This window comes from Miniopterus natalensis, chromosome 7 (genome assembly GCF_054644295.1).
Source record: "Miniopterus natalensis isolate mMinNat1 chromosome 7, mMinNat1.hap1, whole genome shotgun sequence".
Classification (NCBI taxonomy): Eukaryota; Metazoa; Chordata; class Mammalia; order Chiroptera; family Miniopteridae; genus Miniopterus; species Miniopterus natalensis.
In genome coordinates, this window is record NC_142087.1 from 70712594 (window position 1) to 70856772 (window position 144179).

The 144179-nt window shown below is 44.5% G+C and overlaps 1 protein-coding gene and 1 non-coding gene across 4 annotated transcripts; both read right to left on the reverse strand.

Annotated features, from left to right (window-relative positions):
• Positions 1-34911: 34911 nt before the first annotated feature.
• LOC148092794 (small nucleolar RNA SNORA28) lies at positions 34912-35029 on the reverse strand. Its single transcript, XR_015714845.1, has one exon. It is a non-coding gene; the product is annotated as a small nucleolar RNA SNORA28 (small nucleolar RNA).
• A 10098-nt stretch (positions 35030-45127) lies between these two features.
• On the reverse strand, positions 45128-108760 carry RNF152 (ring finger protein 152). Of its 3 annotated transcripts, none has more exons than XM_087819139.1 (2): positions 108633-108760; positions 45128-47238 (listed from the first exon to the last, which is right to left on the reverse strand). In XM_087819139.1, exon 2 carries the CDS (start codon positions 47091-47093, stop codon positions 46482-46484), a length of 612 nt encoding a protein of 203 aa, XP_087675265.1. In that variant the 5' UTR covers positions 47094-47238; positions 108633-108760; the 3' UTR covers positions 45128-46481. The 3 variants fall into 3 exon arrangements, with proteins under 3 accessions (XP_087675265.1, XP_087675266.1, XP_016079012.1); XM_087819140.1 differs by having other exon boundaries at positions 108629-108760; XM_016223526.2 differs by lacking the exon at positions 108633-108760 and adding an exon at positions 107375-107521.
• Positions 108761-144179: the final 35419 nt, after the last annotated feature.

Sequence of the window (144179 nt, forward strand, 5' to 3'; positions counted from 1 at the left end):
GGCCCTGAGGGAGGGAGGGAGGGAGGGCCTGTTCCTCGCCTCTCTGCCAGCTTCTGGCGGCGGCTGGCAATCTGGGGCTTCCTTGGCTTGGAAGCGTGTCATTCCCACCTCTGCCTCCAACTTCACATCCTGTCTTCCCTGTGTCCATGTCTGGTCTCTTGTCTTCTTACAACGACACCAGTCATATGGGGTTAAGGGCCCACCCTTCTCCAGTATGAGCTCATTTTAACCTGATTACATCCACAAAGACCTTATTTTTAAACAAGGTCACATCCTCAGGTACCAAAGGCTAGGACCTGAGCATATCTTTTTAGGAGACATTATTTAACCCACAATGTCTGGGTAACTAAGCAAGGGGTGCAGAGAGACCCCTATCCACACACTCCATGACCTGCTGCCGTGTCATTTCACCTCCCTGGATGGCAGTTTCTCACTTAGAAAGGAAGGAGGTCACTTAAGGTAGTTTCTCCCGGGCCTACAGGCTGTGAATGTGTTTCCTCCTGGACATTTCCTCTGCTTTCTCCTGGAATTCCAGACGAGGAGCCGTGCCCACGCCTGCCCTCCCTTCCTCCGGTCAGCCTGCGAGTCTCTGAGGTGGCATGGGTCCTGCCTGATGTCCCAGCTCCCGCCCTCAGTCCCTGGTGTGACCACGGAACAGGCGGTGTCCGCGTGCACACAAACTCCTCAGCTTCCCTGGCCCGACGGCTACTTACCAGCTAACTCAGCTCACGCCTCCCATCCATCAGGTTCCCCGGCCAGCTACCTCCCGGCTCCTTTGTTATTTCTCCCCCTGTTCTCTCGTCTCCCATCTCCCCACAAACTCCTCTGCTTACATAAAACACGCAGAGCTCGGCATCCTGTCTGCGGGCCGCAGGGGGAGTGCACTGGGCTCCCGGCTGAGGCAGGACCAGCAGCTTTTACCAGGCTCTGCTGCTCCGGTCCTCGTGCCTCAGTTTCTCCTGTGAATAATGAAGAAGTGGGACTCAGCTGGAGTCACAGGCTCCAAACAAGCGGACAAGGGGGAGCAGGGGACGGTGGATACACCCTCCGCTGACCTCGTGTTAACCCACTCGCTCCAAATAACAGGCACAACTTCCCCAGATCTGCGGCTCCTGGGACTGCGAGGATGAGGCCGGGCCTGCTGCTGATCACCCAGTGCATTCCCCGCTCGTGGAAATAAAAGCTGCTCAGTACGGTCCCCACCCCAGCTAAGGTTTCCCCGGATTCCAGGGATCAAGGCCCAGGGCGCGGGGCTCTGAGGAAGCGCTTCCTGCAGGGAAGCAGAGCACTGACCACATATGTTGACTCAACCTCGCCCCCCCCAGGGGAAACTCTGTGAGCCGAGGTGTAGGCTCCCCAGGGAACCCAGAGAAAGCTCTAGGCAGAGGCGCTGTTTACCCTCCTACCCGGGCACAAGGTCAGCAAGGATGGAAGGCCCCCCAGAGCCTGACAACAAGGTGAGAGTCAGGGAGGGGAGGGGCAGGTCCCCACCACTTTTCCAGCCAATGTGTCCCTGAAAGGAGGACCTTGGTCACCTCCGTGTCCAGGTCTTACGCTGGGCCCTTAAGTGCACGATGCCATGTCAGCCTCATAACTCCTACAGGCGTTATCTCATCGCTGCTGTTTTGTTTCTGTTTTAGCTGAGGGGAGAGAGGGTGAACCACTATCCCAGGCACACACAGCTAAAGAGGAAGCGTAGCTGCCTGGCCGCGCGTAGCTCAGCGGTTGAGCATCGACTTAGGATCCAGGCGGTCAGGGTTCGATTCCAGGTCAGGGCACATGCCCTGGTTGCGGGCTGCAGCAGATCAATGACTCTCTTATCATTGATGTTTCTATCTCTCTCTCTCCCTCTCCCTTCCTCTCTCTAAAATCAATAAAGATATATTTTAAAAATAAATAAATAAAGAGGAAGCGTAGCTTTGAACCCGACTCCAGGCCATGCCTCGCTCTCTGGGTGGTGCGAGCGGGAGGACGGCAGTGCAGTCACCTGAAGGGGTAACACGGTTCATTGCATGGTTGCTTTTATGTCAGGAGAGAGTTTGGTGGGGAGGGAAAAAAGCAAGAGGAAGGACTCCAGGACCAGGAGGAGGGCTCCTCTCTGGCAGAGTTAAGGGGGGAAAGGATGGGAGAGAGGCGAGGGAGCAGAGGACTTTCTCCACTTAGAATGGTTTGCTAAGAGCCTCGCCCTCGACCCTTCCCACTGCCTCAGACTGGCCTCTTCTCTAATAGGTGTAACCCCGAGAGGCTTCTCCGGCTGCCTTGCTGGGTCACGGCCAAGTTTGCCTGGAAAAGCTCAGCTACTACTGATTCCGTGTCCATGCCTGTCTCCCTCCCACCACCTGCCTTTGCTACCCCAGGTGAAATGTCTATCAGAAGAGAGGGAGGCCAGCAACATGGAAACAGAAAGAGGGTATAACCTTGACCAATTTTACATGAAAAAGTTGGGGAAAATCACATGTCACTTTTGATTTCTCTGCCATCAGTGATTCTTGGTCATTGTTACAGAACTTCAGAGCCCAGGGATAATGCCTTTTATTACTAAGTCTCCTACACGCAGTGCTAGGAAGAACCTGGGGGATATTATTAGCTCCACTTCAGAGGTGAGGAAATTGAGTCAGGAGGAGCAAGCACTAGACCTGTCTGAGCTCCGTGGAGACAAAGAGGCAGAGAATTGAAAAACAGCCTCAGAGAAAGGCTGAAGTTGAGTCTTCCAGCAATGGGCAAAGGTGTATTATTTTGTCTAGAGTAATAAAAATCAGGATTTTAAAGTGTATTCCCTTACTTACCCCGGGGGGACTCAAGAACTCTTTCCTCCTGCATTTTATGACTCTGGTTTTGCTTATAGAAATAAGTGGCTCTATAAATCCCAAATAGCTTCCTACCTGCAGTTCCTCCCCACTGAGACTTCAAGTGATTACTAGATATGGTTTTGGGCTCTGCAGAATGAGAGGAAACTTAGAGAGTTTGCTTTCTGCTCAGATTTACCAGGAAGAGAGGGTAATTTAAGTGGCATTTTATTATCTCAAAAGAGATGGCAGTAAATATGTTTTGTTACTGAGAACAGGCACTTAACTAATTTCTGTTACTGGAGATTTTTCTATTGGAATTGGAGTAAAACACCCAAGTTCAAACAATTTGCCTTTCTGGATTAGATAGTCTTGCACTAGATTGTCACTCTTTAAGACCACCCGCAGCTGAAAATCATCATCCCTTCGAACAGTGGGCGGAGGCAGAGCAGAAAGCAATTCAGCCCCCCTCAGGCTAGACCAGGAAGGCCTGCCTCCCCCTTCCAGATGGGAAAAAATGGGGTTTGGAGGGGCAGGGATGGGGATAACATTGGTTTATAATATCATGTAAGTTTCAGGTATACAACTTAATAACTCAACATCTGTATACACTGGAGTGTGCTCAACACCGAAAGCTAGTTTCCATAAGTCATCAGCTATTTGACCCCATTACCCATTTTTCCCTCCCTCCACCCTTCACCTCTGATAACTACCAGGCCATATTCATTAGTTCGTGGGTTTTTTGTTGTGTTTCTTTCTTTCTTTCTTTGTTTTATATTCCACATATGAGTGAAATCATACAATTTTTGCCCGTTTACATCTGAATTATTTCACTTAGCATAATGCCCTCAAGGTCCATTCATGATGTCACAAATTGCAATATTTCATCTTTTTTATGGCCGAGTAGTATTGCATTATATATATGTATGTGTGTGTGTGTGTGTATATATATATATATGTATGTATATATGGTGTATATATACATATATATGTGTGTATATACACACCACATCTTCTTTATCCATTCATTGGTTGATGGACACTTAAATTGTTTCCATATCTTGGCCATTGAAAACAATGTAATGAACATAGAAGTGCATATATCTTTTCAAATTAGTGTTTTCATATTCTTCGGATAAATACCCAGAAGTGGAATAGCTGGATAATATGGAAACTCTATTCGTAATATTTTGAGGAACCTTCGTATTCTTTTCCATAGTGGCTGCACCAATTTACAATCCCACCAACAGTGTACAAAGGTTCCCTTTTCTCCACATCCTGGCCAACATTCAAGTTGTCTTTTAAAGAGGACAACACCTGCTCCAGGCCCCAAATTATTGAGAAGTACACATTAAGCCAGAATCTCATTAGAGCTGTCAGAATTACAATGACTGACAGCTGGGAAATCTCATTATGCATTTCCGCAGGATTGCGGCAAAGCTTTGATTAGTATTTAGGTGTTTACATTTGCAGACGCTGCATTTTTCTTTGGCTCTTGGAGATTATTTGGTAACACTGAGGCCCAGCACTGAAACTCTGTAATGTGCTGAGGATGAGGCCAGTGCCATACAAAACTAAGTTGTGCTTTGTTTTGTTTCTTCTTAATTTCATCTTGTCTAGGTCTACTCTGGCTTCCTTCTCTTGGACAAAGAAAGAGCTGAACAGAAGTTATTCAGCCTTCAATTCATTCCAGGATATAACAGATTTGCTCTTGACTTCTGAAAAAACATTTCCAAATTCTTACATGTAATAGGAATGAATGGCAAAGCAGGCAGTTTTAAGATAAATAAATCAAAGTGTCATCTTTATTTGCAACCAAGAAATGTCAAACCTAAATATTTGGTTAAATAAAACTCCATAGTTGCAAGAACATTAGCATGTGGCCAATAAGAATATTTTCATAAAATCTTTTTTTTGTAATATATCTTTTTTGATTTCAGAGGGGAAACGAGAGGGAGAAAGAGGTAGAAACATCAATGATGAGAGCCATTGATCGGCTGCCTCCTGCACGCACCCTACTGGGGATCAAGCTCACAACCCAGGCACATGCCCCAACCCAGAATTGAACCTCGATCTCCTGGATCATAGGTTGATGCTCAACTGCTGATCCATGCCAGCTGGGCTGTATATTTTCATAGAATCCTGACTTGATGTTTTAAGTCATTGGTGACAAATGGTGAAAAATGAGATTTTTTTTTTTTTCCCCCAAAACTAGTTCTGTGGCAGAACATATGGTGCTACCACATTACAGGGCCATGACTTCCACTCACTGGAATAGGCTTTGGAAATAGCAATTGTGTTGGTTATTAAGCTCTTGCTTCTCTGCTCTAAATCCACTATTCTCAATTCTGCTTTGTGATTCTAGGGCTGGGATGCTGCAAACCCTGTTTATTCTTTTTTGTACTCTTTTACAATAGTCTTTAACTAATAATTTTACTAATACCTATTTCAAATTTTAAAAATATTTTGAAATCCATTATTTGGAGTGCTTCATTCACATCAAAATTCTTCCAAATGGGCATTTTATGGAAATGGAATATTTAATGAAGCCTTTAGGGTCAAAGACTGCTCTGGGTTAGGCTCCCATCACTGGTAAGGATCACAAAGTAGATGTGAACATGGTAGTTCTATTTGAGGAAGGTCTGTTCATTCTACCAGTCCCATGGTAGACAGATTAGTACAGAAAATTATTGCAAATCTCCAAGGCTACATACAACTATCTATTCCCTGCAATACCCACATGCTGTCTCAATATTTGTGTGTCCCCCACAAAAATTCACATGTTGAAATCCTAACCCCCAAAGATGATGATGTTCGATGGTAGGGCCTTTGGGAGGTGCTTAGATTATGAAGCAAGGATGGTGCCCTCGTGAATAAAATTAGTGGCCTTGTAAAAGAGGCTCCAGAGAGATCTCTGGACCCTTCCACCATGTGAGGACACAGGGAGAAGGTGTCGGCTATGAACCAGGTAGAAGGCTCTCATCAGAAAGAAATCACCAGAACGCAACCACTCTGGCACCTTGATCTTGGACTTCCAGCTTTCTCTTGTTTATAAGCCACCCAGTCTGTGGTATTTTGTTTCAGCAGCCTGAATGAACTCAGACACTACTCCAGCTAAACTTTCTGAGTTAGAAAAAAGTAACTACTAGGAAATGTGGAAGCCTGCAGGGCCCTGAGGAATCTCTTTGAAGGTTTTGCACAGTGGAGCTTTACTGCTCAAGTCCCCATCAAAAATGACCCAAACCAAAGCCCTCTGCCCCATTCACCTCCAAATCCCCAAACTGAAATTGTCCATTCCCATGTTAGCAATTTTTAATATATTGACATTTATGATGGACAATTCCTGAGACTTTCTCTTGAAGTTCCAATATCCATAAATACTTTTGATAACTGGCAGGCCACTGTAGCGTTTCCTTATAAAATACACACAGGAAAACATAAAGAAACAGAGCCACACTGAGATGCTTGGTAAGCTACTCTGAACGTGAGAGACTGGCCTCACACCCCAGTCTCTAAGGTAAGAGATTCGGATCATGTCTCAGCAGTTTAAATCCGTAAAGCTTGGTACTTTCAGACCATTCGTTAATGTTGCCCAAGAATAGTCTAGCAAATAGTCAAAGCCAAGAAAGTTAAATTTTCAAATGCCAAGGGTCTGATCTGTATATTGACTTTGGTTGGTCTATTTTGATTAAAATCCAGTAACTAAAGTTCATATAAAGTGAGAATACAGCATAATATATTGGAAATAGAGTGAACATTGGAGTGTAGCTTTTACATACAAGTCCTGAGGCACAGCGTTTGACCTCCCTGAGCTTCAGTTTCTTCATCAGTAAAATGGAGCTAATGATACCTACTTCCTCACATTGTTTGAAGATAAATGCAACATTTCATGCCAAAACACTCTACCACAGAACAACTTCTGATCCCAGGAATCACTTTAGAGCTCTTGATAGCATCCATGGCTAACATAGTTTCTGGCATGTAATAGGGTTCAAGAAATGTTTGTTGACTGACTGGTGTATGAATGAATGAATGAATGAATGAATGAATGAATGAATGAATGAATGAATTCCATGATTTATTAAAATGTCCAAACAGCATCTCTGTGCTATGAAAGAATTTATGTAACTCTTAAAGGAACCCATGTCAGGGGAGAAGTGACCAGAAATTGAAAGGATCTTGACTATTTTAAGTCTTAGATTGTATTTTAATTCATTTAAAAGTGACCTTTCTCCAGAGAAGCTTTTAGAGCTTTCTAGGAATTATGTCATTAATCATGAATCCTTCTGATAAGAACAAGTACAGGAAAAAAGCACGCCAGCTACAGCAGCTGTATGACAGCTGAAGAAACTGAGGCACAACTAACCTTGATAAGCTACCCTTGGCCCTGGGACTCAGATATTGACTGCTTCCAGAACGCAGAGATAAAGAATGGCAAAAATCTGTCTTTCGGTTATAAGTAACTAAAGTGCATTTCTGCTGGCAGGCCATTTTCTAATTTTTTCTTTCCTCTTCTGGAAGGGAGAAAAGAAATTGATGTTCTCCATTGCCCCCTGGTATGAACACCTGGCCATGGAATTTGCTCAGTAAATATAGTTGTAGGGTCTGGCTTTTTCTGTAAAATATGCTCAACATTTAGATAAAATAGAGCATGAAGATTATGTAACCAAAGCCACTTAATTCTCTTACTAATATCCGTGGCCTCAGCTTCATGTTTCTAAAGGAAACAAGACCCCACAGCCTAGCATTTATGGGGGAAAGTGCAAAGCTGTGCTTGGTGCTGACCACACCACACTCCCCAGCTCTGTAGCACTGCCACTCACAAATCCATTACAAGCCAGATGGATTGTCCAAGTGCGATCAGTGCAAATGTCCAGAAACCCAACGATGTTTTTTATGATGCTTAAAGTGCTGGACATTACACTCAAACATTAGGCAAAGCTATAAACAAAACTCAAGCCTATTTATATGTGGCATTATTCCTTCTGAATCTTCTTAACTAAAACATCAAGGATAACAGCCTGGAAGTCTCCATAGGAACACTTCTTCTGAGGATACAAAGGGCCATATAACAAATGGGAGGAGAGGACTCCGGGAGGGGGAGAGGGGAGCAGCAGCCGGGGCACATTATCAAAGGTGACCAGCCCCTTTGAAAAGGAGCTCAGAGGTCTGCTTGAGACAGGGCCATAATAACAGAAAATTATGTATACCTTCAACTAATATTTATCACTTACTCTATCTCTGTATTAGTCCAATCAAGCTGCTATAACAAAAATACCATAGACTGGGTAGCTGAAATCCAAGATCAAGGAACCAGCAAGCACATTGGGTGTCTGGTGAGAGCTCGATTCCTAGTTTGCAGATGCCCACCTTCTTGCTATGTCTTCGTATGGACAAGAGAGTGAGCCAGCTCTCTGGGGTCTCCTATATAAGGGCATTAATCCCATACATGAGGGCTTCACCCTCATGACCTTATCGCCCGCCAAAAACCCAAACTCCAAATACCAGGATTTCAACATACACGTTTTGGGGGGACAAAATCATTCATTCCATAGCAACCATCTTTTCAGGACTCCCCATTGATAACAAATTTCCTTGGGCTCTCTACACTTGGATGCTTTCTTCCACCCCTTCTTAGGCAGAGCAGTGAGTGGAATCTGGGGAATACCTGGGAATCTCAGATGTGCCACTTGCTAACTATGGGAATGTAAAGAAGTTTCTTCATCTCCTTGAAGTTCATTTTCTCACCTGAAAATAAAGATAATGACTACCTGGGAATTAGGTGAGGCTTAAGTGCCCAAGGAAATCACTGTCATAGTTTGTGGCACTCAGGCACTCAATTATTAAAAAACACTATTGGATATGTGCTATATTGTAGCAACCTCCTACTGCTGTGGGGCTGACAGCTGTCAGATTCTGTAACACAGTTGAGATGAGTGGAAAGAAGGGTGGCCCAGAAGTGTTAAAAAACAGGGATCATTGCAGTAGAGGATATATCATCTAAATACCCATACAGCACCACAGTTACCACTTGGCAAGTATTAGTTTTTTCCTTCCACAATTACAGCAAATGATTACTGTCAACTATGACTTTTTAGGGTCACAAGGTGGTGATTCAATGGAGCAAAAGACTCATGGGCACACAAAAGCCCTGATTCTCCTGCGATAACTCAGACCAAAACCTGGTTACTTTCATCTAGGATAGAGAAATAAAAGATATATGCAAAAGAAGCTTCTCTAACCTATATACTCACCCCTTATTTAAATAATCTCAGCGGTCTGTTCAGAAGCAGTGGGGAAACACAGCAAGGATCCGATGAGATGGCGGGAGAATGTGTCTGTGGGCAGCACTGAGCCACAGCATGGTAGAGGGGGAAATAATGGGCACTGGAGACCAGAGACACAAGTGCCTGATCCAGCCCTGCTTTTACTGGTCGAAGGACTGTAGGCGAGTTCCCTGACCTTGCCTCAGTTTTTCGGCTTCTACCTATGTAGAATGGGACTGTTAAGTTAATGTATACTTTTCAAGGTTGCAGAGAAAATTAAATAAAATGAGGCCCATCGAGCCCCAGTCCCACAGACATTTCCTTTTCCCCTTCCTGAATTCTTCTTATGATGGCATAACACAGGTTCATGCCAGATCATCAATCATTAGCTTATGTCAAGTAAGTCTTTTACTTAGGGACAGTGCATATAATTATACAGTAAGTAATTTGTCCAAGAGAATGAAAGGAACCACAGTGCTGGTCACACGGCAGTGCTCAATAAGTTTGTCTCAAAACATTCAGACCTTCTATTTTATTAGTTCTACTTGGCATCCCCAAAATAAGTTGTAGAGAGTCTCAATATTTTTAAAACACACCTTGTTCAGTGGCTCCCACACTGAGTTTTTCAACTCTTAGGTTTTCAAAGGGGTCTAAAGGGGTGAGGAATTTGGGAAGCAGGATGTCACGTGTTCCTTCCTTCTGTGTGTTCTTCCCTCGCTGGGCAGGGCAGTGAGTAGAATCCCCAGGCGGTGCCCTAGGGTCCTGGAGCTGCCGTTCTCCACCTGAGCAATTGTGCACACGCATCACCATCTCCAACCCATTCTTACTCTGCTCTTCTCCAAACTCACTGCATTGAAGCAGGGGCTGAACCTACTATTCCAGAGATAACTGCAGTCGTTTCTGCTCTGGGTGTATTCCATCTGGCAAAACTACTTTTAAGCACGGGTTAGAAAGACAGTGAATACAGGTCTTTGAGGTGTTCCCTCCAACCCAGCTCACAAAGGAGTATGTCCCTGTTCTCCCAGGCTTGCCCAGGCTTCCAAAATCCCCTGCACTCGGCACGAAGACCTCATGTGCACAGTTCCACAGAGAGATTCATTGTCCGAGGTGAAGGCACTGTCCATCTGCCACGCTCTACTCAGTGTCAACAGTCAGTCTCTTGGCTCACGAGTTTCCATAACCAAGCGACACAGATCTTCCTTCCAGCCTCTGAAGTCAGTGGGCACTTTTTGGTCTGCCAGACTTTGACCTTCTTTCTCTCTACCTGGAAAACTATTTCCTGCCCTTTCTAACTGCTATTGTCACCCCCTCTCCACTCTGCCCAGTGAGTCCTACATCTTATCTTATAGGTCCCCTTTGCTCCAGAAAGCCCTCCCTGCCTTCCTGTGTTCTCATAACACCTATTTGTTTTCCCATCATAGTCAATTAATATTCAATGAAACAAGTGCTATTTATGACCATGCGTGGCCCGTCATACTATAAACCTCACGGGACCAGGGATATGTCAGCCTTATTAGTCATTGTTTCTCCAGTGCCTGCCATCACCCCACTTACCATTTATAGCAGCCACACCCATCAATTTCCATTTTGAAAGTACCTCCCAACCAAATTGCATATATAAACAAAATTTTATTTTGTTGTTTGTATTAACCAATGACAGAAATAAATGTATACCAACCTCCCATCAGCACAAATCAGGTTCCTTTGGTTATAAGCAATAGAAACTATGATTGGGGCAATGTGTTCACCGGGTACCTGGTAGATCAGATACTAGAGATCTAAGTCTAGGAACTTGGAGCTAGAGGGGGTGAGTCAGAGAGCTTAGATCTCTATTTATAATCTTATCAGGGTGCTACCTCTGGAAACTATGGGCACCAACTATTTTCAGTCATTTTCTCATTCTGCTCAAAATTTAAAATCCAGGATAGCTTGGGCCGTGATGGCAGCCCTTAGCTAGAGCAAGACAGGACACCTTGAGTAAGAGTCTCGCCAAACTACATTAAATGGAGGAGAAATCATTTCCCCCAAGGAAACTGAATACTATCACTAAAATAGATACTGGACGATAGATAGCCAAGAGTATTCTTACTTTAATAAAATATGCAGTGCTAGCACACTCAGTCTAGTAAGTTATAATCAGAAGCCAATAAAAATAACATTTTTGTTAGCCCAAGTAAACTTACAGTGGATAATTTTCTTGAAACAAAAACTTATTTTTATGTACTTTAAATTAAGCCTTGAGAAGGTAACTCAATAGGATGTAAGCAGAACACAACTCTATTGCTTCCCCTCACTGTTGGAGCTACTTCTGCCGGCACCCTCTTGGGTGAACTCCTGGCTAGCTCCCATATCTGTGCCAGGCACCCTTTGATAAGAAAAAGTTCTCCACTCACTTTTATAACCAAGGACAGCCTCCATTCAGTAGCTAAAATTCCTCTCCTGTGTAAATAATGAAACTATGAACTTCATTGGCAGTTCCTGCCTGCACAAATTAGCTTTGCTCCTGGTGGGAACCTGCAGGGGGAGGGTTGGCACGATTGACGCTTACCAGTTCCTCTGCCTTTCCCTTCCTCTCCCCGACATGGGAAGCCTAGATTTCCGAATCCTTCACAGGTGAAGCTTGAAGGTGAGACTGGGGGGCAAGGGACTGGGGAAAAAGAGAAGCCCCAGAAAAACTTACTTGGCTGCTACTGTCAAAATCTGCTAAAATCTGCTCAAGTGCTCTATGAATATGGGGGAGTCCCTTGCTGACTTTCTCTCATGGGGCACCCTCTACAAAACACCCACCTGTGTGTCTCTTGACTGAAAGGCAAGGCTCCCCTCCAGCTGTCTTCCTAGGACATGCCTATCAGCTTCTGCTTTCAAAAGAGCACCTCCAGCTCCTTCCTGTCAATGTCATCCTGGGTGAGCTGCCCTCAGAGTGGCCTATATCTAGTCTACAGGGCATCTCTGCCTTGCCATCAGCAAAGGGCAGCCTTCTCCCAATACTGCCACCCCAGTGAAGGGCAAAGCTGAAACACATCAACAACCTGAACGAAGGAGCGCTCCTGACGGCTTCAACCTCAGTCCCTTTATACACTGAAGGGAACAAGACAGGCTCATAGGAACTTCATTTGCAAGTCTTGCAAAGGTGGCCCAGCATCCCACTCTGGGATGTCAGGGTACTTGCCATATTATTTTGTTCTGAGTCTCTGAAGCAGTCTCATTTTCAAATGCCGATGTATAAACATCTATTATATGTTTTGAATGTTGATCATGTACCAGGCACTGCTAGTCACTGGGGATTCAAGGTGAATTAAGTAAGCTTCCTGCTCTCCAGAAGGTCTTCAGATGCACTTCAAGGTAGGAAGAAGTATTTGTAAAAAAAAATAAAATAAATAAATAAATAAATAAATATATATATATATATATATATATATATGGTAACCAAAACTTCTTAATGAGTATGAGCTCAGAAAACAACTGGTCCTTCCCAATCCTTTAAATTCCTTTAAAAATGAGGAGCTGGTTACTCAAAAGGGTAAACGCAGAATCCCCACAGGCCCCAGCAATTCTGCTCCTAAGTATACACGGAGGACTCAGAACCTTGGACTCAAACCAACGACCTGGGAACACCAACGATCACAGCAGCATCACCCCCAAGAGACAAAGAGTAGGAAACACCCAGCTGTCCATCAACAGATGAATGGATAAAGAATACGTGGTATATGTGTAAAATGGAATATTATTCATCATAAAAGGAAAGGAAATTCTGACACATGCTACAACATAAATTAACCTTGAAGACATGATGCTCAGTGAAATAAGTCAGATGCAAAAGGCTAAATATTGTCTGATTCCACCTGTATGAGGTACCTAGAATAATCAAATTCATAGAGACAGAAAGTAGAATAGTGGTTCCCGGGGACTGAAGGAGGGGGAAGTGGGAGTTATTGCTTAATAGGTATAGAGTTTCTGTTTGGAACAATAAAAAAAAAAAGAGTTCTGACAATAGATACTAGCGATGGTCTCAAAACACTGTAAATGTATTTAACACCCCAGAATTACATACTTAAAAATAACTGAAGTGGTAAATTTTATGTTACCTTATATTTTACTGCTATAAAAAAAAAAATGAAGGCCTGGGCATGAGAAACCCCCCTATTTCAATTAGATTCTAAATTCTGTAAGTATGGAAATTGCTACTATGATTAAATCATTTTGGTTGATTAACTATAAAGATAAATTCACAAATTCTAATAGAAAAAAAACAGAAACTATCCACCCACCAAATTCACCTCAACCTTAAAAGGGAAGGAAAGTGAAGTCAGATGAGGGAGACAGCGTGATTCTTAGCCTCAGAAACCACAGCTGTCAGGGGGCTCTTCACTTTATTCATTTATTGACCGTGAGCACCAGGCCTAAGTGTCTGAGGTGCACCTTCCCATCCAGAAAGTTCGATTACATGGTGTGAAGAAACCAAGTGCAGCAATGTTCTCTGCTGGGGAACCGATGGCAAGGGAACCTGGTTTTCAATGGGTTTTTAGAAGGAAACTGAACTTGGAGAGTGAGGCTTAGAGATTGAAAAACTGAGAATGCCACCAAGCTACCTACCGCCTCAGATCTGGGGGACTGAGTGGCTGTTTTATTTTTAAGGACATTTCAGGAGACAGTGGCTATTAGGCCCCAGGAATTCAGCTAACTGTGAAAGCTGAGGTTTCACCGCCTGGATGGTGGAGCTGACTGGCTGCTTGGGAGACTTCATTGACACTGAATATTTCACAAGTCGCATTCAAAACCTAAGTGTGGTGAGGCCACAATTTTGTGAAATGTCGCACCTCCAACTCCTCAGGGCGAAGCCAGTTTAGAAGAGGCCGTTATTGGGAGTGAAACGGGCCACAGAGGGAAAGAAAATTAGAAAATGCAGACTCCTGCCCACAATACAGAGTAAGGCTTGCCCCCCCCAAAAAGCACCCGCAAAGTTTCCAGCAAACACGCCTCATCAGAAATCTCTGCTACTTGCTGAATCCTTAGGCCCCAAGTCACCTCTGCTAAACTGTTTTGATCCCAGCTCACCACTGAAAGGTGAGATTCTGAAGAGAGGTTTTCTTCTAAATGAGTAATGTCGATTGTCCGTGTCTGAAAGGGGGGGCTACACTGACCAACAGCCTTATCTGCGGAGAGCAGCCTCCAAGACAGCAGGCGGGATCCTGTCCCTTTCAGCATCAGCTGGGCTTTGCTGGGGGCTGGTGCCAGCACCTCACACCTTGGAGGTGGTGGACCCAGCTCCAACCTACTCACCTTGGAGGTCTCGCATGGCCCCTTTCTGCATTTCCCCTTCCTCATGCACAGACCATGCTCTATTCTATTCGTTTTGGCCACGGGTTCTCCTATTTTGGGGGCTGCACATGTCTTTTTGGATTCAAAACGGCCTCCATTTTCCTGAACCCTGTTTTCTCTCTCCCTTGGGGGGTGCCCTCTGCAGTGGCTGCAGGGACAGTGTCTCTGCTTGGCCTCCTGCTGGTTGAAAAGAGGCCCTGCCTACAGCAGGGCCTTATCTCAATTTTTCTCCACCTGATTCAGCTGTTCATGCAATTTTTGAACGTAAGTGTGAAACAGGAGAGTGTTGGATTTAAATTCCCATTCCATCATTGACTATTTATCTCGCCCAAGTTACTTAACCTCTCAAGAGTCAATGTATCATTTTCTATAAAATAGGGTAATAAGACATATCCCAAAGGATCACTGAAAGAATTTTTTAAAATGATGTGCTAAAAGCCAACAATAGATTAATACATAAATGGTAGGTTGAGCTCTTATCAGCCAAGGCCTTTCAGTATATTGCTGGCCTTGCCAGTTATTTGATTTGATTTTTGTTGTTTGTGCTTGTTTCTTTTCTTTGTTTTGTTTTATATTAATAAATTTTGGTACCATTTTACATCCCCACCAGCAATTCCAGCTGCACCACATTTTTGTCAACATTGGTATTGTCTTTTTTTTTTTTTTAACTTTAGCCATTCTGATAGATATGCAGTGGTATCTCATTTTGGTTTTAATTTGCATGTCATCCATGACTAACAGAGGCAGCCTCTAAGATGGCCTTCAATGTTCCCCACCTCCTGGTCGTCACAACCTCACGTAATGGTCTGAACTTAATGACTTGCATCTAATGGATAGACTATGGCAAAACTGATGGATATCACTTTTGCAACTAGGTAACAAAAACACTGTGGCTTCTACCTTGGGCTGCCCCTCTCTCCCTCTCTGAAAAGCAAGCTGCCATGGAACATTCTCTGGCATTATCTTTTTACGTATTTCCTCTGTCTGTCCCACACTCCACTTTTTTTCGCCTCCCTTTCTGGAACTCAGATGAGATGTATGTTAGAACTTCTTACTCTAGTTTCCATGTATCTTAACTTCTTTTAAATATTTTCAGTCTCTTTGTTTCTCTCTGCTGCATTCTAGATCATTTCTTTGAATCTGTCTTCCAGTTCATAATTCCCTCTTCAGCTGTGCTTACTCTGCTATGAAACTTACAGTGTTTTTAATTATGAGGACTTTAATTTCTAAAGTTCTATTGGTTCTCTTTTATTTTAAATTTCTTGCTTTTTTTGCATGCTTTCAATCTATTCTTTTATTTCTTTAAACATTCAGCATATTTATTGTCTGTCTCTGATCAGTGTAACATCTCAAGTATTGTTGTATCTGCTTGTGCTCTGTTATTCCTGTTAGCTTGCATTTACTGGGCTTTGTTTCCATGTTATTTTGTCATTTTTGACTGTTTACTCATAATCCTTACAACTTTATCTTCAGGAAATCTTTGAGGCCTGTGTTGAAAATGGTTTCCTCTAGGGAGGATTTCTATTTCTTTTGCCAGATGCCTGCAGCACCAGTTCACCTTGAGGACCTTCAATATCCTCCTGCCTTAAGGTTTTAGGAATCTCCAGCTATTGTAAGTTTTGGCAACAAATATGTATAAAGATAAGCTTATAATTTTGAATTCTCAAGAAAGATTTGTTTTGCTTGACTCACTCCAAGATTCAAGAGAGGCTGTTTCCTTATAGTCCACCAACCCCCTCCCTTCAACCCAGATGTGGATTTATCTCCAATTTATCATTATCCTCAGGACATAGCACTTTGAGTCTCAGCATTATGCATGGGACCTCTAAGTAGATACTCCATGGTTGGGTCCTGGCTTTTGTCAAATGTTACTGTCTCCACAAGGTTTTGAAAACCATGCTCAAGTTCCCTGGGTTTCAGTAAAGACACTCAAGGCAAAAGGTTGATTCCATAGGTTAAAGCTTTGGGGTTGGAATATCCCTCTTTCTTAATAGCTCATTGATGCATTTGAAAATAATTTTTAAATCGTTTCAGAAGCAGAGGCAGTATGGTATCAAGTCCAACTACTGCCAGAAATAGAAAGGTTCCCTTAATTTTTGCAGGTTTATAATGAAGTGGAATTAATCTGACAATGTTCAACCATGTATCTAGTAAAATAATTCACAGGACTTTGCCGTAGTCACTTCAGGCTGCTATAACAGAATACTATAAACTTGGTGGCTTAACCAATAGAAATTTACTTCTCACAGTTTGGGAAACTGGAAAGTCCAAGATCAAGGCACTGAAAGTTCCTGTGTCTTGTAAAGGCCCTCATCCTGGTTTGCACCTTGTAATTAAGTAGCTCCTAGGAAGCAACCGGGTTCGAGTGGTCTGAAACCCACTCCTGTTCTCTTTCCATCAAGCCCCACTGCTAATAGCACTATTCATACTACCAGGGACTCACTCTCTGAAATGATCTTAGGGGTTTTGTAGTACAAACATTCCCCCAGTGAAACTTCTTTCCATCGCCTAATAAAACACACAGAAATATTGTTCATTTATGATTTAAAATGAATTTCTGCTTCTAATTTGGGTCACATCTTTGATTTGGCCATTTATCATTTTTACTTGCTATTTTTGCACTTTATAGCCCATTGGAAGCCTGTTGTATAATATGCACAGTGCATTTATAACCAATTTATAGACACTACTATTTGAACTAATTGAAAAGGTTAATAGTTTGTGTATTTGATTTTATGGCACATATTTCACATATCTATTATTTACTTTATATTGCGTTCTTGATCAGAAATGTGACACACACACCCCAATTATAATATGGTTCTCATGGGAAAATATAGCTTATTTTATGACAGTGACTTCATGACAACCATTTTTAACAATGAATTATGGTGTACCTATAGATGTAGCAATGAGTTCGTAGGTAATGGGATTAGAATATGTGACCTGTGTGCTACAATTTGATGGGCAGTGTCAACAGCAGCAGCATTTGTGACAATTTTCCATGAGAAAACCAAGATTTTATAATAACTTGGTGGAGGAGAGGGGATTGGAAATAAAGCATTTAAAGGAAGATTATAATTATTAACTGCAATATAAAATTATCTCATCCCACTAATAAAGAATACTAAATTTGTTATTTCATAGCAGGCTGTCTGTCTTCTAGGCAAAAGCAACATTGGTAATTTTTTTTTTTTTTTTTTTTTTTTATGGAGGACTGAAAATTTTTGCTTAATTATAGTTTACAAAGCAACTTTAGAAAAGGAATAATAATGACTCAGATGTGGATCTTTTTTAAAGCAGAGAAGGTACACTTGAGATTTAGGATGATAGAAAGAGAGCCAAAAAGAAAATAAGGAGAGTCATCATTTGTTCAAAGGAATTAAGTCAAACATTGACTTAGCATTAAATACCTCCGGGGGGGGGGGGGGTGTGCTTGACTTTGCATCTTTTGTTGTGTCCATAATCCCAGCAAAGACTTCCGTCACCGTTTCGTGTTAACAAATCACTGAACAAACAAGGTGAGCTGCTGTGGTAATCCATGTTTGCTTAGTCAGCATTCAAGTTCTTAGCAAGCAGCATCTCTAAGACTGGGTGGTTATGGATGAGCTACATGCTCCTTGAGCAGCAACTTGGCCTCCAATAGTGATAAACCAAATCTGGTAATATTGGCAACTGGTCATCATCACAACATGAATAATTAAAACCCATTCTGATCACCTAATTAACACTTAATGTGATTATTACTGCTCACCACATTCCTAAAATAAGTCTTAGGAGACTTTCTCATTTAAGCCTAGTTGAGAGCTAACTTAACACTATCAGTAAGATAGCCAAGGTTTATCTGCTTCTCTGAGCCATGAGCTGCTCAGCCATGGAGGTGTTCAAGGAGGATCTGGAGGACCTCTAGGATCACTGTCAAAACTCTGCTTCTCATTCTCTGAAGGAAGGTGTACATGACCAGAAGCCAGAGTTGGAGATGCTCACGTGACTTAAGAGTTTAAGACAGAAAGAGCAATCAGTGCTGTGAATTTCCACATCAAGTGGAAGCAAATCCAGCCTGAAACTGCTGATATCACCAGCAGAAAACATTCACCCGTGTCGCATAAAGAGAAAAGCATTGGTCCAAAAGTCAGGGGTGCTAAGTTCAATTCCCAGCTCTGCCACTAAATCACTGTATGCTCGTAGGCAAGTTTCTTCACCTTTCTGGGCTCACGGGACCCAGTGATCCTTTCCAGCCTCAACTTTTTGCCTGTTGCTTGCCTGTTTAGAGTGAACCAACCTATTTCACATTTCTCAAGGAGACATTTATCCACATCAAGGCTCACCATCTCAGCCCTCCTTGGTATAGCAGAGAACACAGGGAAGGTATTAAGAGATGTCTGACCTGCTCTCACAGGCATTATGATCTAACCCATAAATCAGATGGCTCCTACCCACAGGAAGTAAGAATTAACCTGTGCGATGCTAGATATAAATAGTCCTGTGCTCCCGTCCCCTAAAATTCAATGCATACTTTTTAGTCTTTGCCTGGATGGACCACCGAAGAGCACTTTATCCTGTTGACATCTCCCTCCTTTAAATGGTTTCCACCTCTCTTTTGTCACACCGGACCCCCGGTTTGTCCGCCACCTCACTCCTCCCTCTCCCCTTCAGGCTTCTTCACGGCCACTCCTCCTGCCCGCATTAGTGCCAGGGCCCCCCAGTTCCATCCTGGCTTCTCTTTATTCTCACTCTGCTCGCTTTCTGAGTGGCTGCATCCAGTGCTGGCCTCAGTCACCATCACAGGCCAGTGTTGCTGAAGTCAACACCTACAGGAGAGCTCTCCCTCGGGAACCTTGCCCCCTCGGTCGCTGACCTCTTGGACGTCTCAAACATCTCAGATGAGATGTCCCACAAACATCTCAGATCCAACACACTCAAAGTAAAGTCCACAGGTTTAGCTGTAAACACCTTTGCTGCAGACACTTTGTCTGTATCACCAATTGGCCATAAGGCAATTTTGCCGCAAAAGATAAAATACCTGGTTGCCAGTTGGGCTTCATGTAGCCTGTCAGTTTGGTTTCATTTCTCCGTTGACAAAGTCCTTGCAGTACCCCCTTTTATGTTATGTGAATCTTAGTCCTCGTGATGGTCTATATGGTAAGGAGTAGACTCGTGCTCCTAAAATAGTGGGTGGGAGCAACTGCATGAAGCCAGATTGCACAGGCCCTAGAAAATGATCACATAGTAATTTGCAGATCCTCGGTGAGCAGTCCTCCCTCCCACCCTTCAGAACCAGTTTACCAAGCAGTGGCAAATACACGAGAGGTGGCCACTGATTCACAAGTTCCCAAGAGCATTAATTACCAATTTTTTTAGTTGGAAACTGATACCTCTCTTAATGAAGGAAGAAATTTTAGCAAAAAAGAAAAAAAATGTGATGCCAAATGAGGAGACAAATCAGCAAGCAAAAATAACTAAACAGAAGTACAACGCTATGAACAAAGCTCTGCTGAGACGATGTATTTTCCTTCTTGCAATAAAGTCTTTTTATTAATTTTCCATATTTCATTATGTCCTTTATAATGCCCCTCTTTTGTTTTTCCATTCCTTTATCTTTTACGGTCAATCAGTTATGCAGCGAAAAGGCCTGAGGCAAATTTGCTTGTAGAAAAACTGTTTACTGTGAAACTATCCACAACTGTTTCCATTGCAAATCATTTTGGCCCTACACACACACACACACACACACACACACACACACACACACGCCCCTCCTCCAATATGCCCTTTGGTAAAATGGCAGAATTACCATTAAATACCTTCCCTTTCTCTCTCCTGCCCATTTCCCACCAGTGACAATCACCTACCCAGGGAAACTGGGAAATCCTCAGGTCGGCCAGTGCCCCGGAGGAGAACCTTTCCGAGGCTCCGCTTACCCCAGCGGCCGCTGATAAGCTTAACAGTGTGTCAAAGGAAATGTTTAAATGGTGGTGTGATTTGTGTATTAGGAGAAGGGACTTGAACATTGGGCTGACTGACATTCATTGGGAATAAATGTTTTGGTCTGATGTAGCAACCTGGTATTGAGTATGCTCTTCAAAGTCTGCTTTGGGAACATTTGAGTTGTATTTCTTGTAAAAGGTGTGTTTAACATCTGCAAATGTGATAAGTTACTTCCGTTGTTAGATGATAAACTTCAGTTTTAATGCCCCAGAGCCCTGATAGGTAGCGAGCCGGCAGTCAGCTGGAGTTTGCCCCGAAGGGCTGGTTGAGGGAGCCCCTGTCTCCTCCTCGAAAGCCTATTGGAGGGTTACCCAGATTTTCAGAGCCCCTTCGAAGCTCAAACACTTGGCTCACTCACTTCAAGTGGGACGTTGCATCCTCCTACCCTCCAAGACCCTCCTTCCCAGACTACTTGGAGCAAAGATGCCATATATAGCAGGTGATGGCAATAAAATTCCTGAAAGTAAAACAATACGGTTGGTTACTGAATTGTCTTTGCTATGACTGAAACCTCTTAATGGTGGTGTAGATTCAATTGTGTCCCCAAAGAGATATGTTCGAGTCCTAACCCCTGGTACCTATGAATGGGCCCTTACTTAGAAATGGGTCTCTGCAGATATAATCAAGTTAAGATGAGGTCACACTGGAGTAGTGTGGGTCCTAATCTAACAACTGGTGTCCTTATGAGAAGACATTTGGACAGGGGGACACAGGGAAGAGTGTCAGGGGAAGACAGAGCAGAGAATGAAATGATGTGTCTACAAGTCAGGGAACACCAAGGACAGCCACAAGCTGTCAGAAGCTAGGGGGGAAACACAGAGCAGATTCTTCCTGAAAACCTCAGAGGAAGCCTTCATTTCGGACTCTGGCCTCCGGAACTGTGAGAAAATACATTTCAGTTGTTTTAAGCCACCCACTTCGTGGCACTTTGTAACAGCAGCTTTGGGAAATGAAAATGATGAGGTATCCCCGGATGGGACAGAAACAGGAGCCTACAGGAAGGCCTCCAAAACCTCTACCACAGATTTAAGTGGCAGCCGAACCAACACATTGTATTTTTTTTTAATTTTTTTTTATTGATTTTGGAGACAGGAAGGGACAGAGAGAGAGAGAGAGACATCAACTGTTGTTCCACTTATTTATGCGTCATATCAGGGACGGTGCTCTAACCAACTAGCTATGTGGCCAGGGCCAACACATTGTATCTTAAATGGCTCTCGGAGTCACCCACTTCTCCCAGCTAGGTCCTATGCCATCGTGGCTGGATTTCATAATGGTCTTCTAACGAGCTGACCTCCTCCAGTCTTACACCAAAGGTAGGGGCAACCCTAACAGTGATAATAGTCACATTTCGTGAGAACTATGTTTCTGACACTGTCTGAGGCAGTTCACAAAGTGTGTAAAAGTACAGGCAGAATCCTAATGAGGATCCTGATCCCCCTTTAACTAAATTTTCACAACAGTCCTAACTACTTCGGGGCATTTGGGTCATGGGGAGACTACGGCCCAGGGAAGTTGAGTAATTAGTCTAAGGTTACACAGCTAGAGTTTGAACTCAGGCCTGGCTAACTCATTTAATTCATTTATTGCAGAGGCAAGGGGCAGGGGGACCCCAGTCCATGGCTTGAAGGAGCAAGCAGAGGCCCTTGCAAGAGAGGGAGCCACCATGCATCTTGAAGGTTTTTGTGAAACTGGGAAAATGCATCACCCTTATTTCTCGATGGAGGTGCCGCGATCTGAGATTTGTCTCAGGTCCCAGTGTGAGTCAGAACTTGGACCAGAAACACCACTTTGTCCATGTTCTCTTCACCTACCAATCACCGCTTGTTCCTTCTTGGGGCCTCCTGCAGTCTGGGCTGTGAGTAGAGCCTGAGGGATCCCAGGGCCCCAGCCAGCTGCTGACAAGGCAGATCTCCCGGGGTGAACCGAGGCAAAGGCTCGCTTGCTCACACTCGACAGTCAGCATGTTATCAGTAACTTTCCCAAGAGTGCAGTGAGACCTAATGCTTATAAAGCGCTCGGATAGCTGATCAAAGGCATCAAATAGCATTAATAGAACCCATTCTGCAGGCCCCACTCTCACTCGGGCTTGATGGATATGCGTCCCTCTTGCGCAGTAGGTGGACTCCTTGCTGCAGATGAATTGAGCGCATTAATTAGGATTCTGCCTGCAGCCTGTTGTGAAAGATGCTCAGTTATTACCTTAATTAGGACCCTGAGCCAACCCCCGGACTATCTCACTGTAAACATGGGGGGGGGGCTGTCTCCTTGAACCCATTGTGCTCATTGTTGCTAAATTCAAGCCCATTATCTTGCACAGACAGGCGGCCAAGGCTCTAATAAAATCACATCGCTGATTTCAACAGTGCTTTCTCAGACAATGGGGTATGAGCACAATAGTGATGAATGCATTGCTTAATAGTGCTTCCCTATTTCCAGACATGAGCTCAATCTTGGACCTGTAACACCTCTATACATCACTTCCACTCAACAGCTAATGGACATTTTAAAGCAATACCAAGCTTCTTTACCCATTTGCCATCACAGGGTTACTTCCATTGGCCAGAAAAGCTGCAGTACCTGTAAGACAATCCTTCACAAAACTGGGTGCACATTAGAAGCCTCTGGGGAGCTTTAAAAAATCCAGATACCCAAGCCTTAGCCTCAGGGATTTCTGATTCATTTGGTCTGGGGACCAGGCCTCAGAACATCAGTATTTGTGCATCTGAATTTGTGTGTGTCTGTGTCTGTGTGTGTGTGTTGGCACCTTCTGTCTGTCTTGCTTCTTGCTTTTAACTAATAAACTTCACTTTTGTAGAGTAGTTTTAGGTTTACAGAAAAACTGAGCAGAGTCCAGAGAGTCTCCCTATACCTACACCCATATACCATATAGAATATATATATACATATTTTTATTTTTTTAAATGTCCTGAGTGATTTAAATGGGTAGGCAGGGCTAAGAATTCCATTTTAGTGCAATCATCACAGCTGGAATTCAACGGCCTTTAAAAAATAATTTCTGATCAAACCACAGCCGAACTCTTCCAGGTTTTCTCAATATTTTTCCCTAACATACCAACAGCCCAAGGTTGAGAATGTGATTGGCATTCATTCAAACGAAGATGACTAATCACCATCGACTTGGTGCCTTCAGGTTGCATAATGAATGGTCTTATCAGTTATTACAGGCTTTGGAGGGTTCTCTTCGTTGTTAGATTAAAAAGCATATAAATAGAGATTGTACAAACAGTGGCAATCTAGAACTCTTTGAAATGGTAGGTGACTTGCAGATCTTAAGGAAAATTGACGTATTAATTCTAAGAAGGAGTTATGTGACTATTTTTTAACATTAGTAGTCATGCTGGAAAGATAAGCAGAGCGAAGGCAGCAATCCATTTATAAAGAAGAGAGAATATGAAGAAATGTTTTCCAGTACTCAGAAGGGAGCCATACACTTAAGCCAAGTCTTTTCAGTCCATAATCATTCATCATTTAAAAAAATACTTATTGAGCACTTACTACATTTCAGGTTCTAGGTACTGTGTGTAAACAACTGACCAGACAGGCAGTAGAGCTGCTCTTATAGAATTTATATTTTGGTGGCATATGTGAGCAATAATATAAACAGAGCCACTTCAAAATGGAGCTGGCCCGGCCTGTGTAGCTTAGTGGTTGAGCATCGACCCATGAATGTGGAGGTCATGGCTCAATTCCCGGTCAGGACACATGCCCGGGTTGCAGGCTTGATCCCCAGTAGGGGGCATGCAGGAGGCAGCCGATGGATGATTCTCTGTCATCACTGATGTTTCTATCTCTCTCCCTCCCTCTCCCTTCTTCTCTCTGAAATCAATAATATATATATATATATATATATATAAAGAAAAAATGGAGCTGGAGTTGCCATGTCAGGAACTGCTTGACACATCTTATACCTCAAATCTTGGAATGTCAAACACAGGGCGAATAAGCCTTTGACTGGGCCTAAGCAACCTTGTTTTCCAAAGAACTGTTTGCAAAGATAACAAGAAAGCAATTATTATGACTACTAGACTGATGACTGCTGGACTGAAAATTAAAAACATTGTTTAGAGTTAACATCACTATGTTATGGTATTGCACCAATAAAAATACCTTCCTTCTATGGATGTAATTGTTCCCCTTCCCTTTCTCATAAGTATCCATTGCCTGTGTTGCTTATTTGTAGTATTATTTGGACTCCTGCCTAAATTAATGATTCCCAAATAGCTATTCTTATTAATCTCAATAAGTACTTATTTGCCTCTTGCTTTGAAATGCCTTTTTATTTTAGGTTAGCACATATTAGAATATATGCTTTTCTACTTATCAAATTCTGTTGAAATTGTCTAATTAACAACATTTGGATATTTTGGGAAATGTGAAATATTATATAAATTCTACACATTATTAATATGGACAATCAGCTTGGCCTTTCATTACACTGACATCAAAATACAAAAAAAAAAAAAAACAAAAACAACAACCACTAAAATTTACTAAGAAATATTCTTAGTTTGACTTTAGAGAAAGTTAATATGCTTTGATATTGGTGTATTGTAACAATTGGATTGTCAAAGTATAAATCATAAATCATATAAAGCACAGAAAAGTAATGAATTCAAGTTTATTTATAAAGTTAATAACTTATGTGTATATTGGGTCTATTTAAGTTGATAGGCATAATCAGAATCTTGTTAGAATGATTTCTTGAAGGGCACTGGCATGTATCAGTTAGTTTATGCTGCATAACAAACTTCCATGAAATGAAGTAGCTTAAAACAACCACCATTTTATTTAGCTCATAAGTCTGCAGTCAGCTGGGACTTCCTTCTGGAGTGTCTCAGCCGATCTCTGTCGGGCACTCTCCTGTGCCATGGTCAACTGGTGAGAAGGCCTCACTCCCATGACTGGTGGCTGGCAGACTGGTTGGTCTAGAGCCCTCCAGCTGGGATGGCTCCCCTCTTCTCCATGTGGCCTCTCATCCTCTAGTAGGCTAGCCTGGGCTTCTTCACATGGTAGTCTCAGGGCTTCAAAAATCAGAAGGAGAGAGCAAGTCCCACATCTCAACTACTTTGAGACTGTGCACCACTCAAAGCAACTCATGGGGCTCCACCCGGAGTCAGTGTGGGAGGGCACTAGTGAAAAGCAGAGAAGGCAATTATTGTGGCCATATGTGTAAACAATCTACCCCATATGCCATTGCTGGGTACAGGTTTCTAGGTGAGAATCTCTCAGGAAGTGCTATTTTGTAAAAGCAGTTCCCCCTTTGGTCCTGGGCCCCATCTACTACACTCAGCTCTAGTTTTTCCCAGTGAATGCAGCCCAGGGCAGGGGCACCTTGCTGCAACACCACCCTTCACGCAGTTCTCGGGTCTGGAGGTTCACCCTTCCCCCATCCCCGGGACCACACTAACTTCCACAGCTGGGGGCCATGCTTTTCTATCTTAAAGTGGCCTTATAAAGCTCATGTATACCGTCACCTCCATGGGGACCAAACCCCCGCATCTTTAAGAGAAGAGAAAGATGTTTGTAATACAAATAAAGAATACAATAATTAACAAATAATAATACAAAAATAAACCCTGTGTTTTCAGTACTCACAACTGTAAACCCACTTTTGCCAGCCTATGTATACATGAGAGAGATTGATTTGAAGCAATCAGTTCATGCAGTTGTGGCAGCTGGCGAGTCTGAAATCTGTAGGACGGGCTGGCAGGCGGCAATTCTGATAAAAATTGATGTTGCAGTCTTGAGTCTGAGCTCCACAGGGCAGCAGGCTGGAAACTCAGGCAGGGTTTTTACGCTGTGCTCTTGAGGATAATTCCTTCTTATTTGGGAGGGGACCTCAGTCTTTGCTCTTAAGAATTCAACCGATTGAATGAGGCCCACCCAGATTATGGAAAGTAAGCTGCTTTACTCAAAGTGTGCTCATTTAAATGTTAATCACGTCTTTAAAAATACCTGCACAGCAACATCTAGACTAGTGTTTGTCCAAAAATACCTGGGCACCTTAGCCGAGCCAAGTTGACACATAAAAGTAACTATCACACCATCAGTTAAAGGGAAGAAAAATAATACATACGTCATAGGATTGTGATTCAGCGAAGCATACAAAGCAGTGAGAATGGCTCCTAGCATTAATCTTGGCGGTCGCCGTTCTTACCCATCCCCTGCAGACACAGTAAAGGCTGCCCATTCGTGCATATCGGGGCTCTCTAGTTTGGGGAGCAGAAGGTTGGGTGGATTTATGGCAGGTAGGTTGTTTTACTCTTTATAAAAACCAGAGCAGGGTATTTGGGGTTAGTTTTAAATTGATGTCTGCTTTCAAAAGAGAAGGAATTTTAAAAGGGCTCTGATCCTTTAAGACTGAACTATTGCTTTAGAGACCCATCGCCTAGCAACAGGAAGACAATACCTTCTCTCCTCCACCAGGTAAACCTCGGGCTTATCTAATTGAAATTTCAGGCTTCCTGCCACACTCCTGAAAAACTATCTCTTTGAAGGGATCAAACCGCACCAGCCAAACAAAGTTAGATTTGAATGGGCCACTTTTCAAATGGCAGGCTAATGAGATTTTCATTGGAGAAGAGATTTGAAGCTTTACAGCCCATCATTTAAGTAGCTTTGTTCCATTTGCATTCACTGAATATCACACGAGAAAAAACGTGTTTGCAGTAAAATTCCCTTTTTGACTCCTGTCTGGGGATCAAAGATAAGTGTCAGAAGCAGAAACAAAGTGTAAATTGTAAGAAAATAAAGAATTATCTAGACTTTTCACCAGGTTGAGTTATCTTTTATTCTTCCTTCCCGATACCCTGACCCTCCCCTCCCATATTCATTACAAGTGCTAATCATTCCACTCCTAAGGCTGCTCATGTCGTGCTTTTCCATTCCATTTACACTGCCCCTTTCAAAGTTCCTAATGGACCTCCCTGACCACACTATCCCCAATTTTTTCCACACAGTTGGCCAGTTTATCCATTTTAAGACACGGCCTTTCCTCATTCTACTTTTCTGCTCCAAAGTTTCAATAGCTACTATTGCTTTTTTCAACAAAGTTCAAACTCCTTTGCCTGGCGTTTAAGATCTTCTGTGATCTGACCTCAAATTTTCTCATTAAACTAATTCCTGTTCTTTCTACCCACCAATTCTTGCCAAACCCAAATTTCTTGCCCTCTCTTTACATGCCCTGTGCCCTTTTAACTCCACACCTGTTTATTTTAGAACCTCTTTGAATACTCTCCGCTAGAAATCTAGTATTTTGTCTAGGCCCACGCCACTTCCTCCAAGAAGCCTTTCTTGATTTCCCTCCTCCTAAGTAAAAGTAGACTCTCACTTTTCAGTTACACCTCTATTGGAATACTTATCCCATTTAGGGAGGTCAACAGGACACAAGGGTAAGAGCACAACTTTGGAGACAGAGAACTGGGTTGGAGCCCCAGCCCTGCTGCTTCTTCGTAGCCGTGTTACCTTGGACACATCACTTATCTTCTCTGAGTCACCACTTATGTTTGTCTTTTTGAAAAATGAAGTAGCCAGTGGTTGAATAAGTTAAATGGTAGAAAGTGCTTACTTAGCACAGAGCCTGGCACATAGCTGATAGTAAATATTAACTCCTATTTTTCAGAAAAATCACATTTCATCTTTATTGTGGTCCAAATCGCTTCCACCTCCTGCCTTCACCGTAAAATCCTCAGGGGGTAGAATCTGTAGGAATCACACTCAGTCTCACTTCCCACAGCTCCAGCCATGCATTAATGCTCAGGAAAAAAAATGTTATAATTCAAAGCCATGTTCATCACGGACGTCCCTGGGCGCCCTATCTCAACCCTGTCACGCTGTCTCTCTTCACTGGGCCTAGTCTTCACGTGACACTGATCACTGTCTGAAGCTACAGTATATACCTACTGTTTTTGTAATCTGGAACATTTTGTCATGTCTGTGTTATCTTATATAAGATAACACATAATAAGGGCCAGAGGTGGAAGAGACACAGTAAGTGAGCTACAGGAATGAAGAGCCGCCAAGGGAGGGGTCTGGGGACAGGGCAAAGTGCAACTGAGGAGGCGAGATAAAGGGACTTACACCAGAGATGAGAGCACAGATGTGCACAGGGGCCAAGCAGAGAGCACGAGCGAGTGAGACTTGGGCGGGATAGGAACGTTCGCTCCACTTGCCCGTCTAGGTGAGCAGCCAGTGCCCCTCTGCTGTGCAGGAGGGTGGGGCCTGTTACTGGACCTTCTGAATTTTCCTTTCTTTTTTTAACCCTCACCTGAGGATATTTTTTCCATTGCTTTTCAGAGAGAGTGGAAGGGAGGGAGGGAGAAGAGAGGAGGGGAGAGAGAGAGAGAGAGAGGGACATCGATGTGAGAGAGACACATCAACTGGTTGCCTCCCGCACATACCCTGACTGGGGGCGGGGAGCGAATCCGAAACCCAGGTGTGTGCCCTTGATAGGAAACCGAACCCCCAACCCTGCAGTGCGTGGGCCGACGCTCTAACCACTGAGCCCACCAGCCAGGGCTGGACCTGATTTTTCAAGAAAAGTTACAACTCCAGATATTTGTAAGAAAGAGCCGGATTTTTAAATATTGCCAAAAATATTTTTAAATATTTTTAAATATTGCCAACAAACATGAACAGTGCCGTGGGTCAGACGATACCGTTTCTGGCAGAACTGGACGGGCGCTTTGCAGCTCGGACCCGGGTCAGTGAGGGGGGCAGCTTGGGAGAGGTTCTCTCCCTTCCTCTCACGGGAGCCTTGGCATTTCAAATGACTGGGAGCTTGACTGCACATATTTAACCCTGGCTCAGCTGGTATCAGATATAGCGCACTGACTGCATAATTCCTGATTTTGAAGAGGAAATTTCAGCCGTCCCCTCCCCCAGCATAATTCCGCTGTGTCAACAGGAATTGTCCCGAGCCGCTCGGCGCGGGTGAGAGCCGCTGAGGGGGGTTGGCCGTGATTAATTAAAGTCTATTTGCTGAGAGCAAATGGCAGAGCCCTCAATCACGCCTCCGGCCTCTCGGGCAGCCTCGGGAGGAAGCTGCTGTCTGCGATTATAAAACCGCGACTGCATTCCTCCCCGTTCACTTTGTATTTGCTTTTGCACTGTGGGAAAAGACGCGTTCAAGATGTTGTGCAGCGCACACCACTGTCCATCCCCAGACCTTTCATCATCCCCGACAGGAACCACATACCCACGACACGGCAGCTCCCGCTCCTCCCTCCTCCTGGCCCCGGGACCCCTGTTCTACGCCCTGCCTTTGAACTTGCCTCTTCTAGGCGCCTCGAGCAAGCGGAGTCACACAGTGCCTGTCATCCCGTGTCTGCCTGTGTCACTAAGCTTAATGCTTTCAAGGTCCGTGTGGTAGCGAGTATCCCATTTTTATTTGTTCCTTTCCCTATCGTCGTGGTTAATATATACAAAAAGGGTAATGCTTTTAGCGTAAAAACCACCCCCGTGTGCATCATTCAGAGCTTTGATTCTCTTAAAGAGAAAGGAACCTGACATCCAAATCTATGGTTTTCCAACCTGGACTTGAACCCTGGCACCATCATGAACCTCTTGTCTGGCTCCAGGAACGTCGTTGAACCTTTCTGGTCTGTAGTTTCTGAAAGAACTCACTCACATTAGTGAGGACGACGAAAGGCGGGGAATAGAGATAGAGCAGGGGGCAGGGGCATCGGCCAGGAGTCCACTGGAACCTCCTGCTGAGCCTCTAAACCAGGACAGTGGCCAAAATAATGTGGGGGAAAAAGAAACATGCAGTTTTTCTTCAGTTATCCCTTACAGTCTTTACAGTCCTTCATTTAACAGGTATTTAATGAGCATTCACTGTTACCTGAAGCATTTCGTTAATGCATACTTTGAAGCACTTTCACAAGCTTCATTACCTTGCTTGATCCCCAGAGTAACTGTGAGATCAGAAGAAAGAGTTCTAGCATCCCCATTTTACAGATGAAGAAACTGAGGTTCAGAGAGCTGACCTCGTTTTCCCCAAGGTTACACAGATAACAAGCTGCAAAGCCTGAGCTTAGGCCCAAATCTTCTCTGGTCCAGGTGTATCCTCTACCCCCACCCCATGAGATCACAGTTCAAAACAGTTTCCCTACTTACGCATCCCCAGGAAATGAAATCTGCTTGGCAATGGGCTATCGGTCAGGGAAATGGAAAATTTCAAAGAAAGCCAAAACGTTCATTAAACTGCAGAATTCTCGGTCATTGATCTAGACACAAATGGCCCAGCACACGGGAAGGAATGCAGGACTGTTTCTGGTTTGTTTTCTAAGTGAGCAGAAAATCCACTCATCCCCACTCCCTGCTCCGGCACAGTGAATACGAGGATTTATGGGGTGGCTGGCAGGACGCCTTCTTCCAGCTGCTGGGGTGGGATCTGTAAAACCTGTACATTAGACAGAAAGGCCAAGCGGCATGAAGATCTGTCCTGATCGCCGAGGAAAACCAAAAAGCATTTGGTGACCCACTTAGGCTTAATTGCTTTTAGGCTCCTCTGCCATCTGTGGGAGCCAGGAGGTGAGCTCCGTTCTGCCCATTCATTCACACTAATTTTGTCTGGCGGCTCCATTCGCCCATGTCTCAAACACGAGGGCCTTCAAAAAGGCAAAGTCCCATCTTCCACCTCTTGCTCTGTCGTGTACTTGTGGCTCCCAGACCTACAATGTTTTCCACGCTCCCTCCAGAGTTCAATCTGGCTGATTTGGCCACTGTAGTTAGTGGCCGGGTCTGTAAGTTGTTGCTGCACAAGGAGATGAGTCCTGCTGTAATAATAACTCCCATTCAGAGAGCACTTCGGGCTGAGCGGCCCACATTGCTTAGAAGCCGCTTTTCTAAAATCAGCCTCTTTATCTCATCGAACTTTGTGAAAATGACCAGCGGATCTGGGTGCACCCCCTCAATGACCTGGGAGGAGAACAGCCTTGAGGAAGGTTACGTTGGCAACCTGTTTCCTGAACTCCCATGGGAGAGGCTGCCGAAACCTCCAGTGTAGACCCAAATGAGAGTCAGCATATTAGCAGAAAAAGCTGGCTGCAGAAAAGCAGAGCAGAACTGGAGAGCCCCTTAGAAATCACCATGAAGGGTGATTTTCAAGTTGATTTCTCCCAGTAGAACTCCTTGAACAGACAAAATATAAGCCCAATAATTGACGTGGCCTCAGTCTCCCCCAGGCACCCCCCCTTCCTCCACTGTTGGCTCCTGGGCCCCCAGGGAACATTCTTTGAAAACTTCTGCAGGCCAACTTCCTCATTTTTTCAGATACGAAAACGAAAATGGAGCTTCAGAGGCTAAGGGACCTGCTCTGTCAAAGGCAGACATCAAGAGGCAGGGACAGTGGGGTGTCCTAACAGGCCTCCTCAGAGGAGGTGGGACTTCAAAGGAGGTACGGGGATGACATTCTAGTTCCCCTTCATCGTCTTGATGTTAGTGCTTCCTCCTAAGTGGGGACCTCAGAGCATCGTCAGTTTGCTCCCGTTCTGGTTGGTTTCTCCCTGGCCACCTCCCTCCCGTTAGGGAGGATTCTCATCTTTCCTTGCTTTCTCCCTGAACACAGGTTGAGGCTACTAGAGACCTTTCAAGGACACGCAGAATCAGCCACCCCAAAGCCTTTTCTCTTGTGAATCACAAAATAAACAGGCTTCCAGGGGACAGAGCCCAGGCCTTTGCAGATGGTTGGGGGGCACCTCTCACCGCCGGGTCTCCCCCCCCCCGCCCCCCCGCACAGCACTGGGCTCCTCTCTACCCACTCCACCCTCGCCCAGGGGCTTCTCTTGTATATGTCAAATAAAAAAGCAAGCAGCATGAACCCAAACTGTCAGGATCCAAGAAAACTGGAAGATAGGCTGCTTGAAAAAGCGTTTTTGGAAGGCACGAGTCCTTTTGATGAACGTTTTTAGACTGACTGCTCACTATCCATCCATCACCAGTCCTTGTTTGCCTAGCAGGTCATTTATATGTGCCCAGCACCCCCGGGTAATGGGCATGCTGTAAAAATGAATGGCATAAGTAAATTAGCGCTTGAACTTCTCAGATAAATCCAGCTGAATTAGACGTACCTGAAGGCACTCAGTCTTGAAGAGCAAAGTGGAGCCTAATGACATAAGAAATGGGCTCTCTTTTCAGAAAAAGTGAAAAGAGGGAGGAAGACTCGCTCCAAAGGCATGAAAAAATTTGAGGAATAAGGGGAATCATGGTTGCACAATTAAGTCGTTGTTATTTTTCAGGCATTGTCTTCCAGCTGCCTTTTTCCATGGCCTCCATTCACCTTATATTTCTAGAACTCTCCATGGAGATTTGAATTCAGGTCTTTCCAAAAGTGGAGTCAGTGGCAATTACTGCAGATACCCCAAGGGAAGGGAAGGTTGCACCTCAAACAGTGACCCCTCAGAAAGGAGGAAGTAGCCCAGGTTTTCACATGGTCCTGTCTTACCTGATACGAGGTTCACATACTTTGTGACTGACAAGCGAATGCTCGCTTCAAAGGAACCGCCGAGCTAAAGCCAGCCCAGAAGGTTCACATACTTTGAATGACAAGGTTCCAACCGGGTAGACATGTGAGCTAGAAACACACACACACACACACACACACACGTATGCATGCAGCCACCCATGGTTGAGACCCTATAAGATGCCTGGCACTGTTCTAAGTCCTTCATTTGCATTAACTGCTTTAATCCTCCCAACAGCCCTATAAACCATGTCCTATTAGCATCCTCATTGTAATGTGAAGAAATTGCTAATTTTAGACTCATAAAGACCACCTGATAAAACTGGTTTTCAAGGGGGGGGGGGAGAGAGAAAAAGTAGCAAACATTTAAAACATCTTGCACAATTAAGGTAAAGTGTATTTAAAGCGGACATCTGCCCTCTTCCGCTGCATAAGTTTATGCAGTCAAGCTGGCCTAGGTCACATTACCCTTCTCTAGGTGTCTCACCGGGAAGATGACGTGTGACCTTGCAGTGTCCTACCTGGACAAGGCCAGAGATTCCTCAGCACCTACTGTGTGTGGAGGCTGCTTTACCAACTGCTGGGAAAACCAGTGGTGTGTGTCTGGATCTTACCTTCAATCTAGTCACGCTCAACACTAACACACACACTCACACTCTCCGGGGCACATCTCCCCGCCCTTCCTCCGCCCAGGGCTGGAGCGGGGGTGAGGTCAGCGAGGCCTCTCAGAGAGCAGGCGCCTCCTGCACGCCTCACTGGTCGCACCCTAACCCAGGCCCTGTCCCCTGCCTCCTAAACACACGCCACGTGCCACAATTAAATACAACAAAACAGAGCATTCATGTTGTCAGATGAACAGACTGTGGGGAAGGCACGTCTGTAGGTGGTGAAAGCGAGCGGGTCGGTGCAGGCTCATCGGTGAATTCTCGTGACCAAGCGGAGTCGCCGCGCCAGTGGGCCCGCAGCGGGAACACTCTGAGGAAGAGGAAATGACTTTGTTGCAGGAAAGCAGCTGAACAGGAAGAGCTCATTAAACTGGGTTTGATGGGCAGGAAGGAGAGAGCAAAAGATTCCCCACAGCTATAGCAAGAATCTAAGGGCAGAAAGTGATGAGATCTGCAAAGAAGAGAGCCCCAGCCTCCCAGGTACTCCCAAACTGTCAGTGCCTGCGCAGCCTGCTGCTGCTGAGCATCTCAGCACTCAAGGCGGCTCAGACACTCATTCATTCAGCAAATCCTTACGGGGCGTCAATCACCGCACTGTTGCTGGGGGTGCAGGGGTGAGTGCAAAGCTCGGCTAGGGCCCAGCCTGCCAGGGACAGATCCCAGGCAGCACCAACAGGATCTCCTCCGTCAGAGGGCCCTAGTCTGAAATCTCCGGGAGGAAGTCTTTCCCCATTTAACCCCACATTCACTAATTCTGCTTCTCTTCAAAATTTACCTATGCAGTTTATCTTTTCTTTTTTTTTAAAGCAAAACCCCATTTGCCAGAATAATGCAAATTGAAGTCATTCTGAAATTAATAGTGGTCTCCATAAAAAAAAAACAAAAAAACCCCCACCAAATATCTTCCTTGGAAAAGGCTAGGAGAGCTGGGCTGAAACTTCAGGAAGGACAATTTACTTTGGAATGACTGTTCCCCTGCCCCGTGGTTGGAGATGAGACAGTTTGCATGGGATGAAGCTGAGACCATTTCTTGGTTGCCTCACGTGAAGCTAGGGAGGAGATGTGCTTTGTCCTAAATGCTGGGGATAAGGAAATGTAATTTAATATGGAACTTAACTGTGCAGTAGGGACTCGTGTTTAAAATACATACAAACTGATATAAATTCATAGAAGCGCAGAGTTGAGTACATTTGAAAGTTTTTTAGAGTTTAAAAACACGAAGGCTTTTTAGAGCTTAGAGAGTTTAGGCACGGCTCCAATTTAGTATTTTACTAATTCAGGATCGTACTAACGTTGCAAGGCTCCTCCTGCACATGTGCGTATGCAAATTGTTGGACTACAATTTGGGGGAGGGATACAGATTCATTCCCAGTACTGCCTTGAATAATCCTTTTTTTTTTTTACACTAAGTCTATATAATGGCTTGTCTCACAGGAGAGAGCACTGGAATAGGCTAACTTTGTTGCTATAGAAGCTCAGATTGTGTCAGTTTCCATCATCTGCCACAGAGCGTTGCTTGCAACGATCATGTTTTTTAATTGCTGCTCTTCTTGCTTCTTAATAGCAAATTATTGTTAGTTTTTTATCGTCATTATCAATTTAGTTTGTTGTGGGTTGTTTTGAACCCCACAGTATGTACTAATGAATATTTATGAATTTTTAGGCTATAATTTCCCAAAACTATTCTAGTATGTGTGCGCTGTGCTAAAAGTATGAATCATCCACACCCTTATTACTAAAGCAGATGTATCCATATATCCCCCCCTAATTTGCTAATGTGAGAACATTTTACTAGTAATGTGTGCAGTGCATGGAATTTTAGCATGAAAATTACTTGCAATCTACCATCAAGGTATATCTAACATAAGTATTAAGTTATTTTATATTTGCAGGATATTGTTTTAAAATATAAAGAAGCAAACATATGAGCTAATGGTTTAATCTTATATAAATTATCCACACTTAATGCTTTTTTTTTTTTTTTTTTTTTTGCCAGATTTTGATTATCTGGGGTAAGTCAAAATTGTGAATCATTACTCAAGGTCAGTATTCCCCGAACTGTGTCAGATGTTAATAGGTGTTCTGCAAATAATGGATTCTTTATGCAGATAAGTTGGCAGAAAGCGGTATGTATTGTGTCCCTCTTTTAGAGATTTGCAAGGACCTTTAGCATATTGTGATATGCTAATTTTATGTGTCAACCGGGATAGGCCATGATAGCCAGACATTTGGTCAAATACTAGTCTGGATGTTGCTGTGAAGGTATTTTTGGATGAGATGAACATTTAAATCAGTTTACTTGGAGTAAAGTAGGTTTCTCCATAATGTGCATGGGTGTGCAATTGGTTGAAGATCCTGAGAGGACCGACCTCCCCTGAGGAGGAGGGAACTCTGCCTGCAGGCTGCCTTCGGACTCAAGCTGCAGCATCAACTCTTCTCTGGGTCTGCAGCCTAGTGGCCTACTTTGAAGGTTTTGTGTTTACCAGCCTCTACAATTATGTGAGCCAATTCCTAAAATAAATCTTTCTGTAGATGAGGGACAGCTAGAGAGATATACAGATAGAGACATATACATAGATACAGATAGATACATAGCTCTAGATATGTACTATGTGTATGTATATATGATAAAAATGTATAAATGTACACTCTGTATTAGACCTCATGTCTAGATATATGGGAGGAGAGTATACACACACATACACACACACATCCTATTGGTTCTGTTTCTCCATAACTAATACACATGTTAAAGCTCTGAGAAGTTCTGCAATTTAACACACTACCTGAGCTGAGTGTTTTCCCAGTTTATTTAACCACAGAACATTTTTCTTTTTTAAAAAAAATCCTCTCCTGAGGATATTTTTTCCATTGCTTTTCAGAGAGTGGAAGGGAGAGAGAGAGAGAAACATTGATTGGTTGCCTCCCACACTCGCCCTAACCAGGGCCGGGATTGAACCTGCTACCAAGGTATGTGCCCTTGGCCAGAATCGAACCCAGGACCCTTCAGTCTAGGGGCTGACGCTCTAACCACTGGGCCAAACCGGCTAGGGCCACAAAATATTTCTCCTATAACCCCTACTAATATCTCCAAATATAGCCTGGAAAATGCTTTTCTCAAGACTTTACCTTGGACAGAGGCTGATGTGTGCCCTATGTCAGCAAGATCGGACTCTCAGTCCACCTGATTCAGAAACTAATGCTGTAAGTATTGGAACAAAAGATCCCGCGTGTCCCTTTCTCTGTACGTGGCGTGGGCAAATAACCCGTGTTATGCAGGCACCATGAGCCGTAGCGCCCACTGTGGAGCCCGTCTCACACGCAGTGACGTCTGAGGAAAGTATGTCCCGGTGAAACAGACCCCATTCTGTGCTTCTGTAAAATGCTCCTTTGTGGACATTCCTGGGGACTGGAGAGTCACACTGAAACGTCACCCACTGCTGTGCACACGGCACAAGGCAATGCACGAATGGCAGGGAGCCCAACAAGGAAGGCCGGCTCCGGCTCCCAGAAGGCCTCATGCCTCCTTCGTCTCTTATTACCCCTTCTTGAATGTATTTCTTCAAATGGTCCTCACTAGTCCCAAATGGTCCTTCAGATCTTATCCTAGAAGCCACCTCCTCCAGGAAGCCTTTTCTGACTACATCCCCACCCCGGACCCACCAGGTCCGCCCACCTCTTCCCTGCCACAGGCAAACACCGCGCACCTGTCTCGGCGCTGAGCGCACGCCTTTATTCAGCAGCGCCTGTCCTCCCTACAAGGCTGCGAGCCCGTAACAGGGGACACTTCCAGCTTCTTGTCTCTGCAGCCCTAGTGCCTGGTGACCAGTGGGAACTCCAAGTGCAGGACCAAGCGATTGACGGGGAACTTCCTTCTCCCTAATTTTCCTCATGATTCTATGTAAATTTCCTTTCTTTGTAGCCAACTCTGAGTACTTTTCTCTACTCTGATCTCTCTAAAGATCTTTCCTCTTTCAACCTTAAAAAGAAATCTGTGCTGAGTCCATGAAATGTTCGTGTGTGTGTATATATATACATGTATGTGTGTATACACACACACACCTTATACATGCTTACATGCACACACACATACATCTGTACACTCACACACTCTTGCAAATAACAAAAACAATCATTTACCAAGCACAAGAGTGTGAAGAGAGATGGGGAATGCAGGGGCAGTAGGTATGTGGAATGGGAGAGGCTGACTCCAGTTCCAGCTGATACCATTTTTTTGGGGGGGGGGGTGTCAAGTAAAATTGTGCAGAAGTTTTCAAACCTATAAAAAGAAAAGCAGAGGCTCAGTTTAATTCTAGGATCAGTTCCTCTCTCCCCCCAGGTGACATTTACCCAGCCCTGGTGCTACACTTCAGTGCTTACACTGAAAATGGGTTTCTCTCCCAAGAATGATCACAAAAGCAGTAAGAAAAATAATGCATCATTTCAGGAAATGTGGCCGGTTATTTAGAAGGGGTGTGTATGTAAGGATTGAAGGTGAGGGTGGCACCCAGTGGACACCTGGCTCCACTCCCTCTCTGTGCACCCTCCAACATCCCCTATGGACCTTCAACCACTCACACTCAGTCTCCCTTTGCAAGGAGGGGCCAGAATGGCAAAGATCTTGGAGCTGATACAGGCTCACTGTCTCCTTCCAGCCTTACCCTGAGGTCGAAAACCTGTATCATTCTAAATAGTGTTGTTTGAAGAAGTTGCCAAAGTGAGTTACCGCCAGACAAGACACAAATGTAGGGCTCTCTCATGAATCCCTCTCCCTGGCCCTGGTCCCCATTAAGTCTACAGGGAAGTCTCCTCCAATCTAGTCCTGGTGTAGAAGACCCAAGACATGGAGAAGCTAAGGCATCTCTAGCTGATAGGAAAGCTCAAACATGAACAAGCAGTTCTCTCATAACAAGAGTGTCCCTCCCCACTCCCCATCTCACCCACCACCAGCCACTCGAGACTAGGAAAAACTATGCCAGAATTTCTAAAATATGTTAAATAAATTTTCACATTTTCAAGAATCTGGGCTCCCTATCACGAGGCTTTATTTTTGGTACACTAAATGGGTATTGAATCACAGAAAAACTATGGGAACTATTTTTTAATTTCCCAGCAGGCCAGAGCATGCTTACCCTAGCATCCATGCATATTAGCTCATTGATAACCCCTTAATTAGGAGTAGGCCACCTGCTAAACTGAATTGAAACTCCTTGACAGGATCCAGAATTACTGAAAGACAGGATGCTTTTATCAAAAATGGCTCTCCTAAAACACCCTGTCCCATTGATGAAAACATATGGAAGAACACCTCTCCAGACTCAGAGCCCAGGCAGGTCACACGACCTCTCACTACACATGCATAAAGTTTCCACTCAGTACAACGGGATGGTCCACCTAGGGCCAGACACACACAGTGCCATTTCTAAACAGTGGAAGATAAAGGTAGGGCCACCAGAAGCCGCAAAAACCCAAGGTGCAAAAACATGCTTGGGCTTACTTGATACAAATGCGTCCTTCGGCTTCTCAGAGGAGCCACCTGAAGGTCCAGTTAAAACCCTTGGCTTGGGAGCTCCTGGTTGCTTGACTGCCCTAGTCAATTAAAATTCTAATCTATTTTTTTTTAATCTCCATACAGTGTGTGTGTGGGGGGGGGGAGTAATAACCAACACATGAGTCTATTTGAAATCGTTTTATGAATTTTAATCATAGCAAATGTGTTTTAACAGTAGTCATAAAATCAACATTACCACATATACAAAGGACAAGACACCAGTTTGGCATACAAAAATACCATGTATTAAAATTGGGTTCATTGGAAAAACGCAGGACTTGCTAAGACACCATCTACAACAGAGAAAGCAAGCAAGAGTGCTTTTAAGACATTCAGATTTATAAACAGCAGCTTGATATCCCCCTTATGAAGTCAATATTTGGCAACATTTGGACAATATTTTCTACACAGCCCAGCAGCTCATTTATCTGTAGGGCGATTCAGCCCTTTAAAACAAAAGCTCCTAAAATAAATAATCCACATAATTGTAAATGAAACATGTCAAGGACTTGAGTGAGCAGCCTCCGAGCAGCATTAATCTAGCCGTCTGACTGCAGTATTAGTTATCAGGAGGCTGGGAACCCACCGGTGGAGCAGCGGCGGGGCCTGTGTTCATAACCAGCCCGCGCTGGAACCAGCCTCCCACCTGCACTGTCAAGGGAGGCAAACACGAACAAGTGGGGGGAGGAAAAACACAGTAAGTGACAACAACCAGATAGAAACTGAAATATTCTCGAAAGGGTCTTCCCGAGAGCATCAACCTGCTCAAGCCAGGGTACATCCGCACGTCCAGGCATTGCATCCCAGCTAAGAAGCTGTGACTGGAGTTTGTGGACTCAGCAGCCAACTCTGGAGCAGGCTTGCAGTTGCCCAGCGCGCTGACAACCCCGTGGGGCCTCCACGGACCCTCGCCTCAGCTGAGCACATTCCCTTTGTCTTCAACTTAAAACATCCGCAACTGAATTTGGGAGGCCACACTGGAATGACAAAGCTGTGCTTGGCCACTATTCTCAACGGTCGTGTTTCTTTCTTCAGCTGGTTTTGCCGTCACTGACCTCCAGCTCCTATACAATTTGCTTCGGAGCTGCAATCCCATGACATTTCCTTCCCTTTTGTGAAAGTATTTTCTCACTCTCTAGACAGATCCGTCCATCTTTTGCTATAGACCCAAGGTCACCACTCCATCTCTCCCACGCCGGATCTACTTAATAGTTGGGTTATCCCTCGGCCAGGAAAACCCAAACAGGAATTGTGCGAATGAGTGTAAGCAAGATACCCGCGAATCCACCCTCCCACTGTTTAAGCAGAGGTGACATCAATGCCAGCTCGTTCCCCTTAAGGGGCATTTGCCTCATCTATTCCCCTTACAGCTCAGGCTCCTTCGCACCATCATAGCCAACTTTCTACTTCTGGATTCTCAAAAAGCAAATGTCAAATTAAAAGCTGAGCACGCCTCTGGAAAACTCTTGTCAGAACAGCCCAGTCACTCCCACCCCAGGGAGGTCACAGACTTCCACACGGGCTGCCAGCCCTGCATCCGAGGTGATGAGTTCAGAGCAGCGCTCCAGAACAGGAGCAGCTATAGAAAACACCCCCAGGAAAACAAAGCCAACACACGCTGCTGCAGACTTCAAGAGACCCCTCAGGACTTGGCCACAAATATTACTGATTGTCCCTAAAAGGATCATAATATGAATAGTATCAAAAACCTTAGACTAGAATAATAAAGTCTAGCAAACAAGATGAGTGTTTTCAAGCACCACTACACCATAAGTGAGATATACACAGTGGGATATCCCAGGCAGTGAATCCTGGAAAAAGAAACCACACGCACACAAGAAAAAACAAGGAGCATTGGCTCGACTGTGCAAGGAAACCTGTGCAGAAAAATCAGAGCCGCAGTCTAAGAGTTCAGGAAAAACGGTGCTCTACCCAAGACCACGTCAGCAAAGCCAAACAAGAAGCCATTTTTGGAAGACAGAAATAAATTAAATGCCCCACCTGCTTATGTTCTTCAATCATCAATAGCTTTCCAATAAAATGTATGCAGAACCCACCCCTTCATAGATTTGAAAAGTCTCAACAGTCACATAGACGTTCACAAAAGTGGATGGTTTGACATAATGTAGGCAGCCAGTAGAACTTGTTAAAATATTAACATCTAAATTCAACATTATATAACACAAATTGGAAAATATGACGTTTTTACTAGATTTTTTTAACTCGTATTACTGCTAAATCGTGTATCTATATATAGATCTATACTTATACGTGAATCAATCGTCAGAAAGATCAATGGCTTGAGTATACACTTATTTTTAAGAAGTGCCTCATGTTTAACAAAATTCAGCAACTGATGAGCACTTTTGAAACAGGCTACTGTTTTCAAAGCAGTTACCGAGTGAGCCTGACTGTCTCATTCCTTCTTGGAGTCGGAGTTTTGAGGGTGATATTTCACTGAGACTGCTGGAGGAGATAAGGAACATCTTTTCCTCTAGGTCCAGGATGACAGAGCAACTGACAGATGACTTGTCTTGTGTGGAAACAAAATGCTGACGGGACAGCAGCAGCATTTTTCGCAGAGAAGAGAGGAATTCAAATGTTTTGCATATCTCTCCTCTCATACCAAAAACCTTTGGACCTCTACCTTCCTTGTAAAAGAAAAACTATCATTTTGGCAAAAAAATAAAAATTAGTAATTTTTAAAAAACAAGCTAAAAAAAAGAACAATCAGTGTCCACTGATGAGTTCGGGGGGGGCAGACCTCGATTCTGCTATATGGAGGCAAATGCACTTGGTTTATGTCATATTCGAAAACAATAAAAGCACACTACCCAATTTTGAAACAACATGAGTTTTCAAATAAAGCTATGGGAACTCTTTAAATCAAACTCTAGACTGGAATAAATACTGTACTATCAGGAAGAATCTGGTTTTTCTATGATTATATATGTGTGTGTGTGTGTGTGTGCGTGTGTGTGTGTATAAAATCGAACTGAATTTCCTGCTTCCCTTTACTCACTTAAAAAGCAATCTCAGTAACTTCCATGAGCAATGTTTTTTAATGTTTAAAAAAAAAGTGTCTCTGCCAGGCTGCAAATCTTCAATTCTTTCAATGATAACAAAAATAAAAAAAAACAAGACTAAAACAATGTCAAATCTGACTCTAAAAATAGTTCCTATGTTTTAGTCTGGCAACTGAAAGATGACACCCACATATGCCCACACCACATACAATGACAAGCTGGCTGACTTCAAGGGCAAACAAAAACACTCTACAAGCTCTGTGAAACATGCTTGCTCTTACACCCCACACCTTACTGATGCAGCAGTGAAGTCTGGATAAGATGTTGGAAGTGAAGAGGGATTTCATCAGGCTTTTATTTTTCTTTTTTTTTTTCAGTAACATTTACCTTTAGGCCACAAGACCCTGAACACATTTTCACAGTTACAGCTCATGCATAACTTGCAAGTCGAACGTTTTACAGCTACTGTCTAACTACTATTTTTGGACAATAGATTCACATGCAGCTAATGATCCCAGAAAAGGGGCTTCATAAAGCACTTTTTAAGCTTCACAGATCGTGCTTTGACCCAAAGTATCGAAGTAATAATCCCAAAGGGCAATCAATGAATTTTTACTGTCATACTTGAGATCATGTATTTTTTAAGCCCAGAAAAGTTTTCATTTTTTTTAGCCAACTGCATGTAACTATCAAACCATAAACTGCCTTCTTAGCTTTACTCCGTTACTCCTAACACTGTGATGCTAGATACCATTGCACAACCATCCAGAATTGTGCTGTCCAATGTGTTAGCCGCTAACCACATGAATAACTACATTTAAATAACTTAAAATTAAATACTAAAACACAAAATCCGGTAACTCGGGCAAACTCACCCCATTTCAACTGCCCAATAGCCAGCCTGGCTAGTGGCTGCTGTATTGGACCACACAGGATACATAACATTTCCATCATCACAGAAAGTCCTACTGAACTGTGCCAAGTTCTAGAAGATCCCGAGGGCTGCACCCGCATCAGTTTAACCTTCAAGGCATCCACTCTTCAGTCATGCGCAAGATTAAACTTAATTATTTATTTAAGGAAAATAGCTTATAGCTTTCAGATCATAAAGTATGACTGGAACTGAGAACTAATTCGCCTTTTCATCACAACTTATGCCCCAGGTCATTGTACAAAAATGTTCCGAAGACAATGATTTTTGATAGCCTACTTGGCTCTACTTAACATTTTAAGCATTCTCTTGCTTATGTCAAGTTCATTAATAAAGATGAAAATTCATGCTTCTTATAGTTGACTATTTACACAACACTCACTGTCCTTTACACAGAAGGGGAGAAGGAGGGTTCGGAACCAATGGTTTGCAATTTAAAAAAATTCTTCGAATTCCATGGTTTCCTTTAAACGTCTATACTCATCCCCCAAATCAACCCTCCTCTCATTTCCCAGAGAGGTAGATGCTAATGAAAATGACTATAGAAATCTACAAAAGAAAAAAATCTTTAAAGCAAGAGTTGAGTTGGTAAAGGGTATTCATCCACCCTGAAGATCAAGCGCAGCCCAAAAGAACTGTAGACAGGCCTGGGAAGGATAAGAGGAAACAGCAGTGCAAAGTTCTTGTCTCCCTTTTGCTGCAGAATTTCAAGCTGCCACGCAGCTCTGTAAGTCTGTGGGCCTCAATGGACTCATCTACAAAGTGAAGCCACCAGAGGTTGCTTTCAGCTCTAACTTTCTGTGCTTTCAGTTGTGATTTTTTTTTTTTTTCATTGATGTGCAACTGTAAATTCTGGCCGATTGTGCCACTGGACTTTGGTCACATGGGGAAGATGAGTTGTTGGTGTTATGGGTTCACGCCAGAAGAGGCCAGAGCAATGCTAAATGCCATTAAAACATCAAGTCTATAAAAATTCTATCTGGCAAGCTGAGACATCAGACACACACACACACACGAATGCACACCCTAACAAACAGGTGCACAAGTAACTGTAGGCAGGATGCATTCAAACGGTGTTTCTTGTGTCAGTAAGACTCACACAGAAAATTCTGATTTTGGTTGTTATTGTTACCCTAGGTTGTAAAGTCAAGAATCTATCATGGAGCTGATTACTTCTGCACTGCTTAACTGCAGCTGTAGCATCGGATTGTTTTTAAGTAAAAGTTACATGAATATTTTTACTCAGTATTTTTACACTAAGAAACACAGGATGCTGTACTGTCACACAATAGTGTCTGTATATAACCTACTTAACACATAGAAGTCTATCGAACACTACACTACACGGCCGGTCATTTCTTACTGTACATAAACATATTTAGATATCATTTACAAAATTAATTGGAACATGGCATAGCTTAAAACTGCAAGGGTAAAGTCCATTTGAAATGTAGTGTTCTTAATGCAACATTTCTGTGGCTTTCTTTTTTCCCCCCAAGAGGAATAGAAATTGGGTCAGACACGCATTACAGCAGCCTGGTTGAGTTGGAGAAACTGACACTAACCCAACAGTATATTATGTTACATAATAGAGGATAGCATTTAGCTAATATGATACCTAAATTATTAATACCAAATAAATCCTAGATTCGTTGTATAATGCCCAATAGCTTACACGGTAAAATGGCATTTTAACCTAATTTCTAGTTTGAGCTTTCAAATACATTTCCTAAAGGTCTTATGAAAATTTTGCAAGATTTGAAAGACCAGAGTTCATATTTTTGTATTGAATCCTCACACCAATGAACAGTGTTAGCTTTGGATTCTAGTCCTTATCTTGTCATTTTTCATAATTTCCATCTCTTTAATGTGCATATTTTGTGCTGCTTAAAGGTCATAGTTAGCATATAAGTAAATTAAATTGTCTCCATCTTACGGGGTTATTTCTAGCCTTGCTTTTTGGAGCCAGTCACTGCTTATCTTTCTCTCCCTTATTTTCATGGATTCAATGGAACATAAACATATATCTTTATGAGAGGAGTCTCTGTCACATACCACTTGCTTCGTGGATGCCATAAAAGAAATTAGAAGAGAACTGTAAAGCTCACCCAGCATAGGAATTCGGCATTCAATACTAGCAGATCTTTCTTAGTGAGCATCTACAGACCATTGCACACTTAGGAATATTTGAGAATTTAGGACAAACTGGTCCATTTGAATTGAGAATGTGAGTTGTTGGTTTACCCTGCCACTCTTCTCACTAAAAACATATTTCAATATACAAGAGATATTCTTACTTATACAACAAGAGGAAATTGGAATTCTGAAAGGTTTAACTCTCAGAGAACAATAATAGCTTTCAAAAAACAACCGTGGTCTATTAAAATGCCAGTCCAGATTTGACATCGGTTAACAACACTCATGACTATTACAATACCCCCAAACTGAGAAAAAAGACAGACTCTGTTCCTCTCTATTTGTGCCTCACAGAACATGGGACTTGAACTCGCAAACAGGAGCAAGTGGGTGGGCCACTGGGTGGGTCCCGGTGCCCAGGAGGCGGCCACCGATTCAGACCCTGGACTCATTCATGCCCACCAAGTCTTCCAACCAGGATTCTTCTGAAAAGATTCAAAACCTGAGGTAAGTCAAATTACACACACACACACACACAAATACACAGTATTTACAGTTAGAATTCTTACTTTGTGAGATGGCTTGAGAAAAATTGGCATATAGTTTTCCTGTGGGACTAGGCATTTCTCATCATTACTCAGCTTATTGCTCCCCTGTTGGGCCTTCAATTTAATAAACACGTATCGAGCTCTAATTACAAGGGAAGAAAAATGAAGGAACACGACAAAACACAACACATTGGAAACACTTGCTCAAATATTTTCTTCCAAGAATGACGGTCCGCTTAACTTACTTTAATTCAGGTGCCATTCAAAAAGTATAAAAAGGCTTAGCAACTAAGTGAAGACTGGGTCTCTTTTTAAAAAGGAAGGAGACCAGCACTGCGTGGCGTCGCTGAATTCGTCGTGGATTCTCAGGTTGACTTCTACTTGTAGACACGGCATCTTTGTTTTAATCTACCACATTTAGAGAAGATCACATTGTATGCACTTGCACAGCTCAACATCTAAGTAGAATATGTCTATCTCGTCACGTGATTTTGAAAAAAATCATAAATTACAGTCCATTTAATAAATGACTACGAGGATGCATGCAATCGTCTTCGAAGCTGCTGCCACCAACGCTCAGAGCGACCCGCCTGGCATCTTGTCGAGACCTCACATCCTGCCCGTCCTGTTTGGTCTCGGGGGTAATCAAGTAGCAGCCCAGAGGCCAGCATTCGGCACCAAATGATCAGAGTCGCCCTCATCTTCTCACTTCTGTCCCATCACCAACACCTGCTCAGCCCCTCGTTGGCACCCACCAGAGACGTCCCCGCAGCCCCCCTCAGCCACAGGATATCACAGTGAAGCGCTTAGAAATGCAAGACATGTTGTGCAGCACAATGCCCAGGAGGAAGACCAGGACGCAGGCCACCAGGATGACAGTGCACACGCCCGACCAGGTGGAGCTTTTCACCACGCCCCGCCGGTCGGGCTCCTCCTCCGCCGCCTCCTGGGGGGCCCCGCCTTGCAGGGGCTGCTGCTCCGCCGGGATGGTCACCACGGTGACAGGCTTCTGCTGGCTGCCGGGCAGCAGGCGGCAGCCCATGTCTCCGGGCAGCAGCGCTCGCTCCTTGGCGATGGGCAGGGGCAGCATGTAGCACCCGTTGCTGGGAAGTTTGATGAACACCGGGGTGTGCTCGGAGGCGTGCGGGATGGCGATGACCGACAGGACCTCGGGGTCGTCGGGGAGCTGCGACACGGAGAAGCCCGGAGGCAGCTTGGTGATGCCCCGGCACCAAGGGCACCTCACGTCCTTCTGGCTGGTCCTCATCTGCTGCAGGCACACGGAGCAGCAGGTGTGCTTGCAGTCCAGCAGCTTGGGCCGCCGCCGGGGGCTGTAGTAGTTGAAGCAGATCTGACACTCCAGCAGCGAATCCTGCGAGAGCGTCTCCATCGTGGGCCGCGAGCGGGGCAAGGCCCGGGGAAGGCGCGTGTCCTCAGGGGCCACCGCTCAGGCGCCTTTCTTCTCCGGGTCTGTCCAAGGTCGCGAGCTGATCGGGGAGCTCACAGGCATCGAGCATACTCGGGTGCGTTCATTTCTGAAGGACACAGAAAATGCACACAAAGTTAGTTACTTCAGACAAGCCGAGACGGAGGCGTATCTGATGGACGCATGCCACTGCTCAAAAGTCTTGAGAGTGGGTCAAAAACATAAAAATGACCACCCGCGAGACTAGAGCTCCTGTAATGTCCAGGGGCAGGTGAACGGCCTGTCTCAGGCAGCTGGTCATGGGGAGTATTTTGCTCATTTCTAGAGAAACAAGTGCCTCTGGGGTATATGGGTGCGCAGTGCCCCCATATTTCATAAAAGGGGAAGTCGGCTGTTGGTTTTGGGTACTTCAGTGGACCTGATTAATATTCTAATATCCCAGAGAAATTCTCTTGCTTCCCATAAGTTTGGAGCATTTTCTGAAAGTAAATTTCTTTCCTTCCATCTTCTGACTTCCTTTTCCTGACTCTACTCACCCTCCTGTAGGTATTTATTTATTGCCAAATGCAGGCAACTTTATAATCTAGGGGCTTTGTGTAGGTGACTCACCACTTTATGTGGGTTAGGGCTGTTCCTCTCTCATAGGTCATTAGAATGACACCGAGAAAGCACACGCAGGCATCTGTTATCTTTTCCATCAAATCATACTAACCAAGGTAATCCTTGTCAATTCGTTTTTAAAGAGACAAAACTAAAACAAGACACAGAAAATAAGACGCCACCACCAAAGCCACCAGCAGCAATGAAGCTTCAGGCAGCCAGGGTCACAAAGGCACGCAGGATCACGAATATTTTTCAGGCAGTTCTAGTCATTTCATTCCTGTTTAGGCTTTCACCAAGTAACATGACCACAAGCAACGACTATTAATTAACTGATGGCCTAATCAAGCATTATCCAGTGAAAGGTGGTCAGAAGACTAGCAGGCAGGCTTCATGGGAAAAAAACAAAACAGTGTTAGCCTCCTGATATGCATCAGAGGCAGGGTAACTCAGTACCACTTAACGGGACTGGAGGAACCCTTTGTGCTCCAGCAGTGGTAAAGAAAGCTGCCCAACTCTGTTTCCCGCTGAAAGCATCCAAATTATGTGTCTCTGGATGGAGCCATGACTCTGAAAGGAACCACTCAACCACTATTGTAGAAATAATTGCTAGTCCTAGAACCCCACCTACACCCAGAGGCAGGAGCTAAAGACATAGGAAAGAAAGTCTTTTCACATTTTTCTTAAAAAGGGAACCTATTTTTCTAACTTCCCCTGTAAAACTAACAATACACGACATGCCACTGTGTTCAGGTCAAAATTAAGAAAAAACTTAAAGGAAAAAATAATCACTGATAAAAATTAACAGTGACAATCAAGAGAGCAACATATTTTGAAAATATTTTAGCTGTAGTAAGAGCCATTACATTAACTTACTAAAAGTAAAATATATTAATACAGCATTCAGAAAGTTCATATCATAATCAACTATTTATCCATCCACTGACTCAAGAAGTATTTATTGAAATAAAATTTCCTAATAGTAGAGCTTAAATGTTCTCACCTAAATATATATAAATAAATGGAATATAAATTTGTGAGGTGACATACGTGTTAATCACCTAGATAGGGGAATCCTTTCACAATGTATATGTATACATTTACCAAATCACTACGATGTACACTTTAAATATCTTACAATTATATTTATCATAACATTATGTCTCAATAAATCTGAAAGAAAGAAAAAAAAAATCAGACCCAAATTCTACCCTTAAGCAATTTAAAGTTAGGTAAGAATGAAGGAAACAATGATTCTAAATGACACACTCGAGTAGATGGATTTAATTGACATTTATAGAACATTTCACCCCAAAGCTGCAGAACAGGCATTCTCCTCAAGTACAGGTGGGCCACTCTCAAAGACAGACCACATGTTAGGACACAAAACAAGTCTCCACAAGTTCAATAAGATTGAAATCATATTAAGTATCTTCTCAGACATTTACACCAGGGAATACTATGCAGCTGTAAAAACGAAGAATCCCTTACCCTATGAGACAGCATGGAGGGACCTGGAGAGTATTATGCTAAGTGAAATAAGCCAGTCAGAGAAAGACAAGTATCACATGATCTCACTCATTTATGCAATCTAATGAACAAAATAAACTGATGAACAAAACAGATCCAGAGACATAGAAGTATGGAACAGACTGAGGAATCTCAGAGGGAAGGTAGGGGTGGATGAGTGGGTGGGGAGAGATTAATCAAAGAACTTATATGCATACATGCATAACTCAGGGACATAGACAATAATGGGGTAAAGACCTGGGGGGATGGGTGCAGGGGGGAGGGGATCAATGGGGGGAAAGGGGACATTTGTAATACTTTCAACAATAAAGATAATTTTTTTTTTATTTTAAAAAAGGAAAAAATTAATTAAAAAAAATAAAGTTAGGCAAGAACGAATGTATATTTTTCTCTCTTCCATTTGTGTATTCATTCAAATTTTCACTGAATATCAACCATGTGTCAAGCGTAATGGTATTTGTTGTTGTTCCTTGTAGCTAAGACCTTGTTACTGCCCATAAGAAACTGCCAGCCTAGGAGGACTCAGCAGCTACAAATACAAAGTGATGCACGGCACCCAGAGGCTGGAGGAATCAAGGACGGCTCAGTGACAGATCTGGATTGTGGAGAGGGCTAAGCCATGTGAAATCAGAGGAAAGGTTCTTTCCAGGTCAGAATCAGCCCGAGCAAAGGAAAGGAGGTGAGCAACTACAGAATGATTTCTATATTGCAGCTGTGGCACTGACCACAGGAGTTTTTCTAACAAGAGTAACTTAGAGATCGCATCTCTAAGAGTTTTATACTGTTAGCTCTTACATTGAGGTTTTTGATACAGATAGCTGTTAAAGAAACAAAGTTCTCATAGAACCTGCAAGCACCCTCCCACAGGCCCAGCCAGGGATAGCAGGTCCTACAGGGAAGAGAAAAATGAACATAACCAGGCATAGGTCAAGGGCCAAAGACCACCGACTGTGGACAGCCTCGAGTGGCAGGACCAGGACGCGGGACCTTCCACTGAGCCATGGGAAAACACCAGAAAGGCTGGGAGCATGTGAATGATTCATCAGGTAGCTATATTCAGGATAGATTTGCAAGACTTACTAGGGAGTTATTATAATATTAGACAAGAGTAATGAGTAGCTGAAGTAAAGAGTGGCAATTAGCACGAAGAGGCACAAATTGCTGAGAGGTCTTACAGAGGCTGAGTAGGATCTGGCCTTGGACTGCGATGTGGCTGTAAGAGGGAAGAAGTCAGGTGAGGTCCCGAGAGGGCACGATCACCAAGAGAAAGGCAATGAGCTCCATATTCTACCCGAGGTGCTTGAAGACATAAGAAATACGTTCTTCAGGGAGACTTTAGAGCCAAAAAGAAGCTGAAAATGTGGGGCTGATATTGCAGAGGAAAGTCAGGGCTGGGCCCGAGGGATTGAGCTGGCATCCCCGGGGAGAGATCAGCGGGAGCCAGGAAGACAGGCCGAGCAGACCCTCCGGGAGCACCTCTATTTAAGCCCAGACAAAAGACAAAAGGAGCAAAGGGGGAGAAACTCATCAGCGCACTCAGGCGAAGGGATCCGAGCAGCACAAGGTCATGGACAGGGAACATGGAGGCAAGACCTCAGGGGTCGGCGACTGGGAGGTGGCTAGCACTGTTAAATGGTTTCGCAGGTAGGACGGAGGCTGGGGGCTGCTGGAATGTAAGAACGAGCCCCCCCCAGTGAGGCAGTGTGAGGTACTGGGGTAGCTTAGAGGGAGGGCAATCTAGGGCCGCCTCTTTGTTTTCGGAATAGAGAAATTTGAGCCAAGAGGGGCAGAGTTCGGGGGCTCAGATCCAGATGGTCAGGGGTGTGTGGCCCGGCCCGGTGACCACCGGTCACAGGAGCAAGTGAAGGTAGTGAGTGGGGCTTAGAAATGGGGGAGCGTAGGGACAGCTGCAGTGGGGAATGCGGCTAGGCCAGGAGTCCCCAGTGTGCTAGTGACAAGGACTGAATTCTTCTAACTTTATACCCAGAGGACAGAGTTTCTTTTTTCTTAATGAAAACGCAGGGTGTGCTGGTGAGTATTGGCAAGTTCTCTTATCTATCCTTACTGTTGAAGTTTAAGCCCAGTGACAGGCATCAGGACATGACACTATAGACGACAGGGAGAGGGGGACGTGTCCAGCAGGGAAGGACTGATCGCTTTGAGTTATGGTGGCAGAAATGACAACACTGGGGAGTGGTAGAGAAAAAAGCTCAGATTGCTGCAACTTGGTGAACTTGGAAAGAGCAAGTTCTTGACAACAGCACTCAGAACAACCACCTTCAACATACGTGGAGCTGGGAACAAGCAGTGTTTCACGACACCAATTTATTTCTTAACCTTCCTTCTTTCCAGATATTAGTTACTTTCCTTTCTTATAAAAACGTAGAAAGAATAGGGAATTTGGCCTCAAAGAATCTTGGGTCAAATCCTTGCTCCGTCACTAACAGCTGTGACACAGGAGCACGTGATTTCTTTACCTCCTCACTGGCCAAGCAGGGAGGTTGGCGTTGTGGCTGAAGGTCAAGTGAGTTCATGGTCCAAGTGCTGCCGGGCAGTGAAGGACTCAGCGCCAGATCTCGCCTTCCTCCCGACTGTCCCTGCAATGTTGTGGGACCTGCCCAGAGGCACTTCCCAGCTCTCAAAGAATTGCCGTTTTGAACAGCTTGGGAGGAATGCAAGCGTTCCCCAAGACCTGCCACACCATTTTTCCCCCCAACAAAACCAACATGCAATTTTACTCATGAATTTATGCTCCAAAGTAATGTTCACTTAATTGCTGTTGAGCTCCCTTCAAATGAGATTATACTACTCAAATTTCCAGCTCCATCCAAGTAAAGCTCTAGGCCTTACCACACAGGCTGAACACAAAAGCTCGGCCACTCAGGCCACTCTGACAGCAGCCTCTCTGATTTATACACCGATCTGTTCTCTCTTAAGCCAGCCTGTACTGCATTCCAGTTTACTTTCTGGAGCATAACTAGTAATGATGATGATTAGTTAGGTAAAGGCAAGAGAATTTATGAGGCTATGGACCGAAGCTAATGAGGAATCATTCTTCTTCCCTTTCATCATGATCTCAAAAGATGGGAGTCTACTATAGAAGAAAGGGAATGGAAACAAGGTCCACGTTAGCCAGAAAAGAAACTCTGAGTTCCAGGTCAAAGGCACAAGCACACACCAGCGACTGCTTTAGGGACCTGTGCTTGGCAAGATGGGATGCCCAAATACCCATTAAATTTCGAAAGAGCACCTTGCTGGAATGCGTAAGAACAAGTATAAACTGAAATATATTGGAACAATTTTTAAATGTCGCCACAATTTATTTAGAAAGAACCTAAAGTAAAGAGCAAAGAGAAAAATAGACCACTAAAACGGAAGGTATTCTCAAAATAATTATGGCTTATAGGATAGAACTTATGTTCAAACATCTCTCTATAAAACGGTACTTAGTTTCATGTGTAATATCAGTTGTACCCTATGCAGATAAAAGGCCTTGAATAATCACTGAACTCGACACTAGCGTATGTCTTGGGTTTTAAAATATTTTTTAAAATGAATTGAGATGTATGTATATGGGGGAGGGGAATGATTTGTGGGGAAAACTGTCAAAAGCCAAAGAGGTCTGTGTTGTTACTGCTGTTTGGGGCAGCAGATGTCTGGCACTTTATAACATTATATATTTTCACAAAATAAAATTTCTTATTTTTAAAAAAAACTCTGTAATTTTAAGCATCTATGTAGAAGGTGTGGGTATGACTTTAGCAGTTGATAAAATCACAAAGGTCTCCAACACTGAATTTTTAAAATCTCAGTTGCTTTTAGAAGTCCAGGCATGAGGATAAAAAAAGCCAATGAAATAAATAATCCAGCGATTTACTCTTATAACCTTTCACTCTTATACTCTCAAGACTCTTCATACATCCTGATTTAGATCTGTGACATTAATTATGGAGCTTAAGAACTGTTGCAAGAACTGATATTGATTACACCTGGCTGACCCTGAATTGTTCCATTTGATGGTCTATGTGAGGACCTTAAATTCAATGGTTGTGTTGAGAAAAATCTGTCAGAGATGAAACTAGACACTCTACTACTTTTCTTATTCTACTGAAATAGGATGTCTTTCTGATGCAGGCCATTTTCTTAATTCTTCAAGAAAATGTAAATATTTGAAATGGGATTAAACAAAATAATTAAATTCCATTTAATTTGGTATTTCAGCTGGCAAGACCACATAGTTACATTGGACCTTAGCAAGCACTGCGACTAGTGGCAAGAAAGGGAATGGCCTCGCAGAGACAGAGACTTTTGATTATCTGGTAGCAGAGAGCAATCCGTTCAGGGCACAATTGCCTGATACATGTAGAGTCCAACTGGTGTCACTACTGTCTCTGTGTTAATGGAGAAGGCAGTGAATTCTGACACATCTCAAGTGAGAATTCCATCAGCCCAGTCTCTAATATTCACACTGTTTCCTCCTGCGAGCATCCTGGTTCACTGTATTTGATGGTGCAAAGAATCCAGAAAGAGAAAACTGTCACTTAAAAGTCTTGGATGACCATGGGGGATGGGGCAGGGGATGGTGACAGTGCTGGAGGTACTGAGTGGGACAGAGAGATCAATGGTGAAACAGGCAGAGAGCAGCAGATGAGCCAGAATGCCAAGGTCAGTCGAGGGACTTGCCACACTATCAAAGGACTGGCCCTGCCAGCACTGCCCACTGGACAACCAGGGGCCAGACGGCCTGACCGCAGCATAGGTGCCGTCCCTGCCTGTCTTCATGTCCCAATTCTGCTGCTGCAAAAACACAGCTAACCAGGCAGCTTAAACAGAACCACGGCCTCCAGAAATGTATTTACTCCGAAGCATTTCATTAAGTCAAGTCTGGAAAAAGAATGCATGAATTTGAGCCATCCACAGTATAGTGCTATGTATTTAAAAATCAAAGAATATTGGAATGAAGACATTTTAAGGAATTAAAGATAAATTTCAGTTTTGCCATGAGTGACGACAACCACTGGTTTTGTTGGCTGGTCGGTTTTGATATCTATCAGGTAATTATTGCTATTAGGGATCGGGAGATGAGGGTTTTAGCTCTAATTCCGCCCTTAGGTGTATGGTTACCTTAAGCAAATCACGTCGCCATGCACCGCCACCGCCATGTCCTCATCTGCGAGGGCACTGGACTAGATGATCCCTAGGGTACCTTCTAGTAAAAATAAGCCATAACCTAAGTAACTGCTAAACACACTCATGGGTTTTTAACAGCAAGAGCTGTCAGGCTGTTTGTTCTATACTTATTACACCTGATAGACAACTTTAAATATTATCTTTTGATCTCAAAATGTACATTTACATGAGATATTGGGCATCTAAATAAATGGGAGGCAACTTACACTAGAAGCTTCTTCCTTATGCCTTTGGTTTAATGAATGAGTCTAACTAGCACTAACACCCTAACAAAAACAGCCACAACTCTGATAGTAGCAACAATCAAAAGAATAACTATTTAATGTCTAATCAATAACCTTCTGAGATCAAGTAAGATATCCCTATCACCTAAACTTGCTACTAGGTGAAGGTGGTCCCAACTCTCCCTTGAAAAGAAGCCTGCATGGATGTCCAGCTCCTACAGAGGCCAAGGTCAACGGTGACATCAACCAGACACACTGCCTCGCCTTCACTTGCTCTGATTACCCAGTGACAGTGAAGAAAAAGTTATGGACAGTCATAAAAGCAGGGAAGAGATATAAAAGATGGTCAGGGGATCCCCTGGCTCCCTGGAGAGAAGGGATGATAAAAGATACTATCAGGCACACAGACAGGCAGTACAGAGGGGAAATGATCAATTACCCCGACTCTTAGCATTCTGAGCGGAGCTGAAGGAACTGATGAGTCAGGCACATAAGTAAAGCCAAAGAAATGGAGAGCAAACAAAAACCCCAAGTCTTCCCAGTGGCTGGACAACTACTAAGGCAAAATATGTAGTGAGAGGAAAACAAATGTTTACTGGGAACCCACTGTGTGCCTACCATTGCTCAAGGCCCTGCGCACAGCATGGCAAACTAGTAGGTGACCGCAAGGAGCCTGGCTGTGCAACCGGAGGGAAGGTTGTATAAAGAGAACCATGGGAAAGGAGGAAGGGCAGACAGGGCACTGAAGGAGACTCTTCTTCAGGTGAGCATATATTTTCAATTGATCATGCATAGGGCTTAGAACTAAGCAAAGAACAGTCACTGCCTGTTAGAGCTGGAAAAGGTATTGGAACCCAAGGAGCTTGCAAGCTGGTCCACTTTGACTTTCACTCCGGAGACACTAGAGAGCAAGAAAGGACACCAAAATTTCCTTTATTTGATTAAGCATCACATCTGACCCATGTTGGCACCAGCCCAGGCAGCAATGCGGGCCCTGAGCCTCAAGATGGTATCGCAAGGCAGTCTAAAGGCAGCCCAGTCATGAAGTGATTGTTGGTGGGAAGGGTTCGGGAGCCTGGAGTTGTGTGTGAAGGGCTGTGAGACTCTCCCAGTAGGAAACTTCTTGGCAATCAGGCATCTCTCTGCTGTCATTCTCCCTGGCCCTGCCCTGCTCTCCAAGAGGACCTCCGAAGGCCCCAAACTTCCAATGCAAATATTTGCATTTTCGTAACATGAACCGCACATGTGCAGTCCCCACTTCTGTTTTACCCCACCACCAATTCCAGCATAAACTGAAACCTTAAGGCAACTTGTTTGTAAATGTTTTCCATTAAATTTTACCTATATCAGGAACCCACACTTTTTCTGTAAAGGGGCAAGTAATAAGTATTTTAGGCTTTTAGGCTCCACAGGTACTCTTTGCCATCAAAATGTGCCAGCAGTCATAGACAATGGGCAACCTGTCCAATATCAGGCGATACACTGCAAAAAAACTGCATTTACAAAAACAGGCTGCAGCTGGATTTGGCCAACAGGCCATCATTTGCTGATCCCAGATCTACGTAATTTCTCGTCAGCTTTGCCCTTATTCCCCTAAATTCAGTATATTGCTCTGGAGACACCAATCTTCAAATTAACGTATTGCTCTAACATGAGTCATCTCACCTGGATTTCCTGGCAAGCTACAGAATGCAAAACATTTTCATAGTTACTTGGGGGAGACAATAGGAAATATCAGCTCTACAGATGCAACATCTTTTTCAATGACCATTTCCAGACAACTGGAGGAAAGAGAGCTAAGAGAAGAGCATTAACAATGACCATCATGAGCTCCAGATTAAAGGCAACCCTCCATTGGATGGAAGTTCAGGGGCCTGGTGGTGGTCAGTACTTTGGATACCACTCCCGTGTCCATTTGCATAGTTATGGCCGGCCACGAAGCAGCTGAACAAGCTTAGACTTGGCCAGGTTAATCTCCACTCTACACAGCTGCCAGCACCTTCTGGTGGCTCACCTTTGCCCCAACGGACACTGGGTAAATTCCCCCCACCCAGGGAGCATCCCTTCAAAGTGCCTCTGAACATGTGCTTTTTTTCCTTAAGATTTCTTCAAATTACCCGGAGAGCATTCTATATTAAACACTTGAAAAGAATAGTACATTAAAAACCTGGTGGGTTTTACAGATATTTCTTTAAATAAGTCTATTCAAAAACCATTCATAAGATTATTCTCTTTGAGCAGAGTGTTTATTGCTGCAATCTCCCTCCCTCCCCTCAATTTCCATGATTCATCGCAGGAGCTGAGCCTCCAACTGAAGTTGAAAAGATTTCCTAAAGGCATCGGTACTGAAATTAGCGCCATGGGGAGTCGGCTGTCAGTCTGCTCATGACTTGGGCTTTTTCTCCCTCCCAGCTGCAGTAACTCAATGAGGGTTGATTTTCCATGTAGGCAAGGTAAGAAGTAAAGGAAAAAAGTACAAAGCCCCAGGCTGGATATTGAACTGTGTTGCACCCAAATGCCCTCAGTCATTAATCCGTCTTTCCTAACCAAACAATAAATCCCAAAGATTTCTCCTCTTGCCTTCTTCTATTGAAGTCAACTTTGAGATAACAGTCCTCAACAATAGAATGCATGTATTTTAAATGCACAGTTCAATGAGTTTTGACATATGTACACAGCTGTGCAACCACTATGCCAATCAAGCTATTTCCATCACCCTCAAAAGATCCCCTTGTGCCTCACCTGGTCCATTCTGCCTCTCCCCACCCCTCCCCGAACCTGCTTTCCATCTTTAAATTTGTTTGTGTATTTAAAACCCTACCGATGGGTTTTGGTTTAAGGGAAAGTGGTAATATTCTGTCACATGAACTAAACCATGTTTTTGGAAATAAGGTGTTCATTCAACTTCACCTTCATATCTCCCCGAGAAAACGCTAGAATGACAAAATCCCACTACGAATGCTTTCATTCAAACATGTATTGAGTACCAGGCACTATTCTAGGTCTGGGGGAATCTACAGAGGAAAAGGTGAGGCCCTTTCCCTGCAAGACAGTCATGCTAATAACTGTAGCACAGTGTGATCTGGGCTTCAGGCCGGGATCAGGTAGAAGTGGAAGAAAGAGCACCTGTGCCTGCCTGGAGGCGCCAGGATAGACTTTTCAGCAAAAGGCGATATTTTAACTTCAAGGATGCGGACACAGCAGACGCAAAGGCACAGGGGCAGAGCGTGTGTGGTTAGGGGTGGAGAGCAGGGCCTGTGACTTGCAGCAAGTGTTCATTCGAGTGACAGCAACAGCACTGCGTCATAGGTTGTTCAGGGTAGAGTGTGTTAACGTGCACAGCGCTTAGAGCGGCACCTGGCACCTGGCTGGCCCTCCCTGGTAGGATGGGTGAGGCAGGAGAGAGAAGGCCGGTCTGCCAAGCAGGCGGTGGGGCGGGGGCCCCTCTGACTTATCAGCCAGGTGAAGAGACAGGTGGAGAGTAAAACATGGCCTCGGCCTCGTTCCAAAGAGGGCCTGGAGGGAACAGCGGGGCCCCAAATCCAAATGGCACTTCCTCCTCCTTCTGGTCCTAATGAACAGGGCAGCTGTCCCTGCGGGCTGGGAAAGGCCAGGTCACTAGGTGGCCGCAGGGGCAGAGAGCAAAACCTGACCCCCAGGAGGGAGGACAGGCCAGGGAGGGAGGGAGGCGGGGAGAAAGGATGCCAGCCAAAGCTGGGTCCTCTCCCCGCCTCCTTCTGTCCTTAGAGGGTACCGGGCAAGGCTGAGGCCCCGGGAGAGGGCAGAGCAGCAGGTCCTGTCCAGCGGGGAGAGGAGGGAAACCAGGGAACAGAGGAGCAGCCCTGCCCTCCCCACTGCGCATGGTTTAGCCTGCACCCCGGGAGTGGTGGGGCTGCCAATCATACCTGCATTATCAGTGCTTTTTGTTTTTGTAGTTTTACCATTTTAACCATGTGAAAGTGTGCAAATCCGTGGCAGTTAAGTACACTCATCACGTTGAAACGATCACCACTACTTCCGGAGCTTTTTCATCGTCCCAAATAGAAGCTCTGGACCCATTAGACAGTTAACTCCCCCCCCACCTCGACTCTGCTTTCCGTCTCTCCATGAACTTGCCTATTCTCGGGACCTCACAGCAGTGCCATCAGTGATACTTGCCCTTTTGTGCCTGGCCTAGTTTGCCAAGCATGTTTTCAAGGCTCTTCCATGTTGAAGCGTGAATCAGAATGTCATCCATTTTTGTAACTGAGTAATAATATGCCATTGTGCATAATTTTTAAAAGCTCCTCTGGCAATAGAGCAGAGAACGAACTGGCAGGGGGTTCAACTGAAATCACTGAAATTGGGGATGGGCAAGGCTGGAAGGAAGGTGGTGGGGATGGGGGAGGGTGGGATGGGCAAGGCTGGAAGGAAGGCGGTGGGGATGGGCAAGGCTGGAAGGAAGGCGGTGGGGGTGGGGAGAGTAAAGGAGGAATGTGGACTCGACCCCCAGGTTCCTGGTTCAGGCAGCTGGACAGAGAGAGCATGTTTGAGGAGCAAGGCTCTGATGCAACTCAGCAGGGAAGGGTCTGAAGATCACAGAGCTGGCCAAAAACGCTCCTAACTTTGACATTTCTATCTCCTGAAGTCTTGACTTTTATGTGAAACTTAGGTAACTATTGGGAAACTAGCTTTACCACATAACTTTATTTACATGAAGCTATATTTCACCAATCAATTATTACACAACAAAGAAATAGATGTTTTCATCAATGGGCCTTCTAGAAAAAATGGGGGAGGGGAAGAGACTGAGTCACAAATGGTTACAGAGACAAACCTTAACAGTGTTCAAATTCTTCTCATCTCCGAGACGTGACAGTAAAACACTTATAAGAGGCTCTGTGGAGCTGTGCTAGAGCTGTTTGTTAGGTCATTCTATTGTCGTAAGGACTGTCTGTAGGCCCACAGCCTTTTCTTACCTTGTAAATTCCTTTCTCTCTAAACACGGCTGTAGTTACAGAATCAACACGGGGAAATGCTAGATTCACCCTCTTCTCTTTGTTCCTTACTCAGTGTGAGCTCCTTCCTCCTCTTTAACGCACATCTTTACAGATTCATGAAGTTGCGAGCATGGTAGATGCACACAGTGGGCACTCATTCATTCAGTAACACCTGGATAAACCGCAAGCCTGCCGTTCACTCTCTTCTCACCTCCAGAATAAGAATATTCAGTCCAAGAAGCCCAAAACTGAAAGGTGAGGCTATGGATGACCTAAATTTTTTTAAATCCTCACTCAAGGATATGTTTTTTATTGATTTTTTTATAGAGAGGAAAGGAAGAGAGAAAGAGAGAGAGAGCAATCGGTTACCTCTGATACGCACCCTGACCAGGGATCAAACCCAAAACCTAGGTAAGTGCCCTAACCGGGAATCAAACGGAACCCGCCGCCTTTTGTTGTACAGACGACACTCCAAACTGAGCCACACCAGCCAGGGCTGATCCAGCTTTTTATATCCAAGAATATACACAAGTATTTAAGATGCGAGAGAAAAAACTGAGCAATTTAGGACACAATTCCCACCAAGTTCCCTTGGAGCAAAACACACTGTAAAAATACAATTTTATGTCCGATAGAGACCAAGGATTCATTTTATTAAAGAGCTTTACATGTAAATGACTTCTATAAAAAAATAAGTTTCTTGTCACATGTTGAAACTTAAGGTCTCACCATCAAATAAAAAACAATTTACTTCCCAAACACTTTATTTAGTTATGTAACCTTTTAGAATATAAATGCATATTCTAAACATACTACTGTGGGGATATATATATGTATTGACCTATAAGTATATTTATACATGTAGGCCACATAAAATCCGATTCTTTTTTTTTTAACTATAAGAAACAGATAATTCCTAAGTCTTAAACTGGTTTTGTTATGGATTTATTGCAATTATTTTTCATAACATCAAATGTATTCAATTTTAGGGGAAGTAAAATATTTAAGTCCTATTTTCAAACAATCGAGAGTCACTTAAACATCAGAATTAATCGGTAATAATCAACACTTAATGGTAATTTCTATCCATGCAAAAGGTTATTGTTTTGGTTGAGGTAAAGTCATTCTAAGGCATTTTGAATCTGAATAAGAAAAGTCTGTATTGCTATTTACAATACATACAATATATGGATATTTAATTTTTGTGTGGGTATTTCATTTTGTGTTAAGTATACATGTGTATACATACTACGTAAAACATAAAAGTATTTTTATAGTACAGGATGTTTATTTGTCCTAAGCTAGTAGTTTTAGTTAAATAAAGTAATTGATAAGTCTTATTTGGTGAAAAATTGTATTCCAATCCAGTAAGGCAAAAATATTTCCCAAATAGCCATGTACTGCCCCTTATTAAAGTCAGCCCATTTAATCTACCAATAACTTACTGAGTTTCAGCTTTCATTTCATTTGCAACAAAAATTCTCAATAATTTTTCTTTTTTAGGAGAGTCATAAAATGTCTAAAAAGAGTAAATTTCCCAAATGCTGCCTTTGAATTTAAAACAGTCTGACTTAGCAAGTATGCATTTTGTAAGTAGAAAAGAAATTAAAACAGTCTTTCAAGCTAGCAAATAAAATTGATAGGGTTTTAGAAACCACACCCAATATAGAGCCCACCAGTACTAGTCTTGCCTGATATGAAGAATGTTTTCAACCAAACAGAAATTTGCCATCACTGACATTGCTGAGATTTTGTGGGTCTGTTCTCATTTTGTGCATACCTATAATAGCATAGTAAATCTATACATATCTGCTAATTCAAAATTTTTATCAAAGCAGGAGAAATGATGAAGCATCTCAAGTCACTGTGCCAGTTCAGCCGAGGCAGTGAACTTCCATCCACTCCTGACTCAGTGTTTCTACTAAAATTCACTGATGTTGGCCCTGGCCGGGTAGCTCAGTTGGTTAGTCACGTCCTGATATGCCAAGGTTGCTGGTTCAATCCCCGGTAAGGGCACAGACAAAAGCCAACCAAGGAGCCCTGGCTGGTGTGGCTCAGTTGGTTGGGCTTTGAGCCGTGCACTGAAAGCCTGCTGACTCAGTTCCCGGTCAGGCCACATACCCAGGTTGCAGGCTTGATCCCCAGTAGGGGGTGTGCAGAAGGCAGCCACTCAATGTTACACTCGCACACCAATGTTTCTCCCACTCTTGCTCTCTCCCTCTTCCTTCCCGTTCTCTCTCTCTAAAAATGAATAAAAATATCTTTTTTTTTAAAAATCAACTAATGAATGCATGAACAGGTGGAACAACAAATTGATGTCTCTCTCTCTCTCAAACAAATAAATTAAAATTAAAATAAATAAATAAATTTCACTGATGTTCACTGGAAGAGAAAGTAGCCACTCCCTTGCTTCATGCACATTCTAGCACTTTTCATAGAGACACAGCAAGAATAGGAGGAAAACAACAAATACAGATTTAAGTGAAAATAGACTTTCCACAAAGCATTAACTGATGTAGGTCACGGGAATTAGATTAAATTGGTTTATTGAGACAGCCAGTCTATTTCAGAAAATAATTCTCTAATGCTCTCAGTTATTGAGTAACTTAAAAACAAGGTCAAATTTAACCAACTTTGACAGGAAAGGTAGCAAAGCCTCAAAAATTCAGATCTATAGTGATTCCCAGTAACCCACTGCTTCTCCTATCCTTCAAGTGATCACTTTAATTGTCATGTTTCTGTCTAAAGGAATATCAATGAGACCATAGAACCACAGATCCACACAAACACAGGAAGTGATTCTACCGCTGACATCACTGAACACGGGGTGTCTGTTTCCTTGTGTATTTGTTTCTCTTTAGCTGAAGGGAAACACTCCTAGGGCTCTAAGGCCCCAAGAGGCTATGCATTTTTAAAAGGCCATCTATCCCAGAAGCAGGATTATAATAAGCAGATAAGGGACAGGAACATCATGACAACAATTTGAAGAGCTTTTCTTCCTGTCCATCAATCCAGAACAGGGAAATACATCATCCAGGTGACCTTCTCAATTATAGCTACTTTCATAATCTGATTTCTATTTGCATAAAAAATCAGTTTAATTACAAGATAAAATATCAAATACAGTGGGAACACAAACTCCTTTTATTGTAAGTGTGGTTAGCAAAACACTACTGCAAGAACTGCTCTATTCCATAAATCAGCAAGTCATTATTCAAGCACCCAACCATCCAATGACATCCAATGATTTATGGAGCACCTACTATGCACCAGGCATTGGAACAAATAATGTGCCCTCTGGTTAATTGTCCAATTTTCTTTCTGTCATACCCTGGCTTGAATCCCACACTCTAGCCACTCTGAGCCATTTGAAAGTCTCTAAAAGCAACATCACACGCCTTTTGCCTCTAAGCCTTTGCACACTCTTAGTTTGAAATGCTTTTTTGACCTGGAAAATTTCAGCCCAAATGTCCAACACCAACTCCAAGAAGTCTTCTTTCACTGTTCTAGCTGGGTGAGGCAACAATTCTATGGTCTCTGAGAACCCTTTTCTAAAATGCCCATATTCTGTTACTTGTGTTGCCTCCATCAACACACACACACACACACACACACACACACACACCCGTGTTGGGACAACTGAGGGGTTCAGTGAACTCCTGTTCACCTCTCCCCCAACTAGAATGAAGACCCTAAGACCAGGGACCTGATCTGTCTTGTATCTTTTCCTCAGTGCCTAGGCAATGACTAGCACTCAGTAAGTGCTCAATATATGCTTGTAGAAGGATTGAAAATGAATTGATCTCAAGCCATTTTTGAAAAATTGAAGGTATATGGTCATCAGTGTTTGTAGGCAATTCAGCAATCAAGAGCATGATAGGGCTCAGCCATTAAAAGTACACTTTTTTTTTTTAACCTCCTCCTAGAATGGCAAGTTTGTTAAAGGAAAGTTACTGTGTGAGTAACTAAACACAAATGCTAAACTAGTACTTCTACAAAATAATTTTAATCCGTATCTCCTAATGTCCACTGAAGACCAAATAAATCAGTACCTGGGGGTGCAGTTCCAACGTACACATCTTCAAAAAGCATCCTGGGTGATCATGATGTCACCTGAGGGTTGAGACTACTGATAATTCTTTACTCAAACTAAAAGGGTTGTAACAATCTGCCTCCAAACAGACCCTTTCAAATATTGCTCCTGGGGGAACAAATGGTAGGAGGAAAATATGTTATTATAAAATCAAACCCTAGATGACTTTACCTGTTGACCCAACAATTCCACTTCTAAGTATTTACTCTGGAGATACACCTCCACGAATACAAAATGACATTCACAAGGTGATTCATCTCGTCATCATTTGCAATAACAATTACACTGTAGTAAAAAAGAAAATCTGAAGTCCCATTCACAGAAACTGATTGATATCTATCCACATGATGGAGTAGTTAGGAAGTGGTGGCACAAAAACATGGTGTTTATGAACTGCTCTGAAATGACAGCGGGTTATACAGTTAAGTGAAGAAAAAAGCTGCCCTGGCCGGTATGACCCAGTTGGTTGGGCATCATCCTGGGCACCAAAAGATTCCAGTACCAGCTCTATTCCCAGTCAGGGTGCATACCCAGGTTGCAGGCTCGACCCCCTGCAGGGGATGTGCAGGAGGCAGCCAACTGATGTTTTTGCTCTCACATCAATGTTTCTCTCTCTTTCCCTCTCCTGTCCTCTCTCTCTGAAAATCAATAAGACAAGAAAAAGAAAAAAGCAAAGTGAAAGAAAGAAGAAAAGTAAAAATATATATTTACTGATTTTTACAAAGATAAACACAGAGGACAAACCAACTAATGTAAATGGTCACCAATAAGGGGAGGGGTGGGAACACTTGAGAAAGGGCTTGGGAGCCAGGCCTTTCTCAGTATACCTTGTATACTTTATGGCTTTTGAGTCACGTAAACAATTTACATATCCAAAAAAAGCAACTAAATCAAAAAGGATGAACAAAATCAAACCCTCAAATCAAATATAAACAGAAACAAGAGAACTGAACTGAAGTTGGCAACACAACCACATTCATGTAATATTTGAACATGAACACTCTGCACACCCTTAGTGGGATACACTCTTTAACAGTAATAATACCAAAAGCTTCCAAGCAATCTTGCACTTTACTTATTTGGTCTGTTGTTGGTATTAGTGCTAGTGTAGTAGTCGTTCTGAAACTATTTTGTATAACTATGCTAAAACAAATAAATTGATGTTGCTAGGAAACAAGATTTTCTGCTGTGGGAGGAAAATAAAAATATTGGAATGAGGGAAGGTGGAAAGGAACTTAGTGTGTTGAATTTAAATTGCAACTATCAGACTATAACCATGATTTAAAATAAGAGGCATACATTTCCAAGCTTTGCCCACTGAAAAGGCCTAGAAACAAAGACAGCAATAATGAGCATGCTTAGTTCCTAGATCTTGGTTTCTAAACACAATTTCTCATTAAAAAGAACCTGAAATCTCTGGAAAATGGCTGATTCCAGGTCTGGGGCAGGGAAAACACAAATGAACCTGGATCATTCTATAGTGTCATCAGTGAGAATGATGGGGACATGTCAACGGCCATAGGAGTGAGCCTGAAGTTGCTTGAACTGCACTGGCCAAATCTGGTAATATTTGATCAAAGAAAAGAATGATGATGCTATGGACTGAACATCTGTGTGCCCCCAAAATCTGTACTTTGAAGCCCTAACCCCCAAAGTGATGATATCTGGAGGAGGGGTCCTTGGGAGGTAATTAAGTTTAGATGAGGTTATGATGCTGGAGCCCCCATGACAGGATCAATCAATAAACATAAACTGCCAACCCATTCTCAATCTTCCTCACCCCTCTGCAGCCAGAGCTGACCTTTGCCACTGTCTTCCACAACTTCAAAAAACATAATGATTACCCACAAGACCTTACCTTGTTGCAAAAAATAAATAAGTCCCCCCCAACCATTTGGTAGTAAGTTGCAGGCCCGAGGTCCTGTTACTCCGGTCTGCTCAAAGTATTTCCTACATACAAGTATTTCCTGCAGTAGAACCATTCAAACCAGAAAATTAACACTGGTACACTACCACAGGCCCCACAGTTTAAGTTTCACCAAATGCCTTGACAATGCAAAGGGACAGAAGCCAAGGGCACATGTTGTATTCGTCATGTTGCTTTATTATTCTTCAATCTGAACCAGTTTCTTAGAACCTTGACTCTTAGAACCTTGTCAGTTTTGAAGCTTACCAGAGGTTATTTTGTAGAATGTGTCGCAATTGGAGTTTGTCTATTATTTTCTCATGAATAGATTCAGGTCAAATATATAATAATCCCCCCCAGTGGGGAGAGGATAGACATTACAAAATGTAATGTAATTTTCTGATTCCACCCCAGCAAGTGGTTATATTAAACTTGATCACTTATGTCTCCTGGGTTTTCTACTATAATGGTATCCTTTAATCTCCCCCTATTATATTTAACAAGTATTTCGTGGGGAAAAACTCTGAGGTTATGTAAATATCGTGTTCCTCATCTCACTAATTTTAGCATGCTTTAAAATGTTTTGCCTGAATTAATTATAGAAGGATGGTTGCCAAATGATTTTTAATTCTACCCTTTCTTCTATATGTATTAGTTGATATTCTATTGAAGACGGTATATCCTCATTTCCTCATTTATTTTATCCGTATTAGTATGGACTCATTGATGTCATATTATTCAACGACTTATGATCCTATATTTATTTTGATGCTGAAAGTGCCCCACCTTTGCCTGTGGGAAGCTCCCTCGAGCTGGCTCCTGTGTCCTTTTGAAATGTGCCCTTCGTTCTCGTAGCACTTTCTTCATGTTGGAAAAAGAAGAAAAAAAATGTTTGGTGCAGAATGGCATTTGGAAACAAAGATCTGGGTCATAGGTTTGCTCATGGCCATCGGGGATCACTGCTCCCAGGCCCTGTCAGAGGACACAGCTAAGAAATACATAAAACGGCAGGCGCACTGGAGACAGGCCAAGTCTTGCTCCCGTGAAACAGATAAGCTTCAGCATCGGTAAAATCTCCTAGGACCCTGCAACCTGGACTGAGCTGTGTTTTCTTCATAACCCACAATCCCAAGGAGCTGTGCCCTCCAAGCGGGGGTCCTGTTCCACTTCTTGCAATTCTTCCTCTTCTTCCAAAACCTCACACTCTGCTCTAGGGGTTCCCAGTTCTACCCCACGTGTCATTCTTGCTTTCTCCTTGCCATATCATTCTGTGTGTTTGCTTCTAACATCTTGGCTTCATAGGCAGACTTTCAAAGTCCCTGGGTCTTAGGGCAGCCCAAGAGCCAGACCTGCCCTGCATACAGCTCCTCCCCAGTTCCCAGAACCCTGACCCTGGGAACCTGTTTGTCCCAAAGGAGAACCACACACACACTGAAAAAGAGCACCAAAAAGGATTTACATCCTTAATAATGTAGTCCATCTTACCCTACATTAATTTCTAATGGACAAAAAGTTTTAGGTTATACAGAACTGACACGTACCATCTTAGGTTTGTGGGGTGACATTTTGGTCCCAAGGTAAGTGTTCCTCAACGAGTTCTGCCTTTCTGAGCTTCTTTCCTTTCTCTACCTCGGACACCAGTTTTGTCATTCCTCTCTTTACTGATCTGCCCAGCTTCCAACCTCAGAAGCATGTATCCATCTGGGCAACCCAGAGACAACACATCAATCTTCTGGTTCCTACTACCCACTATAGGAGCCTCCTACAGGGTAAGGAAGTCCCACAGTGTACAGAGAACAGCCATTCATGGAAAAGGTAATCAGAAGTCAGCCTCAGACCATGTTAGATCCCACCTTCTGCTTTTTAGGAATTCCTACAGGGTGCCATACAGGATGGATGTTTAATAACATTGTCATTACAGCTCTGGCTGGTGTATCTCAGTGGTTAGAGCTTCAGCCTGTGGACCCAAGGGCCTCAGGTTTGATTCTCACTCAAGGGCACGTACTTGGGTTGCAGGTTCACTCCCTGCCCTCCCGTTGGAGCACATGCAGGAGGCAACCAGTCGATGTGGCTCTCTCTCTCCCCCTCCCTTCTTTGCTTCCACTCTCTGAAAAAGCACGGAAAAAAATATCCTCAGGTAAAGACTGACAAAAAAAAAAAAAAAGTCATTACAAAGGCCTATAATTTTGGACCCCAGAGCTTTCATTTTCCAAGGTAGGACAGGCACGTAATAAATATCTCCAGAGCCACAGTGTGATGTGACACTAGCTATTCAAGCTCAAGGAACCAATGTCCATGAAACAGTCCCTTGTCCAGAAAAAATCGTTACAAAATGGCATATCCCACAGCTGTGCTGTGCTACAAATCTGATATTCTTTATTTAAGAATAAATAAATAAATGAGTACAAGCTGGGCCTGACATGTTTTGGTGGAAAGTAGTGAGGTCTTTTCAACCATCCCTTTCTAAGCTTAATGATTCTTAACTTTGGGGGGTTATAAACCACTCTGAGAAAGTGGTAGGGTACAGAACCTTCTAACTCTGAGAAGGTAGAGGTGCAGAAAGGTATACAGAGTTGTGCCTATAACTTCATGGAGTTCCATTACTGAAGCCCCAGCGAGGAACCTCTACCCTAGCCTGCTTCTCAAACTGCATTGTGCCCCAAGACTCACCAATGCTGCTTTGAGTGGCTAAATTCTAGAACAGAGGTGAACATTTTTTTTCTGTACAGCACAGACGGTAAATATTTTAGGCTTTGTGGGCCACACAGCATCTGTGACAGCCACTCAACTCTGCCACTGTGGCAGAAAGCAGCCATATCCAATGCGCAAAACTTAATTTACAAAAACAAAACATGGGCTGGACTTCGCCCCATGACTACACTAGTAGACATTACTTTAAAGCCAGAACAAGGAATGGAATAGCCAATCACAAAACTAAACTCAGTTCTGATTTTTTAAGGGTTCACCTTTATTTTTAACCACAAGTTTATTATATTCACTTTGTTATGTACTTACCCAGAAATTCCCATTACTACGTTTTTTCCTACTGAACAATTTGTTATGAAACAGTCATTGTTCCATTTTCCAGCGGACACAATGAGGGTGGGAATAATCCCGCATTGTAAACGTTTCCTGAAGGACCCTCCGCGGCCTGTTTTCTAACTCACGGCCCAGTTCTATTGACTGACGGCTGACCCCGAGCCAGGCGTGAATGCAGAACACATTCTCTTGTGTTCCAAGCGGCACGTTGCACTTCTGGAGTCCACTGTCATTTCTTTAACAAGCCTGGCAGCTCTCAGACTCAGGCCAATAGTCCGAAGGGCTTTGTGTTTCCCTGGAGACTTGTTTTCTCAAAAGTTAGGACCAGCACCAGGCTCCTCTGTGGCCTGCCCCTTCCTTCGTGGTAAGAGGTCAAGTGCTTGACTATTGGGCACCTTCCTGAGTGAGCTTCACACAGTCACTTCCAGTTTCCTGACCAGCCTGGCAATTCGCTTCAACCACAACCCCCTGACTCCACAGAATGGATGTGGTTTCCATGGATTTCCTCCCACTGTCCTGCATTTTATTTTATTTAGTTATTTTTTTTAACCCTCACCCTAGGATATTTTTTCCATTGCTTTTCAGAGAGAGTGGAAGGGAGAGAGACAGAGAGGGAAACATCAATGTGAGAGAGACACATCGAATGGTTGCCTCCCGCACGCACCCCAACCAGGGGCCAGGGATCAAGCTTGCAACTGAGGTACATGCCCTTGGCTGGAATCGAACCCTGGACCCTTCAGTGTGCAGGCCGAAGCTCTGATGAGCTAAACCAGCTAGGGCTATTTTTTTTTTTTTTAAGATTTATTTTATTTTAGAGAGAGGGGAAGGGAGAGTGAAACATCGATGAGAGAGACTCATCGATCGGCTGCCTCCTGCATGACCCCCACTGGGGATCGAGCTTGAATGTGCCCTGATCAGGAATAGACCAGTGACCTTTCAGTTCATGGGATGACACTCAATCAACTGAGCCAATCCACTGGGCTGTCCTGCATTTTAAAGTTCAGACCTGGCCAGGTGCCTGCTGACCTGCCCTGTAGGAAGAATTTTAGAATGGCCTGTACCAGTGCAGCACCTTGACACTGTTTCCGAGTGATTGAGGAAACTCCTTTCTTTTCAGCTCATGCACACCCTAACAGAAAAGCCAGCCCCAGCTAGAAATGACTTAGACCAATGGTGTGTTTCTAGCCATTTTCAATGGTTTAAGTCAAGCCTCACCAAATTAGACATTAACTTTCTTCAGGAGTGTCGGCTATTGTTTAAGAACCTACAGTAGTCTTAGGTATCTAAGAAACACAAGCATAAAATTCTACAAAGCACAAATGATGCTTATGGTTTTGTATGAAAGTCAAAGTCAAATTCATAAGCAAACTCCGTTTGTAAAACCTCATACAACTAATCGGAAAAGAGCCACAAGTAACAGGATGTTGGAGATCATAAAAACAATACCCTACTGCCATCCTTCACCACAGCAAAGGACAGTCATCGTTCCATCTGGTGTCTCATGGAACAGGAAACACCAGCTCTCGTGTTTTTTTGTATATGTGTCATTGTTGTTTGTGTGTCAGACACATGTTTGGCACTGTAAGACATCCACAGCAGCATTTTTTACCTAGAAGGTAAGACTCTTTCTCTAAATCGCAGGCATGAACAGTCCAACATATGATTCATCTTTCGTCTACCCAGTAACTCTGCAGGTTATAAGAAAATAAAAGTAATGATAACACGAGTCTGTAGACCATGTGTGCTTAAAACTATTTCCAATGAGGGCAATAAGAGGCAACAGAACATGATTTCTCAAGGGAATGTGCAGAATACACTTCACCCTAGTTTTTAAAGGCTCTGATGACCTTTAGCTATCCAATGACCTTGCAAAAAGGTATTTATTCACCTCCTCACCCTAGTGATGTACAATTTATGTAGGACAAGTAACAAAGAGCCTATCTCATTCATTTTATTCCCTCTGTTCCTCCCAAGGGCCGTAAGTGGACAAAAAGGGCAGAAAATGTTGGTGTCGCTCTAGGGTCTGTAAAGTAGCAAGTAGCAGGAAGGCTGGGGTAAGATGATTTTCTTATTCATTGTAGAGGTGACGGCATTGGCTGTGCTGTATAAGCAGGGAAACGCCAGGGATCTCAGATTAAACCTGGTTAAACAATGAAGATGCTCAGAGTGCCAGACCTCTCGCCAAGCCCACACGCCGGCTCATGCCAGCTGGGCACACAGTGCATACCATTCAAGCCGCTGCTCAAGCCAACTGGGCCACCTGGGAGCTTTTGTGCTAGAAAGCATCAACCTTCCCTCCATTTAGGTGCTGAAGTTTGAAGTTTACAGCCAGGAAGCTTTCCTCCATTACAACAGGTTTTGAAGATTAATAATACAAACTGGTAGTTACAAAATAGTCACAAGGATATAAAGTACAGTAGAGAGAACATAGTCAATAATATTATAATAAATATGTACGGGGCCAGGTGGGTACTAGATATATAGGGGGAACACTTTCTAAAGTATGTGCTTGTCTAACCACTATGTTGTACACCTGAAACCAGTACACAATAATAGTGAAAAAAAAATAAAAATAATAATTTTAAAATGAAAGGTCAAAGGTACAACAGTCACTTAGTACCAAAGAGCAGACCACTTCTATCCATCCTGGCCTACTTCGCTTGCCTTCTGCCCACTGCACCTGCGCAATCTCATCTAATCTCATCTCAGCCTGACCCTGGGCCTTTCTTTGTGCTGTTCCTGCTGCTATGGGCTTCTTCCCCACCTCCCCGGCTGGACAGTTCTTTGGCTTAGAGATTGAGGTGGGCTGAACAGTGGTCCCAAACAGACCGACGCACGCTTGCAAAGCACCTGCTCCTCCCTTACCCTCATACTGATGTTTTCTGGAGTTTATGCCCCAGGACTTGCTGCTCCCTACCAACACTGAGCACAGAGCAGGTGTGCACCATGCATTCCGGGAAACTTGCAGAAGCATTTATGAAAGAAGCCTCAAGCAGACAAAGCAATGCACCAAGGCCTAGAAACAGTAAACTGCCTGAAAAGATGACTTTACTTAGGCAGAGCAGAGGCCCTGGGCCTTGAAAATCCATTAATCCAGACTGGAACCTCACCTCTTGTCACTAATTAGCTGGGTGACTTTATGCAAGTCACTTAAGCTCGGCGAGTTTCAGTTTCTCACCTGTTAAGCAAGACCAATCACACCTATCTCAGAGTATTGTTCTGAGGATTAAACGGGTAACTTGTAAGGTACACAGCCCAATAGTCAGCATATAACAGCTGCTGAATAAACACTGCTGTTCTTTTTTCCTACGTACAGTCTAACTTCACTTTGGGAGCAACTGTGGCCTTGTCAACAAGAAAGAGAACTTCCAGCCGGCCAGTGTGGCTCAGTGGTTGAGCACCGACCTGTGATCCCGGAGATTGCGGTTCGATTCCCAGTCAGGGCACATGTCGGGGTTGTGGGCTCGATCCCCAGCAGGGGCGTGCAGGAGGCAGCTGATCAATGATTTTCTCTCATCATTGATGTTTCTATCTCTTCCCCTCTCCTTCCTCTCTCTGAAATCAATAAAGATATATTTTTAAAAAGAAAGAGAGAAAACAGAACTTTCAGGAGGGAAAAAAGTGGCAAGAAAGCGCAAGAAAAACATATCAGAATAACACTGAAAAGCAAACAGGGCAGCCAAGCCTTAACACATAGCAAATCGGGGCTTTGCTAAATGTGCTCTTTTCATTTGCATGAGGTCCACAGTTGCGGCTGACGTGAAACCCTTATTGCATAATGCCCTACCAAGCAGCTCTGCTCTCAGAAAGGTTCTGTGTAGTCCTAAAGCTGGTAAAATGGTGCCAAAAGTCTCTTGGTTCAGAATAAATTCCCACAAGTGTCCTCTGAGTCTGTTAACTATGCAAAGATGGTTTTGCGTCAATGGAAAATATGGGCATCGCATATTCTGCCTTGAGGCATGCTCTCAAAAATCACTACAGCCATGGTGTAAACATTTTCTTAAAATGCACCCCAGAGAAAGCCAGCCACTAAGGAAGGTAAAATTTGAAACCCAACACTATCATGCAAACATTGACAACAGTCACACACTTGAGATCACGGCTGGGTGGATGTATTAAAGTTAACATGTCCAGAGTGGAATTCCTGGTCTCCCTCCAACCCACCTCAAAGTCTGTTCCTCCCACAGTCCTCTCAGCTCGGTTACTGGCAACTCCCAGCAGCTAAAACCAAAATCCTTGGCATCACCCATGACTCCTCTCTCTGTCACCCCACAGTTTGCCTACCCCATCAGCTTCACCTTTTTAAAAATGTCTGGAATCTGACTACTTTTTCGTCCACCACTGCCCCCCACCCTGGCCCAGGCCACCACCCCTATCACCAGTATTGACAATATCCTGGTCTGGCTCCAAGACCGTCCGTTGTCCCCCTACAGTCTGCTCTCGGCACTGCAGCCAGAGTGATGGTGTGACAAAGTCAGAGCAAGCTATGGCTTCCTCAAACCTACAACAGTCACTCATTTCTCAAGAAAAAAAACCAAAGTTCTCATAGTGGCCCACAGGGCCCTACACTCCGGGGTCCCCTCCCTCTGCTCACTCCCTTGCTCCCTGAGCTCCAGGCTGGCTCATCTTGTCTCCCAGATATTGACATGTCACTCCTCTTCACCTCCTACAAGCCTGTACACAACTGCCTGCCTTTCTGCAAATTGCAATGCCTCCCAGCATCCTCTCTCCCCTTTCTTGGGTTATTTTTCTCCAAACACATACGATCGTCTAATACCTTATGTAAGTTACCTATTTTATTTTGCTTGGAGTAACCCCTAAGTTCCTACGAGGTAGCAGGAAGGACAGGCTCTTACTGCCCCTATCTCCCCCACTCTGTCCCACCATACCAGTTAAAGTTTTCTAGGTTTCCCAATATTTATGCAACACATAAGGCTTCCACAATTTTCTTGACCATTAATAATTACACCACTTCTGAACCATTCCACATCCTAAAAGAGAAGAGTATATGTCAGATATAGTCAAAGATATAGTCCCCTCTAGCATCATTTTCCCTAGATAAGACGGGAAGTAACAGAATAGAAGCAACACCCATATGCTTTGTGTTTGCATACACAGCGACCCAGTCTGTGCATGGCCTGAGCAGGACACAGGGACATTTTCCTAAGGAGAGTCTGAAGACAGGCTAAGGAAGAGAGTGTGTGCAGGTCTGTGTAGCTCTTATCAAGGCCCCTACCAACCCCAGGGCTGAAGAACAAGAAAGGAGATGTCACCAGAATCAGTGAAAGCTCCTAGCCATGGACCACAGAAGACAGCTGCCCAGCAGGAGCTAATACAGGGAGGGAAATGGGGCTCCAGCAGGGAAGCGGGGGAGGGGAGAAGTGCTCTCAGTTTTTCCATCTCCTGCCAGTGGCCAAACCCAATCTAAAGCCAGAGAGTAAGGGAACCCGCATGATGCAGCCCACGAAGATCTGAGAAGATGGTAGAATGATCTGGAAAGATGAGTGCAGAATGTGCAGCACATTCTTGTTAGCCAAGGGAGATCCTGGGCTCTTGACCAGTCCAGGGAAGAGCATGGAAAGGGAGCTTAGGTAGGGGCCAGTGAACTTGCCTAACTTCCTCACAGCCATCTGTTGACCCCCTAGGATTTAGAAGCCAAGTCTATGTCAGGAAGTCGTTAGTGTTAACAGCTCATAACTTAAGTACTAACTCCCCTGTCCTAAGTACATGGTCTCCAGTATTCAACACACCAAAACTAAGATGCAATTGCTATGTGGTATGGCTAGAGGTTCCTTTGTAGAAAATCTCCATTTCTGCTATCTTGAAGTTGACCCTGAGGAATTTCCCTAGACCCACGATCACAGTTTTGAGAACTCTGCTCTCTCCTCTAAAGTTATTTAAAATGCACAATGAGACCAGTCACTGAGCAATTGATAGCAAATATCTATGAAGCTCCAGGGGTCATGAGCACGTACTCCTCCCAACAGCGCCGCAAAGGACGTATTAATAGCAGAGTTGAAGTAACCTGCCCGAAGGACCGCTGCCAAAGCTTGTGCGGTTTTCTAAAATATACCTCTGGTTATATATTACCCAAAACAAATCTCTCCTTCACCGCTTCATTTGAATTGATGTAGATTGTGCAACTGTGTAGACTGAGTCTTCGTGGAATGAGCATGAGGGCCGCCAGGCTTCTGGATTCAGGTTACTGTGTCAGTGACCTTACCCAGTTCTTAATTTCTCAGCATCTCAGTATCCCTATCTCTAAGATAAACACTCATCCAAATCTGCCAGGGACATATTAGGGTGAATTAGCTAATAGATCCTTCCCATCTCTTTTAGAGGATCTTCTCTCCCGACCTCCTAAGTGTGGATTTTGCCCAAGGCAGTAATACAGCAGCATGGAAAGCACATCTGAGTCAAACCCATCTGGAATCAAATGGTAGACCTTCCACTGATAAGCCCTTTGAAGTAATCCAACCTTGTTGTGCCTTAATGCCCCTCATCTGTAAAATGTGAAATCTAAGAAAGCATGCCCCGCGTCCTTTGGCTGGGTGATAAAATGAGAATATGTGTGCAAAGCCCTCAGGATGTTGTCTGGCACAGAATTTCCACTGGGAAGCGGAGTGCAATCATTGTCATCATTATGATCCACATCATCATTTTTCCTATACGGTTCAAAGTGGAACTGATGAAAGCACAGATTTTCTTTGAGCATTCTCTAGAATTATCCTACGTCCTGAAAATAATTCTCTTTTTTAGTCTTGAAAAGTAAAGTTGAAAACACAAATGGCAGTTTATAATCACCGCTGAACTTATTAATAGACAGGCCAGTAAGCCAGGACGAGTGGAATAGGGAAACTGAGAGAGAAACAGCAGTTGGCAGCCACCTAGTAAATCCTATCTTCCCTAAACCAAGGACACTTGAGAGTAGATGGTTTGTGTTAGATGAGCCAGGCACAGAAACTCACCAGTGCAGGAAGCCCCAGATGCCTAGCAAGGAGTGAAACTGGGAAAACAAGGACTTTGTCCCCAGGGTAACCTGTCCTCCCCCAGCATATCGCAGGTCATGCGGTTTAGACCCCCTGAACATTTCTCCCTCAAGATAACATCTAGGCCTCAGTTGTATTTCAGCTCCAGGCGCAGAAAAGCAGCAAAGCCACCAGACAAGTGGTGCCCTGGCTGCCTCAGGACCAGCTACACTAAGGACCCTCTGCCCTGGCACCCACCAATCAGTGGAGACCATGACCCTGAAGAGCCCTCCTAGAAAGCTGATGAATATTCTATTGAGACTCTCCCCTGAGACCTCCCTTAAAGAGAGAAATAAAAGCCACCAAGACAAAGGACCCGGTGTGCTCTCCCTTTGGAAGCATCCCTCACCCACACCCACCCTGGCTGCCGCCATTCCCTCCCCCCTCTTCTTCCCCCACAGACCTGCATCTCCTAAACTCTATGGGATCCCATGACACTCGCAACCAGCGCAGCAACGGGCAGAGGCAGCTCATCGCAGGCTAATCCCCGGAACCTGTTCCCAAGGCCCCCTTTTCTCTGACTGCAGAGATCCAGGGCAGCCCCACCTAGGCTCTCCAGTTGCTTCTTCTATGCTAAGCCCTTCCTTGTTTTACTGTCCCCAGCTTTAATAAATGTTCCCTCATAGTCATCTGGACTCGCGCTATGAAATTTTTCCTGCACAAAGTCAAGAACCCACACATGCCGGGCCAGCCCTAGGCAGACCCGCCAAGAGCCAGGTCCCCTTTCCAGTAACACTTTGAGCTCGGAGACCTAGGAAAAGTTTCCTGCAGCTCCTAGCCAGCATTCACACTGCAAGTGCCCCACCCTCCACTGTGAGGTCTCAGGATTCTCAGGAACAGGCATCTGGGCAGGGAGACCATGCACCCCCGGCAGCTGGCAAAGCGCCGGGCATACGGAAATGCCCGATCACCACGTTCGCTTTGACAGATGACGGACTGCACGGCCATGCGGATCAGAGAACCAGGTCCACTCCCCAGGAGACCTCTCGGTGCATCAGCAACACGCCAGTGACCTTCCTCTGCCTGGTCCCTAAGGCCATCTACTGATACTCACAATTGTAGAAACAGCCTATGATCTTATTCTGGTTGGTGCAGACAAACCACTTGAGGTTTTACATTTCAGGTCTATCAGAAACAGGCAGGTTTTACTCACCCAAACCCTCCCTATCACCACGCTGTATCAATATTTTAAATCAAACTTTTAAACCATTCGAGTTCTTGGCAAGTGTCTACTTTGCATAAAAATTATAGCAACAGTGGAGTTCCTATGAGTAGTAGGTGTCCAATTAATATTTATTGAAGGGAGGGAAGGAGGAAAGCAGGGACAGAGGAGAAAACACTTATCCAGGCTCCTGAGCTGCCCCAGTTAGGGGTTAGAAAGTTCTGTAGAAGATCAGGACGCCTTAGCTAATCTGTACAGCAATCCTATCTATGACGAGGTATCTTGTTCACCCATTTTACAGATGCTGAAACTGAGGTACAGGAGGGCAAATAGTTTCCATCTTTTTTCTAACTTCAACTCTGAATTCCCACTGAAAATACAATAGCAACATCTTCAATTTGTGGTTTATAAAAGTAACTTTACCTACAATGTTTTCCTTATGACATACATAAGGCAGATAATCTCACCTGTTCTTAGTGACGGGGGCCCACAGATGCCCTCTGCAGCCCAAAGGCCCCAGAAACAACAATGGCGATTTTCAACAGTGGTTCCAAAGTCAAAATGATTATCTTTTCTTCCAGACTGGAGACAAAAGGACATATGGCCCATGCAAAAACAATACTTACCAATTCTCAAGACGCTCAGCCTTTTGAAGAGAAAGCCTAGTGCCTTCCTTTTCTCCCCCTTACAGCTGCTTTTAAAAACCTTTGGGCAATACAAGGGGGGATGTTTGCTTATTGAAACTGTGTTTGCCACCAGGGCACACCAATCTGTGTGCTGAACACACTGGCTAATACCTTTGTATTTCTTGGCAGAAATACACCACAGCTCATAAACTAATATGTTAATATCACTGGAAGATATGACATCGAGTCCTTGGCAGAGCACCTGCCCAAAAACTCAAAAGAACATTCTAGACCATCAGACTTCAAAGAGGCTGGATTTAAAATCTTGGCAGACACGACACACTGCAGTCACCTGGAGGACTTAAGAAATACTGATGCCCAGGTTCCACCTGCAGAGATTCTGATGTAACTGCCCTGGGGTGCAGCCTGGACACTGGACTTTTAAAAGCTCTCCTAGTGACTCCAACGAGCATCCAGGGTTGAGATCCACAGGTACAGAAAGGGACATACCTGCCTGCTTACCTAACAAGTGACTCATAGGTGCTAATGACCATCAGAAATTGCATAATGATTTCATAACATGGGTTTAAATGTCCAGATACAATGTGTTTCCTGCATAATTGAAAAGTCCTGCTTACTGTTCTCCTGGTCTTCCTGGCATATCTTGACCACTTTAACATGGAAATCCAGATGAATATAAAAATCCATTTTAGAAGTACTAACACCTAGGTAGCACTTTAATATTTATAAAAATATAAATATATATAAATGTATAAATACAGTCACACTTAATCATTACGAGAACTTCAAAATAGGTATGTATTAGTTTCCTATTGGCTGCTGTAACAAATTATCACAAGCACAGTGGCTTAACACAACATGAATTTATTCTTATAGTTCCAGAGGACAGATGTTGAAAATTAGTCTCCTTGGGCTAAAGTTAAAGTGTGGGCATGGCTGCTTCCTTCTGGAGGATCTGGGGGGAGGAATCTGTTTCCTTGCCTTTTTCAGCTTCTAGAGGCACCTGCATTCCCTGACTCACAGCCCCCTCCTCTGCTGCCTCCCGCTTGTAAGGAAGGACCCCGGGGATTTCATTGGACCCACCCAGATAATCCAGAATCATCTCTCCATTTCCAAATCCTTAATAACTTTTGCAAAGTTCCTTTTGTCATGTAAGGTAACATTCCCAGGTTTCAGGGTCTGGGACAAGGACATCCTTGGGGGCTATTATTCAGCCCACCACAGGGTAAGGCAAACATCACCGCCATTATCATTTCGCCCATTTCCCTTGCTCAGTATCATTTTTCAACTGAAACTGAGGTTCAGGGTTGCGTGACTTAACCAGGTCCCATGTCTGGAACTGTGCTGACTTCACGCCTGGCCTTATAACTCCAAGTCTTTCTTTCTTTCTGGCACAACTATCACTGCCCAACCTCCATGGTAAGGTGATATTTGCAATATTATTTCCTTTTCCAAGCTTTCACCATACTGTTAACAAAAAGTGTTTTCAAAAAAGAAAAAAGAAAAATTGTCCTGGCTGATGTGGCTCGGTTAGGCATCGTCCCATGCACCGAGGGGCTGTTGGTCGATTCCTGGTCAGGGCACATGCCAGGGTTGCGGGCTCCATCCCCAACAAGGGGCATGCAGGAGGCAGGGGATCAATGTGTGGCCCTCACATGGATGTCTTTCTCTCTCTCTCTCTCTCCCTTTCTCTCTCTCTCTAAAAATCAATAAAAAATCTTTTGAAAAGAAAAAATTATACATCTGTGGAATGAAAACAAAAGCCCATGATTGGTGGCACTGCAACAATAAACAAAGCCTCCCATCTCTCCATCTTGGATTTGGACAACTGCACCAAAATATGCAAATAGATTTTCAATGGACAGCTCTTATAGAGACGATCTTCTTTTATTTCATTTTGGAAGCGGGTTTCTAAACTAGCAAATTGTATCTGCCGTTCAACTCTTCATGAAAGTCAAATCACATTCAGGTGAGCTCTGGGCTTCCATCTGGACAGACAGACACTGCCCACAGGGTGGTGAGGGCTCAAAAGGACTCTGTGGTTTCACATGGACCCTTGCTGGGCAGAAATTGTAAGCAAAGAACACAAAGACGGCTCCAGCTTGGGAAGGCTGGAAAGGGCAAGGCAATTGTGGACTGTCTGCAGGTTCTCTGGGCAAGGAAGTTCTGTCTCCAGGTTTTTTGGTTTCTGTCATAGTTGTTATTTAATAATTGTGTGATTGTCTGACTTAATCACAATGGAATTTATCAATAAAAGTCATCATTTTTTTTTTTTTTAAAGTGTTTTCACTTTGCTCCAGTCTTTAATCTCTGTGCCTCGGGCCAATACACACCAATGTCAACATCCAGTTCCATGCACCACAGGTAACCTGTCTCAAAACAAGAGCCCTCCCTACAGCTCAGAAGAAGCAGCAAGCCACAGACCACGGTGCCACAAGTGTCTAAAGGTTCGTCACACAAGAAAGTACGCCTGAGACAAAAAAGCTAGCTCTGTTTTAAGAGCGCGACACCAACTGAACTTGCTGAGACATACAACACACAGTAACCATCTCCAGGAAAATCAGTGACGGGTGATGTCCGTACCCTCCAGGTCTGAAACAGCCTATTCGGGATTCCACAGGACACCGTCCTCTCGGTGCTTTCCCTTGGTTCCCTTCTCTCTTCCTCTCAACTGAGGGAACTCAAGAGGGCCGAGGGGTGGTCATTAGAGTCTCAGATAGTGATCTTCTACAATGTGGCCTATTTTAGCCAGGGCAATCGTAAGTAGTGGGGAAGGCTTTCTGCTTGAAGGATATTCTAATGTGATGGTCACACTTCCACTGATGACTTGGAGTTTCACGTTTCCCCGCTCTCACCAGCCCACTAGGGAGAGGAGAGCCTGGTGCTGAATCGTGGCCACTTTAACAGGAGAAAGTAAACAGCCACGCAAAGCTCACCGCCAAGCTGGCCTTGCCTGAGTCTGTGTTCAATCTGATGTGAAAACGATGGGGAAGGAACAAAACAAAAAAAATCAATGCCACATCAAAAGGCAACTGGTATAATACCATCAGCTCATCGACTCTGTCCCCAAAACTATAAACTAACAGCAAACAGGGCTTTTAAAGGTCCCCTGGAAGAATGCGAATGAGAATATTATACTTGAAATAAGCTAAGGGGAAGGGGCAGTGCTGGAATATATTCTGCGGCTTGTGTCCATGTCACATCCATGCTCTGAAGCTATAATTTTATACAATTATAACCAATATTTGGAATGATTCTAAGGGGCAGCAAGATTCCCTGACATCTACGAGTCAGCGTTGGTGATTAATTCAGAAAAGCAAACCAATGCATTTGGTAACGCTTCCCAACAAGGGCGGCATCATAAGGGAATTCTGGTTCACCAGCAGTCAACCACAAGCATGTAATGAAATTAGGATGTTCTAGTCCATGTGACTCATTATGTCGGTAACACCAGAGCCTCAGAAATAGCCTGGCTGAACTACAGGAGAGTACACCTGCTTACTCCATACTTCAACGTGACCCCTTGGTGTTTCCCTACATCCAGGTCGTTCAGGAGCCCCAAGTTCTTGTCCTGGCTCTGTTGTTAACTCACTGCATAACCTGGACCAGTCACTCAACTTCTCTGGGTCTCAGGAGTTCTCATCGGACTGGACTAGAAAACCTCTAAGGGTTCCTCCAGTTCTGACTCTAGATGCTTCCCAAAGTGGCTGACTTCTATCTGAAATTAGATTCCAATGGAGTTGGTGAGTAAAGTGAAGACAATGAAGCTTGATGTTTGAGACTCTTTAATGACTAAAAGCTGGAAAACACATATCAGCTGGAGAACATGGTGAAATATACAATGGGTCCCTCTCCTGGGAAAGCCACAAAGCCCAGGGGGTCCCAAGAGTTTGTCTCAAAGACCTTTGAGGGCACTTATACTTATCTGCAGGAGGGTCCTGCACTTTTATGCCACCTCCAGCACTCAGAGCCTCCTGAATACAGGCACAGAAGGGATGAGTGACGTGGGGATCATCTTGGGGTGCAGACTCCCAGAGCATCATCGCTAGGGCCCTTCTGGCCACCAACGGTTCAGCATCCAAGTCACTGTGATCCAGGGATGGAGTTGGGCACTGAGGATCTAGGGGATGTGCTAAGGCTTCCCCATGTCGTTACTAGTCATGGGGAAGGGGGACAAAAGAGCACACTTTGTTCTCTTGAGGATCTGCAAAATTAGCCACCTGAAATGAATACTGGATTCACAGAGCTGTTGAGCTCTCTCGGGATTCAGATCCCTGAACAGCTAGTTCTGTGAAACAAATGTGCTCACTTAAGTGGGAGCACAGAAAAAAAGTGACAGGAAAATTGAGGACTTGCTATAAAACCCATCTTCAAAAAGCCATAATTATCACAATAGTGTCACCTAAACGTTATTTACACACATCCTTCTGCACAATTCCTGCTCTTTGAACAGTCCTCATCTAGATGATAGTGCTATTACTCAGGGTAACATTTTAAATTAATTAAGTAGTAAAACAAGTAAAAACCAGCATTTTTCAATCAGAAGTCAGGAGTGAATATAATTAAAATAGATGCAGGGGAACGAGCATAAAAGAGAATCTGGCTTTTGAGCTTTGTGCTGATAATACCTACTAATCGGTTGTATAATACGTCAGTTTCCAAACACTGTTGTGTGTATCACTCACTGGCTAATCCTAAACACTGTACGAGGGAGAAAATGTAGACATTTTTCTACTTTGCAGATGAAAAAACTGAGACTTAAAGGAAATTAAATGATTCATTCAACACTGAGTCACAACAAAAACCTTAATCACCAAATTCCTCATTTCCGTGCCTCAAACACTGTCCACGTGGTGTTTTTTCATGGGGAAACTAAAATAATTTTTATATCAAAAGCTGTCATATATTTTGGCTGGGCATTGCTTCTGAACCCTTAGAGCCTCAGAAGACTCAGATGTGAATCTTGGCAAATGAAGCCAATTTTCAACAGCCACACAAACGAAGGTTTCCCTAAGAGCAGCGACAGGCAAGAGATTGTTCCTCCCGGTCTGTTGTTATTACTGCAGTTCCCTCCTCAATTACTGTCACGTCTTTCACATGACCACACCTTGTGGTTCACGGTCACTTTGTAATCCTACAGTGGCACAAAAGTCACAAAAAATCCCACACTCCACTCCACATCTTCCAGGCCCTGGCCAGCAATCAAAGCTATGGCTGTGGGCCTTTGTTCATTCCTTTCTGGACCATACCCTATCACATAACACGTGTCAGCCTCAGCCCTGTAAATCAATAGTCCTTTAAAGTAAATTTGTCATGTACGTATATAAACATCTACACTCAATAGTGTTTTCCAAAATAATGCATTTGCCCTGTGATTACGAATAATCAGGTAACTCAAGCAGCAGCAGCAGCAGCAAAAATAACTCGTCTGTGCTGAGGTGGTGAGTATTTTTTATTTTGGGATCTTCTCTGCCACTAAATCTATTGAAGTAAATGGAGCAAGACAATTGCTCTGTCCCAGGCATGGCCTGTCCCAACCTGGAGTCAGGCTGCCCCAGCCTTCATTTTTCCCAAGTGGAATTCCTTCCCTCTCCTCCTCTCCCCACTCCAGCCCCCTAGTTCCTAGGTCCAGCCCTAACCTTGATGGGGACATCTAGGCAGTTTGGGTGCAACCCTCTGGGACTTCACCCAAGATCCCCTGACTGCCACCTCCGCAGCAACTTCCTGCCCGGGGCTCCTCTCCCTTCATGAGTCCTTTTCTGGGTTCCTTACCCCTCTGGGTCTGAAGCTCACTACCCCGCTGGCTGCCCCTTTCTCCCCCCAAGCCACCTGGACCTGCCATCCCTACGACCTGTCACCCCGAGGGGACGTTCAGGCCACCACCCTCCTGCAGTTCCTCCACTTTATCTGCAGGTGACGTCCACCCAGGGCTCCCACCTGGGGCCCCTTCCAGGCCTGTCCAGGCCCTAAGAACAAGACCAGCAGCTCCTCAACCGACCCTCTGCGTGTCAGACCTCGCTCTACTTCAAGGCCTCTGTCCAAGCCTGTGTTAAATGTTACTATTTCTTTGTGGAGGGACAGCAGGCAAGTGCCTGTCCTCACTCTCGCCCTCCCTGCTTGAGATCTGCCAGAGACTCACACCGGCAACTATGCACTGCCCTGCAGATATGACGTAGCAATTTCACCATTTTCACAGACATGGGGAGCCTGGGGTCCCTTTTAACTAGAAACATGCTTAAGTTCAGTTGGTGAGACTGGGGCAAAGCCAGGACTCAACTCGGGGTCTCCTGGCTTCCTTCTTCCTGAAGGAACCCCACTTGGGGAAAGCCCGTGTTTCTTAGGCACCAGGTGATGTCGATCACTGAGTGTGGGAGGGCAGAGGAGGCACCTTCTCGCCCACGTGGGCCAACCTGTGTCCCTCAGCCTCACCCTGTGTTACGGGCCAGGGCTGGGGCTCCTGGCAGCCCAGCCACCTGCCTGCACCATTCAGATGCCACCGTGGACTCGCACCACCTCACAGGATGGGACGGCAGCATTTGCTCAAATTCCCTCCTCAGTGCTTCTGATAAAACCAATTGTTTCCAATAAAACTGGAAGGACTTCTGGGCCTCCCAGAGGCGCCATCTAAGCTGCTTGGTTCGAGCTTAGTTGACTGAAGTGAAAGCGGCAGCAGAGCACGAGGGCTGTTTCACACTCTGAGTCGCTTCCGAAATGCTGCATGACGCTCAGTCCCAGTTCCCAGGGGCTCCACGACGGTCATCAGAGGCATGATGTCATGGCTGCCAGTTCTGGAAGGAGCCAGCGGACTGCATCCCCAACCAGGGTGGGATACATTGCCCTCTGAAAATGGACTTGAAGCTGCAGTGGGAATGAACTCCAAACTGCCTGGGGTGGGAGTGGGGGAGTTGTCATAGTTTGAATGATGTGTCCAAAAAGGTCTGAACCCCAATACCTCAGAATGTGGCCTTGTGGGGAAATAGGGTTGTTGCACATGTAATTAGTTAAAATGAGGTCATACTGGACTTAGGGCGGTGGGGGGAACCTTAATCCAACATGACTTGTGTCCTTAAGAAGAAAAGAGACGCCTATGGAGAAGAGGCCATGTGAGGACAGAGGCGGAGATCAGAGCGATGCATCCAGGAGCCAAGGATCGGTGGCAACACCAGAAGCTGGAAGAGGCGGGAAGGACCGTCCCCTACAGCTTTCAGCAGGAGCGCGGCCCTGCTGACACCTCGATCTTGGACCTCCAGCCTCCAGAACTGTCACACATTTCTGTTGTTTTATGCCTCGCGCTGCGGGCCTTGTTAGGCAGCCCTAGGAAATGAATACCAGTGGGAAACGAACAACCGAGGAACCATAAACCGCCTCCTGATTTAGAGGCAACATCAAACAGGAAAGAGAAAATACAGGTCTGTGCTCAGAATCACCTTCACCATGGCCACTGGCCTGCTTGTGCCAGAGGAAGAAAGACAAGGCCCGAGGCCCTCAAAGGAAACGCCTTCCCCTGGAGGAAGAAAGACAAGGCCAGAGGCCCTCAAAGGAAACGCCTTCCCCTGAGAAGCTAGTCTATCTAATTCAGGGCCTAGCCGGGGAAGGAATGGGGGACATGCGGGGCACCGATTCTTCTCCCTGTCCACATTGTCCCGCATCCTCCAGCCTGCCCTCTTCCTCCCTCTCCGCCTGCCACACGCGCTATAGAGAGGGATGGGCCAGGAGTTTTCGTCTTCATGATCTCACTCAGTCTTCAGGACCATTTGTGTGCCAGGGGAGGACGGCAGGAATTATCATCCCCATTCTACACAAGGGGGAAACTGAGGCTCAGAGGAGATCAGAGGCTGCCTGTAGGTGAGATGACCATCCCGAAAAGAACTTCAGTTCACAAAGCAAAAAAGGCTTTTTAAAAAGGTGTGGTGGAGAGTGAGGCAGGGCAAAAACAGCCCTAAACCTTGTCTAAAAAAATAAAAACAAGTTAAACAAAAGTCCCAGAAGCCTTCCATGTCCAAAACAAATCCGTTGGCCTTGAAAAGTAGCCCCTTACCTTTCCAATCGTTCAGATAGCCTCGCTGTAGACACGACCCACGGATTCCCTGATCAGCTTTTTACATTAAAAGTGTCTTCGAGGAAAAGAACTGAACACATTTTCAGGGCCTGAAAGATAAGGGCTCTGGGCTTTGTGTTCTGTCTCATTCCATCACCTGTACAAGGGCATGTTTTCCTGAAGCTGGAACTCAGTGTTTGAGAGGCTGGAGCACCCACAGACTCTGGAGCTCCCACAGACTCGTGTCCAACAACCTCCGATGACCAAATGAACCCACTCCACTTCAACATCTGGTAAGGGGAAAGAAGGCATGGCAGAGCGGGGTTGCAGGCGTCCCAGGAAAGAATCAGATTGAGAGGCTTAAGCTGAAAAGCACTGAAGATAAGAAACTTGGGTGGGGAGTTCTGACTCTAATCAGCTGTCTTTTCCACATATTTCCATATTTCTCTTCTGGGAAACACCTAGTCCCTGGTCACCGAGAAATCTGGACTTCATTTTTCATGCCCCCAAACCTGCAGCCAAGATGCCGGGCACATAGATCCCCGATACCTACCCACTAACCACCCTGGGAAATGACACCTGCAAAAAGCCATTCCACATTTTGTCAGTTTGAAAATACTGACCACCACCGAAAAAAATTTAAGGTTTCTTTTTCAGATTTAAATGTCTACTTATTTCATAATGAATTAGCAGTTCTCTGGGTTTCATAATGTTAAATTCATTAATGATAACTACAGCTCGAAATTTTGAAAGGAAATTGCTTCCGGGACCAAAATTAACTGTGAAACTCTGAGCAGTGATTCATGGCTGTTCCTATCTAAATGACTAATCCATGTGACAAACTTGGTAGGGAGCACAAAAAAGCAATACGATTCCCCCCCGTTGCCTTGTTATACTTTGCTGAATTGTTTTGCAGACTGACTAAACCCAAGTCCTCGCTAATCCCCCGCTGCTAGGAATTTAGTACTTTAGAGTACTTGTGGGATTTAGTACCCAGAGTCTCTCTTGCCTCAAAAAGGTTCATAATGGACTAACACTTTTGTGTCTCGGAAAAGACTTTGCTCAACATTAGCGTTTAGACACACAGTCCAATAGATTTCCAAGGAAACTCATTTTAAATTGAAGGCAAATGTCCCCACGCTATCTGTCCACATCTCCCCAAAGAAACCTGCATGAAAAGTCTAAAAATGGCCACTTTATTTTAGATTGCAAGGCAGGCTGGCCAGCTGAGGTTCAGCTCCCCACCTCCCTGTTAGAATAAGTGGGCACTGGAGTAACCCTGTCATCCAAAAGACAAGATAGTATAACGCTTCTGAGGTTCCACCAAGCCCTGGTTATTCTGCCTCCTAAAATTTCTCTGTGGTCTGTTCCTTCAGCCACTCGAGGCTAGTGGAGAAGCAGGCAGGGATGTTCCACAGCTCAGAGGATCAGCGTCCCAAAGGGAGTATCTCACTGGGAACTGCTGGCCAGACCACAAAAACCCTGCGAACCAGGTCTCTCGTCTCCAGTCTCTCCCTCATTTCAACCTTCCTGTGAACTGTTCCTAAATGACAAGTCAGATCCCCACCAGCCCTCAGGGGGGGCTGCTCCATGCCAGGGCTTGACATCTGGTGACTCCTTTATCCTTGGGACATCTCAGGGGAGGCGCCCCCATTGTCCCCATACTGCAGATCAAGAGATGGCAGCAAAGATGTTCAAAACACCTGCTCACGTTACAGAGTAACTGGCAGAGCTGGGGCTCTCACCCACACCTCCTGTCCTGTTTCCCAGGCCTTGCCAAGTCCGCTGATGCCACACCACAGCTTCCAATATCCTACTCACTCCTTTTTCATAAGGGGGTGGGGCCCACAAGCCCAACAGGGCCTAGGGGGTCTTTTGGTGATTTGGTTACATTTGCAACCTCATCTGACCCACACCCTCTTCTCCACCCCCTATCTTGCTTTTCCAAACTGTGCACATTCTGTTCCCTCTTCTTTTCCTCCTGGAGGGCTTTGCGACGTCCCCCCGCCCTGTGCCCCTTCCCCCCCAGGATGCTCCTGCAGTGCCGTTCCCCACTTTCTACTGACACTGGGGGTGCACACGCGTGTCCCCTCGAGCCTGCGACCTTCTCCAAGGCAACAGATCTTGCTTTTCCACCACCTGCCCCCGCGTCCCCATGGCTTAGCAGGGCCATGGTCAGAGAGCCCATCACCTTGGGAACTAAGGAATGTGCTCTGGCAAGTCAGCAGTGACACTTAAACAAGCAGGAACCAAACCAACAGACTGGGGGGCTCGTTCTAAACTGGCTCAGTCAGGTCCCTTAAGACCGGGGGAGAGGGAGTGGGAAGGGTTCGTGCACAGCTTTTAAAAGCTCTGCCTATCGGGATATTTTCTTTCCACCACACATTCAAATGTCACAAGCACTGATGGAGAGGGCTCCTAGAGACCTAGTGGCTAGCTAAGGGGCTTAGGAAGCAAGCGTGCAACTCGAGAGTCACCCACGCGGTACAAAGGCAATGCGATGGCAAACCGAACCCACAACTCACACTGCTTTTTATCTGTGTTCCCGGCAGCGGGAGGGGGAGCAACGAGATATTTGACAAGTCTTTTTCTTTTTTAACCACTCAGGCATCCATTCCTGACCACGAACCCGGCATCCAATAAATCCTGATACCAACAGCAATACACCACGAAAAGCAAACAACGGTAACTCACGGTAATCATTAAAAATGTAAAATAATGCTCCTAAATCCCATAAGACAGTTACAAATGCCCAGAGCATTCAAATTCTCTGCGGAAACCTGTGGTACCCTAAGCAGACACAAAATGCACCGAAAAATAAAAATAAAAATACTGCTCTACTGTTATGTAAATTTCACCTTAAACTGATCCACTCCCTAAAACAAACTATATATTAAATCCACTTTGCTCACCTTCTAAGAACTTAATGAGCCCCAGGGACCATCTAGATGCCCAGTCACCTGTTTGTCACACAGGGTCCAAGGAGACTCATGGTAAGGAATGGAGGGAGTTTCCTCTCCCCCCCAGTCCTGTCCCGGCAGCCAGCAGAGGCTTCCAGAACAAGATGCAGGCTACAGAGGTTGGCCTTCAAGAGCTGCCAAAGGTTCACAACACATGTCTGTGTTACGTTCAGGGGTGTTCCCCCCAGAAAAAAAAGCACTTAATATTTTCCAATACTTCTATTTTCCTCTGTTGATTCAATGTCTCAAGAGCAGCCACACCTGCTCACTGTCAGCTCAGAGACCCCAAGACAGAGGTTAAGTCCAGCCGGTCACCCTCAGCGGACGCACAGAGCACTGGGCACCCACAAAGGCCACTTCAGGTCACGAGAGTGAGTCCCCACTTCAGAAGCAACTACAAATGAATGAAAAGTAGTATGTTGCCTTGTCGTTACATGAAGGAAAAATGCAGGACAGAGAAGTACTTAAGAAAGTAAGGAGCGGGCAATACCAAGGCGACTTCATAAAAAGGTCAACGACACGTAGGGTTCTCCACACCTGACATAAAAGCACACTGATAAGGAATTGCTTATCCTTGCGGCTCTTAGGGTTCCCACTTTAACGATTAAATAGGGTATCTAAAAAGTATTTATCAATTCAGCCCGGCCGGGCGTGGCTCAGCGGTTGAGTGTTGACCTAGGATCCAGGCGATCAGGGTTCGATTCCCGGTCAGGCACATGCCCGGGTTGTGGGCTTGATCAATGACTCTCTCATCATTGATGTTTCTATCTTCTCTCCCTCTCCTTTCCTCTCTCTGAAATCAATAAAGATATATTAAAAAAAAAGTATTTATCAATTCATCTCATTTTAATCTCTAAAATAGTCCTGAAACGCTCCCATCTGCATTTGTATCACAGATGCGCAGTGAGGGCTCCTTCCTTCCCCGCTCGCCCCACGTTGGCAAAGCGCTCGGGGGCCTCCGGAAGCGCCCTCCCTCGGAATAACCTCGGGCTCTGCTCCCGCGCCACCGTGTCCCGGCTGTAATCCCATCGTGTCCTCCCACCGTGTCCTGGCCGTAATCCTACCGAGTCCTGGTCATAATCCCACCGTGTCCTGGCCGTAATCCCACCATGTCCTCCCACCGTGTCGTGGCCGTAATCTCGCCGTGTCCTGGCCGTAATCCCGTGTCCTGACCATAATCGCCACCACCGCGACTTCAGCAGCCACAGCGTGCGGCACTCTAACGTCCAGGCGAATTTTTGGTGTGGAAACGGCACAGGCACAATAAGATAATTAATTACAACTCCACTGTGACCAGAGCACAGAGGGAATGCGATGAAGACGCTAACATCAGTTCATCTTCGTATCCAGAAATTACCAACTAAAGACGTTTATTGTTAGTTCTTCCTCTTCTCTCCCTCCTCCCCCTTCTGCTACAGTAACTGCTTCTGCAAAGTTTGAAAACCTGCTGGAGCCCCAGCCGGGCGGCTCAGTTGGTTGGAGCACCGTCCCGTACACCGAAAAGATGCGGGTTCGATTCCCGGTCAGGGCACGTACTTAGGTTGTGGGTTCAATCCCCGGTCGGGGCATGTATGGGAGGCAAAAGATCAGTGTGTTTCTCTCTCTCTCTGTCTCTCTCTAAAAATTAATAAATAATAAATAAAAATTAATACACTTATTCTCAGGTGAAAATGAAGGAGAAAAGAAAAAGAGAGCCCGCTGTATTGTAATGGACTGGCATACCAATGCTACCACTGACCAGGTTTGGGGTTTCCGTCGGGCTTGCCCCTCGGCAGCATAATCCCGAGCAAGCTCCTAAACTTCTCTGTGCCTCAGTTTGGTCATCCAAAAACTGGGGACAAAAACAGAACCTACTGCTGAATGATTCTGAGAATTAAATTGGGTAACTTATATAGAGCTTCACAAAATGCTCTGGACTGAGTTACTGCCAAGTCCACATTAGCAATTACCTCTTTAACTTATAAACTCAACTCAAAGATAGTCAATATTTAAAATTTTACTCAAAATGTTGCAATCTGCTACTTAAAAGAGGGTAGGCCTCCTATCTCACAGTGGGAGGCCTTCCAGCGCCATGTGCTTCTTTTTCTGCCAACACACTAAACTCTGATTATTCAGAAGCCAGTTTTAAATATCAGTCCACTAACATGTTCTCTGAAAGCATAAGAGTTCTTTCTCCAAAACCCAAATAAAGTGGACTTTTTCTCTGAGAAAATGGAACAGGCCAGCGTGCAGGGCAGCAGAGTCTAACTAGTTGGTACTAATTACTAGAGGCTTTGAGGCTGACGAGATTGTTTCAGTAAACAGTTCCCATGCAAGGAAAATTAGAGCCACTGCATTCCCAAGTATTTTCCAAATCTATCTTAACAAGCAGAGTTCACTCAGTTTATTCACAACCATCCCTCAAACCACACTAGGTGAATTGTGTCTGATTAATTTCAGAAATGTTAAAACTAATTTTGAGCTTCTTTCACTGTTTTACCCATTTGGGTGCTGAGTACAGTATTTTGGGCCCTGAAAACCTACCCCCAACACCTTACATGAAACCAAAGGCAAAACTCAGGGTAATGTGCCCCAATTCGATCAATATGTCTTTTGAACAGTAGACAAATATAAACTAAGCCAACGGTGGTTACCAATATATTTTACTTCTCACTGCAGGTACACAAGTCATCCAGCAAGATGTTGGGTCCCCAAAGAGAAAAGAAAATTCCCTGATGACACAGTCCTTAACCAACCAGTAGCATGAAGATACCATAATCCAAACAGCGTGGGGGACACTAAAAAAGTAGAAGATTGCTGACGTCTTTATGAAGATTAAGAACTAGTTAGAGATAGAACAGCTCATGACATTTACTGGTGAAAAATATATAAACGGGGTACCTGGAATGCAAATACGCATAAGGTGGGCACAGCCCTCAAAGGACCCACATCTATCCCAGGTCAGCAGCTGGCCACCCCCAGGACGCACACTAAGATCTATGAGATGCAGGCGGCAGCCGTGGTCACTGGTGGCTGCTGTGATCTGGGATTCAGAGAGAGGACATGAGTGGCATATTAAAGAAAGAGTTAAGATTTGAACAGAAGGACAGGGGAAGAAAGAGAAGGTGGCATCCTAAAGGGAGGAAAGAAGGTTAGCCCGCAGCATGTCTAGGGGCTGATGTGTTAGCAGCCAGATCAGATGAGATGAGCAGAGGGTCTTCCAACCAGAGTCCCAATATTCCAGGCAAGGTTCCATGTGGAACATTCTCCACGCACTGTCTGTAAAACACTTTAAATCTAGGAGAAATCATAACAAAACTGGGGGTTAACAAATATATAAACTAAGCTACACCATAACGCAAAGTCACACCTCACTTCACACTTCACTCTTAGTTTTCAATAAACGTGTGTCCTCTGCTCCAGAAATCAGACTTTATTCTTTCGGCCTGTGTCCTTCCACAGCCGGCTCCCTAGAGGCCCTCTCCTCCACTTGGCAACGTGGTTCAACCTCAGACTCATAATGACCATCTGGATGGGATTACTCTCGAAAGCACAGCTCTGCTATGTCTATGAAACGCCATTTCCAAAGGGAACCCTTGATTTCTCCCAAATCTGACCTTTTCTGTGCAATTTTGTATTTGTTATCCACCCAAGACTTCATACTTGAAAACCTATTTACCTCCCACTTCTCATTTAACCAGTCTCCAAAATTCTACTAATTTTGTCTCTAAAATGTCTTTCATTCATGCATTCTTTCCATTTCTGTCACCCTCCCCTGGGGTGGAGATCTTCACTGTATCTTCTCTGGATCTCGGCTGGCTGGTCTCCCCACCTTTGTCCTTTCCTGCTCCAATCCGTATCGCCTGCTGCCAGATTAAACTTCGGAATGCACAGCTTCATACCCACATCCTTCCCAGCCCCCAAACCATTGATTGCTTCCTGCCAAACAAATCCAAAGTCCCTGTTCCCACCAACCTTTCCCATCCTTTCCTACTAGTCTGGCTCACAGCTCTATGATCATTAGGTGTTGTCCAGAACATAAGATCCACCCTCCCCTACCACCTCCTTGCTTCTGCTGGAACGCCACTCCACCTGCCCACATGTCCAGATTACTGCCTACCCTTCGAGGACATCGTCAAAGGCCACCTCTTCCATGAAGCCTCCAGGAAGAGGTTATCTTTCCCCCTCTGAACTCCAATAGCACTCATCCAGTGCCACCTGGCATTTGAGTTCCTTGTGTACCTGTGTTCCTACTCCTACAGAGGTAACCTCTTAAAGGAGCATCTCTGTATGAAAAATCTAAGGAAGTTAGCACCTTGTTACGAGGAAGCATTATGCCAAGAGTCATGGAAGACACAGGAGCATCAGCTGACAGCTACTTTGGGAAATTATGCTCAGCCCACGCAAAAAGAAAGAAACCTTTGCAATAATATCAATAACTCTTTTTAATCAACATACACAGATGTTAGCTGAAGTCATGAAAATACAGGGCATCTCAGAGAGAGTGAGTGTCCTTAACAGAATGAAAGGTCTGCGGTAGCACACCTGGTGGCTTCTAACACAAACTCTGGAGCCATTCGGGGCTGGGTTCTAATCCACCCAAGACTTCATACTTGAAAACCTATTTACCTCCCACTTCTCATTTAACCAGTCTCCAAAATTCTACTAATTTTGTCTCTAAAATGTCTTTCGTTCATGCATTCTTTCCATTTCTGTCCTTAGTTACTCACTTCATGACCTTAGTCAGTTGGCCTCTCTGTGCCTCAATTTCTTGTAAATAAATTAGAGATATTAATAGTACCTTCCCCATAAGACTTTGTGAGAATTATGCATATACTATAATGCAAAACACAGCAGGGCACACACATAATTAGTGCCATACGTGTTAGCTAGTCCTAGTATCATTGTGAAAATGTTTCTTATGGGGGGAAAAAACACACAACACCACAGGAATCAGATATTTGGCAGTTCAGATGCCTAGCAGGATTTATACTAGAAAGAGAGACGTTACCATCTTAAAATTGTCAAGCAAGATTTGCTCTAATCCCTGACAGGGATCCTTTGACTGACTGACAGGTAGGGTGAAATTCACCGGGGGTGGCTCTTTGTACAATGGATTGAATGCTGTGAAAATGGACCGTTGAATCAAACACAAAGCTTTCAGCCATCAAGAGCGGGCCCACAAACAGCCGTTGTTTCCCACAAACAACCCCGCTGTTGTCATCCAGATGGGTGCCAAATGAAGCTGGTTGACTTACACATTTTGGCCAGTAGCTCTGCCTAGACACAACCACAAATACAATTAATTGCTGCAAAAGAAATCTAGAACAATGCACTGAATTGAGTCTGACATGCAAGATTTTAAGTTCAGCTTTTTAAAGGACACTAATCCACAGTATTCGGCAGCACTGAGGATATGAGAGTCCGTTCCAAAGCCTATCACATCATACAGTAATTTACCTATGAACGGTGTGGGGAGAGCTGTGACTGGGGGCTATCAACATCAGTCATTTTCCCTCAAAATTGTTAGAACGCATTATACATAAATTGCCACAAATATCTCAACTTGAACTTGTGTTGCAGGTATATATTCATACACAGTAAAATGAAAACTGCCAGGACACTTGAATGCTTTATTATCTTTTACCGAAATAATTTATAGCTCAAAGCTGCTCATTATTGACATGTCAAAATGATTAGACTGGCAGAATAACACATTCATATTTATCATCATCTATTTTCTGATAAAAATAGAAATTATAAGAATTATGGCAATAGGACTGATGCTACACAAGAACAAACCAAAAAAAATCTCTCTTTTCCCAAGGTTGGAAGCTCTATTTTTATTCACTAGTTGGAATACAAGCATGGCTACTTCGGCAAGATCTCTTCATGCCAAGTGTGACTGAACTTTAGGCAAGGCAGTCTGCCTGCCTAAATAAGCACCCCCAAGCCTCACTGGCCTAAGGCAATGATGGTTTAATCTCTACTTCACACTGCATTCCAGTGCAGCTTGGTAAGGGAGGCTCTACTCCACACTGTCATTCAGGACCCAATTCCTTCCACCTTGTGGCTCCATCACACTCTAGGGCTTCAGAGTTCTCTGTTACACCCCTGCAGGTGGCCAAAATAAGAGAAAGACAGCAAGTGTGGGAAAGGCACCCACTCCTAACTACCTCTCATCTCTCCATACATCCTGTTGTATGTAGATGCAGAAAGTAGTTTGGTACAGTGGTTGTCAACCAGAGGTCATTTTGACTCCTGGGTCATTTGGCAATGTCTAGCAATGTCTGGAGACATCTTTGCTTATGACAACTGGGCAACAGGCATCTAGCGGGCAGAGTAAGTACAGGGATGCTACTAAACATCCCACAGTGCACAGGGCAGTTTCCCTACAACAAAAATTATCGGTTCCCAAATGTCAATAATGCTGAAATTTGGTAAGCATCTAGCCAGTTGCCACAATCACATAGCAGGTCAATGCTCAAGTCTACTGCCATTTTCCACTAACATACACTCTAATTAATCCCCACAAATCCACATTATCGATAGTTTGTTCATTCATTTGTTTCTTTGTTCCTCCATTCATTCATCCAAACTCCTAAACAAAGCAAGGTCCCTAAAGACAAAGAATTCACAATGGAGCAGGGAAGCAACCATATTCAGAATTATCAGACACAGGGGTAAGTGGGATTAAAAAGAACAAATGGAAGGAAAATTAATTCTGCCTGAGAAAGTTGGGGGAGGACCCACCGGGCAGGTGAAATGAGAAGGAAATCTTGAAGAATATACTTACAGCTTTACATCAAGATGTTGTGGGGGTTGTTTTTTTGGTTTTTTGGGGGGGAGTTGGGAGTGTTCCATGGAAAGGGAACTTCATGAACAAAGCAAAGACAAAATGAAAAGATATGATTTATTCCACTTTCTGATATGGGGGAAAACAGTAACTGGGGTAGGGTAGGAGGGGTTTTTTGTTGAAACATATTTTTTAATGCTGTAGTCATGAAAGTTTCCAGCTCCCAGCATCTGATCGAATCTCTCACACAGCAGCATTCTGTCAAGTGGTCCCTCCAGAAACATTTCACAACACCAGACTTTACAGAAACGTGTTAGCATGGGGCAAAGCTCCAGTAATAAGCAGAAATCTCACTGCAAATGTCCCAACAATACCCATCACCGACTCTTTCAAACAGCTCGGCCTCAAAGTCAGTATCAAACTGATTCAGTGGTTGACCAAAACCATCCATCTTTGTTCCCAAAGACAGGATAGTTTAGACGTCAGACCACTTAAATTATGTTACACTGAACCTGTTTGCTTTAAGTCTTCACTTTTTTCAGTTCTTAATCCCAATTATGAATGTGGGTCCCAGGGTGCACTAAGGAACATGGACTGTCAGGGTCTGGCATATCCCAGCTCTGGCATAAACTCACCACGTGACAAGTCACCTAACTTTCCAGACTCAACTGCCTCCCAGATACCACACTTAAAGCCCTTAGCACTGTGCCTGAAGCATAAAATAAATACTATTATATTTTACTATAGTTAGTTTCCCCAACCCCAAAATTGTTATAAATTGTGGAATCTAACCTAGTTTGGGAAAGAAAATATCTGATCAACTTCCATGTCATTTTGTAGAACATTATTAAAAACAATTGTAATTTGCTTTTGGCAAGATGTTTTTAATTACACAGCCAACATCACCATGTAAAACAGTTGTTCTTGATTTTGAAGCTAAAATTGAATTTTAAAAATACCATATTCCAGCCCAGCCGGGCATGGCTCAGCAGTTGAGCATCGACCTAGGATCCAGGAGATTGGGGTTTGATTCCCAGTTGGGGCACATGCCCAGGTTGCAGGCTTGATCCCCAGCAGGGGGCGTACAGGAGGCAGCCGATCAATGACTCATCATTGATGTTTCTATCTCTCTCCCTCTCCCTTCCTCTCTCTGAAATCAATAAAGATATTTAAAAAATATATACCATATTCCTGCCCCAGCCAGTTTGGTTCAATAGTTAGAGCATCGGCCTGCAGATTGAAAGGTCCTGAAGGGTCCTGGGTTCGATTCTGGCACATACTTTTTTTTTTTTTTAATATATCTTTATTGATTTCAGAGAGAGGAAGGGAGAGGGAGAGAGGGATAGAAACATCAATGATGAGAGAGTCCTTAATGATCGACTGCCTCCTGCACACCCCTGCTGGGGATCGAGCCTGAAGCCCAGGCATGTGCCCTGATGGGGAATCGAACCGCAATCTCCTGGATCCCAGGCCGACGCTCACCCGCTGAGCCACGCCGGCCGGGCCCCATTGTCCCTTTTACTCAGTCTTCCTCCCTCAACTGTTGTTCTCTCTCTACTTGTCTTATTTGAACTGAGATCAGCTTTGGGAAAACAAAGCCTATTTAGCTGTTAAGTACTATAGATCGTATCGAACGACCCCAGTCACATAGCACTAAAAAGCCTCATAAAAGGAAGAAATTTGCTTCTTTACAAGTGAGAATCTCAGAAGTTAAAATGAGGGAAGAGGCCGGCAGCCCCCAGAGGGGGTCGGGGAGTCAGAGCCACTTCCTCCGACGGTGGGGTGAGAATGCAGGCTGCAGGCCAGCAGTCACTCACGTCTAGGGTTTTAGCCTAAGGGAAACCTCCTCGCCTTTCCCGAAAGCGGTAACAGAAGCCCACGGCCTTGGGAAGTCAGGGGCGGGGAATGACACCAAAGCGGAGGCCCCTGGAACTAGGCCGAACCCCGTTCAGGCTCATGGCTCATTTACCAGGAATTCTAAAGTTATCCTAAGGAGCACAGTAAAGAGAGGTTTTGCCATAGCTACGGACAGGTTCCACAAATAAGGTGAAGTAAGTCTGGGGTAAAATCTGGCGTGTTCTTTTTAACTTCTTAGTAAAAATATTTTTCCGTAAATCAATGACTTTCTCACTGGGAAGTACGACCACCAAGGGATGCAATTCTCAAATACCTTATTTATTATTTTGTCATAAACCCAAGGTGTGTGAACGATTAATTTTTGATAGACCGGACTCCAATGTTAGAAAAAATAAGTCAACTACTGACTCCGCAAAGAAACACTAATTCTTGGAGCTGGTATTTAGCATTCTGTGCACAGAAATAAAGGTTATTTATTAAGTAAATCCTGTTTGTCTAAAAGATTCCCCTTTTTCTTAGACGAGGTAATAGACCATGAGGAAAGCCGGCTTATCGCGCAGGGAACCTAAATGAATATATCTTGGCATACGTAACAATTACAAGGAAATCTGACTGAAAGAGTGACGTAAATGTCTAGCGATTGCCTTCAGGTGCTCTGTGCGTGGGATTCACAGAGCTGGTGACCAGCCAGCTCATTACCGTTGCTGGCAATCGGCTGCAGGTCCAGCCTGCACCAACCTAACATCCCCAGATTAACAGCTGCACTTCCAAAGAAGAAACAGAACACAAAGGGTTATTATTTGAGGCATCAGCTAAACAGTAGAAAAGTGGTGGCTTATCCAAGGGTCGTATCAGTTGCCACTGAGGAGGTGGAACAAACTTCTCTCTACCCTTCAGGTTCTTCTGGCTGGTCCAATAATCAAATGAGACACAAGACAAGGTTAGCAAGAGAAAATAACCGAATTTGATACATACATATGCACGGGAACCCTAGCACATGAGAAAGTCAGAGAGCCACCCCCACACACACCATGCAGAAGTTCAGAGACAGAAAGGGGGATCGAAGTGCGTAAGACATCCTGAGCTAAGGATGAGGTCATGCAGGTCATGCACCTTGGGGGCTTCAAAGGGTCACTGTAGGATGCCAAGAGCAGTGTTTAGTAAATAAAAGTTGCCCTGCCACATAGGTGGGTCAAAAAAAATGTTCCCTGATAATCTCTTATTATGGCCAGTGCCCCTATTTCAAGTTCTAGGTAAGTTAAAGGGGAGGGTAGAAGTTTCTCGAACCTGAAGCTAAAATTGCCACTAGCTCAAAACAACCCACAAATCACAGAAGCACATCTTGGGTTGACTAGCTCTGAACCCCCACACCATCAATCCCACCAGTTAGAGATTCAGAGGGAAAGAATACCAGCAAATTGGAGTCAGAGCTTAAGATATCGACACTCAGTAGAACAGAACAGTCCTGGTTCCCTTCCCAGCCCCTCCTGGGCATGAACAGACACATTAGGAAGTCTCTCCCTTACCTCTGGGAGGAAAGCACTGGGCACTGTGTACACAAGCACCCCCATCACGGTCCCCACTATGCTCATGCTCATAACATGGGCACGTTCCAAAAGCATCCTACCTGCAAAAGGGCAAGGCAACTTATCTGCTAGCACCGTGTGGTTCCACCAAGAAGAAAAAAAATAGTCAAGAAGAGCACAGTTCATACATAAATACACTCAAGACATCAGTGCAACGAGAAACTCAGAGCAGGTCTAGGTTCATGCATTTTCCAGTCAACTCTCGAAGGGCTCAGACTGAAATCCTATAAGTACCAATCCAGCCTGAACTAGAACTCAGCTCTTGAAATTATTTCTGAAGAACAAATTGATTCCACCATTCCTTCAACGAGTATTTGAGCGCCTGCTATGTACCAAGCCCTGTGCCACAACCCTACCAAGCACAGCAAATACCACTGTTTAACTGTAATTTCTTAAAGATCCCATTAACTCTATGTTTAAATTGTATAGTCTAGCTTTCCTGCCTTTATTAAACAGCTCTCTTCTTTAAAATAATAAAAATCCTATTCCAAAAGGCAGATTCATAAGTAAAGGGAAAGACTATTAAGAGTGAGATCACTCACATACAGCCAGCGCTGCCTTCTACGTCACTCGCACTTGGCAAGTGCGACTGCAGGTCTCCACCTGTCTATCCTGCCTGCCGGCGCCTGCCTCTTCTCTAAGGGTGGCTGTGCCTCTAACCATGTAAAACGTACACAAAGCCAGATTCCAGGTTCCGAACAATCACAGAAAAGGCGAGGACCCCTAAGTAGGGTGACCAGCCTACCCTGGTTCTCCTGGGATTGTGCTGGTTTTAAAATGGAAAGTGCCTCCACTCAGGTATCCTCTTAGTCCTGGACAAACTGAGTCCAGACCCTAGGTTCCCTACAGGAGGTCCTTGGCTTGCACACAGGAGAAAACAACGTGGTGCCCTTTGGCTGTGGGCTGTCTTAAAAGTGGCTCTCTCTGGCTTCCTCCTGAGAAGGCCTATCATTTTCAACTCTGGGCCATTTAAACAAAGCTTTACAAAGGCTCTCCAGTGACAATGACACAAAAGGAATCCTCATAAAGGCCAAAGGATGTCGTTATTTGGATGTGGTTATCTCCCTGGCTAGTTTAAGAGCTTCTTCCGTTCAGACCATGACAATTCATCTGAGATTCCAGAGACCAGCACAATGGCTGGTGGGTGGTAGACGGTGAATACATAGACGTCAGTCACACCTGCCATTTATGTAGTGTGTGTGACAACGTTGTACGTGAATGCTCTCACTCTTACAGTAACTCAAGAGGTAGGTAGATTGTTCCCCATTTTATAGATGAAGAAACAAAGGCTCAGTCAGACCTCCTTCACTCAAGGTCATTATGGAAGAGCTCACATCTGAAACCAAACTCATCTCACTTCAAAATGTTTTTAGAAGCCCTGGCAGGTAGTTCATTTAGTTAGAGCATTGTCCCAATACGCCAAGGTTGTGGGTTCAATCCCGAGTGAGGGCACATATAAGAATCAACCAAAGAATGCATACATAAGTGGAACAACAAATCGATGTTTCTGTCTCTCTCCCTCTCCTCTTTCTCTTTCTTTCCCTCTCTCTCTCCCCCTCCCCCCTCTAAAAAAATCAACAAAATGTTTTTAACCACTCAGCTGAATTAGGATCAATAAGGTGGGCATATATGGTAAGGGATCAAGAATTGAGAGAGAAAAGTATCAGACGCATTTCTTTTATTCTCTGCCCTTTTAGCTTTGCCATTGCCTAAAAAGCAGAAAACCAAATTAACTATGAGTTAAGTTCACATATTAAGTTACAGCAAGGCTTTAGTTAGAACTGTGCAGAATCAGGCCTGGCAAACAGAAGGCTCTCAATATTTAAATAAATTTAATAAATACAGTTGTGTACTTAAGTCACCGATGTTCAGTGTTTCAAATGCTATTTTACCCACCACCACAGGTGAATAGATGGATTCTCAAGTGTTAGTGGGGAGCAGGGATGGACTGGCAGGTAGTTACCTTAGTTAAAAATGGCTCTCTACCTGCATGGTTGAATTAGCTATTACCTAAAATGACAGTAATCCTTATATCTCAGGCAACAAGGGGGCAAATTCTCTCAACAAAGTACAGAGATCTATCCAGTGCTCTCCAACCACTTTTAAGCTCATATTAGCCTGCAAGGAAGCAATTTGCAAACCTACCCTAGAGCAATAGGACTGCAAAAGAAAATCACACTAAATACTTTGTTTTGGGGACATTTATCTTAGTTCCATTCACTATTTGTCAAGCTGAGAACATTTTAATGTTAATGTATTCCTGGCCATTTTCTCCAAGCAGCTGAACACATTTCCTCTTTCATAATAACACTATCCATAATGATCGAGCATCCCGGGTGTTAAAGAAGAGCTTCTATTATGTGGGTGAATATGCCAAAGTAGTGAGGTAAACCAGATGTCTATCACAAACTCTGGCCACAAGTTAATTAGGAAGAAAGATGTGGTAGCCAGTGTTGGGCAACTGTTACCCACGGGTGTCAAACCCAAACAGCACACAGTCTGCTCCTCGAGACTGTGGGGTAACCTGGTGGGGTGCAAAGTTCCAATGCTGCTGGCCATATGTCACCAAGGAGAGAGTGGTTTGGTGGTTGTTGTTTCGGAAGAAGCAGGCTAATTGAAGTTGAAAAACAGACTGCCAATAACAATTCATTTTGTTAGAATGATGATCCTCAGTGAGACTGGTAGCCTCCCAACCATTGGTATGCACGCTGTAGCCTGGCAGCTCTAATTTGATTCAATTTCTAATCATTATTAATGCAAGTAGGCAGAGCTGTTAAAAATAAGTCTCTCTTTAAGTCCCTTTAAATCTACAGACCAAAAGTATCTATAATTCCTTTATCACAGCAGGTCAAAATCATTTCTGTGTTGTGAACGGTTATTTACTGAGCCCTTACTTTGTACAAACATTGGGGGGGGGTACAAATAGGGTCAAACTTCATCCCGTCTTTATCTTTAAGGATCCTGCAAAGGAACTGAGATCTGCTGGTCCTGATCTGCACATCTGCCAACTCAAAGGCCCCTTGGATAGAACTGTACCACTCACCCTCTCCCCCAACTGAGCAATGACTGGAAGTCCTGTTCTCATTGGGACTCTTGTGATACGTGGCTTGATGACAAAAGACACCCTGAGACATTTTTTCAATACTCTTCCCTTTAGCTTGAGTGGGTTTGTTCTTTGCAATTAAACAGAAACAAAAAGGCACATCAATCTTAGGTGGTGATACAAGACAATCTATGATAAGTGCCCTCTGTAGAATGAATGAAAGAATGTGGGATGAAATGAAAAAATGGAGGCAATTTTGCCAAAGAACTTTGAAGGAGTGAAGGACTGCTAGGGTCTAAAGTGATAGTTAACTTTTTTAAACAAGTTAAGAGGGGAGTGTACCTTTAAAGATGGAGTATAGGGAGAGGACACCATAGGCCACAGAATGTTCCAAAATTAAGAAAGAGGCTATGCAAGGCGTTTTTGTGGAACAGTGGGTTAATCAACCCAGCTAATGGGGCGGTTTGAAGTCAGGCAGAGTGAAAGTCAAAGTTGGAAAGGAAGTCTGGAGGTTAAGCTGGGGATAACTTTAAAAGAAAGAATATGAACTTCTTCCCTCCTCCAAAAAAAAAAAAAAAAAGCCACAGAAGCCACTTAAAGTTAAGCAAGGGAATGAAAAATTAAAACAGTCTACCATCCTAAGGGTTAGGGTACTTTGTAATATGAATTGGTGGTGGGAAAGCCAGGAGTAAGGGTACCCACTCTAATAGCCCACAGTCAGCTAGGTTGTGGCTATAGGGATGGAAATTAAAGGAAATGTGGGGACTGTCACTAGGGAGGGAGAGGTAACCTGTTTATAAATAGAATACCAATATTAATAATATGCTTCCTATTTCCACAGTATCTGTCAAAGCTTTTACCAAAATCTCATCAATTCTTATAGAAGTTCAGTGAGGAGTGTATCCAGTGTGATTATCTGGATTTATAAATGGGAACTAAGCCAGAAAAGTTGCATTTCCTTGGTAGGTAGGAGTAAGATGGGGGTAGAGGAGCAGAAAGAGAAAAGAGAATCACAGAAAGCACAGAACAGCATCTGCGATTCCGCATCAAGACTTTGCCCCATGGGGCCCATCAGCATTTCACCCTTTTTGCATGAAGGTCTGATACCCCAGGAAATGCCTCTGACGTTAGAGTTTTATCATGCAGAACTTTGGCAATGAGCTTAATCTATGCAGGAATTAACAAATCAAGTGGCGAATAAAGCATCTTTCCCCTCTCACCCCCTCCACTCCCAGCAGAGCACAAGCAGTCCCCCACAACTCCACAAGGGATGTCCCCCCAGCCTCCACAGCCACACAGGGTCTAGGCCAGGAAATCCCAGGCTGAGAACCACCCAAGGACACGCGAGCCGCATATGACGCGAGGCCTTCCTCTTTAAATCTTCCAAGGACAGTAAGTTAACCAGAAGCAGAAAATCCTTCAACATAGAACAAGTGCTTATTTTATCCAAACCGTGATTCCAACCATTGAGGCTGACCCCTGGAACACACCGTGCAGCTCCCGAAGCCTCGGGAAGGAGCAGGAAAGCCAACGCCTTCCTCCTTTCCTGCGTCCCGACCTGCGTGGGGCAGCGCCGGGCCGCATTCACTCCACAAGTGTCCTCTACCTGGAGGCCCGCTTCGTTAGGAAATTAAAGTGATGGGCGTCAGAGGCCAAACAAAGTACAGAAATGTATTTTGGAGCTTCCCAAATATATTCCAAGACTAGTCCCTCAGGGCTTCATTTTCCCTCTCAGTCTGTGTCTCGCTCTCAGCCCAACCCTGCGCTGGTTCCTGGAGGGCAAGGCTATCCCTGGTTCCCCTGCTGGTTTCCTGGCTGCTCATCTCCCACTTCAGAACCTTCTTGGATGCAATCTTTTGTCACTCAAGGGACGCTGGACCAGAGGGCAGCCTCTGCATTCTTAGGCCAACACATGTCCCCTAGGCACTGTGACTCGGGGGCTAACAGTTCACCATGTCACCCGTCTATGGAGACCTGTCTTTATAAAGAGGACTTCTAATCCATGCATGTACTTATTACAACATGAACAAAGGTATTTGAGTGGCCAGCACTTCCCACAGCAAAATCTCTCTACAAGCCACTAACTGCTTGATCCACAACTCTTTACAATGCCTATATCACAGCACCCAACTTTTTGCAAGGAGAGTGTGGCAAGGAAGCCCTTAAAGCTTACCACCAGTCCAGCCAGTGTGGCTCAGTAGTTGAGTGTGGACCCATGCACCAAGAGGTTGCCATTTCAATGCCCAGTCAGGGCACATGCCTAGGTTACAAGCTCAATTCCCAGTAAGGGGCATGCAAGAGGCAGCCAATCGATGCTGATGTTTCTGTTTCTCTCATTGATGTTTCTATCTCTCTCCGTCTCCCTCACTCTCTAAAATCAATAAAAACATAATAAAATAAAATAAAAACTTAACACCATCATAGTCACCATGGTTGCTGATGAAAGTATGAATGCCCCAGAACTCTCTGGGTGTTCTATTAGTCCTGTGACCAAAGAAAGCTCGCACCCAAATTGCTCCTAGTAAACATCAATGTAACAAGAGTGTGACCCAAGGTCACCTTACACACATCCCCGCCCACTCTAGGTCCTATCTGTTGCCCTACAGTCTTTGCTGGGTGAGGCTCCCTCCTGGGTGACAGTAGGCCCTTTGCCACTTTTTCTACCCTGAGCTGTTCCAAACAAACTCAGGAAGTCTTAGATAAGCGGCAGATGGTGAGGGAGAGAAAGTCTGTAGGTACCACCTCTGTTACATAATGCTAAGCACTGAACCTCCCAGAACCAGCCTTGGAAATATCTCTTGGCCTAGCACTTCAGAATAAACTACTCAAAATATGCAGAAAGAGATAAAATTATAATTTTTTACTTGATGACCATTGTGCAGTCATATGAGGTTGGGGTAGAACTAAATTCATTAAGATATGCATCATTCATTCATTCATTCATTCAGTTGATACTGGTGCAATGCCCAGTACTTTCGAAGCACTGAGCAAGGCCCAGTAGGTACACACTTTATAACCCTGTCTAGGCCACATCACTTGTGGAAGCCACAAATGCCACTCACTTACCTCCTGTTCTCCCTTTTCAGTACAAAAAATACTGAACTGTGGCTAAACGGGGTCACAGGACTAGTCCTGGCCGAAACAATGTAAGTCACTTCTGGGTCAGATCATGGCATGAGAACAAGATCCTTTAGAGTCCTTTCCAACGCTGCAGTACACCTGAGATCAAACCAACATCAGTTTGGGTCCCTGAGTAACTGCAACGAGCAGGACCCACCTGCTGACGGCACTGGACACACAGCAGAGGAAAGAAACTGGACTCAGCCACTGAGATTGGGAGGTTATCTGTTACTGCAGCATAACTTAACCTATCTTGCTGATACATTACTGTTTCAAAAAGAGCAAAACCTGCAAAGCCCTTTGCCCCCACTTCTGTTTTCTAAATCCGATTCTTCAGAAAAGCAGAATTTGTTTCAAAATTCAAGTGCAGCAAGGACTGAATAAAACCTTGAAATACAGAGGGTGCTGACAGGATAGGCAGATTCAGACAACCCTGAAGGAGCAAAGAATGAAAGCAGAATGACCTTTCAACAATAGTGAAATCTAACCAGTCGTGAAATTCAGCGGAAGAGTTTAAAGGCTGTGAAGAAAAGGTCACCTTCTAACAACAGGCCCAGTCACTCATCAAGTAGTGAGCTCCCCAATGAAAGAGGCATTCAAGTAAAGGCTGAAAGATCACATGCCCCCTCCTCAGAAGTCCAATACCACTATTCCTCTCTCTCTAGCTGCCATTGAACTTAGCTAGAATCTCCCACGTCATCATTTCTCCATTACCTTGTAAGCTCCCTGAAGGTGGCTCATTTTTATGTCTCTTCACCCCACCCTCACCCCTTGGCCCTTATCACAAGGCCCATTATCTATTAGGTGCTAGATAAACATCTGCTGAATGAATTAAATGAATGTTGTAGAAAGAGCTCTGGAGGCAAAGGTTGGTCTAATAACCTCTAGGGCTGCCCCAAACACTCTACTGCAGACATCTGGGGGTGGGGGAGCCTCCACCTCAATATATATATAGAACATCAATACAACATTTTATTATGATTTATCCCTGCACACAATTTAAAACCACAGTGAAACCTAACACTGCACTATGACCATCTTTGTTCCTGGACGTGCATTTACATGTGCAGGCAGCTGTTTTCCCATGTGAAATTGTGTGTGTGAGGTATTTATTTTTTCTGTTAAAAAAAAACACACACACCACACCCTTTGTTTCTATTGCATTGTTACACTCCCTATAACCCCATCACGTGGTTTTTCTTCTTGAAGGAACACAGCACACACCCTGCATTATTGCTGACATAAAAACTGTCAAAATACCTCAATCCTAACAGCATTACAAACCTGATCTTCCTACAGCCTTGGCCTTTGTTTCAGCTGGGACTGGATAACTCACCCACTTCTCCCAGGGATTCCTGCATGCTTTGAGTAGAAAGATAAATGCCACTTTCACCTGTATTTTTTTAAAGTCACCTTTCAAAACAAAACTACCCCGGAGGTGAATGACAAATCTTTCAAGTTTTATTTTATTTTTTAAGGGATTTGGGGGGAAATGGTGAAGAGAGAACCTGCCACAGAGGCCATGCTGCTGCTACTGCTGCAGAGCAAGTGAGAACACCAGTAACCAGTAGCCTTTGGTCCTCAGCAACCCCTCCTTCCTACAAGACAAACCCCGAGCCCATGTCCATAACCATTCTTACCCCCTGCTACTTGTGCAGGTTGCCAGGACTCTGCCCTCTAGGAGACAATGCCAAGGTGTCCTAATACATCTGAAGGTTATGTTTTCAGTGAGCTCTATCAAGATAACCCCAGATCTGGTTAGGTTGACGGCAAAACAGAACTATCCTTGGAAAGAAAAGAACAGGCCAGAGTTTTTGGAAAAGAACCAACAACCTAAAGATAAAATGCAGACTGAGAGCCTAATGGTTCACAGCTTTATAAATGGAAACTTAACTAAAGCTCTGTTTTCTGTTCTTTCTGCTCCCCCCAACAGCCCTCCCTTCCACCTCCCAGTAACTTACAGCTGGCACACTGATCTCGCAAACACTATTTACAAGGAAGGGATGGCAGAGACACATTATTTCATAAGAAAGTCACTACATCTGACCAGTGCCCTAGTTGAGCACTGGTCAAATTTGTAATCAGCCTTACGATGATTACCTTTTCAACAAAGGCTATCCCACTGAGGCCAAAATATATTACTACAGATAAGAAAGCAGGCACAGATCCAAACCCCACATTCAGATACCACTGACGATGTATTGACTGTATCAAAATTCTCATCGAAAGAAACCAGGTGGAATGTATACAACCCCAAACGCACCCTGCGCCTTGCCCTCAATGACTTCTTCAAAAGGCAGGTTTAAAGTCACCGGCGATTTCTTTCCAGCAGCCCCCACTCATCCTCCTGGCTGATAGGAATGGAACCGTGCGGTGCAGAAACCACCCGATCGGCCCCGTGCAAACACTGTTGGCCCAAATGACCCAGAGAGACACCCCAGGCGGCTACCCAGATTATTGGGGGTTACCTGGATGTGTCACGGAGTCCCTTTCACCCCCTTCCGCGTAATGACATCAAGTGGAAACGGTACGCGTTTGGGAGGCAAGAGGCTGCCTAGCAGGAAGCGCAGTTGGGTCTGAGCTTTGTTCAGCCTGCAGTGCAATACATGCAGTAAGGGTTAGGTACGCGCAGCGCGCACAGCCGGCCCAGCGCCCTCGGCCGCCGGCGGTGCGGCGGGCGCGCTGGCGAGGTGGGGGAGGGCGGCTAGGGGGCGGGACGCTCCCTAATTGTCTCCACGGGGTAAATAACCACCTCCCCCCACTCCTCTGCAGTCTCCCCCGCCCCCAAGTCCTCCTCCGGTGGTAGCGCTTCGGCTAGCAACTGTAATCCCTCCCTCCGGAAAGAAATACGAGAAAGCGGGGAATAACATCTTGGGGCAAACACACGCTAGCAGAATATCCTGGGTAAGGCCGGTTACACGGGAATGCGGGGCGCGCGGCCACCCGCCCAGCCAGGCACGCCAGCGCCGCGTTCGCGAGCATCCTTTCCTTCACGCTGCCTGCCGCCTCATCAAGTCACTGTCACCGTTTCTGCCGATTTCTCTACTCTTCCCAAAACCAAGCCACACTCCCCCCCGCCCACCCCCACCCTAAGCGGGATCGGGGGGCGCCGCTTCTGGAGCAGCGTCCCACGAGTCCAGCCTGCTTTGTCCTGCCGCTGCCCTTCCAGGAGCACAAAAGACCCCCCAACATCTGGCCCGCTACTGCGCCCCCCTCCTCCCCCGAGGGGCCGCGGGGCCGCAGAGTGGCGCGCAAGGGCAACTTCTGCGGGTGGGGAAGGCGCTCAACAGGGGCTCCCGAGAGGACCTACTCGGGTGTGTGCAGGGTGGGGGCGCGCGCGGCGCAAGGAAGAGACAGCTCCCTGGGACCAGAGCTCCAGGGGGCATCCGAGGACTCGGCTGGAGCCGCCGACAGCGCCATTCCCCACCCCGCCCCTTTCCCCAGCCCCAGCCGACAGCCCAACTCCGCCAGCGCTCCAGACAAACGCTCCCCGCGCCCGGGGGCCTCCCCCCGTGCCCCGCGCTCCCCTCCCCGGAACCCCTGCGGCCCCGCCACCTCCATCCACCGACCGAAAGGCACCCCTCAAAACACCAGGCGGCGGCTCTGCTTTCCCGCTTCCCGGCTCGGGGCGAGACCGCCTGGGGGGCGCAGACATCCGAGCGCGCCCCGCTCACCGCCCCCGACCCAGGAGGGGCAGAGCAGAGGAACAAACCGAAACTCACCGACCTCTCGCGGCGGCGGGCTCCGGCGCTCCCTACAAAGGCGGCGGCGGCAGCATTGCCGGCAGTCCCGGCGCGCCCGCCACCCGCTCCGCCAGACGCGCGGCGCTGGAGCCGGGCGAGCGCGGGGAGCGCGGGTGCGCGGGGAGCGCGGCGTCGGCGGCCCCAGCCCCTGCCCCGCCCTCGGGGAGGCGCCCCACCTGCCCCACGGCCCCGGCGCCCCCGGCCGGCCCGACGCGGCAGCCAGCGCTCGGCGGCGAGCGGGAGCCTTCGGTGTCACCGCCCAGACTAAGGCACCGGAGCGCTTGGGGGCGGGAGGCCGCGCTCCGCTCCCCGCGGCACCGCCCCTCCCCGGCCGCTCCACCTCCTCCCGCCGCCCCCCCCACACACACACCCCTCCTTGTCCTGGACCTCTGTCTGTCGGGGACGTCCGTCTGTCGGTCTGGAATCGCGAACCACCTCCCGGGTGAGGAGCTGCCCACCTTCCCTCGTGCCCTCCCGCGGCCTTGCCCCCAAGGGCACAACCTCGGCTGCACCTCGACGTTGCCTTTTCCGCGCGAGCAAAGGGGACCTCAGCAGAAATCAGGTGTGAAAGGAGGCCGAGCCCCGCCGACAGAGGGCGGGGCGGCGGCGGGGGGGGCCAGGCCGGCGGGAGCCAGTCTGCGGCTCTGGACGCGGGGACCGCGCGAGGGAGGAGCTGAGACCGTCGCGTTAACACAAACTGCCCGGAGCCGCGTCACCACAGGTGCTTTCTGGCTGACCCCTAAAGTTCCCGCAGTCCAGCCAGGGCGGGTCCTGCATTCGTGGACGGAAGGCCCGATGCATCCCCTCCACCTGGCTCCCGCGGATGGGGTCCGGGGAGCAGGGAGGTGCAGGTCCTGAGGGCTCTGTGACAGCTCGCACCCCCCGACCTCGGGCCCACCCTAATCTCCACCCTGGAACCGAACTCCTACGGTAGGGACGTGCTTAGAATGCCTGGTTCCCCCAAGAAAGCCTACAGGCATCTTCATTGGCTTCTGGCGTCACCTGCTAAATAGGAGAGTGGAGGAGGGAGGTCACTGGTCCCTGGCGCCTTTTAAAAGGGTTTCTATGCAGAATGAAGACCCAGAACTCTATTCTATGACTGGGAAAGTGAAGCCTTCCAACAGCACCAGGTTCAACTGGGTAGTCCCATAGTCATCCATCAGAGCCCTCTGTCGGTCTTCCAGCCCTGCCCAAACGGAAAGAACGGCCTTTCTAACCTCTCCCAACAGCTCCTTGAAGTGCTTCTGCCGAGAGGACGGAAAGGAAAGCCCGCGAACCAAAGGGGCCTCTGTGTGACCTACCAAAATTCCTAATGTACTCAACTCGGCTGGCCATCCTTGTCTCGTCTGCAAATAAAACCTGTTAGTAGTGTTTCCGAATGTGGTGTCACCAAGCACATACAGAAATCCGTCACCCAGAGACAGATAAAGCTTATGAGTGTCAGTCCTCCCCAGGATCCCGATTACAGCGTTCACCTGACTCATCCGTGTGCCTTTGTTCCCTGAAGTTACGTCTCCTGCTGTACACTTGGCAGGAGCGAGTTATATGTGTGCTTTGAAAGCCTAAGGGATCTTGGAGTAGAAGACTTCCAGAGTATTTTTGGCCTCAACTTTAAGGCAGAAAAAAAAATTATTTTTTCAATGAGAAACTAATGAGAGTATTAAAAACTCTTGGAATAGGGTGGTGAGTTATAACCACCCAAGATTTTACTAGGAAAATTTAGCCCAGAAATATTATGATTATATAAGAGTGACTTTAAAGACTACTTTTAAGAAACTAATTTCAGGGATCAGTAATGATTTCAAAATGTTTAAACTTTTTTCAACCGCTTTCAAAGCAATTCTCTGGAAGGATTTAAGCACTGGGCATGGTGTGGGGGTAAATGCTTCCATCCTGGGCCATTCATTCCCACTGACTGGTATTTTAATTCACATAGCATCATGGGTGTTCTGCCTTCTGTCCAGTCTTGTAAAGCTGTCACACGGAGAAGGTTAATTAACTGGGGCAGACTGGGATAAGCCAGTTCTTAAGACTAGTTGGGGGGGAGGGGGGCGGCGCCCGGGCAGGCAGCAACAGTTTTGAGGCAGGGGAGGAACAGGCAAAAACATGTTGTGGAAACAGATTCTTAAGTGAGACATTTGCAGGAGTAGCAGCTGGGACCGGGCAGTGTTCAGAGCTGCAAACTCAAAGCTTCCAGAATCTCACTCCAGGCTAAGGCACTCGCCCATGCTCGGAGGGGGGAAGGGAGGGAGGTGGGATGAAAGCAGCATCTCAGGCCTAGATAAAATACATCGTCAGGGTGGGGCCCCAGCACTGGGGAACCAGATAGGTTCATGAATTCATTCCACAAATATTCCTTGAGTTTGGACTATGTACCGGGAACCAGGCCCTAGGGTTACGACAGAGAAGAAAACGGACACATGGATGAAGGCTGAAATTTTAGCCCCATGGTCAAAGAGGTACCTTCAGAGCAGAAAGCTGAAGGAGGTGAGGGACCGCGCCCTGCCAGTCAATAGGGGAGGCTTCCCGTGATCAGGGTCTGTACCCGCAGACCTCGGAGATATTGGGGGTTCCGTTCCAGACGCCACAATGAAGCAAGTCGTCATCTTTTTCTGAGGCAGGGTCTTGCCTTCAGTGTGTAAAAAACACAACATCTGTGAAGCACAATAAAAGCAGATGCAATAAGATGGGGTATGGCTGTATTTCCCCCAGGGCAAAGGTCAAGATACTGGAACTGGGTCACAAGGTCAGTCAGACCAATAACAGTGATCGGTGCTTGGTCTCCTGATGTTGAATTAAAGCTGCTTAAATCAGGGCAGGGCTGAGCTCTTATCTCTGTACCTGCAGCAGGGAGCACAGGGAGCCCTTAAATCTTCCAGGACGTGGGTGGGGTTGAGATAAATGCGACACCATAATACCCAAGACAACCCTTCAATGGGGATGACACTTCCACACAAAAAATGTCTTGATCTCTTTCATCGCTTTTCCTGTCTTTCCTGATCAGGACAAGAATGATCTTTCCATTTGTACCTGACACACTAAGTGGGAGGGAGAGAACCAAGAAAAAGAGAGGAGGAAGGAAGAGAGGGCGGATGATCAGGACAAGGAAACGAATCCTGCTCCGTGCTGTGTTTTCTACCCTAAAGATCTAAATCCAGCTCGGTAGTGAGGGTGAGTTTTCTGTTTAACATGTTTGAGGTTTACACGTTAAAACTGCATCTTGGAAACGAATTCTAGTGATAGTTGCACATTTAAAACAAGTGGATTTTATTTTATGGTATATAAATTATACCTCAACAAAGTTGTTTAAAAACATTGAAGCAGGCACCCATGGTGAGGCCACTTTGTTGCTGTTGTTGAATTTTTAGGCCACTTTCACGTGCTGCCAATGATAAAACAAAGGGGCATATTTAACCAAACACATTACCATCCCTCCTAATAGATGTTTCACCCAGTTGATTTGCATGGAATAGAAAAGTTTTTTCTGTGTGTCTTTTTTTTTTTAAGAAAAGTATATTTTGGTCTCTGCTCCTGGTTCCTGACTCTTAGCTCCTAAATCCCTTGGAATTTCCTGGGTGACAGGAGTGTCCTTTTGTGGTTCTAATAATATGACTCTTGTTGGGCTCCTAGGTGGGAGCTGGTCATTAGAAAGACCAAGCCATGCTTAGCAGCTTGGGATTTTCAGCCCCACCCCCATTCTCCAGAGACGGGAGAGGGGCTAAAGTGGAGTTAATGACTAATCATGCCTATGGGATAAAGCTTCCATAAAAACCCTAAAAGTATGGGGTTCAGAGAGCTTCCAGGTTGGTGAACACATGGAAGTGGGGGGAGAGCGGTGCATTCAGAGAGCACATGGAAGCTCCGTTCCCTTCCCACATACCTGGTCCTGCACAGCTCTTCTAGCTGGATGCTCACCTGTATCCTTTATCATATCTTTTTATAATAAACAGGTAAGCAGTAAGTAAACGGTGTTCTTAAGTTCTGTAAGCTGCTCTAGCAAATTAATCAAACCTGAGGAGGAAGCCCTGGGAACCTCCAATTTACAGTCCATGTGTCAGAAGCACAGTTGACAACCTGGGCTTGTGATTGGCATCTCGTGGTGGGGAGCAGTCTTCTAGGACTGAGCCCTGAACCTGTGGGATCTGCCACTATGTCCAGGTAAGTGAGTTAAATCATAGGACACCCAACTAGTGTTGCAGAGAATCACTTGTGGGAGGCAGGGGAAATCCACACATTTGGTGACCAGAAGTCTCAGAAGGGAAGTGTTTTGTGTGAAAGTAAAGAAGGAAAACATACGAGGAAGAGTAAATTTTTCTTACTCAATTTGAAAATGTGTTTTTCCCTGATGGGATATTTGCCACCTTAAAGTATATATAATCTTTTAAAAAATCTAAAAGAAAAGTCTTCAAGCACATACAGCCTAAGGCAGTTTACTAATGACAACTGATAAATATAGTGCACATTTCAAAACTGGTTTTTATTTTAGGGCCCTACTTAAGCCAATCCCAACAGGTTAATTAGTCTGATGAAGTGTTGTAAGTGAGGGAGGTACTCTACATGACACAGTGTCCACAGCCAGGTACTATCTAGGGACAACAAAGCCTCATCCTAACGAAATACTGAAGTGTTCTGGGAACCCCAAAGGATTCTCGCAGGAGGTATACTCATATTGCTTTTCTACAAGAGGTAATGGGCTGAATGGACATCTCTCTTCTTCTTTAGCCTCATCTTTGACTTGTACGACAGGCCTTCCAAAACCACTGACTGGAATTATACGACCACACTCAGGAGTGACAATCAACGTATTTAACAGGCTATAGGCACAAGCATCCACCCATCAGTTTGGATGATGACCATGAACAAAAATGGTCATTTTGTTGCATCCTGGCTGAATTTCAACTTAGCATATGATGCCACCAACCTCTGAACAGCCCCCTTTAACAGCAGGAGTCTGGCGTTTTCTCATCACATTTGCACCGTTTGGGATGAGGAAGATCCTCACAGCACCAATGGGTTACTAGTGTCTTTGCTATAAACACGTTAGAGGGAAGTCATTATAAACAATTCCATTCCTGCACAATCACTTTGAGGTGCTGTTGGCACTGCCCAGTGGGCTAGACTGACTCCATCCGATCAGCCAGGAGAGGGCTGGAAGGTGTAGCTCCTCCTGATCCTCGGTCCCTTGGCTCCATCATCAGTCCTATTTGCCTTCCCTCCAGGTGCATCTCACCTTCTGTTCATCCATGCCGGTCCCCCTGTCCCCTTATCTTTCCATCAGCTGTCAGAGTCCTGACATCCACTTAGCTCCTCCTCTCATTTGGCCCCTAAACCAACTGCCAGGTAATGAAATGGTGCAGCTTTGAGACAGGAGAAAAAGGAATAAAAGCACGAGGAAGTTCCACCACCATTTTTCAAGACCCAAGTCTAAATCCAATGCCTTGCCCCACTTGTCCCCAGAACCTGGCTCCAGTTCCTCCAGGATTCATTCTTCGGTACTCCATCCCTAGCCTGCAACTTACCGAAGTTGACCTGGCACCCCTGTACCTGCTCCAGGTCCAGACCTGGCCTCACCCAGCCCCTTCTCCACACTGCCTCTGCTCTCAGCCAGGACCAGCCACTGTCATTGGAACAAACATCAGTTGCTGTCCCTTCTGGATCCAAAGGATCAAGTTAGGGTATCCTCTAGTGGCCAGGAGGAGAAATGGCAACCTCTCGCATCACCCAGAGGTCAGACCCTTGAAGAGTAGGCCCAGGGCAGAGCCTAAGCGACTGTTCTCCAAATACTTTCTTCCTCCTCTTGCCTTTGTGCCTTTCCTCTGCCAGACTTCCCCCGCTTCCCAGTGGGTGGAGTGTGCTGGGAGTGAGGATGGAGCAAAGCACCCCCATTGGATGCTTAACCTTTTCCCTTCAGTCTCTTCCTATTTCCCCCTTTGGCGACAACAGCAGTTTGTCATTTTCACATGTCAGATTACTTTAAAGAACACAAATTATTCTGCCACAGGGCAAGGGGACTTCAGGAGAGCAATCAAGTCCAAAATCAGTAAATAACAATAATTTTTGTTAGTGAGAGGTTATTGAGCCCAGGTACCAGATAGTGTGGCTGACCATTACCTGCTGTATTTCTACTCATCCTGGCAAGAATCACAAGCAGTATGATCACCCCCTCTTCATAGATTAGGAAACGGATGCCTAGAAAATTTAAGCATCTTGCTCAATGTGACATAACCAGTAAACGGAGAACAGGAACTTGACCCAGGTCTGCTGAACCCGAAGCACTTCCCCAAATCGCTGCACTGAGATGCCTCCCACAGACCACAGAACCTAGGCACTTCTGCTTGATTTGGCATAAAATCATGTCAGTCTCTTTCCTACGGGAGCTCAAGGTCAAGGTCAGCAAGTGGCTTCTAAGCCTGACACTGTGGCTCAAAAGTCATTAAGAATTTTAAGCCTGTGGCAAGAGCATTAAAGGAATCAAGTGGGGCCCTGTGTGACTCCACAGGTCACACGTCCATGCATTTCCCCACAGCACTAGGCCAATGCTGTGATATGATAGGAATTCAAACCTTCACTGGTTGGCTGGCTTTACTTGGGAAATAGAAAATAAGTTATAAAAGAAGCTTGAGTTTCTTTCTGAGGATATCTAGAGTGGGGAACTTTGTTTGAAGATGAAAAGCAGGGTGGTTTTTGGAACGGAAGTGTGATTTAGAAAAGCTGATCTGGTCCTCGCTTGGAGGATGAATGGAAGGGCAGAGACGGTGGAAACGGGGAGCACAGCTGGAAAGCCCTTCCCCTGGAGCTGGGAAGGTGACTAGGACTGGAGTAGACTGGTGTCAGTGAGCGTGATCATCATAACAATAGCACCTAGTTCTTTACAGATATCAAGCCTTTTCACACCACTATTTCGATAGCTCCTTCAATAATCCTGCTGGGAAGGTGTTACCACATTCTATAGAATCGGAAATTGATTCTCACAAAACGTGAATGATTTCCAGGTCAGAGTGATTAAAGCCTGAAGATCCCAGGGCGAAGCTTTTCTCTTCCACTGGTGGACACCGTGGACTACACTTTAGAATCCGAGGATGAACTTTTAAACAAACCGATGTCTGGGCTCCACCCCTGAGATTCTGATTTAATTGGTCTTGGGTGAGGCCCAGGCAAGGGAGTTTTCGTGTCTGATTTTTTAAAAATTTATCTTTATTGTTGAAAGTATTACAGATGTCCCCTTTTTTCCCCACCATTGATCCCCTCCACCCCGCATCTACCCCCCACCCAGGCCTTCCCCAAACTATTGTCTGTGTCCCTGGGTTATGCATATATGCATATAAATTCTTATGTTAATCTCTCCCCACCCACTCCCCCACCCCCACCTTCCCTCTGAGATTCCTCAGTCTTTCATGCTTCTATGTGTCTGAATCTATTTTGTTCATCAGTTTATTTTATTCATGATATTCCACCTATGAGTGAGATCATGTGATATTGTCTTTCTCTGACTGGCTTATTTCACTTAGCATGATATTCTCCAGTTCTACAAGCAAGGAAGTTTTTCAAAGCTCTGCAGAAAAAGTTAAAGAACTGGCAGCCAAGTTAAAGAACCTCTGGGCAGCAGAACTGCCAGACCACTTGGGAGGTTTCGGGGGACAGAATTGATGAAACTTGACAACTAATTGCAGGAAAATACCAATGTGATGACACAGTTTTTAGCCTGAGGAACTAACCTCAACAACCTCATCTTGCCAGTCTCCAATGGATGGTTGACACCTGCAACAGCTGCATTCAGGGTTAAAATAAAAAGAAAATTGTTCCTTGTGATCTATAATAGTCATCTACAAATGGTAGCAAGTGAGTATATGACAAATGTGGTGGGAGGGGCTAACTATAAAGTGGAGACATGGCCAATGCTTCCTCTGGATTGTCCCCTGGACTTTTCATTCAGTGCCATGAAATTTGTCCTTGGAAACATTCCACAAGAGTTTCCCTTTGGAGGCCCACAACTACTCCCAGATAAGTGGTCCCTGGGAAAATAACCTGGATGCTGAGGATTCTAATATCATTTTGTGACTGAATATCTAGACCCTTCTGCAATTTGGTCTCTGACCCTGCTCGGGTGCTGTTTAGACTCTGGCTCTGACCCAGCTGGCATGGCTCAGAAGCTGAGCATCGACCTATGGTCCAGGAGATCACGGTTCAGTTCCTGGTCAAGGCACACGCCCAGCTTGGGGGCTCAATCCTCAGTGTGGGGCGTGCAGGAGACAGCCAATCAATGACTCTCATCAAAGATGTTTCTGTCTCTCTCCCTTTCCCTTCCTCTCTCTGAAATCAATAAAGATATATATTTTTAAAATAATAAGTGAATAAAAATAAATAAATTCTGACTCTGTCTACCTGAGGAACTGCATTCTCTGCAACAACTGTTTCACCACAAAACTGTTTTACTAGTTTATTTTGCAGACTCCAAGGGAAACTGAGGCATCGACCCCTGCCTGTGGCCAACCCCCTCTCCTGTTGATCATACCAATTGACTCCAGCCCCTGGCCATACCCCTGCTGGCCTTGAGTCAACCAAACTACCCATCGTTCTTATCTCACAACCCCCTTGCTGACCACTGAGTCAGCTGACCCTTGAAAGTTTAGTTGCCCCACCCATCAGAAAATGAAAGATGTAAGTTTAGGGTCTGGTTTCCCTAGCAACCCCTCCCTTTGACTCTCATTTCTAAAACCCTAGCCTTGTTCTTTCTGCCTCTGAGGGAGTCTTCAGTTCGTGCCAAAGGCTACGTTCTCTGATTTGCAAATCATATCAGAATAAATCTCTCTTTTAATTCCTCTGGAGAGTCCAGTGGAACTTTCATTTACAGTGGTGACAATGATAGCAGTGGCATCCTTGAGATTTGAGGCAGTCAGTTAAGGAGAATGGCTGGAGGGGAAGATACAGGAGCCGGGAGGATTTGAGATGCTGGTAGCACATCGAAGCAGAAAAGACCAGCAAGCAATTGGAGATGTGAGACTGAATCACTGACGTTAGGTTTCAGTTAGATTTTTTTAAACATGTTTTTATTGATTTTAAAGAGAAAGGGAGAGAGAGAAAGAAACATGGATGAGAAAGAATCATCGATCGGCTGCCTCTTGCAGGCCCCCACTGGGGATCGAGCCCGCAACCCAGGCACGTGCCCTGACCGGACTGGAACCAGTGACCTCTTGGTACGTTGACTGATGCTCAGCCACTGAGCCACTCCAGCCAGGATGGTCTGGGTTAGATTTTAAAGCAATCCTCGTAGAAATTGGTTAAAATCCTGCATGGGAATGAGATCATCAAGGAATTCCATAAAGAAAGAGAAGGGTTCCAAGGACCAAACTGTGGCCAACAAATCTGAGAGAAAATAAGCAAAATAGGCCATGGCTGGAAAATTCAAGGAAGTAAAAAATAGAAATAACACGAATTTAGAAATGGTAAAATGTGCAACAACTAATATAAAGGGGAATGTAAATAGATTAGCATAGACTTGGATATTGCATAATTATCATCCATGTTCAACTCAACGCTAATAAATTTCAAACTCCGGCAATTTCCTGAAAAATGTAAATTTATGAAATTGAAACCAGAAATATAAAATATACTATATCAAAAACAAGAACATAAGCTGAGAAAACAATAGAAAAATGTTTCCCCCCCAAAAGGTTCCAAAACCAGATCATTTCCCCAAGTCTTTCAAATTTCCAAGGAATAAAAACTCACATCCTCCCTAATTTGTTCCAGGGCACATAAAAAATGGAAATTACTCCATTAATTTTGTAATCCTTCCCTTCCACCTTCCTTTGCCTCTCTCTTTCACCATTTATTTATTTTATTGGTTCTTTACACTCAGTTAACCTCATATTCTATCAAACTTGCTGCCTCACAAAAATGGTTTAAAAAGTGTTTTTGCTTCTGAGTTTGAATAGGCTGTGAAACATGTTTATAGATAAGATGTAAACAGGAAGATGTCTTCCTCCTTTTCAGAGACCAAAGCACGCACACAGGGTGGTCTGAACATCAAAATTCCTGACTACAAGCCCGTCATGGTGGGTAGTCACGTACTGAGTCTGCAGCTTCCTTGGCAAAGGTCAGTCTTTAACTTAAAATTTCCTACCACCCTCCTTACATCTCCTTCTTTGGTTCTAATGTATAAAATGAGCTGCAAAACTGCCATTCTCTGGAACATTTTTTTCAGTCCGTTGAGATTTTGCTTCCCAACCATTGTCATCAGTTTGGCCAAATGAATTTTTATAAGATTTTTCCTAGGCTGGATGCTCTTTCCTCGACACATTAAAGTTCACACACATCACACACACATGCATTTGCACACACTCAGCCTCTTAGAAGGAAGGTACAACAACTCTTTGTTCCTTGGAGCCTACCACAGTAACTAGCACATAGTTTATACTTAATAAATGTTATTTCAAACTAAATCAAATCAAATTGAATTGAATCAAGCTATAACAGAGGTGTAAAGAAAAAGCTATGGGAGCAACAGAGGAAAGCGGTTTCTAATTCTGCCTGGGGGAATTAGGAAAAGGCGAAACAAAAATAACACAAAATGTGTTTTGAGGAGTTATACAAACCATTTTGACAATGCAATTTAATTGCATGGAGCAAACATTTATTTAATTTTAATAGTAAAGGCTTACACATTTTTAAGCAGCTATTTAATCTTTGAAAAATGCTCCAGGCACTAAATAATTGAATTTTCTAGATTATATTCTTCAAAATTCATCCACATTGATTTAATGTTCCCAACAGTGTAGTTAAATGAAAATATAAACAAATTAAAGTAGAGACAGCACTTAGCTCAGAACACCTCTCCATATTCAAACCACCCATTACCCAAGAGGGAGTACCAAGAGGAGACAGACGACCCTGATTCTGTCTCTGACTAATGGGAACCCCTTGTCAATGTTGACACCAAGGTCATCTTATCATGTACCCAAGGAAGATAACCTAAGAAGACACTCAGATCCTCTAGGCCCTAAAGTGTAAAATAATAGTGATACCATTGTAATTAGCTAGTTATTAATAATAGGAAAGGAGCAAAAGGGAGCCAGGCATTATAAGCATGGCCATTTGGGCAGTTTCACCAGGAAGCTGCAATTTCTTTTTCTTTTTCTTTTTTTTTTTAAAGATTTTAAAATTGATTTTTAGAGGGAGGCAAGGAGAGGCAAAGAGAGAAACATTGATGTGAGAGCGATACATTGATTGTCTGCCTCCTGCATGTCCCCCACCAGGGATAGAGCTCACAACCGGACATGTGCCCTGACTGGGAATCAAACCAGCAACCCTTCAGTGCACGAGACTATGCCCAACCAACTGAGCCACACCAGCCAGGGTAGGAAGCTGCAATTTCACACTCCCCAGGGAACGATTCCTTGTGGGTCACTGGGGGAAGGGGTCCTACAAAGGGGAGATAGATGCATGTGCAGTAAAGTTTAGGGTGACTAGGGAAGATGCCTGCCGATCAGTCAAACCTGGGAACAGAGATCATTGGCCTAAATGGGCAGGGCCACTACAAGCCTGTGAAAATTTGGGGATACATAACCCCCCAAACAAAGGAGTTTGCTCTCTTGGTCTGTGGCTCTCTTGGGTCTCTGGTTCCTTTGGCTTTGCTCCTGCCCATGCTCCCTCCATGGCCATGTGGCCATGCAGACTCCACATGCAATGGACTGATGAAGTGCTGCAGGGAACACAAGCTAAGCTAGCCTGATGCTGGACTGGACACTGCTCCAATATGGAGCAAAACCTCTCGACCCTGGCTCTGATCTTGGCCCTGTTAAAGGCAAAATGGGACTTCTTCCTTGGCAGGAAAAAGTAAAACGGAACCTTGGAAACTCAGCGGTATAATTCCACGAAAATAAAGCTTTCTACAATACCTCATCCTCCCATGAGAGTGTCAGAAAATTCCTTTCCTCGGGATATCCCAAGAAGCCCACTCCCACCAGCAACCAGCAAGGGGGAGTACCTTTCTCCTCCCTCATAACAACAACATCCAAGGGTCAATGTTGGCTATTCTTTCACCATTCACTTTCTTTTTTAAAAAATAAAATAAAAATATATATTTATTTATTTTTAAGTACATCTTTATTGATTTCAGAGAGAGGAAGGGAGAGGGAGGGAGAAAGAAACATCAATGATGAGAGAGTCATTGATCGGTTGCCTCCTGCACGCCCCCTACTGGGGATGGAGCCAGAAACCCAGGCATGTGCCCTGACTGGGAATGGAACCCCGATCTCCTGGATCCTAGGTCGATGCTCAACTGCTGAGCCACGCCCGGCTGGGCTCACCATTCACTTTCTATAATCACTTCTTTCTCTAGTAAATGAAAGAACTTCTAAGAATTGTGTTGATCTCTGATGGGCTCTGATCACGTGAAGTGAACTTGCTACACGGAAACCTACCTGTGCTGTGATATATGTGTCTGTAAAAACATGTTTAGTGGGACGTTTCTTGTTTTTACACATTGTGAATCCAGCCCCAGTGTTGAGAACAATAGGAGAAAAATCCCTGTAGTCCACCTCCAGCTTACTTAAGAAAGATTAGAAATAGGAAAGAGTAATTAGAGAAAGTTACCAAGTGTCAGAATGACAGCTTCCTTCCACGCCTGGCGGGAAGTGGGAAGGCACCGAGATGGGCTCCTGGCTGCGGGAGGGGGCCTGCGAGAAGAAATGGGAGGGCAAGGACAGCAGGAAGGAGAGCGAAGGAGCTGGCCCCTTTGGGCTGAGGCTCCTCCTAGGGTGAGGCAGAGGCGGGGAGGAAAGAAGCCCTGGACTGCATGGGACACTCAACTTTTGATTTAGACTAGAGGAGACATTTTAACTCTTGAAAGTGAGTCACAGCTCCCTAAGTGAGCTGGTTCTCATAACTAAAAGCCACTCAAAAGCAATGAGACGTACTCATGGTGCCACACAGGTCATACACAGGGTGCCACGCTCACAGGCCAAGGAACAGAGATCTGACAGAGCTGCAAAGGGAAAAATAAGTGATGCCATGTCCTGTGTGTACCCACTGAGATCATTCTGTTCACTAACCATAAATATGCTGTTACGTAGCAGATTCTGTTCACTGCTGTGAAGACTGCATTGCCTTAAGTACATGATCTCATAAATAACTGCAAAAATCAAATCAAATAAACAACCACATGGAAGGTTAACTGAATGGCCATACATAGCTAGCTACAGCTTTAGGCTTGTCTCCCTTTGTTCTCATAATATAACCCCCAGTAAAACTGAGTAATGACATTTAGACCAAGCTGTCATTAACATGACATTATGACTTGTCTGGATCATCAAAACCTGGCAGACGTTCAGTGTAATTTTTACTTTAAACAGACACTTCTGGTTTTCCACTTGGGAACAGGACAGGGAACTAACCTCAGTGATTAAGAAGAAAATTTAGCTGGAGAAACAAATTTGGGCTAAGCCATCGAAAAATCCCAAGCTTAAACTACTCTTTGTAAGGACAACACTTTAGTGATATAATCTGATCTCCCCACCTGCAGGTTATTGTGGAAATGGCCCCTTGATTTTGAATCACTGGGATGCCCAGGTCTCACTGATCACCTGGAGGGACTGGAGGCAGCTCCTTTCATTTTGAACTGCTTTCATTTTCACCCGTTGGACGGGGCAGTAATCCTGACAAAATAAAATAAAACTGATCAGGCGATGGCTAAATAGATTAACCAATAAAATTTGGAATGCTTTATAACTGTATGATAGTGACAGAATCTACAATAATAAAATGGGCCACAATTTAAATTTACAATCTCTATTTACTTCCTAAAACCCTTGCATTTAAGAGGTGATATTATCTATTCACAAGGCTTCTGCCCAATTCATGTAAGAGGATTCTGTTATGGGTAAACTGAAGATAAAATGAGAGTTTTAATATGATTATAGGTCAAGGGTTTTTGAATTGTTAATGTATAAAAGACTCCGGAGACATATGCTGAATATATAGTTTGTGAAAGACAAAATTAAACAAAAAGCAATTTACAACCTGGAAAACATTTTTGAGTTCTCATGAAGTGTAATAGCACATGTCCTCCAGCATCCAACTCAACAGGGCCGAGCTGACACCACAGAAAGGAGGCGAGGAAATTAATTTTGCCTCATAGACTTGGAACTGATAGGAGATGGTGTGTGGGAAAGCTTTTCATTTTTTATTTTAACTTTTTTTTTTTGTTTTAAATATATCTTTATTGATTTCAGAGAGAGGAAGGGAGAAGGGAAAGAGATAGAAACATCAATGATGAGAGAGAATCATTGATCGGCTGCCTCCTGCACCCTCACCCACCCCGAGGATCGAGCCCACAGCCCAGGCATGTGCCCTGACTGGGAATCGAACCGCAATCTCCTGGATCCTAGGTCAACACTCAACCACTGAGCCACGCCCGGCCGGGCATGTGGGAAAGCTTTTCAAAATTGAAAATATGAACCACAGTCATAGACGTGATTTCTGAGAGCATGGGAGCTCCTTAAAATGAGATTCATCCTAGCACTATTGCAAGATAAAGAAAATGAGACATAGTTATTTATGTTTGCTGTACCCTACCCTATAGTTGCTTATTTAGGCCATCCATTTCTCACTCTAAGATGCCCATTTGATAACAGCGTGGAAAAGAGAGAGGCGACCCTCCCTATCCGTGTCACTGTACACACACAGTGGAGATGCTGGGAGGAAATGTACACACCTCTGAGAGCCTTTGTTCCAGCCACCCTTCTGGTTAATGACTTAGAAACAAGAGCCATGGGTGGGCTGGATTACAAAACTTACCAGGAATGGTCACTATAAGCTCTCATAGTCTCTGGTTCTCTGGCACCAGCCTGGTGTCCAACAATTCAGTTCAATTCTGACACTAACTACCAGAGTCAGCATCAGATTGCACGGGTGTCGGGGCTCAGTCCCGCAAGCCTTCTTACTTCAAATGCCAGTCGCAAATGGGATGCCTGGGCTGCTCGCACTTCTCTACAACTTGCTTGCATATTTTGGGGATCGCACACCCATCCCCTTTCAGGTTCAATAATTTGTTAGAACAACTCAAAGAACTCAGGAGACTGTTTGCTTAACTATTAGAGTTTATTATAAAGGGTCGAGAGAACAGCCAGATGGAGAGGTGCACAGGGCAAGTCTGGAAGGATCCCCAGAGCAGGAGCCTTTGTCCTTGTGGAGTTGGGTGCACCACCCTCCTGGCACATGGATGTGTTCACCAACTTGGAAGATCCCTGAACTCCCTCATTTGGAGTTTTTTATGAAGGTTTCATTAAGTAGGCATGATTGATTGAGTCATTGGCTATTAGTGAAGAAACACAAACTCTCTCCTCCTCAGAGGTCAGGGAGTTCCAAACTTCTGATGATGGGTGGCTTGGTCTTTCTGGCCACCAGTAACCATCCTGAAGCTGTCCAGCACCCCCACCAAGAGTCACCTCATTAGCAAAAACTCATTGGTTGAAAGGAGCTCATTATGAATAACAAAAGATGATCCTATCACCCGGTAACTCAGGAATTTCCAGGGGATTTAGGAGCTCTGTGCTAGGAACTCAGGACAAAGACCGAATATATATTTCTGATTATACCACCTAAGCTCATCTAGGATTAAACCTAAAAGGGCTCTGTGAGATCCTCTAATCCAAACCAACTGTCCCACAGTAAGACGAAATGAGGCCCAATTCTTTTTCACGTGAGCCTTCCAGCACATACAGAGGTGATTTCAATTTTGTTCCATAAACATTTCCTCTAAGCCAGTTATGGATGTTAGACACTGCCGGGCATAGGGAGGAAGACCTGGAGTGAATTCATACTGCTGGCTGACATTTATATGGTGCATTGAAGAGCACTGTCCCTGCTTTACCCCGTGTAATCCTGCTAACTATTTTATGAAGTAGGACCCATGTTACAGATGTGCAGACTGAGGCTTAGAGAAGTTAAGCTCACCTCTCTAAGCTCACTTAGTAAACAGTGGAAATGTTTTTTGAATTCAGGCCTGTCTGACTCCAGGGTTCCTTGCCCTGTACCACACTGCCCCCAAGCCCTCCTGAGAGAGCAGACTGCTGTGGAACAAACCACTGGCTCAGGGTTCAGATAACCTGCAATGATCACAAATAATGAATCAGGCATGTCTTCAAAAACGACGCCTTTGGCCCAGCCAGTGTGGCTCAGTGGTTGAGCATCGACCTAGGATCCAGGAGATTGTGGTTCGAGTCCCAGTTCGGGGCACATGCCCGGGTTGCGGGCTCCATCCCTAGTTGGGGGCATGCAGGAGGCAGCTGATCAGTGACAATTCTCTCATCATTGATGTTTCTATTTCTCTCTCTCCCTCTCCCTTCCTCTCTCTGAAATCAATAAAGACATATTTTTTAAAAAAAGATGCCTCTGATCCCTGGCCGGTGTGGTTCAGGTGGCTGAGCATCGACCTGGGCACTGAAAGGTCACAGTTCTGATTCCCAGTGAGAACACATACCCAGGCTGTGGGTTTGATCCTCGGTTGGGGCATGTTTCTCTCTCACATCAATGTTTCTTTCTCACTTGTCCCGTCTCACTCCCTCTCTCTCTAAAATTAATAAAAACATATCCTCAGGTGAGGATTTACAAAAAATGATGCCTTTGAGAATATGGCCTTCAGGGTGATAGCTTTAGCTCCCACGAATGGGCACTTTCCGTTACTGGAGACATCATGGATGCAACAGCACACACACACACACACACACACACAGAAGTTATGTAATTGAAACAAATTTTTTTTTTAATTAAAATTTCCTTCAAAATAAAACCTTGCTAATTCAGATGCCACTAATTTATAACTACTGTCATAAGAATAGGAGCCAGGCTGAATTTTACCACTGCCAACCCTTTTCTAATAAATCAAAAAATTAATTGTACGGTTGTGAGAGATTTATATGCACTAGCAAGTTCCAGAACATTTTATTATTCTCAATTAAAATCCTGCATTGCTATTTTGACTATTATCATCATTATTATTCTGAAACTATACTTGCAAAACCTAATAAGAAGGCAAAATATAGTTCCTAGTATATGTAACAAAGAGTATAGATATTAAAAATATTTATGCCTCAAATATTTCCTCATTTTCCCAAATTTACATAATCAACTTAGCAAGTACATGTTATTTAAGGCATACGTTTTCTGCATACACAGAAAAATCTATATACTTTTGTCATGTAAATACTCAATATAATCTTGACAAAGAATGTGGTTTGGGTGGTTATTTCCTAAGTAATGACATCATTCATAACAAAACCCACAACTTCCAAGACTCCAGCAGCACTGGGATTTAAAAGTTATTTAACAAAAAAGCTCTAGGGAAACCCTAAGGGTTCTTCCAAGCTATGAAATATGTTCAACTGCTTTATAAGTATAAAACAAATAGTCTCCTTTATGGAGTATTTGCTAGACTAAAGGGTTTTGCCCTTTATTTTAGTTTCACATGAGACGTGAGTCTCCAGGCCCATTTTGAGCCCATGAACCACATGGACGTCAGTTGGGGCTCTAAAGACCTGAGATGAATACAAACACACTTGGAGTCCCCTGTGTGAGTTTTCCTATTTAAAAAAAAAAAAAAATCTGTGTGTTTCATTCTGGCTCTTAATGTTGTTCAAAAGTCACCCACAGTAGTGACTGAAATAAAGTTGGATCCTATAACCATCCACTAAAATGGAGGCAGGTTTTGTAAAAATGGAAATAAACTTAAATATCAGTGGTTTAGGACTGAAAGAAGAGGACAGAGAACACATTTCAGTGGGAAGTGGGCCCCCGCAGTTTGAAGGCTGCTATCAGGAGCCCACCCTGGCCATTCCCGTGGGAGCTCCCTGTGAGGACTGATGCTGTCTTCTTTCCTTATCTCAGGCCCCCATTATAGGAAAAGAGAGAAAGAGAGAAAGGGAAGGAAGGAAGGAAGAAAGGAAGGAAGGAAGGAAGGAAGGAAGGAAGGAAGGAAGGAAGGAAGGAAGGAAGGAAGGAAGGAAGGAAGGAAGGAAGGAAGGAAGGAAGGAAGGAAGGAAGGAAAAAACCCCCATGAATTCAGGTTTAGTGCATTTGGACTTCAAGAAACTTCATGAAACCATAAAATGTTAAGGCTGAGGGATCTGAGTACCTTATCCAGTCTCCTCATTTCACAGATAGTACAGATGAGGAAACTGAGGGCAAAAGATGTTAAATGACTTGTCCAAGTCATACCGCAGGTTCCTGGAGAGAAACTTCTCCCTGCCACCGTCTGAAGCTATGTTCATGGTCACCGCTGAGGGGCGAGTTGTGTCTGCACAAAACTACAGTCAAGTCCGAAGCCCTGGTACCTGTCTATGTATGTGACCTTATTTGGAAACATGGTCTTTGCAGATGTAATGTAGTTCAGACGGGGTCATACTGGATTGGGGTGGGCCTTAATCCAACGACCGGTGTCCTTATAAGGGAAGGGAAATTTGGACACAGAGACACCGAGGGAAGAAGACCATGTGACGACAGAAGCAGAGACTGGAGTGATGCAGCTACAAGCCCAGGAATGCTGAGGAGCGGGAAGCCACGGGAAGCTGGCAGAGACGAGAAGAGTCCTCCCCCAGAGCCCGCAGAGGGAGAACGGCTCTGCCAGCACCTTGGAGCTCCAGCCCCAGGACGGTCAGATAATACATTTCTGTTGTTGAAGCCGCCCAGTTTGCAGTAATTTGTCATGGCAGCTCTAGGAAATGAATAGTCACATTCACGTGTAACAGCATCAAAACCTTCCTCGCTGACAGTTCGCAGTGGCACAAGTCCCCGGTGAAGACCCACAAGTAACTGCAGGCACTACCCACAAAGCATGTTTGTTAAGCATTTGCCTTTTCTGGTCAGCATCCTAGCTGGCCTCGCTGAATCCTCATCAAAGCGCAGTGATGTATTAATCTCCCCGCTGGAAGATGACGGAACAGGTTTGGAGAGCCTTAAGGAACTTCTGCAGAGTCCTTGCACTAGTAACTGCTGAAGCTGGGAATAAAATCTGGGAACGTGTGCCTCGAGACCCAGGCTTTCGCGCCACCTCGGGCTGGTGGCACGTGGGGGGTCCGCCTGTGCTCTGAATGCAGGCTGTGCGACACAGCAGCCCCACGCTGGATCATGGGGACACAGCCGCTGCAAACAAGCTGCCTAAGAGAAATCGCCAGACATGTCAGCGTCGTTTAAGGTGCCACTAACTTGTCAGATGGCAATCCGACTCCAACAGTCCACCCTCCTGCAAGCATTCCCCTATGCCCATGCGTCCGCGTTCATTCATTCTCCCTCACATAAACACACACCGCATGGCTTCATACACCAGCCGCCGCCTTGAGGCCTTCGGTGGCCACTCAAAGAACAAAACACTAGCTTTGCCCAGACAGGGCTTACCTACCGGGAAGTTGTGGTGGAAGTTCAAAAGACTTCAGTGCTTGCCTGAAAAAGTCAGAAAACTTCCCTGTGGTTTGCAGACTCCAGCCCTTTAGTGAATTTAGGATTTTCCTCTAAGTATTAAAAATGTAGCTCAGAAGACTCAAGGCAGCAGACCACTCACTGGACCCCTTAAAGGTCTTCTCACTCACCCAAAGGCAAGGGAATGAAAGCTCGAAAACAGAGGCTTGAAACAGACAAGCACATCTCCCAAATGTGGCTTCGTGTTCGTCACAGCTAGATTTTGGGGGCAAATGAGTGGTTGCAACAGGCACATGAGGCAGGGAATCAGCAGAAGCAGACACAGGAAGAATGAAAATTCATGGAGTATGTAGAGAGCTGGCAGGTTACAGTGGCCAAAGCAGAGTGTGTGTGAGTGTGTGTGTGTGTGTGTGTGTGTGTGTTCACCACGCCCAGGTACATGTGCACAGACATGCACACACACGTGGTCACAGGGGCAGGGTCGACTGATGATGCTGGAGGGGTAGGTGGGTGCAGCTGAGCTCAAATGTTTACCAAAAAGGCACACAGAACATGTAGCCTGGAAAGGAGCAGCTTGGGAGGGTGGCCTGGGAGGAAGCCCCCTCCATAAACTAGTCCTGCATTTGAGACAGACCCAGCCCTGGGAGATAAGAGTAAGCTTTTTCTCTCTAACTGCAGTTTAAATAAAGAGGCTAGAGGATCTCCCATTTAAGCTAATACTTGATGCCAATTAACATTAAAGCCTTAATTTAAAGCCTGATCACTCCCCTCTGTAGCTATCACTAAAGACAGAGAAGCCTGACCTAAATATAGAGATGCTTCACAACAGTCACAGCCAAAAAAATCTTTCTTCATTTTGAAAATTCTTCTGTTACAAAATTAAGACCCCTTTTACTGTGAATTTTTATTTTTTTATTTTTACAGAAAAAGGATTTGTCCCCTGTACATATCCATCTTACAAACTTCCACAGAGACTAACTTTGTCCAACTCAAGGATTACCTCTGGGCTAGAGGGCGGCAGATGTTTTTTATAAAAGGCCAACTAGTAAATATTTTTAAAAATAGGTGCTTTTTAATAATTTCAAAGAGAGAGGAAGAGGGAGAAAAAGAGAGAGAGAGAAGGAGGAAGGGAGAGAGAGAGAGAGACACATCAATGATGAGAGAGTCATTGATCGGCTGCCTCCTGCACGCCCCCTACTGGGGATCAAGCCCTCAACCCGGGCATGTGCCCTGACCGGGAATCGAACCACAATCTCCCGGATACTAGGTCAATGCGCAACCGCTGAGCCACACCAGCCGGGCTTTCTCTAGTTCTTAATAAATTCTAAATAATTTATCAATAATTTTTCATTACCATTTCTAGAACTGCACATGTTTTTACCTATCTCGCCTCGCCCCCTATCTCAGCAATGTAAATGCTAAAACTGCACTACCAGGACTTAAATCCCATCACTGCGTTGCCCCAAGAGCTACAGAGTACATTTCTTAACTAGAACAGAACAGAGGCAGAGGTATCAGGATGAGGCTTTATTTTGGTGTTTCATTCATGATCTTTTTTATATTTCTCTTCCTAGTGCTTTCCCAAATGATCTTATAATAGCAATATTTGGCTCTGGCCCATAAAAAAAAAAAAAAAGCCTTCCTGTCTTTGGTGCCTTGTGAGCAAAATAGTAAGAAACAGCTCAGCCAACTCCATTGACTCTGGCCAATTAGTGTTTCAGCAGAGAAGTATTTCTGCATAAGGCAAGGGAGCCCTGTGCCTTCCAGACTCTGTGGGAAGTAATAAACAGTGAATTAGTGTGTTGGGGGGGAGAGCTGGCCTTTGGCCTTGATACCACTTATTTGACAACAGCCACTAGGCTTCTCCTTGGATGGACTAAATTTAATTTGTTCCTCCCCCCACCCCCAAACAGATGCAGTTGGAAGTTATTGCTTGCCACAACTTGTTTTTCTCATACCTATTCAAACATCTATGAGCAAGGAAAGACTGATGGAAGGGAAAGGATAGTTTGCTGTCCTCAAATTAAAAGTGACAAAAGAATTGAATTCATACTGACACCAGGATAGAATCAAGGGTATGTTTTCCTACAGCTATGTCAGAACTAGAGAGTGAAACAGAATGCTGGGTGTGGGTATGAATATATATGCTCATGTTCTTAAAAACTATTGTTTGTGTGATTTGGAACTTCCAAGTCAATTAGAGTGTGGCTCATCACAGTTATTATAGTGTAATCATCCTTAAAAAATAAGAAAAGGAAAGTAAACATGTTTTACCTGGTAATAAAAATGCTCAGGGTGAGGCAGTGAGTTCATGATGAGCATCTCAGGCACTGATTTTGCACCTCTGATCCCAGACGGTCAGCTGCTCAAAAGTCCAGGTGCCACTATATCAGTGGCCAGTTTCAACCTCTTCCATTTGGGTGCTCATCTGTGGGTCTTTCTTTCTTGCCTTCCCAATTCACACTTGAAAGGGAGACTCTGTAAGCCAAGTCAGACCGGTGCATTTCAAGGGTTTATTCCCACCTCGTCCATTGTTCTGTAACTAAGAGTTAGGTCCAAGAAGATGCAGAATCTTATGCCAATCCTGAAGTTATCCCAAGTTGCTTTGGGGGGAAGGTGAGTATTAGAAAGTCTGGTACACAGTAGGGACTCAATAGATGTTTATGGGATCCTGGAATATATACATGGTATTTTTTTTTTTACTGAGATAATTTCTATTTTCAATATACGGTAGAAGCAAGATGTTCCTGGCATGTGACACACTGACTCCAGGCCTCTTGGATAACAGGGAGCCATACACAGGGATTCCTGGAAGGGATGAGTTCTCCCAACTTCTTTATGACCATATCATATCCCACTCTTAACTGATTTCTTCAGACATCCACAGATAGTAGAATAAACATGCTGGAGCCTTCCAGTTCCCCGAGGATATACAGTGCGGTAGTCTATCCAAAAGGTGTCACTGCCTGAGCTGCGAGGCCCTTTGTAATATATCCCCTTGTATGGACGCAAGTACTAGCATGATAGCTTGGCTCTAGGGGGTTTTCTTCTAATAAAATGAAGGTAACAGGGGGAGGGAGGGAGAGAAAAAAGAGAGGGACCTTCGACCCCAAACTCACTCAGCATATTCATACAAGTATATAAGAAGAAAAAGATGTAATGTCAAAATCGAACTTTTAAAATTCCACCCTAGGAATGGTCTTTCTTTTTCTTTCTCTTTTTTTTTGCATGAAATGAAACTTTTCCACCCCCTCATTCTGGTGAAAGAAATGAAACGCTTTGACGAAAGCACCTTTCTTTCAAAAGTCCTCTCTCTGTCAGTTTAGAGCAAAGAAAATGAAAATACTAAACAAATTCATCCATCACGATGTACCTCGTGCCCTTTCCATCCCTCTGCTTCCTCAATTACTAATCTCTCAGCCACTTTGTTTTTACTCCCATATCTAAAGATACTGGTGCTTTAGTACTACATTTTGCCATATACACAGGATTTCAAGAACTAATTAATAAATATTAATTAGATGTGTCAAGCTATTTCAGAAATTTGAATAGGTAAGGAAAGTGAACTTCAGCAAAATCAAAAGGTGAACTGTTGTCTCTAGTAAAAATATGCAGATTTATCTGGACACTGGGGCTCCCTAGCACATTTAATCATTGGCTGCATGACCATAGCCGGGGTATCAGTCGGTGTAAGTTAGGCTGAGCTGTGGTAAGAAACAACCCCCAAACCACAGGGTAAGCGCTGAAGCAGCTTGAAATGGTCCTACCCATTTAACCAGATGCTGAGTTGCTCTTCAGAGGCGGCAGGCCAGTGCTGCAAGTCATGCAGCCTGGCATGTGCAGAGCAGAGCAGTGTCACCTCCAGCTGCGCCCGGAACCAAAGTCTCACCATCACCCCCACGGAACTGAAGGACCAGGACACAACCAGAACCGGAACATCAGAGGGGTCTTCATTATGCTAAGCAAAATAGCCCAGACCGAGAAAGACGAATATCACGTGATCTCACTTTGTGGAATCCAAAGAACTTAATAAACTGATGAACAAAATAGATTCAGTGACACAGAAGCATGGGTCAGACTGACCAATCTCAGAGGGAAGGTGGGAGTGGGTGGGAGTGGGTGGGTGTGGAGAGATTAACCAAAGAATTTACATACGTATATGCAGAACCCAGGGACACAGACAATAGTGTGGTGAAGGCCTGGGGTGGGGAGTGGCTGTGGGGTGGAAGGAATTAATGGGGGGGAAAAGGGGACATCTGTAATGCTTTCAACAATAGAGATGATAGATGATAGATAGATAGATAGATAGATAGATAGATAGATAGATAGATAGATAGATAGATGATAGATGATAGATAGATAGATGATGATAGATAGATAGATATAGATAGATAGATAGATAGATAGATAGATAGATAGATAGATGATAGATAGATAGATAGATAGATAGATAGATAGATAGATAGATAGATAGATAGATGATAGATAGATAGATAGATGATAGATGATAGATAGGTAAATAGAAACCAAGGGTTCTTTGTCCAGCAAGATCTGGTGTTGACGCCCTGTTACATAAATGGCCAAGTTCCAAGGTCCTCTGATTAAAACTCGCTCCACCAGCACTACCACATACCTGTTTCTGCAGGCCCTCAAATCCCTTGGCCTGGTCCAGCGAGCAGAATGGATCTGAGGCACCACTAGGGCTCTCATCTCCTGGGTTGTCACCTTCTGCATTGACAAACACTTTCCTTACTTCAAACAGTGACATTTTGAGTTTTCCCCTTTGGACTTGTCGGAAATGTGGACATTGCTTTGGTAACAGCAGTGGTTTATAAACTAAGGAGTATTTGCCACTCACATCACATGTCCAGCACTGGGTGGCCATCGCTTTGTGCCATATCACCCTCACCCTCACCCTCAGGTCCTGGCTGATGGAGCAGTTTCTATTTTAGACCTGATCAGTCCTGTGACAGAAGGAAAGAGCACGTGACAAATAACATGCTGGCTCTTAATGCTTCTTCAGGAGTGGCCCTGTCATTCCCACTCACAGTCTGCTGGCCAGAGCAAGTTCGAGGCCTCTGTCAGTGGGACAGGGGTGCAGAACCCTCTCCTTAGACAGTCACCACAGGGAGAGGCCTCTGTTTCTTACTTGTGAAAAAAATGTAGCCTAAGCTATCTCACAGATCAAGCGTACGATGTAATAATTCTATAAGCCCCTTAGCAATAGAGTAGTATTATAATTGTCTTTCATACCTGCCCGCTGTAAGCACCATAAATGTCATGGTTCCCCGTAAGAGCAACAGGAGAAGTCAGGAGAGGCTTCTTGCTCGAGTCAAGGTCAGCCCAGTCTTTCTGGACGATGCTTACCAGCAACAATTAATATTCTTTCCACCTCAAAGTCCTATGGCGCTCCAACACAGAAGGGCTCCACGCAGTCGGGGACTGCCACGAAAACACTCTAGTCAAGATTTTCTTTAAAACATGTCTTCTTCATAATGATCCTCAAAATTTCAAAATACTAACCTAAGTCTTGTAAGCCTCTCACCAGAAACCTTTGCTCCTGAGGTCACTTCACCTACAAAGTCGTAGAACCCCACCCAGGCTCTGCTTGTGGAAGGAAAACCCATGGGTTTCTGTTCCCATTGAATTCACACTGAGAGAATCACACGGTTTACCTGGCTCAGCGTTACAGTCAGAATCGTTTTTTAAAATCCCAAAGCAGGTGTTGGGAGAAGGAAAGGGACTACAAGTTCCTAACAAGTGATTTATTCTATTACAGGCTCAGAATGACTCATCTGAAATCCTTGGAGCCAGGTATGTTCCCGAATCCATAATTTTCAGGTTTCAGAAAGGTAACTCAGTGTATAAGCTGTATATTATTCAATACCTCTGTCAGGAGTGAGGCTGTACCCATAATCAAATATATTCAAAACATATTCCAGTGTCAAACATATATCAAATATAAACGCACATAAGTACAAAGACAATAAATAACTTTAGGTATGTTCAGATCTGATTTTTCCCCCCAAATGAGCTTGCTGCAAGCTTATAATAAAATTCTGGGTTTTCAGAACTCTGAGAATTTGGGAATTGTGGATAAGAGTCTGTGGACTTGTATTTTATTTAGTATTTAAAATATTCCTGTTTAGTGATCTGTTGCATATACTGTATACAGGTGAAAAAAGCAAGGTGGATAAAAGCATGAATATATCATATGATACTTTCACCTGAGTGGGGGGGGGGTGAGTATTTGCTTATGTTTTCAAAATTTGCTTATACATAAAGGGGAAAAAAGAAAAAGCAAAGATAAGCCAAAAACTAAAATGATGGAAGCAAGGGGAACAGAGTGGAGAAGATGGGGGTAAAAACTAGCCTTCTCGGAGTATTCCTTGACTATGAAACCAATTTAAACTTTAAAAATTCTTGAGAAGCTAAACCAAAATGAAGAAATGAATGGGCTAGTGAAGAACTGAGCTAGAGCATAACCACACTGAAAGGGGCTATTTCAATGGCTCTAAAGCACAGAATTTAAATGGACATCCTTTACTGAAATAGAACCTAAGGACAAAAAGAACTATTAAAAAATGAAGCTGTTTCACTTACCACATTGTCGGTGGTAGTGTGGCAATTGTTATTCTGAGGCTGCTGTCTGTGTGTTTTGAGATAAAGCAAATGAGTAAATGTGCTGGTTTGAGTTGGGAACCAGCATTTTTAGCATTGAAAAAGATGACCCAGGTGTATTATTGGAAGAATTAGAGGAAAAAACCTGAGTACTTAAATTTGAGTTGGAAGCATCAGTATGAACTCAACAACCCAATGGGAAGGAGAGTATGCTGAAGAAGAAAAAATGAGGAGAACCAACACTTACAAGAGAATTAACATGTCAACCAATTATTTATACATGTGTTTCCCTGTTCTCTCCATTGATAAGACCTAGAACCGATGACCAACTCAGAAGCAATGAGGACTGAAAAGTGATGAGGTTACGGTTTCTAAAAGGAAGAGGGCTTCTTGGAGATACGGTTGATCCCAGGTAGTGAATAAAAAAGCTGTGGGACATTGACACCATGGAATACTATACAGCTATAAAAAAGAAGGAACTATTACCTTTGAGACAGCATGGAGGGACCTGGAGAGTATTATGCTAAGCAAAATAAGCCAGTCAGAGAAAGACAAATATCACATGATCTCACTCATATGTGGAATCTAATGAACAAAATAAACTGACGAACAAAATAGAACCAGAGGCGTGGATACGTGAAACAGACTGAGGGATGTCAGGGGCAGGGGGCGGCGAGTGGGGAGGGACTGGATAAAAAAAGGTGGAGAAATTAGCCAAAGAACATATATGCATAGCCCATGGTCACAGACAACAGTGTGGGGAAAGCCAGGGGAGGGCGGGTGGAGGCTGGGAGGAAGAGTGCAAAGAGGGGAGGAAACAGGGGCATCTGTAATAGTGTCAACAATAAAAATAAATTTAAAAAAATAACTACAGTGGATTGAAACTGATCAAATGTGTTTAAATCTGTGAAACAAACTCACTGGCCACTTTCAGAGGATGCTGGTAAATAAAGAAAAGAATAAAGATTTACTTTACTTTTCCTGGACAGTCTATCTCTGGGTTACCAAATAGTTGATGAGGAGATATTTCTCTTCATAGGAAAAACTATCAGGCTAATAAGTAGAGAAGGAATGGTAGAATTAGAATCCTTAATTAAATGGTGTGTCTAGCCATTGATCATCAGTGGCTGCTAGCATAACAAAAGGAGAGATAAGTGGATATCATGTTGTGATAGAAGCCACACAAAAAATAGAACTTGAATCCAACCAAGCCCCAAAATTTCATTGCCAATTTATAGCAAATACGGAAGGCAAAGGAAGATATAAAATGACATTGTGGAGATGCAGTAGGCAATCTTGTGTATTGAAATGTCTTTTTATTCTGATGTTTTGAAATCTGGAACCTGACTGATCCTGGGAGACTGCCCTGCCCTTCCCATGGCTAACTAATTCCTAGAAATGGCGATGAACTCACCCTTGAGCATACATTTCCCATGCAAGATAACCAATCCAGAGTAAACACCCGGGGTTTTCACACTCCAAGCCAACACTCCCCCGCCTTAACCTCCCCCGGGCCAGGTACAAGATAACTAGAGACAGTCCTCATGCCTGCCAAATCATTCAAACTAGCCAACCCTAAATTTGCTACCCTGCCTTGACTTGCCTTTTCCACAGAAACCAAAATAAAGGCTCTTGCTCAAGTTTTCCTCCAGCTCCTTCTGCTTCCTAACTTGCCCTGGTACTTCCCCCTGTGTCTCCCCAGCCCCCCCAACTTATGGTACCCCTGCCACTTCCTCTCAGGAACTGTGAGTGACAAAGTACCTTTTCACTGGCAGTTGTCTTCTGATTTGTTGACCTCATCATACCTGAATAATAATACCTACACGTATGAGACCATATTTAGACCAGGGTTTGGAAAATTATTGCCCACAGGCCGAATCCAGCCATCCACCTGTTCTTGTATGGCCTGTGAACCAAGAATGATCTCTACATTGTTCAATGGTTAAAAAAAAAAAAAATCAAAAGAAGAATCCTATTTTGTGACACATGAAAATTATATGAAATTCAAAGTTTAGTGTCCATAAATAAAGTTTTATTGGCACATAGCCATGCTCATTCACTTAAAAAATAATAATAATTTTCCAATCCTTGGTCTTAAGAATGAACACTGAGCCTCGAGCGCCTGGCGTTGGGGTTGGGCTCTGTCACAGTCCCTCGGGCAGATCTCCCTCCTCCCTGGCTCCAGGGTTAATGCAGCTCCTCTTCTGAGGAGCCTACAGAAGAACACTCTTTTCACTTGGGAACTGGTTGACAGGGTTTGTCTTCTAGATCTAATGACCCAACCTCTTCATTTTCATTTGGGTTGATGTCCTTGAAACATTCAGATTTCAAAGCACCTTGACGTAGGAAATGGCTACAAGACAAATAACAAATTGCAAAGGAATTGACCTCAATACAACAACAACAACAACAAATAGCAAGGGGATAAAATGAGAAGGAGGGAGAGCCTTTAGTTAAAAGAGCTCTAAGAAACACATCAACCGGTTGCAGTGTATGAACCGTGTTTGACTCCACATTTGAACCAATTCATAAAAGTATTATGAGACTAATGGAGAAATTTGAACACCGGCTGGGCAGCTAATATCTGATATTATGAAGTTACTGATCATATTTTTTTAGGTGTGATTATGGAATTGTGGGTATAGTTTTAAAAAGAGACTTTATCTTTTAGAGATTCACACTGAAATGTTTATGGTTTAAATGACAGGATGCCTGTCATTTAATTTCCAGTAATCTGGAGGGGGGCGGGTGCTGTGTAAAAGTTGAAAAAAAAAGAAGATTGGCTTAAAGGAATAGGTGTTGAAGCATCATGATGAATGCACAGGGGGTTTTATGTATACAATTTTGTTCAATTGTAAAATCTTTGAAAAATTGTATAATAAAAAATAAAAATCAGAAACGCCTCTGAAGAGCTTGCTAAATACCCCATTTTTGTGGGTTTTTTTTTTAAGAAAAGGTGCCTGGCTGATGTGGATCACTGGTTGAGTGTCGATCTATGAACCAGGAGGTCACAGTTCCAGTCCCAGTCAGGGCACATGCCCAGGTTTCACGCTTGATCCCCAGTAGGGTGCGTGCAGGAGGCAGCCGATCAATGACTCTGTCTCATCATTGATGTGTCTAATTCTCTCTCTCTGAAATCAATAAAAACATATTTTAAAAAAAGAAAAGTTAAGTAAATTCAGAATGGCTAAATAACCTGTCCGATTGCTAATACACGATGGAGCCAGAATCCACACCTAGGTGTGTCCAACCGCCCAAGCTCCTTGTCCTCCAAAGTCAAAAGACACCTCTGGAGGCCGTCCCCTCGGCTCATCCTTAAAGGAGAGGATGGGCCCTCCCTGTGCCCCCAGGCAGCCGGCAGCAAGTGAGGCCCTCGCCTGTGACAGCAGCAGCCTCAGCAGCGGGGCCTCATGCGGGGATCCTTTGCTTGGTTCTCTGGGGGGCAGCCAGCCCCCCCCACTCTCCCCAGCAGCACAGCCCTTCCTCACTTGTTTTTCTTATTTCCCTTTGTGCCCCCAGGGTGCCCTGCAGAAAGTGCGCCGGAATGTGCGCACCCACCTGAAGCCTGCCGCCTTCAGCAGGCCGGGGCTTACTTTGGAGATATTTCTGAAGCTCCCTCTTTTCCAGTAGCTTTCAGTGAAATGCAGCCTTTCACTCACAGCTTATGAACCACATGGAACAATCCCACCACCTTGGCCTCCATTTCGGACTCCAAATGCCAGGTCTTGGCTTGACCCCCCCTTTCCTTATACATCGGACTTCCCTCTATATTACTGTTGACTGCTTTCAAAAATCATATCTAATGTTAACAACTGTCAAAACAGAAAACCACAATGTCTCCCCCTTATATTCAGGGCTTGGAATGGCACAAAGTGCTTTGGAAAACTATCCCCGTTAATCCTTACAACAGCCATCAAGGAATGAAGATTTGCCAGCACCGAGGCTGTTCAAAGGGCGATGATGGTAGGCCCAATTAACCTTAGCCTTGACAAAGGATTTACTAGTCTGGACACGAATATGAGTCTTTAAATATCACTTTGTCCTGTCATCTGTGACTTTTGAGATCATTCTCAAAGAAAAAAACACCCTACAAATATCAGTAATCTACTCTCTCTGATGTCCTCCCAACAACCACCAACAAACAGCATCAATAATTCTTTTCTTTTTTCTGAATCCAACATTCTTTATTGAGGATGCGCAGAATTTGTTTTAGCATCACAGAGTATGTAGAACTATTTGGGACAGCCAATATATATATATTCAGGGGCCACAAACCCTTCCTGAATGTTCCCTACATGGAACAGAGTATGCAAAGAGGAAACAACTTTTTTCTCCTCTCTCCTAATTCTTCATGCCCTCTCCCCAGTCCAGGCCCACCTCCTGGTGTTTGCCACTATTTTTCTTCACTCAAACACCAAAATTCCACCTCCACATATCGATTGTAAATGTCTCGAGCTGCTACGGGGTAGAGCGAGCACTGCTCTCTCCTACAAGAATTTCACCTTGTACAAACTGAATTTAGAAAGTTATCAACGGCTTGAAAGGGTTAGGGAGTTCTCAGATTCAATTTCCCCGTTAAAGGCTTTAAACCATTTCCTATTCTGGGGCATTAACTCCCAGGCCTAGAGAAAAACATTTGCTGTGGACATGAGTTTCAGAAAGAAATGCGGGTTTGGGCTGCGAATCACTATTTAGGAGCCAGTGTCCCCGATCCCCGCCCCCACCCCCCACTTAGCCATCGGGCAGAAATACGATCTTAGACGATTTTAATCCTTCCAGCTAGGCCGTCTTCATTCCTCACCAGACATGAAACATGACAGCACCACGTGTCACGTTCCTAAGACCCTCATCACCCATCACACTCCCACTTCGAAATTAAAGGCATGAGCTTGAAAAATCTTTGAAAAGTGACATGCTTTTCTTTATTTGATGTGCAAGTGCTATTCCAAAGAATTCACTTAATAAATCTGTTATTCCTGTATGAGTTCAGTCCCTATACCTTTCAAAGGTTTATTTCTCCCTTACCTGTGAGTGCCCTTGTTCCTGCCTCTATCCTTTAAAAGTCACCTGCTCCCTCTTTCCTGATTAACCCCCACTCCCGACCCATTCTTTGGTTCACAGGCCTTGTGCAAAAATGTATCTTTAAGCCTCAACTGCTTAGAAGCAAGGTGCTTTTGCACGTTTATTGCTTGAATCGCATTTCCTCTTGTTAACCAGATTGGAAGCTCTCCAAGGGCAGGAATTATTTTGTCTGTTATTTCATCCTTTATGCAGAGCTGAACTCTCAACAAATGCGCAGTAACTAGGTTAACTCGCAGCAAGTAATTACTTGGGCAAATGTCCAATGGTTTGAGACCGTGGTTTAATATAATCACCTGCAGTGATGACGACACTAACAGTCTCCTCTGAGTCCTCGGCTCTCTGCTTCCAGACAATACTTATGGATTTTGCGTACGACTCCTGTCGCCTTCACATCACTGTTTCATGAGATTTACAATCTTGCAAACCATTTGTCTCTGAAACAATGCAGAAGATAAAAGCAATTTCAGTAACACGTTAAAAATGTTCTGCTGTTGATATGTTGGTACAAACATCCTATAAAATGAAGAGAGACATGTTTTGGAAATATTTTAAGCTGGCAACAAGATTGGACATAGAAGGAAGTGCCATCAGGCCCTGAGTAAGAATGTAACTAACTTACAATGAGCCAGTTTTCTCAGCATCCAACTGAAGAGTAACTGGGGCCCAAGGAAGAGAAAGGCCTGCCTACCTTTCCCCCTTCAGGTTCTCTCAGAGACTGGGCCTAAGCTTAGTCACCAGCCAAGAATAACTCCACCCCAACCAGACTTCATGCTATACAATAATCCATTAGGGCAAATGAGATATATTAATTTTCAAGCCCCAAAAAAAGCCAACAATCAGGGTGACGGAGGGGGAGGTGGCACAGCTACAAAGACTCCTCACAGCAGAAATATGGTTAATTTATTCATTCATTCAACAAGCATCACACCCCTCAGTACCTCACAGCCTAAGGGCAGAGATGGGCATAAACACTCCACGGGGTACACCACCATGCAGGGGAGCCACCTCTTGCCTCGGCCCAGACCATAACACCCAAATCAAGCTCAGAAGCTTCAAAATGCCTTGGCATGAAGCGTTTATTTCCCCAGAGACTTATCCCCACCCCCAGAATGGAGATAAATACTATGATCTAGCCTTGCCCAAAGTGTACCCACGGACCCCTGGTTCTGCAGGACAATGACAGCTGTTATGGGAAGAAAAAAGAAAAAGGCAAGAGAGGGGAATTCCTGGTCACTGAGTCTGGAAACTGCTGATTTAATTAATGTGGGTTTTCATGGATCCCTTAAAATGTTAATGTGTGTTATGGATCACTAGGAGAAGATACAGTATGGGAAGAAAGAAAACATAACCGTAAGAGCCTGGGCTTCTAATGCCTGCATATAGTGAACTTGAAATGAGCAAAGAAACATGTCAAAAATTTCCACAAGGTTGGCTCAGTGCTAATTGACTTTGATTTTTTCATAAGGTGAGAAGCTTGTGCACCCTTTCCTTCAAATCGCCGTGTGCAGGGTAATCAAACAGAGGAAAGGAAGAAACTGGATCTCTTTTTGTTAAAGTAGTAAGTTGATCCTTGAATATATAGAATGGTCTTAACAAAAACAAAGAAAAAAGGGAAGAGTGAAAAGATATTCTTCGCCCAGATATCATTGGTTCTCTTTCTTACTAAAATGCTCTGTAGCCCGTTGTTTTGGCCACACTTTTTTCCTATCTTTTTAAAATACTATGTTGTATTTTTGTTGTTGACATTATTACAGATGTCCCCCATTTTCCCCTCCTTTGCCCCCCACACCTAGACCTTCCTCTCCCCTCCCTCTGGCCCTCACCACATTGCCGTCTGTGTCCATGGGCCAGCACCTCTTTAATCAATTTTAACAAACGTCTTTCGTTTTCAAACATGGAGGTTGTGCACCCAAAAAAGTATGAATAAAAAAGCAGGTGGCCATATTTGCTTACTTATCCCAGTTCAAAGTCCTGTTTCCTTTCTCTTTTCAACTAAAAAATACATTTTTCAGATGAGTCCAAAAAACTAAAATAAAATAGAGTTCCAAATAAGCATTCTTACGTATTGCTGTGTTTCCTTTAAATATTACCTGAAACCACTTATCTTTGGGCATCTGTGGTTAATGCTCATATCATGTCTCCTTTGATAACTCTTTTTGACATTTCCTTTCCCAAATTCAGAACCTAAAATCAGAATTCCAAAACTGTAGAGATATCTCTGATGCCTACATTATCTTTGGAGTTTCCCAGATGTCTGCTGGGTATCACAACAATTAGATCTCCCACCTCTTAAAATGAGGTAATAGGAATAAGATGGCATTCTCTAGTTTTAATGTACTCAGCACTATTAAGTCCACAATATGAAAAACCAGCAAGTCAAAGAGCTAAACCTCTCTGTATTACTTATATATAAATAAAATTTTATTAATATAAATATTTTGGAAATTATGACATTGGGTGTCAGAAACATACTTATGTCCATGTACAAAGATGGACACAGTATCTGTCAATAAATAGATTAGCATTTTCTGAACACGCATCTAAAGGGCCCTGCTATAGGAACAGATCAGAAATTGAGTCTTTTGTGGGGGAAAAGCATCCAAAGAGCTTCAGCAAAGGACTGAAGCAGATAGTAGTTGAAACCACTAGGACTAGGCCCAGGGGCACACGCTTCCCATTGAAAGATGCCGTCTTTACCACACTCTGTGAGACCCTCAAGTCACGGAATCAGGATTCATTCCCAGAACGTTCCCCTCTAAAAGCAAGCGACTTCATGGAAATAAACTGTTTAGCCTGAGATCAATAAAACACAAATGAATCCCCTAGAACTAAATGAACAGAATGAACTGGTTTAACTGTGGCCAGTGTTCTGTTTTACATGCACATTGTGAAGAAAACTTTTATTTCTTCTTAATTCAGCTCTGACCCTCGATTGAACAGGCACTTGCTAAACTGGTATAAAACACTCTTTCAGTGATGTCTGTTCCGACTGAACCCTCAGGTTCTGGAGTGGGGGAAATCCTATGAAAGATCTTAATGTAGATTATAAATTCATAAGTCATGAAGGAAAACTTAAGAATAATGATTCTATAAAAAGTATAACATAAAACAATGGCAATGGTGGTTAAATGATTCAAAATGCTTCTAAGGCCGTGCACTCCCTGTAACCATACTATTATTTGCATAGGCTCAATAAGAATGTGGGTTTTACCCAGCCAGAATGCAATTGGATAAATCTAATCAGATCTATACCGTGATCACGCCAGATATCTCATCTAATTAGGGAAGACAGTCCAAGGACCACACCTCACACGGGGAGCAAGCCTTCTGTGTCTCCTCGCGAACAGATCTCAATCTGCCCTGTGGCCATGGAACCGAGGGCTCAGAGGCAGGCCTGGGACATTCACAAACAAGGGCTTGTCCGGGAAAGATGAGCCCTTGATGCATTGTGATGGTCAGTTTTCTGTCTGGGTCCCAGGGTGCCCAGATAGTTGGTAAATGTTATTTCTGGGTGTGTCTGGGTGGGGTTCCAGATGAGACTGGGCTGAGTAAGCAGATGTCTCTCCCCAGTGTGAGGCTGCTGAGGGCCTGGGTTTCCCACTCAGTCTGACTGAGCTGGGGCATCAGTCTTCTGCCCTCAGGCTGAGACTTACAGTGTTAGTGCTCCTGGTTCTCAGGACTTTAGACTCAGAAACCATTAGCTTTCTCTGATCTCCACCTTGCAGATCATGGGACTTCCAGGCCTCCATAATCATGTGATCCAATTCTTTATTCTCTATCTATCATCTATCCATCTATCCATCAGCCATTTATCACCTCTCCATCTATTTAACCTGTCATCTATTATTTATGTAATCTATCACCTAGCTAGCCAGCTAAAATTATCTATCTATTGTCTATCTATCCATTTAATTTATTATCTATTATCTATCTATCTATCTATCTATCTATCTATCTATCTATCATCTATTTTTCTATCAGTCTCCTATTGGTTCTGTCTCTCTGGAGCCCAGAATAATACATACATCCAAAAGTTAAAGGTACTGGGGGAAAAGCCTGGTAGAAGTAAATGTGATCATTCTTGGTTCACGACCTCAATGGACAAACTGACAAGGAAAATAATATAATTTTAAGACATAAAATTGATACCCCTAGAGGTTTTAGAAGGCCTCCAGGTAGAAGTAACTCTTAAGCCTTAATATCATGTTGCTCTGGGTCTTTGTACAAGAGGGTCTTTGAGTATTAAACATCTGTTACCCCTATGAAAACAAAAGTCATCAAATAAAATAAAACACCACCTAAATGATACTGAGTCAGAAAATCACTGAGCACCTCTTGTGTGGCTGAATCTGCACCTGAGGGGCAGGAATTTGGACAAAGGAGGGACTCGGGAAGCAAAACTGCTACTTTGCTCTCC

Excerpts from the sequence above, each read along its gene's own strand:
- RNF152 (XM_087819139.1), bottom strand. The coding sequence starts at position 47,093 with ATGGAGACGCTCTCGCAGGATTCGCTGCTGGAGTGTCAGATCTGCTTC.